Raw genomic sequence first — 139299 nt, forward strand, 5'->3', positions numbered from 1 at the left:
GCTAGGAGCCTAGGGAGCTGGTGAGGCTCAAGAGCAAGCCTTAGCAGTGAAAATGGAGGCGAAAAAGTAGTGAGTACCATTACAATTCTGTGATTCTGTGAAAGGGTTAACCCACTGCTCTGCAGGGGCTGCAACACCTGTGCACAGATATAGAGCAACCTTTCACAAAGAATTTGAGCCACAGCAAGCACACACACAACAGCATCCTGCAGAAGCACCCAGCTGCTCTGCAAGCCTTGTAATGTTGTAATGCGGGCATTACAACAAGCACATCTGTGCACTGACATATCCCCACGGGATCTGGACTTTCTGGAAAGCTCAGAGCTGGCTTTACCAGATTTCAGCATCTGGCTGAAGGTGCTCATCAGCTAAAGACAGCTTGTTTATTTATCAACTGACAGGGACGCTTCTCTGAAGCACTTCCACTTCTCGAGATGCTCTGCCCTGCCAAAAGGCCTGTGTTGTCTGCAAGATGGTATTTGGAGGTTGCGAGTTACTCTGGGTGTAAGCAAGGAATGCCTTTGATGTCGGTTGAGCAGGCCAGCTCTGAAGGAGTTAAGTGTTTGATACTTAAACCCCAGGCTGCTGCATTTTATTTCTGTCTCCCTCCAGTGGAGGGCTTGTCTCTGGGATCATTTATTGGACACTGGCAGAACGTTTATTCCTTAACATGAGAAAATTTGAGAGGTAAGGATTAATCTCACACATAAGTCATAGGTTGGCACAAAAACTATTTAGCTAAAATTGTACTCAAATTGCCTTTCTCAGCCTTAGTCCTCAAACTGGAAAGAAACATGCAGGCAAGAATGCCAGTTTTGAGCAAATATGTAAGAAAACTGTGTGGCTCTGATCACTCTCTTTTTGCAGCAAAAAGCAGGCAGAGGTACTGCTGGGCTCCCTAGTGCTTTTGGAAAACAGAGGAAATAAAAGATTGTCCTGGGAAATGGAAAGCTTGGTGCCTCAGGGTTATGGGAGAGAATTGCTCAATCATCTCAGTGAGAAGGGGCCTGCCAGACAAAGAATTAGTGAATATAACCTTTGTAAGGCTTACCAGGAAAACAGTACAAGCAAGCACCTCCAGGGATGCAGGAAGGGGAAACTGACTCCAGTCGCACCCTCAGGCTCTCTCTACACCTGCATTAGCTATTAATCCAGAGCAGAAATGAAACCTGTTTGCAGCCTTTAATAGATTTAACCCCACTACCACCTGCTCCCCATTTGCAGCTGGGGAAATCAGACCCAACAGAGCTTGGCAGAACTTTACGGGGTCTCATTCCTATCTCAGGTCCGCTTTTAAGCTTAGTTAATCTTTGCACAAGCAATGCAACCACCCTTAGCTGTACGAATTTGCACAGCTATGCCTTAGGGGGTTGGAATCCCTGGAATGGGATGCTGCCATGCTAGCCTTGCAACAGCTGTGGCAAGAAGGTGTTGAGCTAGTGCAGCAAAGCCCAACTCTTATTGCAGTTAAGTGCAGAACAGTCTCACCTGTAAATAGAGAACTGTGTTTCATGGAGGCCCAAATATGGTAGGAAAGCCCCAATCCCACAGCTCCTCCACCATTTCACAGTTGTGGGGAGCTGGGGGTCAGCCTCTTCTTGCAGATGGCTAGTGATAGGTCTAGAGTTGTGCCTCCTCAAGTTGTGCCAGAGGAGGTTTAGGCTGGAAATTATGAGGCATTTCTTCTCAGAAAGAGTAGTCAGGCATTGGAACGGGTTGCCTAGGGAAATGGTGGCATCACTGTCCCTAGGGGTGTTCGAGGAAAGGTTGGATGTGGTGTTTACGAACATGGTTTAGTGGGTGACATTCGTGGTAGGGGGATGGTTGGACCAGATGATCTTGAAAGTCTCTTCCAATCTTTATGATTTTATGATGGCTGCACCCCTTGGAGCCCTGAGAAAGCAATCACTGCTTTCCGGAGCCTCTCTACGTGCAGTTCTTGCAAGAGGAAGCTGTAAACTCATCAAGTCAGAACCTCAAATCTCCCCTTCCAAGCATCCCTGAACGGAAGGATGCCCTCTGTATGCAGAGCATCTAGAACTGGGCAGAGCAGGCTCATTCCAGCTGCACTGTTGGCTCTCAGCTTGGAGGAGCACTGCTCAGGGCAGGTCTTGGGCCAGGCTGTGGGCAGGAAGGCAATTGCCTCTTATGGGTAAATTCTCCCTGGCAAGCCTGCTGTCTGAAGGATTATTCATGACTGAACAATACAGAGACATTAAGACCCTTTTGCTCCCAAGGGAAACAGAAGGAAAGACTAATTATCAGCCAAATCTACCAAAGCAAATACATTAGATTAATGAGCATCCCACTAGCAAACACCTTATCTGAGCAGGTAGATACATGTATATTCCCTGTAATTGAAAAGAAAAGCTATTCAGTAGGTAAAAGTTCTACTAATCCCAGGAATTTCCTTTATGCAATTAAACTTAGCCCTGCCTGCTTTTCCTTCAACATTTTCCTGGAGAGGCACACTCATGGTCCCTGGGTATACAAATCTGGAACAAGAGCAAGCTTCATCTTTGGGGGACAAGTTTAGGGGGCTCAGGACTACGGGGGGGGGGGGGGGAGAGGGTGCTGGCAGGGCACATTCCCTCCTGGGACTCAGGGTTTCAGCTGCAGGTTCTTATTTTTCTGTTCTGCCTCTTGTATCTATGAATCCAGCTATAAATTCTTATATGTAAGCTCATTCTCAAAGTAAACTTCAATTTTTTAGTGCTACCTACCTCTACTTAAGCTGATCATTGTACATACCTGTAACTACTACTTCTGGGCTTCCTTCTCAGCCAAACTGCTAGGGGGTGCATGTTTCTATTTAATGGCTGCAACAGTGGTAAAGGAGATGGATACTAAAGTAGGGACCTCTGCTGTCTGATACAAGCCGCATTTAACTTTTCTGCCTTTCTAAAAAAAAAAAAAAATTAAAAAATCCTTTAACCTAAAAAGCAGAGCCAGTATTTATAGTTCACCTGAGAGCATGTGCTTTCTATTCCCTCTACAGTGAGTCTGCTGCTTGTTCCAAAGGTTACTCTCAGTCCTGGGCAGTGGTTTTGGGGTTCTTAAGTGCTTGAGAGCAATTGCCTGCTTTTGAAAGGAGCCGAGGATTGTGTGAATGTGACTGAAGTTGCAAGTGTTTAAGCTCCTTAGTGTGTCATACTTCGCTGGTTTACACCTGTAGCCATCATAAAGACAAAAATGTTGTAGCAATGTACTCAGATTATAGCTGCTCATGTTAATACATAAGAGCAGGTAGACTGCAGGAGAAATAAAAGCAGAATTAAACTGTTTTCTTTCTCACCTCTGACTGGCAGTGAGATGCTTTGTTATATACTGCACCCATTCCTTTTAGTCAGCTGCTAAGCACTGCAACAAAAATGATGGAAACACAAAAAAAGTCTTTACAAACCACTATTAGGATTGATTGCAGATCTAATTATAGGTTCCCTGATTTCTGCATTAAAGTGCTTTGAAGCCCTGGTGAAGGGCAGAACACATCTGTAGTAAACATGGACCACAGCAGTCTCTTGCCCAACATTTTACAGGCTAAGGAAAGGAGGCAAGGAAAAGATGGGGATCAATTAACTGCAACCAGCCATGTGCTACAGAAGGAGGAGACAAGAGGAGTTCAGACAAGTTGTGAGGCTGTACTGTGAGTCCGTGGTATGGCCTAGAGGAGAAACCAGCAGAATGGCTTAAGTGGATTGTTCTCTCTGACCACTTGATATCATGTTCTTTCCAATCAGGAACTGTCTTAGAGTGAGATAAAGGTTATGTTATAAGTTAGACCACACAATTTACTGGTCTATAGAAATTATTTTATTAATCAAGTAAGCAGACACGAGCAAAACAGCGCTGGGCGGCTGGGGAGTCTCCGCTCCACCACGGCACGCAACTTCCCCTTTCCAGTGTTGCTGTTTTATAGCATTGAAGTTCCGGCTTGTTGAGACTTGTTGACTTGTCGAGACCTGTCGACTTGTCGAGACCTGTCGCCTTGTCGACTTGTCGAGACTTGTTCTGAGGCTGCGCAGTCTGTTGTTGGGGGTCATTATTCTTCCTCCAGTGATCACCTTTGTGCTTGTGTTCAGGTGGGGGCAAAACAGGATGTCTTGCGGTGGGTGGGTAGTATCTTACAGAATCTTTGTTTTAACAAGGATGTTTACCCAACCCCCCTTCCCCATTTGTCCCCATGTTACAATGCCGTGAGTTGTGAAACCTTATCTCCTCAGTAGATTCTTTAAATTCTCAAGGACAATGAACAAACCCCTATTAATTTATCACAATCCCTCCTTTTTCTTTTTCTAACATATTTTGTTCATTGAATTTTTGCAATATTTGCTTGCTGAGCATCAAAGTTTCTGTGTCGTCCTCCTCCTGCTCAAGAGATTCATACTTAGCACGCACAAGCATAAGATGAGCAGCTTCTAATCAACTTTTCACAATTGCGATTACTCGATTGAATATACACGGTCCAAAAGTCAGTGTTAATATAAGTAACAACAAGGGCCCCGCTATGGTTGATAGCAGGGTAGTAAGCCAAGGTGAGTAATTAAACCAGGATTCATACCAATTCTGACGAGCCTCATTTTCCCTTTTGCATTTTTCTAATTCTTCCCGCAATTTAGTCCTGCACCTGCAGCCCCGAAGGCCATTAAAGTGGCTAAGGTGATGGCCGTAATAGGCTCCCTCTTTACCAGATGGTATTCAGCCACTGTGTGATGGGTATACATATACTCGTCAGTGTGGTATAGAATCCTTGGTATAATGACCACCTGTACACAAAAATCATGAGATGTGCTAAACAATTTTAAAGATAGGCAAGGAGTGACTACCAATGATGAACATACCCACCTAGTGTTATTTGCAGGAATTAAACATTTGTGTGTTTGGTCCATTTTTATTTTTTTTCAGTGGCATGGCACAGATCATTTTTATCTCTTGGAACTGTGCCGATACATCTACCTTTTCCCGTAACTTGAGTCAAAGTTATCCCGATTTCCTGACCCCAACTGCACTTGGAAGGATTTGACTCGTTTGAATATTCAGACCTCCCCATATCTCCTATAGCTTCATAATATGGAGGCTTAACACTTACACATAGCCAGCACCCTTCAGTTATCTCAGAATTAGTTTGATTTAGTACCTGGAAACTAGCATTTATAACTTTCCACATACTACTCTCGGGTACAACCCCTTTCTTTATTCACAATGCTTGGAAGCAGTGTGGGAAAGGATAACTCTGTCGACTTATTAGAAAACACTGTAGTAGGTTGGGCAGTCCCAGGTATCTTTACAGTCTGGACAACCAAACCTTCCCCTAATAACTCTTTATTAGGCCCGACTACCTTGGAAGTCTCAGGTTTTTCTTTCTTTATTAATATGAGTCCTCCCCTATCTGTTCCGTGTTTGTAAAATCTGACATTTTTCCTAGTACCCAGCTAGTATCGTCCGAGTTTGTTATATTTATATATAGAACCTTGCAAATTTCCTTATTTCTGTGGAAGGTTCCTGTATACCCTATACCATGCCTTCGCCACCTGTAACAGGGATCCAATTGTTGGTTACGACCTTGCAGCCCATATCCCACTTGTAAGAATTTATCCTGACCAGCCCCGAGTGTCCAGTCTGTAGCAATGGTTTCACACCCTCGGTATGCACAATAATACACGTTCAGGCATTTACAGTACCCCTTTCCCGGGTTAGAACTTGGGCAGAAATAAAATCCCATATATTCCCAGCACTGGGGCCTCGAGATCAGCTGACATAGTGTAGAAGTAAAGCTTGGCCCCCCCGATGTTATCTGGGTTGCAATAACCTGTTGATCTTCGAATCGACTTAAAGTCCATTTAAAAGGTTGGTGGGGGTGGTGTTGAGTCGCTATGCAGGATGAAATCACTGTGAGAACCCCCAAATACCGATAGGAATGGCTGAGGCCCATTTCTTTCCCCACTTATTCACTCCTCTGCCTCACTCGTCAGTTGGGTTGCAGCCAACTACGAGGTTTTAGTTCTTCTCGGCAGCAGTAGTGTTCTTCAGGGGAGAGCCTCTACCTTAACCCACGGTACCTATCGAGTTTGTCGCAATGTGAGCTTCAGGTCTTTGTTTCCTGGAGCGATCTCCCACTTCTTGTCACAGATGGGTCCTTTAACACGGCTGGCATGTGCCCATCCTTTCTCCGCAGTCCGGACGACTGTTTCTGTAGTAAGCAAAACAACATAGGGGCCTTCCCCATCGTGGTGTTAAAAAAGTCTCTTTCCAAGTCTTAATTAGAACTGAGGGTGATCAAGTGGCAATTCCAAGTCACAGGGCATACCATATAGCATTTCAAAAGGAGAAATTCCTACATCAGTTCTGGGCTGTGTCCATATGTTTAACAGTGCAAGAGGTAAACATTTTACCCAAGAAGCCTTAGTTTCCAGCATAAGTTTTGTTAGTTGTTTCTTAATTTCACCATTCATTTGATCTACCTTTCCAGAAGAGGAGGGGTGCCAGGGGCTTTGAAAATCCCACTCAATCTCTAAGGCCTGCTTTAATCCTTGCAGTAAAGCTTTACACCCATTCAGTCATGTGATCAATTAGGACAAACAAGTAACTCAGTAAAGTCTACCTGTATACTTTGGAAAGGTCAAAGCCCTGGCTCCCGTCCCCCTCTAGATAGGTTACGGAAGACCTTTTTATTTACCCTTTGACATATAGTACATCCTCTGCATGTGTGCTTCCCTAAAGTATATATTCCTACACAGACATGCTTTCTTAGAACAACATTACACATTGCTTACACCTCCCAATGACTCTTCTGATGTAAAACAGTTAATATTTGCCTCATTACCACTTTATTCAGCATTTCTCTCTGTTAGGAAGCACTGCCAAAAGCACGACAGACACCAGTTGAGTCAGATTGTTATAAATGGCTCAGGATTCAAATTAGGATTAAATAAAAAAATAGGATTTATTAGAAGAATATAAAGGAATAGAGGTAAGCAAACAGTGCTGGGTGCACCGGGAGTCTCCGCTCCACCAGGACGCACACCAGTTACATCAAGCAGCTGATTTTTATGCACCTAGACTAATACATATTCATTACTACTTCTAAAAAAATAGATTATTATAATTAGCTTCCGGGGTCCAGTTCCTCCTACTGGAGCATGCGCATCAGTCTCCTCTGGGGGTCTCTAGGGGTCTTTCATGCTGAAGGCTCGTAGTCTTCCTCTCACCCTTTGTACTTACTCGGCACTATTCCAAGTTTATGGAACACTCTCTGTACACTCTCCGCAGGTCTTGTCTCCCAACCGTCCTTCAGCTTCTTTTTTCTTCCTCTTAATCTCTTGGCCCCCCCTGGCCAGATACCAAGGATCCACATAGTATCTCATAACAGTCACCAGCAGTCACCAGTTATTATCAGTTGTTCTGAAACTCCCAAACAGCTTGACGACTCACGAGCAATTAAAACATTCTTTCCCAGCTATTCACAGTCATCTACATAACATCTATAGCAGTGTTAAATCAATCTCGAAGAAGACAGAAAAAAACTGTAACTGTTAGAACTAGAAGTCAGGAATAACAAAAGCAAACAGGTTCATAAATTTAAGGAGTATTTTCTGAAGACTTGATAAATTGACTAGAATGAGGGGGAGACTGGGACACACTGCATCTGTGGTTCAAGAATTAAATTGCCAGTGCAGGGCCCAGGCAGACAGGATTCCAACAGAATTGTTCTTTATGGACACGAATTTATGGACATGAATTGGAATTGTTAAAACATTCCTCACAAGATCATGCTGCTCCATTTTATTGCCCGAATAGCCTAACTTTTATAGTGAACTTTACAGGGGCGGACAGTGCTTCACACAAGATTATTGGTCAAAAGCACTCAGACAAAAAACTAGAAGAAAACAACCCCACCTGCAAGAAAACAACCCCCCTTGTGATTAGCAGTCACGTAGATCTTGTCCTTGAAGCCAGCTGCTGGTAACAATATTTTTCTGAATTCTTCAATTGGGCAATGTGGGAATCATTGTCGTGGGAGCTTCTCATAGTTATTCTGGTAGCTTGGTTTGCTCAGCTACAGCAGGCCATGAGATTTTCTAAGGCCTACTCCTGGTTGCTTAAGGCAAGCTCAGACTGAACAATTGTTCCACGGACTCATGTCCAGGCCCTGTATGCCAATTCCCAACATCTCTCCCATCAGGGAGTATCGTTTTTCCTTAAAATGATCCACATATTTGTAACATTAATACCTCCTTGGGAGGTTGTAATTGCTCCAAAATCTTTTTTTTATAATTTACCCAAATAGATAGGTGGCCCTATAAACCCCTGAGGTAAAATTGTCCACCTATATTGTTGCTTCCGCCCCCATGTCTTTCCATTCAGAGGTGAATATACATGTATGTTTGCTCTCAGGGCCAGAGAGCACTCCATTCATAACACTGTTATTTCAGTCTAACAATTTACTAGTTGAATGCCCAATTTAATCATCAAATCCCTTCCCAACAAGTTAGTTTCTGCCTTGGATACATACAATAATTGTCCAGTGATCATTTTATCCCCTGGTCTCAGCTTAGTATTCCCCAAAAGTGGCACTGTTATCCCAGTCCCTTCTACCCCCATCACATTTAGGGTTTCATTAGTTAATTTAATCCTTGATACTTTGCAAGTCAGTAATGACCTAGCTGTTCCCCAGTGTATTGGGTTTGATGGCAAGGTTCTGGGGGTGTGAGGGGTGTGGGGGTGGGAAACTGCAGTGGCAGCCCCTGTGAAAAACAAAAAAAAAACAAAAAAACAGAAACCTCCCCGTGGCAGATAAGGGACAATTTCATCTGGCCCTGAAGGGGCCCACTGCTGCCCAGAGCCAAGCCATAGCAACACAGTCCATGCCTCTGTTAGAGTACATCCATGAAAACAAACAAAGAAACAAAAAAAACCTGTTGCTCAACAGCAGTTGGGAGAGCAAGAATTCCCCCCCCCCCCCCCCCCCCGCAAAACTTCTAGACTGTTACTTAGGTAATTCATCACCTTTCCCTGCCCATTCAATTTCAAACAGCTGTTAAATACTACATGTCACACCTTCAGCAACCCTTTTAACACTTCCTTTATCTTTCTCCAGACCGTACTTTTCTAATACCAGCACCAAAGGCTCAGTCAGGGTCCAACTTAATTCCATACCTTTTCCCTCCAAGATACTGAAACAACATATCAATAAATATACCATATTTCATCCCATTTTCCTTCTTTCCACAAAAACAACATTGACTGTAATATGGTGTTATAATTAATAGTTCCATTTAGGGGCCACTCCGCTCCATCCTCTAGTTTATAAAGTGGCCACCATTGATTACAATATTTGATAAGAGTTCTTTTACTTTCTGTACCCTCTCACCCCACTATATCCCTCCAATATGTTAGTATACATCCTAGGGGGCTTTTCCTCGGGATTTCTTTGCTTTGAACTTTTCCTATTGTAATCTACAGTGGTTAATATTCCACTGTTTTCCTAGAATCTCTTTACTAGTCAATCCCAATCCCTCCAAAATCCACAATATACAGACACACAAGTAAAATCAGACCACTGTAAATTAACTGCCTGTAGACAATTACACTGAGGACATTTAAACCTGATGAGCCGATAATATGCCTGGGCAAATTTTGTTCCCTTAGACATACACCTCAATGGCAGTTCTTATATTTTCATATTTACATATTAACATATGTATAAAAGAACACTTTAACAAAAATGCCCGGGCTTTTATATATACAATATAAAATGTACAGTTATTATTCCAGTTAGAATTATTCCTCAGCAGCTGCAAACATTATGCCAGTTGCCATTAAAGCTTGCTTACCCTCCTCCTGTCTCTTTCTTAAAATCTCGGATGTCCCCGGAATTAATGGGGACAGCCACATATTCCTAGTCACTGGTCCCTAAGCGCTAGAGTCAGAGTCGCTATCAGAGTCTCCCTGGGGTTGCAGATTTGGAAGCCCGGGAGTCGGAGGGGCTGCAGGTGGGGGTGGTGGAATATAGGGAGGCAGTGGGGCTGGGATGTCTAATTCCCGGTTTTTCTTGCACCTCCCATCCCCTCCTTTTTCTTTTAGAGGATATAAATTGGCTCGAGTTTCCGAGCTGATCCACAAATGTGCATATTCACTTTCTTCCAAACTAAAAGGTTCCTTTGAGTTTACATAAATATTTAGGGCTTGGCAAACCCAATCTTCAAAGGACCCAAATACAGGCCAGTAAAGGTGGTCTCCTCGAATCTGTTTACCACCGCAAACTTCAACACAATAATGCCTCATTTTTACTTTATTCCTTCCCCGCCTAAAACGGGAATCCTCCCAATTTTTAATCATTAATCCCGGGGAAACCTAACATCAGATGTTACCCCACCCATGGGACCAGAAGGCTTACCCTTCTTCTGTCCCATCTTCCGGAGCGCGTTCATACACACACGCATGAATCGCTTCCCCCTTTTTGTGGCCCAGTACCTCGCGGGATGTGGGAACCGCACTACTGAGGGGTCCGCACTCACTTCGTCCGCAATTGGACGTCTCACAACGCTACGCTCCAGGATACCCAACCCCAACCGAACGGATCACCGGCCTATACTTACTCACTCCTGAGTCTTCGTTCGGTCTTCATGCACAAAGATTACTAGGGGTTTACCGGCTATATTTGCTTGCTGCCGAATTTAGGGTTCGTTGGTGAAAGATTTGAATGAAAGTAGTCCTAGCGAAGGCCACTGAAATCAGCGGGGCACTCCCTCCGAAGGTCTTTCAATCAGATTGCCTTCATCCGAGTCACGGCACCAAATTAGTTATAAGTTGCCCCCTTAATTAATTTTCAGAGAGCATTACATTAATAATAGAAAGGAATTTATTGAGTAAGCAACAGCAAGCAAAACAGCGCTGGGCTGTTTTTACGTTCCCCAGGAACATGTTTGGCTTCTCCAGGGAGTTGCCAGAATGCTCCTTGGAAAAGACGGCTTGATCAGAGGACTTGTGCCGAGGTCCTGCTAGCAAGATTGGTGGTCTGGGGAGATTGTTGGCTGCTCCAGGGAGATGCCTGTGTGCTGCACGGAGAAGCCTGGGCATCCTTGGGATGTGCCCGTGTGCCTAATGGAGATGGTGGTGTGAATCAGGGCAGTGCTTTGCTACGGTGGATGAAGCGACACAAGCAGTCTGGCTGTGCTCTTTATTTTCCATTCAGGGGTGGAAAGCGGGAGAGCTTCCCAGCCCCTTTGCTCAGAGCTCCGCTGCTGCCTTCAGCATTCCCAGCACCTTCCCCTCCGTTGCGGTACCAGCATCTAGCGCTAGGGAGTCAGAAAGAAAAGAGGATGATCAGGTTGTGTACAGGCTGAACACAGAGAAGTACTGCAGGCTTAGCTCGGGCCGTGCACGTAGGGGTCTGCTTCCCATGAAGCTTCAAGGTTGCCGTCAGCTGCGACAGATGCCTAGTGCCCAAGCTCATCAGCCTGGGGCTGAGGCAGGGGGAGCGGAGGGCCCCGGAATGCCCTCTCTGTCCCAGTGCTGCCCCCACGGGAAGGACGGGCCTTGCAGCAGCGGGAAGCACCATCCCTTTCTGGAGATACTTACCAGGGGAGCCGCTGCTGCTCTTGCCGCAGCCGCTTTTCCTCTGCAGCACTTCTGAACACCCTTTGTTGACTGCGATGCGGCTCCGACCTTTTCAAAACTTGCAGTGCTCGTGGGGAAAGGTGGCTGCAACACCAGGACAAAGGGATCCCTCAGCCTCTGCCAGACACCCCTTCTGCCTCTCCCCTCATCCAGACCCTGCACCCACGCGGTGCCACGTGCACCCACCCTTTCGCCCTGTGATGAGTTTTAGGCCTTGGCGGTAACCAAGGTCATGCCCGCTTTAGGAGAAAGCAAAGGGTGTCATAGGCAAGCCCAGGACTCAGGGACCGGGCTGCTGGACATCTCCTGACATCGCTCAGCAGCTACTCGAGTGCCCCAGCACGTGAACGCAGCCGGCACACACTTACTCAGGCTGGAGGCTCTCCAGCTTGGCTGCCACTCTCCACTCCTCTTCTGCGGCAGGGATCTGAACCTTCCTCCACCTCCTCACGACCTCCTTGCTCCTGGGCTGGGCTGGGGGATGGGGAATCCAATCATGTTGCCTGGTGACCTGATGCAAGGAGAAGACGCTCTCATCAGACAGGACTGGACACACGGCTGCTGTTTCCCAGAGGACCCCTTGAAGGGACCCTGCAGCAGGACCTGGGAAGCAGGCGACTCGGCACTGCCGGCCCACGTCTGGCTGCTGCTTTGATCCCTCGCTTTCTGCTGACAGCCTCTCCCTCACAGGGAGGAGCAGGCAAAGCCCTGCCCTGCGCCCTGGTGCCCGTCCTGCTCCCACCACCCTGGGACCTGCCCCCCTCGGAGCCCTGGCGGGGAGGATCACTGCTGTTCTCAGTGGTGTTGGTCACGGCCAGTACCTGAGGTGTCTCTCGGTCCTCCCCCTGAGACCAGGCTTCCCAAGCAGCCATTTCTGCCCGGGCTTGCTGTATTCGCTTTTGGTACAAGGGCCACGAGCTCTTTGTTTGGTCCCACTGTGAGGACAGGTTCCAGACCTCCTGGAGGAAAACAAACAAAAAACACAACAGCAGACAGGATTGGTCTCAGCTGTTGGACCAAAGACCTCTGCCATCAAAGACCCAGAAAGCCCTCATTCCTTTTCCATTGCCCCTGGTCCAAATGAAGCGGCTCATGGCAACACGGGAGGCAGCAAGAGGCAGGGAAGGTGTGTGGGACACCACCTTCCATCTCCCGAGGAAGAGAAGAAGGAGGTAACAAGTGTGAAAATGAACGCATCCCAAGGGTCCGGCTTGGGATCGCTCCACACAAAGAGGCTTTAGTACAGTCCCAAACCGCGTGGTCATTGCAGCAAGGCAGAGCAGGTACCTGCACCGATCTCTGAGAGGCTTCGGGAGTAGGGAGCGCAGTGCTGGTGGACTTGGCTTGAGGAGCTGCTTCCTGCCTGTCTGTCTTCTTTGTCCTGGGGGAGCTGCCTGGACACGGGGGGAGCACACTGCAAACAGACACCGGGAGGCTGCATGAGCCCAGGGGAATTCGGTCTCCAGTCCGCGCTCGCAAGCTGCGTCAGCCTCTGCAGCAGACGGCAGTTCCGCAGCGAATGGGTGTTGGACTGGCCGTGTTCGCTTCAGCAGACACGGAAAGAGCCAACCGCGAAGCAGTGGCACCAGCTGCCTTCAGGAAGGCTCGCGATGCCCGTATCCAGGCCCTCTGTGGTGGCAGAAGGAGAGGAGCAGTGTCTTGTGCAAGGACAGGATCCTAGAGACACCAATACGGCCCAGCCGGGCTTATGGGTGGAAAGCAGATTATCGCTGGGGAGCCAGCAACATCGGAGAACGCCATCAGGCAAGGAATCACAGAATCACAGAATCTCTAGGTTGGAAGAGACCTCAAGATCATCGAGTCTGAATACAAGCATCTTCCTGAAGCACCCTCCATGGCACCAAAGTACCTCCCCAGGGAATATAGGCACCTCTTGAAATCAGATATACTTCCTGCAGGACACATGAGGTCTCCAAGAGCAATTCCACAGTCAGGCTGAAGAAGCAGACAGTCTTTTGGAAGCCACTGGATTAAGATGAATTCAATGACCCCATGTCACCCTGGGGGCCTTAAATCACTCAGACTGTCACAGAAAAGGGACACTACAGGGTGCAAACATTCCCGAGGTTTCTATGGGTTCTTGGAGGCATCTTCTGTGCACAGCTGCCAGATGGGCCGACCTAGGTGATGTTCACCAGGATCTGGGACTTGCAAACAGGAAAACCCGTGTCTTGACAATCCTCCTGCAAAATGCGTGTCATAGTCCAGCTGCTTTTCAGCACAGGGAAAGAGATGAGGTTTTGGGGCCCAGCCCTACATCCAGCACTGCACAGGCCCACTCACTCATAGACCCTGGGAGGCCTGCAGCCCTGGAGAGTATTGGCAGACAGACTTTAGCAAACTGCCTAGAAAATGGGGAGGAACACAGCAGTGACTTCTCCAGCGCTCTACTTGCTTTATTCTGTGGCCTTTGTCAGAATTTGGAGATGTTCCTGGTGGATGGGCCAGGAACCGCTAGGAATGAACTGGGCAGAAGGGAGGTGACTGTTTCTCAGGACAAGAAGGGAAATCTCTCGTCTCTCTCCTGAGCTGTGCTGTCTCCATGCTGCTGACGTCATAAGGCTTATTATGACACGTGATGATGTCACAGAAGGATGTCCTGCATCACCAGGATATAAGCATTGGTGCAGCAGCAGTGCCGGCACTTCCCTGCAAGGCCTGGTCCCTGCTGGGCACTGCTTGGGTGCTCCCCAGCGCTGTCCTTCTGCGGCCAGGAGTGGGGTCAGCAGGCAGCAAGCTTGCACTGGGCGACCCTCGCTGACGGGCGGAGGAGCAGGGGCACCTTGCAGAGGAGCTGTGGTTGAGGAGCCAGGGCGGGCATCCCTTGTCCTGAGCTGAGGGCCAGCAGCAAGCGAGATGGAGGGCTGCTGGAGGGTGACCATCGCCTCTGATATGGTTTCCCAGTTCCCAGTGCTCCTGAATCTCTCCCCCAAAGGTAAGGGTGTCAGGAGCCCCTTCGCAAGGGGTGGCCCAGGGGCTGTCAGCTGTCCAAAGCTGCAGGTCCTGGGCTGGGGGGTGGTGGCGGTGCTGGACAGAGCTGGTGGCTGCTGCAAGAGCCCTGCCTGAGGGTCCCGCTGGGCTCAGGGGACAATGTGGCAGCCAGGACTCCTGGGTCCTGATGCTAGGGCTGTCCTCAGCCCCAGGGCTCCTCTGGGCATGGCTCAGCCTCCTCGTGATGGGGACAATCCAGGGCCAGGTTTCCCTGGGAGCTGCTTCCTCTTTGGGATCTGGCTCTGGGAGGAAAGACCTCTGGTGTCCCAGAGACTGCTGTGGCCTGCAGCTCCCACAGGCCTCTCAGGAATGTCCCAGGAATGCCCGCATGGTGTTTTTCTGGGGGGCTCGCGTATGCCTGCATGTGTCCTCGCCTGGGTGAGGTGCTTGCCAAGAGGTGGTGAGCTGGCTGGCCTGGAGCCTGACCTGTCTTTTCCTTGCTTTCCAGAGACTGAGGCTATCTGGGATGCTGTATCCGAGCAAATTCTGGAAGCGCTGAAGCAGGATAAGGTGGGCTGGTGTCCTGGGCCCTGCAGAGCAATCCCTACCCGAGCAGCACGGCAGTGCACTGAGACTGCCCAGGGTGCCCGGAGCAGCTTGCTGGCCAGCTGGGAGAGAAACCAAGGCCATATCTGCTCTGCTTCTCAGGGGTTTGGCACACCCTAGGGCTTCACTCTTCCCTGCGGCCTGGGTGGAGAGGGCGAGCAGAGAGATGGGGGAATATCCTGGGTCCGTGCCTAGGATAATCAGTCCCAGGCCTAAGCCGTGTGCTGGAAACCTCTGGGCTCTTCCCTAGCCAAGGGATGGTGGCAAATCCTGGGAGGGGGGTGATGGAAGAAACGGAGGATGCGGCTCTTCTCCAAAGCTTTCCAAAGTGCCCCACCTTGCCCCATTGTCCCTCAGGAGCAGGCAGGGCACAGAGCAGTGTCCCCCTGCTCGGAGAGTCATCCCTTTTCCCGTCTCTCAAGAACTCCCTCCTCAGCCTTTCTGTCTTCTCTGTGTGCAGGCTATTCAGGTTGCGGGACTCGGGACCTTTGCTGTTCTCCAAGAGCAATTCCACGTCAAGCAAAAGCGGCTCCTGATTCGCAAACCGTTCTTCCAGCTGGACATTGATGAGGGGTGGCTGGAGTACATGTACTGTCCCCCTGAGATCCTCCCTGGTGAGAAGGCAGCAGCCCCCCTCTTCCTGCCCCATGTCCGGAAGGATTTGTTCTCCCTGCTCTTTGGAAAGGCCTGGGAGAGGCAGAGGATTGTCTCCAACGGTCAGGGTGGAGCTTGAGTTCCCCCAGAAGACCCCGTGGCCCCGGAGCTGTTTCTCTTAGCAACCCTTCCTCTAGGCCCTTGTTCGGAATGCTGCAAGCAACTTGGGCTTGCTGTGGCACTGAGGATGTTGCTTCTCCTTGCAGATGACGTCAAGGTCGAGCGGGTTGTTCTGAAACCCCCAGACATCAAAGACTTCATACAAACACGAATAGCATTCTTATTGACACTTCACCAGTAATTAAAACATTCTTCACCAGCCATTCACAGGGACAGTCACACCTATAGCAGTGTTAAGTTAATCTCGAAGAAGACAAAAAAAAGGCTGTAACTGTTAGAAATAGAAGTCCGGAATAACTAAAGCAAACAGGTTCATAAATTTGAGGAGTATTTTCTGAAGACTTGATAAATTGACTAGAATGAGGGGGAGACTGGGACACACTGCATCTGTGGTTCAAGAATGAAATTGCCAGTGCAGGGCCCAGAGGCAGACAGGACTGTTCTTTATGGACACGAATTGTTATAACATTCCTAACAACTTGAATGCAGCGCCTTGTCTGTGCTACTCTGTGTGACTTTTTGCCATTTAGGGGATGAAAAGAAATGCTCACCAAAGCATGGACAGGACCTCCTGTATCCTGATCACTTCCAGCTCTTTCCCTATCCACCAGTGCCGTAACCCTGCCGTAGAAGGCCACCAGATATTTCAGGCATGATCTGCCCTTAATGAAGCCGCATTGTCTGTCACCAAGCGCCTCTTTGCCACGGATCCCTGGCTGCTCCGTAAATGTTCCTGCATTCCTCCTGGGAGGCTCAAGAGAGACCTTATCACCCCACTGCCCCACAGATGGTCCCACAGCTGTGCTGCCAAGGCACCACACATTCAGGGCTGGGTCAAGCTCCTACTGACCGCAACAGGGACAATTGCCATGGAACACAGAACGCAATGCACAGGAAAAATCACACACAATTAGCAACCAAATAACAGTCGTTTTGTAGCCAACTCCTGGGAAGGGTTACAGCTGGGGCTATACAAATATATATCTCACTATACAGACAGAAAATGTGAATATTTCCACCAAGAAAGGCAGATAGTACAGGTACGATTGGCACAAATTTACCCATTCAAAGATGGAGCATTTCAGGGAACAATCTTAACTCTGTTTTCTCTGCTCTAACAGGCAGGAGAGGTCAGAAGTCACAGATTTTCTCTGTGCCAGGAGTGAGGGGTGGCATGAACCGTCCTGGGCAGGGAGGGTTTTGTGGCATCAGAACTCCATACAGGACAGAAAATTGTCATTGTAGGCCCGAGTACTACCTACTTGTTTTTAAAGCATTTCAAACATTTCACCTCAATCAGCACATTACAGTCAGCTGAAAGAGCTGAACAGTTCTAATACAATGTGAAAGGTGTCCCATGACATCAAAATTATCATATTTCAGGATGCCTATTACAGTGGGAGACAAATACTGATCTTCCCCTGTACTTGCATTGCCAGAATATATCTTAAGCACTGCACTTCATCTCCTCAGTCTTTGAGGTATTTCCACCTGGCCTTACGAAACAAACCATGCTGGAAGTCACCTTTCCAACAGAATGTGTGGACATGTGCATCTTCCACTCTTCTGCAGAGTTCCCCTCCACTTGCTCTTGCTCTTTGGTCATTCAGGTACTTCTCATAGACCCAGTTGCTCCTAGGGATTTTGGGGAGGTTGAGCTTGCCTGTATTTCAGTAGCCCCTCTCATCATCCCTGTAGTCAACTCTGTATTTCTCTTTTACCATTTCCTATCTCTCTGTGTCAAAAATTTCTTGTACAGTCATCCCTTGTGGATGGTGCACCTCATTGGAGGCAACTTGGAGTTGGCTCACCATTGTGGGCTCTGGTTTCTGTTTATTTCTTTTCATTTTGTTGGTGTTCGTTTCTTTTTTATATATTTTTTATAAATACTGAAACCAAATTTTTCACCTATATAGACCTCCTTTGGACGCACATTGGATCCATGACCACTAGAGAATGATGCTAGCACTTCTTTGCAAAACTGAAAACTAATGGAAACTAATCTTAAATAAAGAAAATGCTTTCTGTAAAGTGGTCATTGAAATCTTCTCCTTTAACTGCATTCTTGAAACCTCACTAATTAACTGAATAAGTCTGGAAGACTGGATGAAAATGGCTGAATTCTAATGAGCCCCATGGTGCATTTGGTGCTGAGTCCCTAAACCTCAGGTAGTAAGACGATAATGATGTAACTGCAGGAGAAGTTCAAGTCAGGAGACTTTGAAGTGTCTAGGAGTATTAATGGGCCCCAGTGAGGGTCATTACTGACAAAGCCTCCCCATGGACTTGTTAGAGCACACAATTGGAGGCCATGATTGCAGGTAGGCAAAGGCACTGGGCAGGAGACTCTGATGCTGAGTAAAGGCCTTGGTTTGTTTGGTGAAGCAGAAAGGCCAAGCTCTGGCACCCAGCCCCTGGGCAGGGAAGTCCTGTCCCTCACCCATGGCTCAGGGCTCTTCCTGGGGCAGTGGGATGTGGGGTGTGTGATATTGTGTGAAGGACAATGCTACGACACCTGCTGGCCTCCCTACTGGGTTGCAAGGAGGCCACAAGGCCTTGAGTCTGTTTTGCCTGTGGCAATAACTGTTGTGATCTCCCTGTCCTCATCTCAACCCCTGAGCCCTTTTCATCGTATTTTCTCCCCCTTTCCCTTTGAGGAGGGGCAGTGAGAGAGCGGTTGTGGTGGAGTTCAGCTGCCCAGCTGGGTAAAACACCACACCCGCTCTAGCTGACGCTGCCTGATCAGGGGGATCAGACAGAGGATCACTTGGAAAACAACTTTAAAAACAAACAAATAGACAAAGAAGAAAGAAAACTGCTCAAAACCTACCAACTAAAAACACATGCAAGCCCCTCAAAGAACTACGGTGGCCATTAGGTTATTGTGGGCTTGGAGAATGTCTCAAAAACTTGTCTACGAGAGATGAAATCACTTAAGATTACTTTAAGTTAGTCACTAATTACTTTAGATTGATCCATTCCTTTATTATTATTATTAATAATAATAATAATTATTTATATTTTTTATATATTTTCTAGTTCTGATTACTTTTGATATTTGAAGCCACTGTATCTTTGGAGTTGAGTCTTTTTATTTATTATTATTTTTTATTTATTTTTCTCTTCTTGGCAGCTATGCTTTCAGAGCTCCCGTCCGTTTTTCATCTCACGATTTGTTTGTGTAGCAAGACAGGCCAAGTGATGTTGTTTTCACAGCTCAGAGTTATTCCAGTAGGATATTCAGTTTCTCCAGCTCTTTTCCTTGTCTCTTTAACACTTTCTTCTTTTTCTCCATTCTTGAGAGTCCCCCATCTGCTTGGCATCAGGCACAACATTCACTCCAAAGGTTAAGCATTACATTTATGGAGGTGAGAGTATCCAGTAGAATAAAATTGCCTTTTTTTTTTTCCCCAATCCAATCCTGCATAAAATATGCTCCCTAACAGTCTGTCAGAAAAAAAAAAAAAAAAAAAAAAAAAAAAAAAGAGAGAGAGAGAGAGAGAGAGACTTCAACAAAAAGGGCCAGGGGATATTTTTCCAGGAGGGACTTCCTGCTGGCCAGGTGGATACTCATGGATTTCCCACCTGCTTAGTCATCCCCAGGAGCTTGCACAAAGTACGTTTCAAGGCTTCCTTCATCTGCTCGTTCCTTAGACTGAATATGAACGGGTTTAAAAGAGGTGTGACGATGCTGGAGAGAACAGAGAGGATTTTGTTGAGGTGCACAGAGTTCATCTGGGGCGGCCTGAGGTAGATGAAGATAGAGATGCCAAAGCCCAGGGAAACCACGACGAAATGTGAAGCACAAGTGGCAGATGCTTTCTGCCTGCCCTGGTTGGACGGAATCCAGAGTATGGTTGAAATGATCCGGACGTAGGATGCTGCAGTCAGTGCCAGGGAACCGAGGAGCAGGACCGAAGACACCACCAAATCAGTCAACTCAACAACCCAAACGTCCGTACAGGCGAGGCGCAGGAGAGGCGTGCTGTCACAGAAGTAGTGCTCGATGACATTGGGACCACAGTAGGGCAGCCCGGCTCTAAGCACCGCTGATGGCAGGATCACGAGCAAGCCACCCACCCACACGGACAGGACAAGCTGGTTACACACCCTTCCCGTCATGATGGTGGGATACCTCAGCGGGTGGCATATTGCCACGTACCGGTCATAGGACATGATGGCAAAGAGGAGGAACTCTGCTGCAACAAGGGAGAAGTAAAAGTAGAGCTGGCTGAAGCAGCCCGCAAAGGAGATGGTTTTCTTCTCTGACAGAACATTTGCCAGCATTTTTGGCACCAGAGTGGAGGTTGTGGAGATCTCGATGAAGGAAAAGTTGCTGAGGAAGTAGTACATGGGAGAATGGAGATGGCAGTCTACATATACGAGTACGATGATAAGAGCATTTGCCAGGACAGTGACTAAATAAACAAACAGGAACACCACGAAGAAGACAATCTCTACCTCAAGGCTGTTAGGAAACCCCACCAGGATGAACTCTGTCACAGTGGTGGCATTCCCCATTGTTCCCCACACGTTTGCTGTCAGCTCTTCGAAATTTAACTCATTCCTTTTAAATAAAGATCTTTTCTTAGCAGTCACATCTCCGTTCCTCCCCATCTAGCAGTCACCAATACTTGTTACAGCTTTTCACTTCAAAAGGATGGAGCAGACGAGTCCTTGCTGCCAAGCTGCTTCAGTGTCTCTGTTACCATCGGCCAGAATTGCCATCAAACATCTACATATGACTAGTTATTGTCACCCTGCGTTTTCTACAGCTGGATTTTCAGTTATGCATGCTCAAAGTGACCAAACATTGCATTTGCAAGGAAAATACCCCTGCTTAGACATTGGTTGCTTCATGGTTGCCTTCATCATGAACATAGTTTGGGTGCCTTCCTGAAAGCTGTTGTGCCTGAATTCCTGATGAGAGGTTCAATTCTGGAAACCAAGAGGCAAAATGCAGAGACAGACTGAGAGAGAGAGGAAAAGATGATCCCGCGTTCCTCGTTTCTGTTGTACCAGCAGCAGAGCTCACTCTTCAGCTGAGTTACTTATTGCACAGCACCCAGCAGGAGAAACACGGAGGTGCAGGGTGATGGGGCTTGGAGTATTAGAACAAAAAGGGGCTTACACTCTCATAGCCAATATAACCGTGGCTCTCCTTCAGGTCTGACAAGCTGTGCTCAATCCCATGAGAATGGAGCAGTGTTTTCCATGGTCTGCATAAGTGCTGGCTGCAGATTCCTGTGGGAATTAGATTAGTCATGGCAGGAAAACCTGAACAATTAATGCTTGAAACCTCTCAGGGAAGGAAGCCCCAAAAGTAATGTTCAGTAATGGGGCAGAAGTGATTATATTATTATTTTTCTCTGTTTTCACAAAGAGGGCACATTTCACAATGGGACAAGAATACTCAATAGACTGTCTGAGAAATTCCAAAAGAAATGGTAAAATGATTGCCTCCTTCACAAACATTTGCACCTCAAAGTCCAGAGATTTCCAACTCAGAAGACTGAGGGAAGCAAATCTTAACGAATGTGTACAAGAGTAGGGCACTGGTCGATTTGAAATTGATTTTGTCCTGCATCCACCAAGTCTTGATGTAGCATCACATGAAGTATGAGATCTTCATCTTCAGGACATCTTCATCTGCATGAGATCTTCGTCTTCATGAGTATCTCATGAAGTATGAGGCAACAACGGCATTTTTCAGTGAATTGGATTAGGGATGACCCCGCAAGGCTCCCAGCCCTCAGAGATACAACAGCAATGGGCAGATTCCAATCATTTCAATCACTTCACAGGGTGAATGTCTTTTTTTTGTTGTTTTGTTTTGTTTTGTTTGTTTGTTTGTTTGTTTTTTAAGCTAGCACAAAAGTGCACACTCACAGGGAATTCCAGGGTCCAGTTCATCTGCCTGGTTTAGGACAGAGCTAGCCAAGGACTAGGAATGTTAATGCCTTTCTCATCTTAAATCCCATTAACCCTGAAAAACTGTTCAGGCGGATATCCTTCAGGGCTCGTGGTGCTGTCTTGAGCAGTCCTAGTTCACTCACACTTTCTATTTGTGTGTAGTGGTTTAACACTGGTAGGTAGTAAGCACTACCATGCCGTTCTCTTACTCACTGTCCTCAAAATGGGGAGAAAATACCAAAAAAAGAAAAATAAAAAATAAAGACTCATGGTTTGAGATGAAGACAGGGAGATTGCTCGTACTCATGGTACCATAACAGGCAAAACAGGCTCACCTTATGGGAGATTAATGTAATTTGGGGAGATTAATGTAATTTATTGCCTATTGATAACAGACTGGGGCAGTGATAACCAAAGGCAAAACAAAACCACCTTCCTCCCACCTTCCTCTTCTACCTTCTCCTCCCAAGCAACGCAGAGGAACGGGGAATGGTGTCAGTCCATACTGCTTCGTTGGTGATGCTCCTTCATCCTCACTCTCTTCCCTCACTCCAGCATGGGGTCTCTCCCAGAGATGTCCTTCCCGAACTGATCCCACAGGCTGCGTGCAGTTCTTCCTGTGGGGCACTGTTCTTGGGGAACGGATGTCTCCAGCATGCATCCTCTCAGTTAGGTTATCACAGAAAAACTGTGTTGGAGCTATGGCCATGTACTCGGGCTAGTGCATGGCCATTACTGCTGTCCCTGCACTGCTGTACTGAACAGGCTGGAACTCCAGCATCAATTTGAGGGACTGTGGCCTGTGAACGAATCTACATGGGGGCATGGACACCCCAACGGGTCTGCATGTGTGGATATGTCCAGAGTGCAGAAGGTACAACCCTGAAGGGCTCTGAGTCTCTGAGTCTGAGTCGGTGAGTCTTTGAGTTTACCATGAGTCTACTATGAGTCTATGCGTCTACTAACGATGAGTCTACATGTACAAATCTACAAGTCTATGAGTCTTTGAGTCTGAGTCTGAGTCTTTGAATCTGTGTCTGTGAGTCTTTGAGTCTATGAATCTTTGAGCCTTTGAGTCTGAGTCTGTGAGTCTTTGAGTCTTCAAGTCTATGAATCTCTGAGCCTTTGAGTCTGTGAGTCTTTGTCTTTGAGTCTGTGAATCTGAGTCTATGAGTCTTCGAGTCTATGAATCTTTCAGTCTGAGTCTTTGTCTTTGAGTCTTTGAGTCTGTGAGTCTTTGAGTCTTTGGGTCTATGAATCTTTGAGTCTGTGAGTCTTTGAGCCTGAGTCTGTGAATCTGTGAGTCTTTGAGTCTTTGAGTCTATGAAACTTTGAGTCTTTGAGTCTGTGAGTCTACGAGTCTGAATAAGGCCACAGAGGAGCAGGTGGGGTGGCATGAAGTGACTGTGACCATGGATAAGTGCACACTGCAGCAAGTACACCACTGAAGGAACCGTGCCTCATGGATAAGGCCACACCAGAGCAGGAACACCCCAAAGGGATGGAGGCCCAGAGCAGGGGCAAAGGGAGGCGTTCATTGCACTGTTAAAACCTACAGCCCTGTGGATTCTCTACCTCATCCAACACAACAGGTCTTTGGGGATGCATCAGGAGCGTTAATAGAGAGTTAACTGCCACGTGAGGTTTATGTTGGATGTTAGGAAGAACTTCACAGAATCACAGAATCACAGAATTTCTAGGTTGGAAGAGACCTCAAGATCATCGAGCCCAACCTCTGACCTAACGCTAACAGTCCCCAATAAACCATATTGTGGGATTATTCTGGGTTGTGCCTGCGTGCACAAAAGGAGGGGTCTGGGGTGCCTGCAAGCACAGTGGGAGGGGTCCTGGGTTCCTGGGTGGGATGCTTTGACACTATATAAGTGACACTATATAAGTGACACTATATAAGTGTCACTATATATTACTGTCACGCAGTAATAAATTGGCTTACGGCACAGAACGCTGGTCGTTGTGTCCGTTTGTCCCGGGGCTTTTGGTCGGGATATCCTACATATGGTGACCCCGACGTGTGTCGTGGTTTAACCCGGCCGGCAGCTAAACACCACGCAGCCGTTCGCTCACCCTCCCCCCTCCCTCTCTGGGACGGGGGAGAGAAATGGAGAGTGAAGCCCGTGAGTTGAGATAAAGACAGTTTAATAAGACAGGAAAATAATAATAACAAAATAATAATAACAATAATAATAATAATGATACAATGGTGATAATACGAAAGTAATAGTATGTACAAACAAGTGATGCACAATGCAATTGCTCACCACCCGCTGACCGATGCCCAGCCTAACCCCGAGCAGTCCGGCCCCCTCCCCCCGGCTAGCCACCCCTATATATTGTTTAGCATGACGTCAGATGGTATGGAATACCCCTTTGGCTAGTTTGGGTCACCTGTCCTGGGTCTGTCCCCTCCCAGCTCTTACTGCACCCCCAGCCTGCCCGTTGGCAGGATAGAGCAAAAGGCTGAGATGTCCTTGGCTTAGTATAAGCACTGCTCTGCAACAATTAAAGCATCAGGGTGTTATCAGCACTCTTCTCATCCTAAGCCAAAACACAGCATTCCACCAGCTACTAGGAAGAAAATTAATTCTGTGCTAACTGAAACCAGGACATCTATCCACCCCTTATTCCATACCATTTATGTCATGCTCAGGTTACACTCTTTTCCATACATTCTAATTAGTCACCTATAGTAATCATGGTAGTGATAACATACAGTATAATATACTATTTAACATGGTACAATTCAGTTCATGGGCTATTCTCACCCAGTATTAAATCTCCTTGAGGTACACACCGGACCTCTCCGTTCTTTTGCATCACCCACCAAGTGTATCCAGGTCCCTGAGCGAAAACAATTCCACGAATAGGTTTGCCTTTTCCTGAGGCAGGAGTAGCCCAGACTGTTTTACCCAGCATATTTTTTACATGCACTACAGGAACTTTATCCCCATCTACAGTACGTAACAGGTTTGATTGGGCAGGTCCAGCTCGGTTGGTAGATCCCCTAGTATTGACTAACCAGGTGGCCTTTGCCAAATGCGTATCCCAGTTTTTGAACGTCCCAGCGCCCATTGCTTTCAAGGTAGTCTTTAACAGGCCATTGTATCGTTCAACTTTCCCGGAGGCTGGTGCATGATAGGGGATGTGATACACCCATTCAATACCATGTTCTTTGGCCCAAGTGTCTATAAGGTTGTTTCGGAAGTGAGTCCCATTGTCTGATTCTATTCTTTCTGGGGTGCCATGTCGCCATAGGACTTGCTTTTCAAGGCCCAGGATGGTGTTCCGGGCGGTGGCATGAGGCACAGGATATGTTTCCAGCCATCCGGTGGTTGCTTCCACCATTGTAAGTACGTGGCGCTTGCCATTGCGAGTTTGAGGGAGTGTGATGTAATCAATCTGCCAGGCCTCTCCATATTTATATTTCAGCCATCGTCCTGCATACCAAAGAGGCTTTGACCGTTTGGCTTGCTTGATTGCAGCACATGTTTCACAGTCATGAATAACCTGTGCTAGAGCGTCCATGGTCAGGTCCACCCCTCGATCGCGAGCCCATCTGTATGTTGTATCTTTACCTTGATGGCCTGAGGTGTCATGGGCCCATCGGGCTATAAATAATTCACCTTTATGCTGCCAATCCAGGTCCACCTGAGCTACTTCAATCTTAGCAGCCTGATCCACCTGCTGGTTGTTTTGATGTTCTTCAGTAGCCCGATTCTTGGGCACATGAGCATCTACGTGGCGTACTTTCACAGCCAGGTTCTCTACCCGAGCAGCAATATCTTGCCACAATGCAGCAGCCCAGATGGGTTTGCCCCTACGCTGCCAGTTGTTTTGCTTCCATTGCTGTAACCATCCCCACAGGGCATTTGCTACCATCCATGAATCGGTGTAGAGATAGAGAACTGGCCATTTTTCTCGTTCAGCAATGTCTAAAGCCAGCTGAATGGCTTTCACTTCTGCAAACTGACTCGATTCACCTTCTCCCTCAGCAGCTTCTGCAACTCGTCGCGTAGGACTCCATACAGCAGCCTTCCATCTCCGATGCTTCCCCACAATACGACAGGACCCATCAGTGAACAGGGCATATTTCTTTTCATTCTCTGGCAACTGGTTGTACAGTGGGGCTTCTTCAGCACGACCCACCTCCTCCTCTGATGATATCCCAAAGTATTTGCCTTCTGGCCAGTCCATGATCACTTCCAATATTCCTGGGCGACTGGGGTTTCCTATTCGAGCCCGCTGAGTAATCAGTGCAACCCACTTGCTCCATGTAGCATCAGTTGCATGATGCGTAGAGGGGACCCTTCCCTTGAACATCCAGCCTAGTACCGGCAATCGGGGTGCTAGGAGGAGCTGCGCTTCAGTACCGACCACCTCCGAAGCAGATCGAACTCCTTCATATGCTGCCAATATCTCCTTTTCAGTTGGAGTGTAGCGGGCCTCGGATCCTCTGTATCCCCGACTCCAAAACCCCAGGGGCCGACCTCGAGTTTCCCCAGGTTCTTTCTGCCAGAGGCTCCAGGTGGGGCCGTTCTCCCCGGCTGCAGTGTAGAGCACATTCTTTACATCTGGTCCTGTTCGAACTGGCCCAAGGGCTACTGCATGGACTATTTCCTGCTTGATTTGTTCAAAGGCTTGTCGTTGTTCAGGGCCCCATTCAAACTCATTCTTCTTACGGGTTACTTGGTAGAGCGGGTTTACAATCAGACTGTAATTTGGGATGTGCATTCTCCAAAACCCCACAACACCTAGGAAAGTCTGTGTTTCTTTTTTGTTAGTTGGTGGAGACATAGCTGTTATTTTGTTGATCACATCCATTGGGATTTGACGACGTCCATCTTGCCATTTTATTCCTAAAAACTGGATCTCTCGTGCAGGTCCTTTGACTTTATTCTGTTTTATGGCAAAACCGGCTTTCAGAAGGATTTGGACTATTTTCTTCCCTTTTTCGAAAACTTCCTCTGCTGTGTCACCCCACACAATAATGTCATCGATGTACTGCAGGTGTTCAGGAGCTTCCCCCTGCTCTAGCGCAGACTGGATCAGCCCATGGCAAATGGTAGGGCTGTGTTTCCACCCCTGGGGCAGCCTATTCCAAGTATATTGGACTCCCCTCCAAGTGAAGGCAAATTGTGGCCTGCACTCTGCGGCTAGAGGGATGGAGAAAAATGCATTAGCGATATCAATTGTGGCGTACCACTTGGCTGCCCTCGATTCAAGTTCATACTGAAGTTCCAGCATGTCCGGCACTGCAGCACTCAGTGGTGGCGTGACTTCGTTCAGGCCACGATAGTCCACTGTTAGTCTCCACTCGCCATTAGACTTTCGCACTGGCCATATGGGGCTATTGAAAGGTGAATGGGTCTTGCTGATCACTCCTTGGCTCTCCAATTGACGAATTAGCTTATGGATGGGAATCAGGGAGTCTCGGTTAGTGCGATATTGCCGCCGGTGCACAGTTGTGGTAGCGATTGGCACTTGCTGTTCTTCGACCCTCAGCAACCCCACAACAGAGGGGTCCTCTGAGAGACCAGGCAAGGTAGATAATTGTTTAATGCCCTCTGTCTCTAAGGCAGCTATACCAAAAGCCCACCGGAACCCTTTTGGGTCCTTGCAATATCCTCTTCTAAGATAGTCTATGCCAAGGATACATGGAGCATCCGGGCCAGTCACAATACGGTGCTTTTCCCACTCATTCCCAGTCAGACTCACTTCAGCCTCCAATACAGTCAACTGCTGAGATCCTCCTGTCACTCCACAAATATAGATGGGCTCTGGTCCTTTATAGCTCGATGGCATTATAGTACATTGTGCACCGGTGTCTACTAAAGCCTTATACTTCTGTGCGCGTGATGTGCCAGGCCATCGAATCCACACAGTCCAATAAACTCGATTGTCCCTTTCCTCCCCCTGGCTGGAGGCAGGGCCCCCCTAATCCTGGTCAGAATCTTCCTCGGTTCTGTGTTTGAAGGATTGTCTGCTGGAAGTTGGAGCAGCAAACTTTTCGGAGAATCCTTTTTTCCTGATTGTTTTCTTTTGCAACTCACGTACCCGTGCCTCTAGGGTCGCGGTAGATTTTCCATCCCATTTTCTCATGTCCTCTCCATGGTCTCGTAAGTAAAACCACAGGGTGGCACGGGGTGAGTACCCACCATATCGTCTTCCTTGTGTGGGTGAACGCCTACCCCTGACAGCTGAGACACTGCTTTGTACAGGTGCGGAGGAGAATAATCTCTCTTCAAGTTGATGAACCTTTTCAGAAAGTTTCTCCCAAGTGTTCTCTTTTGGTCGGTGGGCACTGGTTGGTTCAGGTGGGGAGGACAATAGATTCTCTTCAAGTTGGTGAACCTTTTCAGAAAGTTTCTCCACAGCTGAGACGCAGGCCTGTAAGGAAGAGGAGAGACTTTCTTCGTACTGCCGGAGTTGTTTAGCCGCTTCATCCACTGTGGGTTCCTCATCCTCTTTCCAGGCCATTATTGCCAATGAACTGGCATATGATGATGGTGCACTCCGTACAAACTTCCGCCACATGGGTCGTGTACACTTGACTTCATCTGGATCTTTGGATGTTTGTCTGAGGTCTGGATCCTCATAAATCACTTCCCGTACGGCTAATTCCCTCAGGTACTGGATTCCCTTCTCCATAGTGGTCCACTTGCCTGGTAGACATAAAATATCTTCCTTGAAGGGATACCTTTCCCTCACAGCTGAGAGGAGACGCCTCCAGAGGCTGGTGGATTGTGCTCCATCTGCAATTGCTTTGTCAATGCCGGCGTCTCGAGCAAGGGATCCCAACCGTCTGGCTTCCCTGCCGTCTAATTCCACACAATTGGCTCCAGAGTCCCAGCACCGGAGCAGCCAGGTGACAAGCTGCTCACCTATACAGCGACCAAAATCTTTTCGCACATCTCGTAGCTCGCGCTCGTTTAGGCTTCGGGTAGTTACTGTTGCTTTTTCGGCATCCTCATCTTCCTCCTCCTGAATCCTTGATGGCCCAGCGTCGTCATCATCTTCGTCATCTCTATACTTAGTTTTGGCAGAAGCCTTACCTGGATTGGCAGAAGACTCTCTGCGTTCTAAACGACTTGAATTTCTATACCATATTTTCACCTTCTCTACAGGGGCAGCTTGCACTGCTACTGCTCGTTTCTCTGACTTTGTTACAGGGGTTGGAATGCCCTCTGCAGGGTCAACTTGCACTGCTACAGCTCGTTTCTCTGACCCCGTTACAGGGGTTGGAATACCCTCTGCAGGGTCAACCTGCACTGCTACAGCTCGTTTCCCTGACACGGCCACAGGAGCTGGAGCAGTTGCAGGAACCGGAGCTGTAGCGGCTACAGGAGCTGGAGCTGGAGCGGCTTCAGGAGCTGGAGCTGGAGCAGCTTCAGGAGCTGGGACTGGAGCAGTTGCAGGAACTGGGACTGGAGTAGCGGCAGGAGCTGGAGCTGGAGCGGTTGCAGGAGCTGGAGCTGGAGCGGCTGCAGGAGCTGGGATTGGAGTAGTGGCAGGAGCTGGAGCTGGAGCAGTTGCAGGAGCTGGAGCTGGAGCGGCTGCAGGATCTGGGATTGGAGTAGCGGTAGGAGCTGGAACTGGAGTGGCTGCAGGAACCGGAGCTGGAGCGGCTGCAGGAACCGGAGCTGGAGCGGCTGCAGGAACCGGATCTGGAGTGGCTGCAGGAGCTGGGACTAGAGCGGCTGCAGGAACCGGATCTGGAGCGGCTGCAGGAACCGGATCTGGAGCGGCTGCCGAGTCCACCGTAGGGGTCACAGTGGCCGTTGGATCTGTCACAGGGCTTGGAGTGGCCGCAGGGTCTGTCACTAAGTTGATAGCAGTATCAATGGCAGCTCGATAGGCATGAGCCAGGCCCCAGCACGTTACAATGATTTGTGTTACTTTGGAACTGCCAGCATCATGACACCTTTTTTTCAAGCATTCTGCCAGTTTTTGAGGATTTTGCCATTGCTCAGGGGTGAATTTCCAACACACTGGGGGTGCCAACTGGTCTAGATGCCTGCCCATATCCACCCATACTCCCTGCCACCCACAACTATCCTGCCTCCGGGCAGATCTCCAGATGAGCTCCCCAAGTAGTTGTTTAACTTTAAGCAGAATCTGAAGTGCATTCATGAGGCAGAACAACAAGACTATGGTATTCCGAGTATCCCAATAATATTCAATATCTTGGAGAGCTATTTTGACAAGCTCAGGGGATAAGAGGGTGGTGAAGGAGGAAGGCAGATATTTTGAGGGAGAAGGCAGAGTGATCCAGGAGGATACAGGGGTGGTGAAGGAGAAAGGGAGAGTAATCAAGTAAGAAAAATTATCTTCCCCTTTTCCCTCCACAGACTGACTCTCTAATGGAGAAAAACAATAGGTATAATTGCTAATAGTTCCCAAGATACTGTTTCCAAAGTACAGAGTCCACGATGTTACTGAGTATGAATACCAAGTTAGAGTCATGACCAGATATCTTATCGTCTCATAAGCCATTGCTATAATACTCAGTACCATAATGATCTGAAACCAGGGCCCAGAGAGGATAAACAACACTACAGAGAGCAAATACGGAAAATAATGTACTATAATACTCAATTTGGAAAACAGGCGCAGCAGAGTTGAGATTAAAGCAATCAGCATCATGACAAGTGACTATTAAGCAGGTCTAATCCTTACACCAATTTTAGTTTAACACACTCTGATCAGATCTGCCGTTATCTCAACCTTTCGGGCCCCACGTTGGGCGCCAAAAAAGGCTGTCGTGGTTTAACCCGGCCGGCAGCTAAACACCACGCAGCCGTTCGCTCACCCTCCCCCCTCCCTCTCTGGGACGGGGGAGAGAAATGGAGAGTGAAGCCCGTGAGTTGAGATAAAGACAGTTTAATAAGACAGGAAAATAATAATAACAAAATAATAATAACAATAATAATAATAATGATACAATGGTGATAATACGAAAGTAATAGTATGTACAAACAAGTGATGCACAATGCAATTGCTCACCACCCGCTGACCGATGCCCAGCCTAACCCCGAGCAGTCCGGCCCCCTCCCCCCGGCTAGCCACCCCTATATATTGTTTAGCATGACGTCAGATGGTATGGAATACCCCTTTGGCTAGTTTGGGTCACCTGTCCTGGGTCTGTCCCCTCCCAGCTCTTACTGCACCCCCAGCCTGCCCGTTGGCAGGACAGAGCAAAAGGCTGAGATGTCCTTGGCTTAGTATAAGCACTGCTCTGCAACAATTAAAGCATCGGGGTGTTATCAGCACTCTTCTCATCCTAAGCCAAAACACAGCATTCCACCAGCTACTAGGAAGAAAATTAATTCTGTGCTAACTGAAACCAGGACAACGTGATACAAACCCTGACGTGCAACCGGTTGGCGCGAGTTAGGTGCGACGCGAGTTAGGCGCGGTGCATATGTGCTAGGTACGTGGGAGGCCATGGGGCCTGGAGTCGATGAGGTGGTGAGTACTTTAAAATCCTTGGCCAAGGAAGTAGGAATAGCTTTATGAAAGAAGGACATACGGTCCCTCTTGTTTTGGGCGACACGCCGGAATCTGGCGGGGTCTCCTGTTCATTGCCTGAGACAAGCTACTTTAGAAGCGGTGGGACAGGATTTATGTGACAGCGCTTGCATCGGGAACAAAGAGGCGCAGACTTTACTACCGACCTATGGGTCAGTGCGAGCAGTTTTGGAAAAGGTAGCCAATGAGGCATGCCTGTGGGCTACTGTGCACCGCATGCTTTTGTCCGATGGGGACAGTGAGAATAAGCAGGCTCCTATGGAGTTGCCGATAAAAAACAATCTAAAAGAAGGGTCAGGGCAGGCGAAGGAGGAGGCTCGATCGGGGGATGAAAATAATGTGGAGCAGGAGAAAGAAGAGGGTGGGAAACCTTTTGTGGCCCCCCTGCGAGTTCGGTTGGATCGTGAAAGAATAGCAACACCTAGTGCTCCTGCGTCAGAAGGGAGCACCGTACATACTTCATTGGACGGGTCCTTTTGGGGGGTAAATAAGAAGGGCTCCCTTATTCTGTTCCCTGCCGGGGGTCCTGAAGGGGCAGGGGTGGCATCCGGGCAGGCGCCGGCGTTTTCGGGCTCCCTCCGGCTGCCGCTGTATGCAGCCCCCCCCGCGTTTGACCCTGGAGGGCGGGAGGGGGGGGAAGCGTGGGTGGAGCTATTTTCGGAGAAGCCCCTACCATCGTCCATGCGTCGCGTTCCTGTTCTGTAGGGTGCTGCGTCCCGAGAGAGAGAACGAGTGGATAGTGAGAGTTCAACAGATGAGGAGTCTCGGGATCCTAGACAGGCTACCCCGCGGCAGCCGATGCGCATCCGCGAGGAGGTGCAAAAGGCAAGAGAAAAATGGACTATTAGTGTGAGAGAATGTCTTCTCTCGGGTTGTGAAATAACGCCAAGTCCTGTGCGGATAGGGTGCTATCCTGTTTTTGCGGGGTCTCAAGGACATCAGTGGCAGCCGGTGGATTATAAGATGCTGCTACAGTTAAAAAAGGCTGTACAGGAGGGGGGATTCTCTAGCCCACAGACACAGGTTTTGTTGGATGCGGTGGCTTTGCAAGGACCCCGATGTTTGATTGGCAGCAGGTTGCCCGAGCCTGCCTGATGGCAGCGCAGGTACCCATGTTTGAGTCTTTGCTAGAAGAGGAAGGTGAAGTGTTAATGGCGCGTGCATGGGCGAATCCCCAGGATCCTTTACATGGTATGCCTGGGGAGGCATTGTTGGGACGGGGGAGGTGGAATACTCAGCAGGAACAGCTGTTGCTGCTGCAGCCCGTGCTGATTGCTGCTGCTGATTTGGGTCATAAAGCATTAGAGCGGATGAATGCTGTAGTCAGCCCGACTCCCAGTTATCTCCATATTTGGCAAAAACCTGAGGAATATTTTGGGTGCTTTGCAGATAGAGTGCAGACAGCTCTGGCGAGCAGTAATTTACCACCGGAAGCGCAAGATGTTGTTTTGAGAGAATGCTTAAGAACGGGTGCTCTACCTGAGTTCAAGGCCGCTCTTGCAGCACTTCCAGCTTCTGCAAGCACAGGCGAGCTGATTGCTCGCGGATGTGCGTTTGGCAAGGCTCAGGAGATGCAGCCTCTTGCTGCTGCTCTCAGTGAGCAGATGGTTGGGGTCACATCCGCCCTCCAGGTGTTTGCTCTCCAGATTCATCCTGGAGGTTGTTTTTGTTGCAGACAGTGTGGTCACGTAGCTCGTGATTGTTCCAAGAAAAGGGAACCTGTGGTCGAAAACAGCCGTCATCCAGTATTGATTCGCTGGGATGACACTGGTGTCCGGCAGGAGGTGGGGCCCCTCAGACCCTACGTTCTAGCCATTCCTATATCTCTGTTAGGTCGTGATGCATTAGTGGTAGCAGGATTATGCTGTGGGCTACCGGACCGCTCCGCTGTTTCCAACGCCATACGCTTACACCCTACAGTCTGCTGAGCCAGTATTCAACGGGACACTTCGTGGGCTGTTCTGCCTGTTACTTGCCGGGGAAGGAAGCTGACTACCATCCGTATCAATGCCACCGTGCAGGCAGGTATCAATCTGACACATGAAATACACTTGTCATCGGACGGCACCACACATGCGATGGAGGATGGAAAAGAAACAGTTCTGCCGGTGGCGCAATTGTGCGGCTCCATTGACGTCTGGGACAATGGGACAATAGTGGATGTGACCGTTGCGCCATGGACAGTTAAGACCACGGTGCGCAATCAGTCGGTGGCCTGGTTGTGGGTGGGGCCACTGGGCCAAGCTCCTGCACCGGTGGACTTTTTCCCTGGGGATGCTTGGACTGTAAATAGCCGTGCGACAGCCCTTTATCAATCCGTCCGCGTCGCGCATGTTTCGAACTCTGCTCATTGGCTTTTACCTAACCCCTATTGGTTACTCTGTTCTCAGGAACGTGCTTGGAAGGTGATTCCAGCTAACACGACACTTGGTTTGTGCTCTATGGGTCTGCTATTGTGGCCGCATCGCACTGCTCGCAGCCCTTGAGCAACCCGAGGAGTCTGTAAAATTCTGGTGTTGTTAAAAATGAGAGATAAAAGGTCAGCTCAGTACACACAGCAAGCAAGGAGCAATCAAGGGGAAAATTTAATGATAGGGTTAATTAGAGATTTCGCAAAAATTCAGAATGTGAGTCAAGTGACCGCTTGTTTACCTATACCTAAATCCGCAGGTGATCCTATACCCTGGGGTATAATCACATCACCGATACCCCAGATTGAGAAAAACAAGACAATCCAATGTGAATCGGAAACAGTCATAGAGACAGAAAGGCTGGAAGGGTTTTATAGGAAGTGTCAGATTCGCCTTTATTCTGGGTGTCAAAAGGAAAGAAATTACATATTTACGGACCTAGACAACGAGGATGGACGACTAGGGATGTGTGAGTATGATGCACCACGCACACAACAAAAGGAAAAGGTTATATGAAAGTGTAAAGAAGATAACGAGTTAGGAGGATTAGAGGGTTGGGAGTCCTCTCAGAGAGAGAACGACAAAAAGAGAAGTAAGTGAAGAGGATGATGAGTGGAAGGAACCGTCCACTGGGATAAAGATAGGATGGGTGGTAGAATTGTTGTTTACCCCGATAGCCTCCTACCACAACAGGGAGCTGATATACAATTTGATGGGGCAAGTAAATAGACTGGCCAACATAACAAAAAGGGGGTTTAAGGAATTAAATATACAGTTACAAGCCACAACAAGAATGACCCTGCAGAATAGATTGGCCCTGGATATGCTTCTGTTAAAGGAACACGGCGTCTGTGGATACCTTAAAGATAAGGTTGACCATTGTTGTATACACATTCCGAATGTAACTGCTGATGTAGAACGTGACATATCCCAAATAGCCCAGGGAGAAGACAAAATAAAAGAAGAGCAGCGTGACGCAGAACAGAATTGGCTGGGGGCAACTCTCGAGGGGTTAGGCTTTCAGCTAGAAGGATGGCTTAAATCGCTCTTACAAACAATATTGCTACTGGTAATAGTATTCATTGTGATAGGGCTAGTATATGCATGTATTAAAGCAAAAATAGCTAGAAGCAGTATAATGAATCGCAGCATGCTAACCATTCTCACCAAAAATCATGAAGGGTTCCCATTGCCACCACTTGCTCCTGGGACGGATACTCATCCCTAAGTACTTATGATTAAATCATGCTTAGTGTAACGGGTTAAAGGGGGTACATTACTGCATAAAGAGGGGGGAGGTGTGGGATTATTCTGGGTTGTGCCTGCGTGAACGAAAGGAGGGGTCTGGGGTGCCTACGAGCACAGTGGGAGGGGTCCTGGGTTCCTGGGTGGGACGCTTTGACACTATATAAGATAATGTCACGCAGTAATAAATTGGCTTACAGCACAGAACGCTGGTCGTTGTGTCCGTTTGACCCGGAGCTTTCGGTTGGGATATCCTACACATATCCCTAAACTCATCATCTAAATGTCTTTTAAAGACTTCCAGGGATGGTGACTCCACCACTTCCCTGGGCAGCCTGTTCCAATGTCTAACAACCCTTTCAGTAAAGAAGTTCTTCCTAACATCCAACCTAAAACTCCCGTGGCGCAACTTAAGCCCATTCCCTCTCGTCCTGTCACCAGGCACGTGGGAGAACACGCCAACCCCCACCTCACTACAGCCTCCTTTAAGGTATCTGTAGAGAGCGATAAGGTCGCCCCTGAGCCTCCTCTTCTCCAGGCTGAACAAGCCCAGCTCCCTCAGCCGCTCCTCATAGGACTTGTTCTCCAGGCCCCTCACCAGCTTTGTCGCCCTTCTCTGGACCCACTCAAGCACCTCGATGTCCTTCTTGTAGCGAGGGGCCCAAAACTGAACACAGTACTCGAGGTGCGGCCTCACCAGAGCCGAGTACAGGGGGACGATCACCTCCCTAGCCCTGCTGGTCACACTGTTTCTGATACAAGCCAGGATGCCGTTGGCCTTCTTGGCCATCTGAGCACACTGCTGGCTCATATTCAGCCGACTGTCCACCATCACTCCCAGGTCCTTCTCTGCCTGGCAGCTCTCCAACCACTCATCTCCCAGCCTGTAGCTCTGCTTGGGGTTATTGCGCCCCACATGCAGGACCCGGCACTTGGCCTTGTTGAACTTCATGCAGTTGACCTCAGCCCAGCAGTGCAGCCTATCCAGATCCTCCTGCAGAGCCTTCCTACCCTCGAGCAGATCGACACACGCACCTAACTTGGTGTCATCTGCAAACATACTGAGGGTGCACTCAATGCCCTCGTCTGGATCATTGATGAAGATATGAAAGAGGACCGGCCCCAGCACCGAGCCCTGGGGGACGCCACTAGTGACTGGCCTCCAACTGGACTTGACTCCATTTACGACTCTTTGGGCCCGGCTATCCAGCCAGTTTCTAACCCAACGAAGTGTGCGCCAGTCCAAGCCAAGAGCAGCCAGTTTCTTGAGGAGAATGCTGTGGGAGACGGTGCCAAAAGCCTTGCTGAAGTCAAGGTAGACCACATCCACAGCCTTTCCCTCATCCACCCAGCGCATCACTTTGTCATAGAAGGAGATCAGGTTCGTCAAGCAGGACCTGCCTTCCATAAACCCATGCTGACTGGGCCTGATCGCCTGCTTGCCCTGCAAGTGCTGCATGATGACTCCCAAGAGGATCTGCTCCATGAGCTTCCCTGGTACTGAGGTCAAACTGACAGGCCTGTAGTTTCCCGGGTCTGCCCTCCGGCCCTTCTTGTAGATGGGCATCACATTTGCTAGCCACCAGTCCACTGGGACCTCCCCCGATAGCCAGGACTGCTGATAAATGATGGATGGGGGCTTGGCCAGCTCCTCTGCCAGTTCTCTCAGTACCCGTGGGTGGATCCCATCCGGCCCCATTGACTTGTGCACATCCAAGTGCCGTAGCAGGTCACCAACCAGTTCTTCGTGGATAGTGAGGGCCACATCCTGCTCCCCATCCCCTTCCACCAGCTCAGGGTAGTGGGTATCCAGAGAACAACCGGTATTGTCGCTAAAGACTGAGGCAAAGAAGGCATTGAGCACCTCCGCCTTTTCCTCATGTAACTAAGTTTCCCCCCGCATCCAGCAAAGGATGGAGAATCTCCTTAGTCCTCCTTTTTGTGTTGATGTATTTATAAAAACGTTTTTTTGTTATCTTTAACGGCAGTAGCCAGATTGAGCTCCAGATGAGCTTTGGCCTTCCCAATTTTGTCCCTGCACAGCCTCGCTACATCCTTACAGTCCTCCCTAGTGGCCTGCCCAATTTTCCAAAGATTATAAACCCTCTTTTTTCTCCTAAACTCAAGCCACAGTTCTCTGTTGAGCCAGGCTGGTCTTCTTCTCCGCTGGCTCATCTTTGGGCACATGGGGACAGACCGCTCCTGCGCCATTAGGATTTCCCTCTTGAAGAGCGTCCAGCCTTCCTGGACCCCTCTGCCCTTCAGAACCGCCTCCCAAGAAACTCCATCCTCAAGAAACTCAACTAGTGTCCTGAGCAGCCCAAAGTCAGCCCTCTGAAAGTCCAATACAGCGGTTTTACTGGTCCCCTTCCTGGCCTCGCCAAAAATAGTGAACTTCACCATTTCGTGGTCACTCTGCCCAAGACAGCTCCCGACAATCACATCCTCCACCAGTCCTTCTCTGTTTGTGAAGAGAAGGTCTAGCAGGGCACCACCCCTGGTAGGCTCACTAACCAGCTGCGTCAGGAAGCTATCTTCCATGCTCTCCAGAAACCTCCTAGACCGCTTTCTCTGGGCTGTGTTGTGCTTCCAGGATATGTCAGGGAAGTTGAAGTCCCCCACGAGTACAAGCGCTGAAGATTTCGCAACTTCTGTCAGCTACCTGTAGAACTCCTCATCCGTCTCCTCACCCTGGTTCGGCGGTCTATAGCAGACCCCGACCAGGACACTAGCCTTGCTGTCCCTGCAGATCCTAACCCAAAGGGACTCGACCTTGTCATTCCCAGCCTTGAGCTCTATAACATCGAAAGACTCTCTAATATAGAGAGCCACACCACCACCCCTTCTGTGCTGCCTGTCCCTTCTGAAGAGCTTATAGCCAGGCATTGCAGCACTCCAGTCATGAGACTTGTCCCACCACGTCTCCATGATGGCAACCAAGTCATAGCCTGCCTGCTGCACAATGGCTTCCAGCTCCTCCTGTTCGTTACCCATGCTGCGTGCATTGGTGTAGATGCACTTCAGCTGGGTCATTACCTTATCCTCCGGCTTTGCCATTGTTCCCCCTGGCACAGCCCCAACAATCCTTGCTTCAGCCCCATCTCCCTTCTTACCTAGTTTAAAGCCCTCTCAATGAGCCCTGCCAGCTCCTGGCCCAGGATCCTTTTTCCCCTAAAAGACAGGGACCCGTCTGCGGCCATCAGGCCAGGTGCTGAGTAACGTGCCCCATGGTCGAAAAACCCAGGATTTCTGCGTTGGCACCAGCCCCGGAGCCACGTGTTTTACAGGTGGGCTTTCCGTGTCCTCTCTGTACCCCTCCCTGCCACCGTAGGGATGGATGAAAACACCACCTGCACTCCCGCTCCATCCACTAACCGTCCCAGCCCCCTAAAGTCTCTTTTGATAGCCTTCAGGCTTCTCTCCTCAATGTTGTCACTGCCCGCCTGGACTATCAAAAGAGGATAATAATCAGAGGGGCAAACCAGGTTGGGAAGCTTCCTGGCAACGTCCCTGACCCTGGCCCCAGGGAGGCAGCAGACTTCCCTATGGGTAGGGTCAGGCTGACAAATAGGGCCCTCTGTTTCCCTAAGAATAGAGTCTCCCACAACAATAACCCTTCTGTCTTTCTTAGTGGAGGCAGTCCTGAGGCGTGGAGTCGACCTCCTCGCCCTAGGCATCCTCCTGGGAACACTTGCTACCTCTTCCTCACGCACTAGTCTCTCGAGCTCCAGGGCCTCAAACCTGTTGTGTAAGGGCACCTGGGAAGGTGGGGCCAGAAGAGGAGGGCATCGCCTGCAATGTCGAGCAGGGACCTGTTTCCATTCCTCCTCAACTCCCAGATCCCCTCCCTCTGCCCGACAGCAACAGGGCAGGGGGTCCACCCCCATTTGGGGTGTCTCACCCCGGTACTTCTCCTTGAGGCCCTGCAGGGAGTTACTCCACAAGTCTATCTCCCGCTCACACTCCCTGATAACCCTCAACCTCTCCACCTCCTCCTTGAGTTCCGCCACCATGTGGATCAGGTCATCTACCTGCTCGCACCTCACGCACGCAGTTTCTCTGCCTCCTGCCGATGGCAGCAGCAGGCTCTGACACTCCCTGCATCCCGTGACCTGAACTGCTGCATTTTTTAACAGGTAGTCGGTCTGGGTGTGTACCGACTTCCTGGAGAGCGCACCATGCCTGGTGGAGACCATTAGGCACTGGAACGGGCTCCCCAGGGAAGTGGTGGAGTCACCATCCCTGGAGGTCTTTAAAAGACGTTTAGTTGTAGAGCTTAGATTGGAATGCTGCGTCCAGTGTTTGGCTCCCAGTTACAAAGAGACATGGGACGTCCTGGAAAGAGTCCCATGAAGGACCACAAAGATAACGACCGGACTGGAGCATCTCTCCTATGAGGAAAGCCTGAGAGAGCTGGAGCTGTTCAGTCTAGAGCAGAAAAGGCTCAGGCAGATCTCACATGGAAGTACCTGAAGGGAAGGTGCAAAGAGGATGGAGCCGTGCTTTTGCCAGTGGTGCTCAGCGGCAGAAGACGACGCAGGAGGTTCCCTCTGAGCATCAGAACATTCATTACTCTGTGGGCGACTGACAAGTGGCACGGGTTGTCTGGAGAGATTGTGGAGTCTCCCTCCTTGGAGATATTCAGAAGATGTCTGGACATGGTCCTGGACAAGAGGGGATGGACAAGATGACGCCCAGAGGCTCCTTTCAAGATAACCCATTTTCTGACATATCTGCAGGGCCCCAGGGTGTCTCTCTCAAACCCAGCTCAAGAAAGTTCTGGCTTTCCTGGCCATCCTATGTGGTATATCCCAGCTGCAGGCAGTTGTGGTCGAATTTTGGGTGGCCAAGAATATTCGCCTAGGTCAAGGATATCCACGTTTTCACAAGGATATTTCACTTTTCTTCACGGTGCTCAACGAATTCCCTTCGAGAAACAGCCAGGAGCAGGCGTAAAATTATTAAATGTGGGTAAAAATTAAGGAGCAGGCCAGCAGAGGCCATCTTGTGCAAGGATCTGGCAGGATCATGAAACGAATCCTCCTGAAGGCACCATTGAGGTACATGCAGGATGAGGAGGTGATCCGGGACAGAGGCTGAGAGAGCTGGGGGTGTTCACCCTGGAGAAGAGGAGGTTCCAGGCAGACCTTACTGCAATGAATGAAATTTCTGCTTTCTAAAACTTTCTAAAATTTCTAAAATTGAGCCTCGGAGAGTTTCTTAGACCCGCTTTTACAGTCTCAGCGGCTGCCAAGTCCACGTTGATCTTCCCGGGAGCAGTGCCGGTACTTTGATGACCCACCAACCGATGTGACAACCGCCACAGCTGCTCTCACCCAGAAGAGGAGGGGAAGAAGGAAAGGAAAGAAACAGCTCAGGGGTACATGTGAGGATAATTTAATTAATAATAAGTATACAGATATTACAAATATTAAGGGAAAATTATTATTATATATTTTTTAAAAAGGGAAAGGGGAAAAAGGAAAAAAAAAAAAAACAAAAAAAAACAAAAAACGAGCAAAGGCCATGTGGGAGTGCAGAGGAAAGAATTTTCCTCCCAAAACAAGCAATTTCTGCAGGTCCGGGAGCCCTCTGGTGCCAAGATCCTGAACTGCAGCACCCGACATTTGGGTGGAGAAGCCCAGAGATTGAGTCCCACCATCACCGGCACCTGCTGAGGAGGGTGAGGTCTTCTGCACGATGATGGCCCAACGGGCGAGGTCTTGGCCGTGAGGTCCCAACGAGTGGTCTTCTGCACGAGGTCCCAATGGCAACTCAAGGAACGGAAGCTTTTGGACCACGTGGTGAGCACCAGGAGATGCTGGAGCCCCACCAAGAACACAAGGTGGAGGAGCTCCGATGCCCAAGTCTCAGTCCCTCAAGGGTCCTCTTGCAGGAGGAAGCAGCCCGCGGGTGCCGAGGTGGGCGTAGGATGGAGAGGAGGTCCTCTGGGTGCAGGGAGTCTTCTGCAGCATGGGGTAGGGGTTGTGGAGAACCTTCTGGAAGGACTTTTCCCATGGCTTGGGTCACCTTGGTGGCTTGCGGTCACCTTGGTGGCTCAGAGGCCATTTTGGTGGCTCATGGTCAGCTTGACCTCTTGTGGTCACCTTGGTAGTTTGGGGGTCATCTTGGGGGCCTGGGCTCATCTCAGTATCTCGTGGTTGGGCCCAACTTGATGGCCTGGGGTCACCTTGTCTCAGGGGTTACCTTGGTGGCTTAGGGTCATCTTGGTGTTTGGCGTCACCTCCTCAGCTTGGGGACACCTTTGTGTCTTAGAGGTCACCTCCTTGTCTCGGGGGTCCCCTTGGTGACCACCTTGGTGGCTTGGGGTCATCTTGGTGCTTGGGGGACACCTTGGTGGCTCAGGAACACCTTGGTGGCTCAGAGTCACTTCCTTGGCTTGGGGACATCTCCTTGGTGGCTCAGGGGTCACCTCCTCAGCTTGGGGACACCTTGGTGGCTTGGGGGGTCACCTCCTTTTCCTGGGGTCATCTTGGTGGCACCTCGGTGACTTGGGGGTCACCTCAATGGCTTGGGGTCACCTCCTTGTCCTGGGGTCACCTTGGTGGCACCTTGGTGTCTTGGGGTCACCTCCCCCAGGCGCACGCAGCCAGGCGGGGTCGGCGCTCGTGGGTGTTTATTGGGGCGCGGGGCCCAACGGGGCTGTCCCCAGGGCAGCGGTGACATTGGCCTGCGGAGAGGGACACCACGTCACCCCCGTGTCACCCTCTGGGTGTCCCCTGAGGTGTCCCCCACCCCCCCGTGTCCCCGTTCACCTGCAGCAGCGTGGCCACCTGCGCCACCGTGAAGCCGGGCACCGCCGCCAGGTCCTCCACCTGCGGGGACAGTGGCACCCATGGGTGGCCCTGGGGACAACGCAGGGCAGGGAGGGGGGCAGGGACACTGGGTGTGCCGGTGGGGTGGTGCAGGGTGACAGGGGACACCCAGGGGTGGGATAGGACACGCATGGGGACACTGGGAGCTGACACAGTGACATGGGACATAGGAGGGGACACCCAGGGGTGGCACAAGGTGACAGGGGACACACCCGGGGGCACCCTGAGGTGGCAGAGAGTGGCACAGGGTGACATGGGACATGGCAGGGGACACCCAGGGGTGGCACAGGACATGCATGGGGACACTGGGAGGTGACACAGTGCTGTGGGACATAGGAGGGGACACCCAGAGGTGGCACAGGGTGACACGGGGTGACATGGGGCACGCCTGGGGATACCCAGGGGTGGGATAGGACATGCATGGGGACACTGGGAGGTGACAGTGCTGTGGGACATAGGAGGGGACACCCGAGGGTGGCACAGGGTGCAATGGGACACACGGGGGGTGACACAAGGTGACAAGAAGACACGGGGGAGGTGCCAGGGGGTGCCAGGTACTGACCGTGCGGAAGGGGCCGTGCTCCTGGCGCCAGGCTCGGACGCGCCCCCCCCGGCGTGGCCCCAGCCCCCGCAGCTGTGCCGGGTCCCCCCCGTTGAGCGCCTGCAGGACGTGGGCCCGGACCCCCGCCTCCAGCTGGGGGGCAGCCACCGCCTCCCACTGGGGACAGCCCTGGGGACAGCAGGGGACGCTAAGGGGGAGGGGGGACACGAACGGACCCCCCCCCCGGTCCTGTCACATCCCCCCCTCAAGGGACTCACCTTCTGCCGCCGCCGCAGCACCACCAGGGAGGCCGGGGAGGGGGCACCTGCAGGATAAAGTGGCATGGGGGGGGGACATTTGGGGACGGGGGGGACATTTGGGGACATTTAGGGGGAGGGGGGAGGCTTTTTTTTTTTGGGGGGGGGCGGGGGGGGGGGGGGGCACCTTACCTGGACGAGAAGGAGGAGGAGGAGGAGGGGAGGGGGGTGGGCGCCGCTTCTTCAGCCTCTGGGGGGGGGAAATAAAGGGGGGAGGGGGGTGAGCACCCATGGGTACTCCCCCCCCATGGGGTGCTGGTGTTGTCACACCCCCCCGTGTCCCCCTGTCCCCCCCCGTGTCACCTGCAGGGTGTTCTCAGCATCCTCCAGCCAGCGCTGCAGGGCCTGGTCCTCCGGGGGGGGCGTGGAGGGGGGGGACCTGGAAGGGGGGGGGGGGAGACAGGGCAGGGGGTGGCACAGGGGGACCAGGACCCCCCCGTGTGTCCCCCCCTCGTGTCCCCGTGTCCCTACCTGGACTCTGGGGCGTCGCTGGCCACGGTGGCACCTGAGGAGGGGGGGTCAGGGGGTCCCAAATAGCCCCCCCATGTCCCCCCCCCATCCCACATCCCCCCCCTTCCCCTTCATGTGTCCCCCCAACCCCCCCAACCCCCCCCCAGTGCCCCCACCTGATGCCCCCCATACCCCCCCACAACCCCCCCAATGACCCCCCAATCCCCCCCAGTAACCCCCCCACCCCTCCAAGAAACCCCACCAACCCCCCTCCCCATAACTCTCACCCCCCAAACCCCCTCCCAAGCCCCCATAACCCCCCAATAAACCCCCCCACCCCCATGATACCCCCCCCAACCCCTCCCCATAACATTCACCCCCCCAAAACCCCCTCCCAATCTCCCCATAACCCCCAAGTAACCCCCCAGTCCCCAAAAACCCCCCAATAACCCCCCCACCCCCATAATACTGCCCCAACCCCTCCCCATAACCCTCACCCCCCCCACAAACCTCCCCACCTCCCCTCCCCATAACCCTTGACCCCTCCAAACCCCCTCCCAACCCCCCCAAACCCCCAAAAACTAACAACTCACCCTCCCCCTGCCCCCCCACGGCAGCTTGTTGGGGGGGGGGCACCCGGCGAGCCCCCCGGGCGAAGCTGAGGGCTCGGCGGGCCTGGGGGAGCCCCGAGGGGTGGGGGCAGAGGGTGAGGAGGAGGAGAAGGAGAGGGGGGGGCCCGGAGGGGTTGGGGACCCCCCCCAACAACCGGGTGAGGCGGCTCTCCCGCAGGGGGGGGCGCCCCCCCCGCCGCAGGGCCCCCAGCACCCTGCGCAGCACCCCCAGTGAGGCGTTGGTGGCCCCCCCCTCGCGCAGGCGAGCCCCCCCTGCCCCGCTCTGCCGGGGGTCTTCCAAGCCCGCCAGGTCGGCCAAGGTCAAGGTGGGACCCCCGGGCATTGGGGAGGGGGTTCCTGGGGGGGGCTCGCAGCGCACCCACAGCACCAGGTGGCCCCGGCTGGAGGAGGGGTTGAGGAGGGTGGGGGCGGCGCAGCGGCGGGCGCCCAGAGAGGCCACCAGGAGGGAGGGGGCCGGGGGGGGGCTCAGGGGGAGGCGGGTGAGGCCTCGGACTTCGGGGGGGCCCCCCCGGGGCTGGAGGATGCGCAGCGGGGGCCCCCCCGGGGCCAGCAGGTCGCGGACCTGGGGAGAGGGAGGGGGAAAAATGGGGGTTGGGGGGGTGGTTAAAGGGGTTGGGGGGGGTATAGGGGGGTTTGGAGGGGGTTGGGGGAAGATTGGGGGGAAATAGGGGGAATATTGGGGAGTTTGGGGGGGGGGTAAAAGGGGTTTGGGGGGGCGTAAAAGGGGTTTGGGGGAGATTGGGGGGGAAATAGGGGGGATATTGGGGGATTTGGGGGGGATATGAGGGGTTTGAGGGGGATATGGGGGGGTTGGGGTGTGGATTGGGGAGATATGGGGTGTTGGGCGGAGATTGGGGGGATATGGGGGGTGGAATGGGGGTTTGGGGGGATATGGGGGGCATATGGGGGTTGGGGAGGGGGTATGGGGATGAAATGGGAGGGGATTGGGGGGGTTATGGGGGAGAAATGGGGGAGTTTGTGGGGGAGATTGGGGGGGTTGTAGGGATATGGGGGTGTTATGAGGGGGCATTGGAGGGGTTTGAGGGGGTATGGGGTTTTGGGCAGGGATTGGGGGACTTTGGGGGGGGGCATGGGATTTGGGGAGTGGATTAGGGAGGGATATGGGGGGGTTGGGGGGGATATTAGGGGGGTAAAAGGGGCTTGGGGGTGTATGGGGGGGTTGGAGAGGGTTTGGGGGAGAGTGGGGGGAAATAGGGAGAATATTGGGGAGTTTGGGGGGGTTGGGGGGCATATGGGGTGATTTGGGGGGCATATGGGGGTTGGGGAGGAAATGAGAGAGGATTGGGGGGGTTATGGGGGGTTTGGGGGGGTAAAAGGGGTTTGGGGGGGAGATTGGGGGAGGTTTGGGGGGGTATGGGGGGCATATGGGGGATTTGGGGGGAAATGGGAGAGGACTGGGGGGGCATGGGGAGGGTAAAAGAGGTTTGGGGGGGATATGGGGGGGGAAATGGGGGAGTTTGGGGGGGAGATGGGGGGCATTGGGGGGAAAATGGGAGAGATTTGGGGGGGATATGGGGGAGATATGGTAGTTTGGGGGCGGTATGGGGGAAGTAAAGGGCGTTGGAGGGGATATGGGGGGAGATATTTGGGGGGGTACGGGGGTTTTGAGCAGGGATATTTGGGTTTATGGGGGGGGTATGGGGGAATATAGGGCATTTGGGGGGATTGGGGGATATATGTGGGGCTTAGGGGGATATAGAGGGGATTTGGGGGAGATGTGGGGGGAGATATGGGGCGGTTACAGGAGGGAAATGGGCATGAGGGGGCATATGGGGGGGAAATGGAGATTTGGGGCCAGATATGGGGCCATGGGGGGGGAAAACTGGGGTTGGAGAGGGATGTGGGGGGTGGGTTAGTGGGGGGGGATGTGGGCATTGGGGAGACCTATAGGGGGCAAAATGGGGATTTTGGGGGGCATATGGGGGCAAAATGGGGATTTTGGGGGGGATACGGGGGCAAAATGGGGATTTTGGGGGGGATACGGGGGAATATGGGGATTTTGGGGGGGTCATATGGGGGAATATGGGGATTTGGGAGGGATATGGGGTCAAAATGGGGATTTTGGGGGGGTCATATGGGGAATATGGGGATTTCGGAGGGGAATATGTTTTTTTTGGGGGGGATTATGCTTTTTTGGGGGGTATAGTGGGGTCTGGGGGGGATCTGCCTATAGGGGAAGGCAGATCTGGAGACTAGGGGTGGCACATGTCGAGAAATGGGGGGACACCGGCACCTGGGGAGGGGAGGTGGACCAAAAGGGGGGCGATTTGAGGGGGGGGGAACGGGGCACAAGCCCACCTCCTCGCAGTACACCTCCATGCAAGCCACGCTGAGGCGGCGGCTGGCCCCCACGGCCTGCAGAAGCTCCTCGAGGGCGCGCTGCACCAAGCCGGGCTCCCCTTCACCACCCAGCATGGTGTGAGTCTTCCCTGGGGGGGGCACGGGGGCACCGTGTCAGCCTTTTGGGGGGTCGCCGCGGCGTGGGGAGGGGGCGTTGAGACTCACCGGAGCCGCTGGGCCCGTAGGCGAGAACGGTGACGTCGCGGCCGGCCAGGAACTGGGCCAGCAGCAGGCGGACGGAGCCCTCGTAGACGGCGGCCGTGGAGCTGGCGGCGTCGTAAACAGCATCGAAGCTGAGGGGAAAAAGGGGTTAAAATGTGAGGGAGAGGGGGGAGCACCCATGGGTGCTGCCCGCCATCCCCCTCCCGAGGCTCACCGGTAGCAGGAGGGGGCGTGGGGGGGGTCCTCACGCAGCTGCAGGGTGTGGGAGTCGAGGGGCAGCAGGCAGGGATCCTCACCGGGGGGGCCGGGGCGCAGGCGGACGCAGACCTGAACCCGCCGGGGGGGTGCTGGGGAGCATTGGCAGCCGTTGAGGGGGGGCTGGGTGGATGCCGGGTCCTCGCAGCCCCCTGTCACCTAGAAAAGTGTCCCCTCAAAGCCCCAGCAGCCCCTCAAAGCCCCCCCGTCCCCTCACAAAATGACCCATCCCCTCAAAAAATGTCCCTTCCCTGACTGCTTCCCTCAGGATTTGTCCCCTCGCAGCCCCTTGACACCCCCAAAATGCCCCCTCACAGCCCCGTCCCCTCAGCCCTTTGTCCCCCTCGCAGCCCCTCACAAAATGTTCCCTCACACACCAGTGCCTCAGGATTTGTCCCCTCACAGCCCCTTTTCCGCTCTCAGCTCCTTGTTCCCTCACAAAATACCCCCTCACAGTCCCTGTCCCCTCATGAAGTGTCCCTTAACCCCTCATCCCCTCACAAAATGCCCCCTCACAGCCCCTCATCCCCTCACAAAATATCCCCTCACAGCCCCCTCTCTCCTCACGAAGTGTCCTTTAACCCCTCATCGCCTCACAAAATGCCCCTCACAGCCCCTTTTTCCCCTCACAAAACGTCCCCTCACAGCCCCTCTCCTCTCCCCTCACCGAACGCCCCCTCACAACCCCTTTTTCCCCTCACAACCCCGCATCCCCTCACCGCCAGACGCCCCCCAGAGCCTCGCACGCCTTCTCCAAACCCCCCTGAGCCCCCCCAGACCCCCACTTTCCCCAAAATCCCCTCGGATCCCCCCCCCCCTACAAGCCCCCCCCCCGCACCGGCCGCAGCCTCCGCCGCCATCGCTCCCGCCGGACCGTTTGAAGCCGCGGGGCGGGAGCCAATGGGAGGCCGGCGAGCGCGCATGCGCAGTGCGGGCAGCTAGGCGGGGCAGGACGAAATGGCGTCGGTTGCCTGGCAACGGGGGGAGGGGACAAAATGGCGGCGGTTGCCTGGCAACGGGAGGAGGGGACAAAATGGCGGCGGTTGCCTGGCAACGGGGGAGATGACAAAATGGCGGCGGTTGCCTGGCAACGGGGGGAAAAGAGGTGGGAACGGCGGTGGCGGTTACCTGGCAACGGGGGGCGGGGCGAAGGGAAGGCGCCCAGTTTGTACTGGGAATGGGCCCAGTTTGTACCGGGATGGGGCTGGGGGGCCCAGTTCGAACTGCGATGGGCTCAATTCATACTGGGAAAGGGCTGAGGGTCTCAGTTTGTACTGGGAATGGGCCCAGTTTGTACTGGGATGAGGCTGAGGGTCTCAGTTTGTACTGGGAATGGGCCCAGTTTGTACTGGGATGAGGCTGGGGAGCCCAGTTCATACTGGGAAAGGGCTGGGGGTCCCAGTCTGAGCTGGGGACAATCCCAGTTTGAGCTGGGTTGGAGCTGGGAGCCCTGGCTTGTACTGGGAAAGTTCCCAGTTTGCAGTGGAATGGGCCCAGTTCATACTGGGAAGGGTATGGGGGTCCCAGTTTGTACTGGGGTGGGCCCAATTCATACTGGGAAGGGGTTAAGGGTCCCAGTTCATAATGGGAAGGGGCTGGGGGTCCCAGTTTGAGCTGGGAAGTGTAATACACAATAAATGTTTGTTCATTGTCTTTCGTGTTATAAAAACAAGGAGTTCTGTTTGAGGAGCGGGAGTTGCGAAAGCTCCCTGCTGAAGTAAGGAGCTGGATAATGCTTGGCTAGACACTATGAAAATTCTTTTGCTTAATGTAACAAAAAAGAGAACCCCCTCCCCTTCTCTCCTTCTGCATCTCAGTTGCCTCTTTTGTTCAAAGACCCTGCTGCAAAGCTCATGTAACCATCTCCTGAGAAGTTGCTAACCTAGCGTATCAACATCCTGCCTTCCTGTCTCACGCTGGGCCAACATGACCAAATAAAAAAAGAAGTTGAACCACAACGCCGAGGAAGACTACGGCCTTCATCTTCACGACCACCAGAGGGACAGAGATGACCCCCTAGCAACAGTGCGCGCAGTCGCAGAATATACCAGGATGTGCTGCATAATCCTGGAATTACCAAGATATAAAAAGGGACCCTGGCGGGGGTGAGGTGCGCGCCGATGACGGAGCCGAGACTCCCCGGCCGCCCAGCGCTGTTTTGCTTGCTGTTGCTTACTCTATAAATTCCTTTCTATTATTAATGCAATGCTCTCTGAAAATTAATTAAGGGGCAACATATAACAGGAAGGAGGTGGCTCGCGCTAGCTGCAGGTAGTTCAGCGGCTCGACCTCGACGTCATCTGCAAGGAGAAGCAATATCCTCAGTGCCACAGCAAGCCCAAGTTGCTTGCAGCATTCCGAACAAGGGCCTAGAGGAAGGGTCGCTAAGAGAAACAGCTCCGGAGCCACGGGGTCTTCTGGGGGAACTCAAGCTCCACCCTGACCGTTGGAGACAATCCTCTGCCTCTCCCAGGCCTTTCCAAAGAGCAGGGAGAACAAATCCTTCCGGACATGGGGCAGGACGAGGGGGCTGCTGCCTTCTCACCAGGGAGGATCTCAGGGGGACAGTACATGTACTCCAGCCACCCCTCATCAATGTCCAGCTGGAAGAATGGTTTGCGAATCAAGAGCCACTTTTGCTTGACGTGGAATTGCTCTTGGAGAACAGCAAAGGTCCCGAGTCCTGCAACATGAATAGTCTGCACACAGAGAAGACAGAAAGGCTGAGGAGGGAGTTCTTGAGAGACGGGAAAAGGGATGACTGTCAGAGCAGGGGGACAGAGCTAGCAGGGTGACTGGGTGGCCCAGGGCCTTTGTACCTGGAGCCTCTCTGGTTAGCCACGTCCAGCACTGCCCACTCCCCCCAAGGTGTAGGGGGACATTTGGCTGCTGGACTATCTCCATCCTTGTGCCGGGCTCAGGGCCTGTGTCGCAGGATCCAAGGGGTGACAGCAAGTTTGTGTGCCCCAGGTGGTGTTTTGATGACCCGAGGAGATGCTCGGGTTTTCTACTCAGATGTAGGAGTGCGGTGGGGAGATTCTTGGGTGCTCCAGTGAGGTGCTTCTGTGCTGCAGGAGTTGTATGGCAGGGGCAGAAACTTTTGTTAGGAGGGCAGAGGTTTGTGTGCTCCAGGGAGGCTTTTCTTCTGCCCCAGGGATATGCTTATGTGCCCCAGGGAGGTGCTTGTGTGCCCTGGGAATATCCTTGGGCTCTCTAGGAAGGTGCTCGATTCCTCTGGGGTCACTTGGAACCTCCGGAGTTGCCTGGGTCCAGCAGAGAGCAGGTTGTGTGCTCCAGGGAGTTGCTGGACTGCACTAAGTGTGTTGTTCAGTGCTTTAGGGAGGTTCTTGGTTGTCCCGACAAGATGCTCGTGTTCCACAGGGAAGGGGATGAGTGACCCAGAGGCAGGTGCTGGTTGTCCCCAGGGAGGTGCTTGCCTACCACAGGAAAATGCTTGTACACCCAAGAAGATCCTTTGCTCCTCCAGGACGTTGCGTGATTTACCCAGGGAGGTGTTTCTCTGACCCGGGGCAGGATAGGATTTCTTCATAGAGGTGCTTCATCAATGGAGGGAATTCCTTGGTTCTTGAAAGATCTTCTGGGGAGACCTATGCAGGTGCTTGGGCACCCATGGGGTTATTCTACTGTTCCCCAGGGAGGTGTTTCATTCTTCCAAGGAGGTGCTTGGGTTCTCTATAGAGGTTCCTGGGTTCCTCCAAGAAATGCTTGTATGCCTTTGGGCGATGTCTTAGAGCATCAGCAGGAGATGGGTTCACAGCGGAAATTGTTCAGGTGAACCCACCTAGAGTTGGGATCTCCCGTGAGGTGCTGGAATGCCCTTGGAAGATGCCTGAGAGGGAAAAGGTAGTGCTTAGGTGTCCTGGGGAGATGCTTGTCTACTCCAGCTCAATGCTCACGTGTCCTGCAGGAAGTATTTCTGATTTCAAGAGGTGCCTATATTCCCTGGGGAGATACTTGGGTGCCATGGAGGGTGCTTCAGGAAGATGCTTGTATTCCCAGGGGAGACTTTTACTTTCCCCAGGGACATGTTTGGTTTCTCCAGGGAGTTGCCAGAACGCTCCTTGGAAAAGACGGCTTGATCAGAGGACTTGTGCCGAGGTCCTGCTAGCAAGACTGGTGGTCTGGGGAGATTGTTGGCTGCTCCAGGGAGATGCCTGTGTGCTGCACGGAGAAGCCTGGGCATCCTTGGGATGTGCCCGTGTGCCTAATGGAGATGGTGGTGTGAATCAGGGCAGTGCTTTGCTACGGCGGATGAAGCGACACAAGCAGTCTGGCTGTGCTCTTTATTTTCCATTCAGGGGTGGAAAGCGGGAGAGCTTCCCAGCCCCTTTGCTCAGAGCTCCGCTGCTGCCTTCAGCATTCCCAGCACCTTCCCCTCCGTTGCGGTACCAGCATCTAGCGCTAGGGAGTCAGAAAGAAAAGAGGATGATCAGGTTGTGTACAGGCTGAACGCAGAGAAGTACTGCAGGCTTAGCTCGGGCCGTACACGTAGGGGTCTGCTTCCCATGAAGCTTCAAGGTTGCCGTCAGCTGCGACAGATGCCTAGTGCCCAAGCTCATCAGCCTGGGGCTGAGGCAGGGGGAGCGGAGGGCCCCGGAATGCCCTCTCTGTCCCAGTGCTGCCCCCACGGGAAGGACGGGCCTTGCAGCAGCGGGAAGCACCATCCCTTTCTGGAGATACTTACCAGGGGAGCCGCTGCTGCTCTTGCTGCAGCCGCTTTTCCTCCGCAGCACTTCTGAACACCCTTTGTTGACTGCGATGCGGCTCCGACCTTTTCAAAACTTGCAGTGCTCGTGGGGAAAGGTGGCTGCAACACCAGGACAAAGGGATCCCTCAGCCTCTGCCAGACACCCCTTCTGCCTCTCCCCTCATCCAGACCCTGCACCCACGCGGTGCCACGTGCACCCACCCTTTCGCCCTGTGATGAGTTTTAGGCCTTGGCGGTAACCAAGGTCATGCCCGCTTTAGGAGAAAGCAAAGGGTGTCATAGGCAAGCCCAGGACTCAGGGACCGGGCTGCTGGACATCTCCTGACATCGCTCAGCAGCTACTCGAGTGCCCCAGCACGTGAACGCAGCCAGCACACACTTACTCAGGCTGGAGGCTCTCCAGCTTGGCTGCCGCTCTCCACTCCTCTTCTGCGGCAGGGATCTGAACCTTCCTCCACCTCCTCACGACCTCCTTGCTCCTGGGCTGGGCTGGGGGATGGGGAATCCAATCATGTTGCCTGGTGACCTGATGCAAGGAGAAGACGCTCTCATCAGACAGGACTGGACACACGGGTGCTGTTTCCCAGAGGACCCCTTGAAAGGACCCTGCAGCAGGACCTGGGAAGCAGGCGACTCGGCACTGCCGGCCCACGTCTGGCTGCTGCTTTGATCCCTCGCTTTCTGCTGACAGCCTCTCCCTCACAGGGAGGAGCAGGCAAAGCCCTGCCCTGCGCCCTGGTGCCCGTCCTGCTCCCACCACCCTGGGACCTGCCCCCCTCGGAGCCCTGGCGGGGAGGATCGCTGCTCTTCTCAGCGGTGTTGGTCATGGCCAGTACCTGAGGTGTCTCTCGGTCCTCCCCCTGAGACCAGGCTTCCCAAGCAGCCATTTCTGCCCGGGCTTGCTGTATTCGCTTTTGGTACAAGGGCCATGAGCTCTTTGTTTGGTCCCACTGCGAGGACAGGTTCCAGACCTCCTGGAGGAAAACAAACAAAAAACACAACAGCAGACAGGATTGGTCTCAGCTGTTGGACCAAAGACCTCTGCCATCAAAGACCCAGAAAGCCCTCATTCCTTTTCCATTGCCCCTGGTCCAAATGAAGCGGCTCATGGCAACACGGGAGGCAGCAAGAGGCAGGGAAGGTGTGCGGGACACCACCTTCCATCTCCCGAGGAAGAGAAGAAGGAGGTAACAAGTGTGAAAATGAACGCATCCCAAGGGTCCGGCTTGGGATCGCTCCACACAAAGAGGCTTTAGTACAGTCCCAAACCGCGTGGTCATTGCAGCAAGGCAGAGCAGGTACCTGCACCGATCTCTGAGAGGCTTCGGGAGTAGGGAGCGCAGTGCTGGTGGACTTGGCTTGAGGAGCTGCTTCCTGCCTGTCTGTCTTCTTTGTCCTGGGGGAGCTGCCTGGACACGGGGGGAGCACACTGCAAACAGACACCGGGAGGCTGCATGAGCCCAGGGGAATTCGGTCTCCAGTCCGCGCTCGCAAGCTGCATCAGCCTCTGCAGCAGACGGCAGTTCCGCAGCGAATGGGTGTTGGACTGGCCGTGTTCGCTTCAGCAGACACGGAAAGAGCCAACCGCGAAGCAGTGGCACCAGCTGCCTTCAGGAAGGCTCGCGATGCCCGTATCCAGGCCCTCTGTGGTGGCAGAAGGAGAGGAGCAGTGTCTTGTGCAAGGACAGGATCCTAGAGACACCAATACGGCCCAGCCGGGCTTATGGGTGGAAAGCAGATTATCGCTGGGGAGCCAGCAACATCGGAGAACGCCATCAGGCAAGGAATCACAGAATCACAGAATCTCTAGGTTGGAAGAGACCTCAAGATCATCGAGTCCAACCTCTGACCTAACGCTAACAGTCCCCACTAAACCATATCCCTAAGCCCTACATCTAAACGTCTTTTGAAGACTTCCAGGGATGGTGACTCCACCACCTCCCTGGGCAGCCTGTTCCAGTGCCTAACAACCCTTTCAGTAAAGAAATTCTTCCTAACATCTAACCTAAAACTCCCCTGGCGAAGGAGGGCAGGCAGGCCACCTCCTTCCCTCGGCACTCTCTTGTGCCTGCCACAAAGTCTGGGATATCGTTTGGAAAGAAACGTTTCCATCTGGTATCACAGCTCCTTAGGCTGGAAGAAGCTGCGGGGCAGCTGGAAGAAACCGCAGGGGACGTTTGCTCCCACAGACAAAAAGATGGACTCTTGCAATGTGGGGGGGCTCCTGAAGGGACAAGAGCTTCTGCAACACGGCTCTGCATCCAGCTCCCCCAAGGATCAGGGCCCTGGTGGAAAATGAAGCTGGCGTGCCAGTCTCAGGCAAACGTGCTGCACGCTTGCCATGCGTGGAGAGAGCGGCCTCCTCCGGGACGGGTGTCAGGAGCCTTTCTGAGTCCCTGCGCCTGGTGGGTCCAAAGGGGACATCTCTCCTGTGTGGCTGCAAGTGGCTCCTTCCTCCTTTCCCCCAAGGGTCTCACCTGGTGGAAGGCTTCTTCTCCAGATCTTGCTGCCTCGTGCCTGGCTCCCAGCTTCTCACCGTGGGGAGGGAAAGCTTCCGCCTCTCCAGCAGCTTGCCAGGATGGCACAATGAAACTAGGAAAGGAGGAAGCTCTTCAGAGCAGCCGCATGGGCACTGCCTTTTAAGCTGGTTGCAGTCAGCCAGCATGGGGCAGGGACCACCCCCAGACAGCACGGACCCTTACCTCCTCTCATCCTGCACTCTCCTGCAGCTTGCTGCTGCGAGGTGAACTGCACTTTGGCCTCTGGCCTTGTCCTCACAGTCAGATGAAACCTGGCAAACAAATGACACGGGCTTGAAGAAGGCTGGCCTCCTACCCGTTGCTGCTTGCTGGCAGTAATCCTCCTGGTGTTGCACGGGACATGGCATCCCTCTTCCGTCACGTTCACGCATGGGGTTTGTTGTGAAGCTTCCCGCAACACCAGAAAAGGTAGCCTAAATTCCCCTCCACATGCAGGCAATTCTCTCTGAGGGGAATCGCGGCAGCACGGGCACAAGAAGCACAACCGCAGTGCCCCTCCTCGCCAGGTGAAGACACTCGTAGCCGAAAGTCAGCATGAGTTAACCAGGACCCAGTCTCTTCAGGATTTAGCCCCGACTGGATGCTGAGCGTGGAGACCCGACCGCGCACGTTCCAAAGGAGGAGGTGGGAAGCCAAGGGCTGCGGAGGAAATGCACTCACCTTGGGAACATCTGGATCGCACGAGCGGTGGTCTCTCCACTCAAGGCAGTCGGGTGTGCCGGCCACATTCTCTGCAAAGAGACACAGACCTGCTGGAGGGTTTCTGAGGCACTTTTCTCAGGGCTCTCATTGACAGGAAGCAAACCTGTCTCCCAAGCCAAAAGAAAGCCTTCTCTCCAAAACCCTCCTCCAAAGCCTCTTCCATCCACCTTTGCTCTGCTCTGGAGGAGCATGGCAGAATATTGAGGCTGTACAGTAACGCTGCCAGGCCTTTTGCAGCGGCCAGCATCCAGACGCTCAGAAGAGCTAATGGAGAAAGCAGCTAATGGGGCAGGCGTGGGGAAAGGCATCTGACTGGCCTGCCGTGTCCAGGCTGGCCAACAGCGGTCGCATTGATCACCCTTCCACAGGATTCCCAAAGAAATTGAAGTAGCCCTCAAAACATCACCAGCTTACACTGTGGAGCATTGCAATGAGGTCCTCAGAGCTCTCCAGACGTTTAACACAGTCCGGATAAAACTTCATGCACAGGAAGTCATCCTCGCACGTCAAAACACCGATGTCCCTGAATGCAAAGGGGACGTGCTCCTTGTTCTTCAGGAGGCAACAGTACAAGATGATGGTCTCTTGCACACACTCCTGCACCACGTACAGTGGGAAGGAGGTGGCTTGCGCTAGCTGCAGGTAGTTCAGCTGCTCGACCTCGACGTCATCTGCAAGGAGAAGCAACATCCTCAGTGCCACAGCAAGCCCAAGTTGCTTGCAGCATTCCGAACAAGGGCCTAGAGGAAGGGTCGCTAAGAGAAACAGCTCCGGGGCCACGGGGTCTTCTGGGGGAACTCAAGCTCCACCCTGACCGTTGGAGACAATCCTCTGCCTCTCCCAGGCCTTTCCAAAGAGCAGGGAGAACAAATCCTTCCGGACATGGGGCAGGACGAGGGGGCTGCTGCCTTCTCACCAGGGAGGATCTCAGGGGGACAGTACATGTACTCCAGCCACCCCTCATCAATGTCCAGCTGGAAGAACGGTTTGCGAATCAGGAGCCGCTTTTGCTTGACGTAGAATTGCTCTTGGAGAACAGCAAAGGTCCCGAGTCCCGCAACCTGAATAGCCTGCACACAGAGAAGACAGAAAGGCTGAGGAGGGAGTTCTTGAGAGACGGGAAAAGGGATGACTCTCCGAGCAGGGGGACACTGCTCTGTGCCCTGCCTGCTCCTGAGGGACAATGGGGCAAGGTGGGGCACTTTGGAAAGCTTTGGAGAAGAGCCGCATCCTCCGTTTCTTCCATCACCCCCCTCCCAGGATTTGCCACCATCCCTTGGCTAGGGAAGAGCCCAGAGGTTTCCAGCACACGGCTTAGGCCTGGGACTGATTATCCTAGGCACGGACCCAGGATATTCCCCCATCTCTCTGCTCGCCCTCTCCACCCAGGCCGCAGGGAAGAGTGAAGCCCTGGGGTGTGCCAAACCCCTGAGAAGCAGAGCAGATCTGGCCTTGGTTTCTCTCCCAGCTGGCCAGCAAGCTGCTCCGGGCACCCTGGGCAGTCTCAGTGCACTGCCGTGCTGCTCGGGTAGGGATTGCTCTGCAGGGCCCAGGACACCAGCCCACCTTATCCTGCTTCAGCGCTTCCAGAATTTGCTTGGATACAGCATCCCAGATAGCCTCAGTCTCTGGAAAGCAAGGAAAAGACAGGTCAGGCTCCAGGCCAGCCAGCTCACCACCTCTTGGCAAGCACCTCACCCAGGCGAGGACACATGCAGGCATACGCGAGCCCCCCAGAAAAACACCATGCGGGCATTCCTGGGACATTCCTGAGAGGCCTGTGGGAGCTGCAGGCCACACCAGTCTCTGGGACACCAGAGGTCTTTCCTCCCAGAGCCAGATCCCAAAGAGGAAGCAGCTCCCAGGGAAACCTGGCCCTGGATTGTCCCCATCACGAGGAGGCTGAGCCATGCCCAGAGGAGCCCTGGGGCTGAGGACAGCCCTAGCATCAGGACCCAGGAGTCCTGGCTGCCACATTGTCCCCTGAGCCCAGCGGGACCCTCAGGCAGGGCTCTTGCAGCAGCCACCAGCTCTGTCCAGCACCGCCACCACCCCTCAGCCCAGGACCTGCAGCTTTGGACAGCTGACAGCCCCTGGGCCACCCCTTGCGAAGGGGCTCCTGACACCCTTACCTTTGGGGGAGAGATTCAGGAGCACTGGGAACTGGGAAACCATATCAGAGGCGATGGTCACCCTCCAGCAGCCCTCCATCTCGCTTGCTGCTGGCCCTCAGCTCAGGACAAGGGATGCCCGCCCTGGCTCCTCAACCACAGCTCCTCTGCAAGGTGCCCCTGCTCCTCCGCCCGTCAGCGAGGGTCGCCCAGTGCAAGCTTGCTGCCTGCTGACCCCACTCCTGGCCGCAGAAGGACAGCGCTGGGGAGCACCCAAGCAGTGCCCAGCAGGGACCAGGCTTTGCAGGGAAGTGCCGGCACTGCCGCTGCACCAATGCTTATATCCTGGTGATGCAGGACATCCTTCTGTGACATCATCACGTGTCATAAGAAGCCTTATGACGTCAGCAGCATGGAGACAGCACAGCTCAGGAGAGAGACGAGAGATTTCCCTTCTTGTCCTGAGAAACAGTCACCTCCCTTCTGCCCAGTTCATTCCTAGCGGTTCCTGGCCCATCCACCAGGAACATCTCCAAATTCTGACAAAGGCCACAGAATAAAGCAAGTAGAGCGCTGGAGAAGTCACTGCTGCGTTCCTCCCCATTTTCTAGGCAGTTTGCTAAAGTCTGTCTGCCAATACTCTCCAGGGCTGCAGGCCTCCCAGGGTCTATGAGTGAGTGGGCCTGTGCAGTGCTGGGTGTAGGGCTGGGCCCCAAAACCTCATCTCTTTCCCTGTGCTGAAAAGCAGCTGGACTATGACACGCATTTTGTAGGAGGAGTGTCAAGACACGGGTTTTCCTGTTTGCAAGTCCCAGATCCTGGTGAACATCACCTAGGTCGGCCCATCTGGCAGCTGTGCACAGAAGATGCCTCCAAGAACCCATAGAAACCTCGGGAATGTTTGCACCCTGCAGTGTCCCTTTTCTGTGACAGTCTGAGTGATTTAAGGCCCCCAGGGTGACATGGGGTCATTGAAGTCATCTTAGTCCAGTGGCTTCCACAAGACTGTCTGCTTCTTCAGCCTGACTGCAGGCATTTACCTCTGACCACACTGCCACCCTGACTGGATCTGCTCTGACCCTCACCCACAAGGGCTCCCCCACTCTGCTGCCCATCCCATAGAGGAGCTCCATGCATCCAGACAGATCCTTCACATGGAGGGCAACCCCCTGTTGATCATCCCCGCCTGTCTCTTCTGAAGAATCTGCCCCCATCCAGCACAGCACCCCAAGCTGGGGGACCTGTCCCCCCACACCTCAGCAGCTCTTCCATCAATGTCCCAGCCCTGTGACAGCAGGCGGGGATCCAGCTCCTCCTGCCTGTGCCCCAGGCTGAGGGCATTGGGGCACATCTGGGCTGCAGCACCTCAGCTGTGGCACAAGGGCCAAACTCAGGCTTGTCTGAGTTGAATGGTGATTTTGGCGGGCGATACGGGGGGAAAATGGGGATTTTGGAGGGGATATGGGGGAATATGGGGATTTTGGGGGGGTCATATGGGGGAATATGGGGATTTGGGGGAGGAATATGTTTTTTGGGGGGGGGATTATGCTTTTTTGGGGGGTATAGTGGGGTCTGGGGGGGATCTGCCTATAGGGGAAGGCAGATCTGGAGACTGGGGGTGGCACAGGTCGAGAAATGGGGGGACACCGGCACCTGGGGAGGGGAGGTGGACCAAAAGGGGGGGCGATTTGAGGGGGAGGAACGGGGCACAAGCCCACCTCCTCGCAGTACACCTCCATGCAGGCCACGCTGAGGCAGCGGCTGGCGCCCACGGCCTGCAGAAGCTCCTCGAGGGCGCGCTGCACCAAGCCGGGCTCCCCTTCACCGCCCAGCATGGTGTGAGTCTTCCCTGGTAGGGGCACGGGGGCACCGTGTCAGCCTTTCGGGGGCTCGCTGCCGGCCAGGAACTGGGCCAGCAGCGGGCGGACGGAGCCCTCGTAGACGGCGGCCGTGGAGCTGGCGGCGTCGTAAACAGCATCGAAGCTGAGGGGAAAAAGGGGTTAAAATGTGAGGGAGAGGGGGGAGCACCCATGGGTGCTGCCCGCCATCCCCCTCCCGAGGCTCACCGGTAGCAGGAGGGGGCGTGGGGGGGGTCCTCACGCAGCTGCAGGGTGTGGGAGTCGAGGGGCAGCAGGCAGGGATCCTCACCGGGGGGGCCGGGGCGCAGGCGGACGCAGACCTGAACCCGCCGGGGGGGTGCTGGGGAGCATTGGCAGCCGTTGAGGGGGGGCTGGGTGGATGCCGGGTCCTCGCAGCCCCCTGTCACCTAGAAAAGTGTCCCCTCAAAGCCCCAGCAGCCCCTCAAAGCCCCCCCGTCCCCTCACAAAATGACCCATCCCCTCAAAAAATGTCCCTTCCCTGACTGCTTCCCTCAGGATTTGTCCCCTCGCAGCCCCTTGACACCCCCAAAATGCCCCCTCACAGCCCCGTCCCCTCAGCCCTTTGTCCCCATCGCAGCCCCTCACAAAATGTTCCCTCACACACCAGTGCCTCAGGATTTGTCCCCTCACAGCCCCTTTTCCGCTCTCAGCTCCTTGTTCCCTCACAAAATACCCCCTCACAGTCCCTGTCCCCTCATGAAGTGTCCCTTAACCCCTCATCCCCTCACAAAATGCCCCCTCACAGCCCCTCATCCCCTCACAAAATATCCCCTCACAGCCCCCTCTCTCCTCACGAAGTGTCCTTTAACCCCTCATCGCCTCACAAAATGCCCCTCACAGCCCCTTTTTCCCCTCACAAAACGTCCCCTCACAGCCCCTCTCCCCTCACCGAACGCCCCCTCACAACCCCTTTTTCCCCTCACAACCCCGCATCCCCTCACCGCCAGACGCCCCCCAGAGCCTCGCACGCCTTCTCCAAACCCCCCTGAGCCCCCCCAGACCCCCACTTTCCCCAAAATCCCCTCGGATCCCCCCCCCCCCCCACAAGCCCCCCCCCCTCACCGGCCGCAGCCTCCGCCGCCATCGCTCCCGCCGGACCGTTTGAAGCCGCGGGGCGGGAGCCAATGGGAGGCCGGCGAGCGCGCATGCGCAGTGCGGGCAGCCCGGCGGGGCAGGACGAAATGGCGTCGGTTGCCTGGAAACGGGGGGAGGGGACAAAATGGCGGCGGTTGCCTGGCAACGGGAGGAGGGGACAAAATGGCGGCGGTTGCCTGGCAACGGGGGAGATGACAAAAATGGCGGAAGCTGCCTGGCAACGGGGGGAAAAGAGGTGGGAACGGCGGTGGCGGTTACCTGGCAACGGGGGGCGGGGCGAAGGGAAGGCGCCCAGTTTGTACTGGGAATGGGCCCAGTTTGTACCGGGATGGGGCTGGGGGGCCCAGTTCGAACTGCGATGGGCTCAATTCATACTGGGAAAGGGCTGAGGGTCTCAGTTTGTACTGGGAATGGGCCCAGTTTGTACTGGGATGAGGCTGAGGGTCTCAGTTTGTACTGGGAATGGGCCCAGTTTGTACTGGGATGAGGCTGGGGAGCCCAGTTCATACTGGGAAAGGGCTGGGGGTCCCAGTCTGAGCTGGGGACAATCCCAGTTTGAGCTGGGTTGGAGCTGGGAGCCCTGGCTTGTACTGGGAAAGTTCCCAGTTTGCAGTGGAATGGGCCCAGTTCATACTGGGAAGGGTATGGGGGTCCCAGTTTGTACTGGGGTGGGCCCAATTCATACTGGGAAGGGGTTAAGGGTCCCAGTTCATAATGGGAAGGGGCTGGGGGTCCCAGTTTGAGCTGGGAAGTGTAATACACAATAAATGTTTGTTCATTGTCTTTCGTGATATAAAAACAAGGAGTTCTGTTTGAGGAGCTGGAGTTGCGAAAGCTCCCTGCTGAAGTAAGGAGCTGGATAATGCTTGGCTAGACACTATGAAAATTCTTTTGCTTAATGTAACAAAAAAGAGAACCCCCTCCCCTTCTCTCCTTCTGCATCTCAGTTGCCTCTTTTGTTCAAAGACCCTGCTGCAAAGCTCATGTAACCATCTCCTGAGAAGTTGCTAACCTAGCGTATCAACATCCTGCCTTCCTGTCTCACGCTGGGCCAACATGACCAAATAAAAAAAGAAGTTGAACCACAACGCCGAGGAAGACTACGGCCTTCATCTTCACGACCACCAGAGGGACAGAGATGACCCCCTAGCAACAGTGCGCGCAGTCGCAGAATATACCAGGATGTGCTGCATAATCCTGGAATTACCAAGATATAAAAAGGGACCCTGGCGGGGGTGAGGTGCGCGCCGTTGGCGGAGCCGAGACTCCCCGGCCGCCCAGCGCTGTTTTGCTTGCTGTTGCTTACTCTATAAATTCCTTTCTATTATTAATGCAATGCTCCCTGAAAATTAATTAAGGGGCAACATATAACAGGAAGGAGGTGGCTCGCGCTAGCTGCAGGTAGTTCAGCGGCTCGACCTTGACGTCATCTGCAAGGAGAAGCAACATCCTCAGTGCCACAGCAAGCCCAAGTTGCTTGCAGCATTCCGAACAAGGGCCTAGAGGAAGGGTCGCTAAGAGAAACAGCTCCGGGGCCACGGGGTCTTCTGGGGGAACTTGAGCTCTTCAAGCTCCAGAAATGACTCTCGGTCTGTCCCATGACAGGTCTGTCATGGGACAGACCGAGAGTCATTTCTGGAGAGAGAGGAAAAGTTTATCACTTCTGAAAAAAACAAGGGGTGACAGCAAGTTTGTGTGCCCCAGGTGGTGTTTTGATGACCCGAGGAGATGCTCGGGTTCTCCACTCAGATGTAGGAGCGCGGTGGGGAGATTCTTGGGTGCTCCAGTGAGGTGCTTGGGTGTTCCAGGGAGGTGCTTCTGTGCTGCAGGAGTTGTATGGCAGGGGCAGAAACTTTTGTTAGGAGGGCAGAGGTTTGTGTGCTCCAGGGAGGCTTTTCTTCTGCCCCAGGGATATGCTTATGTGCCCCAGGGAGGTGCTTGTGTGCCCTGGGAATATCCTTGGGCTCTCTAGGAAGGTGCTTGATTCCTCTGGGGTCACTTGGAACCTCCGGAGTTGCCTGGGTCCAGCAGAGAGCAGGTTGTGTGCTCCAGGGAGTTGCTGGACTGCACTAAGTGTGTTGTTCAGTGCTTTAGGGAGGTTCTTGGTTGTCCCGACAAGATGCTCGTGTTCCACAGGGAAGGGGATGAGTGACCCAGAGGCAGGTGCTGGTTGTCCCCAGGGAGGTGCTTGCCTACCACAGGAAAATGCTTGTACACCCAAGAAGATCCTTTGCTCCTCCAGGACGTTGCGTGATTTACCCAGGGAGGTGTTTCTCTGACCCGGGGCAGGATAGGATTTCTTCATAGAGGTGCTTCATCAATGGAGGGAATTCCTTGGTTCTTGAAAGATCTTCTGGGGAGACCTATGCAGGTGCTTGGGCACCCATGGGGTTATTCTACTGTTCCCCAGGGAGGTGTTTCATTCTTCCAAGGAGGTGCTTGGGTTCTCTATAGAGGTTCCTGGGTTCCTCCAAGAAATGCTTGTATGCCTTTGGGCGATGTCTTAGAGCATCAGCAGGAGATGGGTTCACAGCGGAAATTGTTCAGGTGAACCCACCTAGAGTTGGGATCTCCTGTGAGGTGCTGGAATGCCCTTGGAAGATGCCTGAGAGGGAAAAGGTAGTGCTTAGGTGTCCTGGGGAGATGCTTGTCTACTCCAGCTCAATGCTCACGTGTCCTGCGGGAAGTATTTCTGATTTCAAGAGGTGCCTATATTCCCTGGGGAGATACTTGGGTGCCATGGAGGGTGCTTCAGGAAGATGCTTGTATTCCCAGGGGAGACTTTTACTTTCCCCAGGGACATGTTTGGCTTCTCCAGGGAGTTGCCAGAACGCTCCTTGGAAAAGACGGCTTGATCAGAGGACTTGTGCCGAGGTCCTGCTAGCAAGACTGGTGGTCTGGGGAGATTGTTGGCTGCTCCAGGGAGATGCCTGTGTGCTGCACGGAGAAGCCTGGGCATCCTTGGGATGTGCCCGTGTGCCTAACGGAGATGATGGTGTGAATCAGGGCAGTGCTTTGCTACGGCGGATGAAGCGACACAAGCAGTCTGGCTGTGCTCTTTATTTTCCATTCAGGGGTGGAAAGCGGGAGAGCTTCCCAGCCCCTTTGCTCAGAGCTCCGCTGCTGCCTTCAGCATTCCCAGCACCTTCCCCTCCGTTGCGGTACCAGCATCTAGCGCTAGGGAGTCAGAAAGAAAAGAGGATGATCAGGTTGTGTACAGGCTGAACACAGAGAAGTACTGCAGGCTTAGCTCGGGCCGTGCACGTAGGGGTCTGCTTCCCATGAAGCTTCAAGGTTGCCGTCAGCTGCGACAGATGCCTAGTGCCCAAGCTCATCAGCCTGGGGCTGAGGCAGGGGGAGCGGAGGGCCCCGGAATGCCCTCTCTGTCCCAGTGCTGCCCCCACGGGAAGGACGGGCCTTGCAGCAGCGGGAAGCACCATCCCTTTCTGGAGATACTTACCAGGGGAGCCGCTGCTGCTCTTGCTGCAGCCGCTTTTCCTCCGCAGCACTTCTGAACACCCTTTGTTGACTGCGATGCGGCTCCGACCTTTTCAAAACTTGCAGTGCTCGTGGGGAAAGGTGGCTGCAACACCAGGACAAAGGGATCCCTCAGCCTCTGCCAGACACCCCTTCTGCCTCTCCCCTCATCCAGACCCTGCACCCACGCGGTGCCACGTGCACCCACCCTTTCGCCCTGTGATGAGTTTTAGGCCTTGGCGGTAACCAAGGTCATGCCCGCTTTAGGAGAAAGCAAAGGGTGTCATAGGCAAGCCCAGGACTCAGGGACCGGGCTGCTGGACATCTCTTGACATCGCTCAGCAGCTACTCGAGTGCCCCAGCACGTGAACGCAGCCGGCACACACTTACTCAGGCTGGAGGCTCTCCAGCTTGGCTGCCGCTCTCCACTCCTCTTCTGCGGCAGGGATCTGAACCTTCCTCCACCTCCTCACGACCTCCTTGCTCCTGGGCTGGGCTGGGGGATGGGGAATCCAATCATGTTGCCTGGTGACCTGATGCAAGGAGAAGACGCTCTCATCAGACAGGACTGGACACACGGGTGCTGTTTCCCAGAGGACCCCTTGAAAGGACCCTGCAGCAGGACCTGGGAAGCAGGCGACTCGGCACTGCCGGCCCACGTCTGGCTGCTGCTTTGATCCCTCGCTTTCTGCTGACAGCCTCTCCCTCACAGGGAGGAGCAGGCAAAGCCCTGCCCTGCGCCCTGGTGCCCGTCCTGCTCCCACCACCCTGGGACCTGCCCCCCTCGGAGCCCTGGCGGGGAGGATCGCTGCTCTTCTCAGCGGTGTTGGTCACTGCCAGTACCTGAGGTGTCTCTCGGTCCTCCCCCTGAGACCAGGCTCCCCAAGCAGCCATTTCTGCCCGGGCTTGCTTTATTCGCTTTTGGTACAAGGGCCATGAGCTCTTTGTTTGGTCCCACTGCGAGGACAGGTTCCAGACCTCCTGGAGGAAAACAAACAAAAAACACAACGGCAGACAGGATTGGTCTCAGCTGTTGGACCAAAGACCTCTGCCATCAAAGACCCAGAAAGCCCTCATTCCTTTTCCATTGCCCCTGGTCCAAATGAAGCGGCTCATGGCAACACGGGAGGCAGCAAGAGGCAGGGAAGGTGTGCGGGACACCACCTTCCATCTCCCGAGGAAGAGAAGAAGGAGGTAACAAGTGTGAAAATGAACGCATCCCAAGGGTCCGGCTTGGGATCGCTCCACACAAAGAGGCTTTAGTACAGTCCCAAACCGCGTGGTCATTGCAGCAAGGCAGAGCAGGTACCTGCACCGATCTCTGAGAGGCTTCGGGAGTAGGGAGCGCAGTGCTGGTGGACTTGGCTTGAGGAGCTGCTTCCTGCCTGTCTGTCTTCTTTGTCCTGGGGGAGCTGCCTGGACACGGGGGGAGCACACTGCAAACAGACACCGGGAGGCTGCATGAGCCCAGGGGAATTCGGTCTCCAGTCCGCGCTCGCAAGCTGCATCAGCCTCTGCAGCAGACGGCAGTTCCGCAGCGAATGGGTGTTGGACTGGCCGTGTTCGCTTCAGCAGACACGGAAAGAGCCAACCGCGAAGCAGTGGCACCAGCTGCCTTCAGGAAGGCTCGCGATGCCCGTATCCAGGCCCTCTGTGGTGGCAGAAGGAGAGGAGCAGTGTCTTGTGCAAGGACAGGATCCTAGAGACACCAATACGGCCCAGCCGGGCTTATGGGTGGAAAGCAGATTATCGCTGGGGAGCCAGCAACATCGGAGAACGCCATCAGGCAAGGAATCACAGAATCACAGAATCTCTAGGTTGGAAGAGACCTCAAGATCATCGAGTCCAACCTCTGACCTAACGCTAACAGTCCCCACTAAACCATATCCCTAAGCCCTACATCTAAACGTCTTTTGAAGACTTCCAGGGATGGTGACTCCACCACCTCCCTGGGCAGCCTGTTCCAGTGCCTAACAACCCTTTCAGTAAAGAAATTCTTCCTAACATCTAACCTAAAACTCCCCTGGCGAAGGAGGGCAGGCAGGCCACCTCCTTCCCTCGGCACTCTCTTGTGCCTGCCACAAAGTCTGGGATATCGTTTGGAAAGAAACGTTTCCATCTGGTATCACAGCTCCTTAGGCTGGAAGAAGCTGCGGGGCAGCTGGAAGAAACCGCAGGGGACGTTTGCTCCCACAGACAAAAAGATGGACTCTTGCAATGTGGGGGGGCTCCTGAAGGGACAAGAGCTTCTGCAACACGGCTCTGCATCCAGCTCCCCCAAGGATCAGGGCCCTGGTGGAAAATGAAGCTGGCGTGCCAGTCTCAGGCAAACGTGCTGCACGCTTGCCATGCGTGGAGAGAGCGGCCTCCTCCGGGACGGGTGTCAGGAGCCTTTCTGAGTCCCTGCGCCTGGTGGGTCCAAAGGGGACATCTCTCCTGTGTGGCTGCAAGTGGCTCCTTCCTCCTTTCCCCCAAGGGTCTCACCTGGTGGAAGGCTTCTTCTCCAGATCTTGCTGCCTCGTGCCTGGCTCCCAGCTTCTCACCGTGGGGAGGGAAAGCTTCCGCCTCTCCAGCAGCTTGCCAGGATGGCACAATGAAACTAGGAAAGGAGGAAGCTCTTCAGAGCAGCCGCATGGGCACTGCCTTTTAAGCTGGTTGCAGTCAGCCAGCATGGGGCAGGGACCACCCCCAGACAGCACGGACCCTTACCTCCTCTCATCCTGCACTCTCCTGCAGCTTGCTGCTGCGAGGTGAACCGCACTTTGGCCTCTGGCCTTGTCCTCACAGTCAGATGAAACCTGGCAAACAAATGACACGGGCTTGAAGAAGGCTGGCCTCCTACCCGTTGCTGCTTGCTGGCAGTAATCCTCCTGGTGTTGCACGGGACATGGCATCCCTCTTCCGTCACGTTCACGCATGGGGTTTGTTGTGAAGCTTCCCGCAACACCAGAAAAGGTAGCCTAAATTCCCCTCCACATGCAGGCAATTCTCTCTGAGGGGAATCGCGGCAGCACGGGCACAAGAAGCACAACCGCAGTGCCCCTCCTCGCCAGGTGAAGACACTCGTAGCCGAAAGTCAGCATGAGTTAACCAGGACCCAGTCTCTTCAGGATTTAGCCCCGACTGGATGCTGAGCGTGGAGACCCGACCGCGCACGTTCCAAAGGAGGAGGTGGGAAGCCAAGGGCTGCGGAGGAAATGCACTCACCTTGGGAACATCTGGATCGCACGAGCGGTGGTCTCTCCACTCAAGGCAGTCGGGTGTGCCGGCCACATTCTCTGCAAAGAGACACAGACCTGCTGGAGGGTTTCTGAGGCACTTTTCTCAGGGCTCTCATTGACAGGAAGCAAACCTGTCTCCCAAGCCAAAAGAAAGCCTTCTCTCCAAAACCCTCCTCCAAAGCCTCTTCCATCCACCTTTGCTCTGCTCTGGAGGAGCATGGCAGAATATTGAGGCTGTACAGTAACGCTGCCAGGCCTTTTGCAGCGGCCAGCATCCAGACGCTCAGAAGAGCTAATGGAGAAAGCAGCTAATGGGGCAGGCGTGGGGAAAGGCATCTGACTGGCCTGCCGTGTCCAGGCTGGCCAACAGCGGTCGCATTAATCACCCTTCCACAGGATTCCCAAAGAAATTGAAGTAGCCCTCAAAACATCACCAGCTTACACTGTGGAGCATTGCAATGAGGTCCTCAGAGCTCTCCAGACGTTTAACACAGTCCGGATAAAACTTCATGCACAGGAAGTCATCCTCGCACGTCAAAACACCGATGTCCCTGAATGCAAAGGGGACGTGCTCCTTGTTCTTCAGGAGGCAACAGTACAAGATGATGGTCTCTTGCACACACTCCTGCACCACGTACAGTGGGAAGGAGGTGGCTTGCGCTAGCTGCAGGTAGTTCAGCGGCTCGACCTCGACGTCATCTGCAAGGAGAAGCAACATCCTCAGTGCCACAGCAAGCCCAAGTTGCTTGCAGCATTCCGAACAAGGGCCTAGAGGAAGGGTCGCTAAGAGAAACAGCTCCGGGGCCACGGGGTCTTCTGGGGGAACTCAAGCTCCACCCTGACCGTTGGAGACAATCCTCTGCCTCTCCCAGGCCTTTCCAAAGAGCAGGGAGAACAAATCCTTCCGGACATGGGGCAGGACGAGGGGGCTGCTGCCTTCTCACCAGGGAGGATCTCAGGGGGACAGTACATGTACTCCAGCCACCCCTCATCAATGTCCAGCTGGAAGAACGGTTTGCGAATCAGGAGCCGCTTTTGCTTGACGTGGAATTGCTCTTGGAGAACAGCAAAGGTCCCGAGTCCCGCAACCTGAATAGCCTGCACACAGAGAAGACAGAAAGGCTGAGGAGGGAGTTCTTGAGAGACGGGAAAAGGGATGACTCTCCGAGCAGGGGGACACTGCTCTGTGCCCTGCCTGCTCCTGAGGGACAATGGGGCAAGGTGGGGCACTTTGGAAAGCTTTGGAGAAGAGCCGCATCCTCCGTTTCTTCCATCACCCCCCTCCCAGGATTTGCCACCATCCTTTGGCTAGGGAAGAGCCCAGAGGTTTCCAGCACACAGCTTAGGCCTGGGACTGATTATCCTAGGCACGGACCCAGGATATTCCCCCATCTCTCTGCTCGCCCTCTCCACCCAGGCCGCAGGGAAGAGTGAAGCCCTAGGGTGTGCCAAACCCCTGAGAAGCAGAGCAGATCTGGCCTTGGTTTCTCTCCCAGCTGGCCAGTAAGCTGCTCCGGGCACCCTGGGCAGTCTCAGTGCACTGCCGTGCTGCTCGGGTAGGGATTGCTCTGCAGGGCCCAGGACACCAGCCCACCTTATCCTGCTTCAGCGCTTCCAGAATTTGCTCGGATACAGCATCCCAGATAGCCTCAGTCTCTGGAAAGCAAGGAAAAGACAGGTCAGGCTCCAGGCCAGCCAGCTCACCACCTCTTGGCAAGCACCTCACCCAGGCGAGGACACATGCAGGCATACGCGAGCCCCCCAGAAAAACACCATGCGGGCATTCCTGGGACATTCCTGAGAGGCCTGTGGGAGCTGCAGGAAAGAGACTGCAGGCTCCCTGGGCCACCCCTTGCGAAGGGGCTCCTGACACCCTTACCTTTGGGGGAGAGATTCAGGAGCACTGGGAACTGGGAAACCATATCAGAGGCGATGGTCACCCTCCAGCAGCCCTCCATCTCGCTTGCTGCTGGCCCTCAGCTCAGGACAAGGGATGCCCGCCCTGGCTCCTCAACCACAGCTCCTCTGCAAGGTGCCCCTGCTCCTCCGCCCGTCAGCGAGGGTCGCCCAGTGCAAGCTTGCTGCCTGCTGACCCCACTCCTGGCCGCAGAAGGACAGCGCTGGGGAGCACCCAAGCAGTGCCCAGCAGGGACCAGGCTTTGCAGGGAAGTGCCGGCACTGCCGCTGCACCAATGCTTATATCCTGGTGATGCAGGACATCCTTCTGTGACATCATCACGTGTCATAAGAAGCCTTATGACGTCAGCAGCATGGAGACAGCACAGCTCAGGAGAGAGACGAGAGATTTCCCTTCTTGTCCTGAGAAACAGTCACCTCCCTTCTGCCCAGTTCATTCCTAGCGGTTCCTGGCCCATCCACCAGGAACATCTCCAAATTCTGACAAAGGCCACAGAATAAAGCAAGTAGAGCGCTGGAGAAGTCACTGCTGCGTTCCTCCCCATTTTCTAGGCAGTTTGCTAAAGTCTGTCTGCCAATACTCTCCAGGGCTGCAGGCCTCCCAGGGTCTATGAGTGAGTGGGCCTGTGCAGTGCTGGATGTAGGGCTGGGCCCCAAAACCTCATCTCTTTCCCTGTGCTGAAAAGCAGCTGGACTATGACACGCATTTTGTAGGAGGAGTGTCAAGACACGGGTTTTCCTGTTTGCAAGTCCCAGATCCTGGTGAACATCACCTAGGTCGGCCCATCTGGCAGCTGTGCACAGAAGATGCCTCCAAGAACCCATAGAAACCTCGGGAATGTTTGCACCCTGCAGTGTCCCTTTTCTGTGACAGTCTGAGTGATTTAAGGCCCCCAGGGTGACATGGGGTCATTGAAGTCATCTTAGTCCAGTGGCTTCCACAAGACTGTCTGCTTCTTCAGCCTGACTGCAGGCATTTACCTCTGACCACACTGCCACCCTGACTGGATCTGCTCTGACCCTCACCCACAAGGGCTCCCCCACTCTGCTGCCCATCCCATAGAGGAGCTCCATGCATCCAGACAGATCCTTCACATGGAGGGCAACCCCCTGTTGATCATCCCCGCCTGTCTCTTCTGAAGAATCTGCCCCCATCCAGCACAGCACCCCAAGCTGGGGGACCTGTCCCCCCACACCTCAGCAGCTCTTCCATCAATGTCCCAGCCCTGTGACAGCAGGCGGGGATCCAGCTCCTCCTGCCTGTGCCCCAGGCTGAGGGCATTGGGGCACATCTGGGCTGCAGCACCTCAGCTGTGGCACAAGGGCCAAACTCAGGCTTGTCTGAGTTGAATGGTGATTTTGGCGGGCGATACGGGGGGAAAATGGGGATTTTGGAGGGGATATGGGGGAATATGGGGATTTTGGGGGGGTCATATGGGGGAATATGGGGATTTGGGAGGGATATGGGGTCAAAATGGGGATTTTGGGGGGGTCATATGGGGAATATGGGGATTTCGGAGGGGAATATGTTTTTTTTGGGGGGGGGATTATGCTTTTTTGGGGGGTATAGTGGGGTCTGGGGGGGATCTGCCTATAGGGGAAGGCAGATCTGGAGACTGGGGGTGGCACAGGTCGAGAAATGGGGGGACACCGGCACCTGGGGAGGGGAGGTGGACCAAAAGGGGGGGCGATTTGAGGGGGAGGAACGGGGCACAAGCCCACCTCCTCGCAGTACACCTCCATGCAGGCCACGCTGAGGCAGCGGCTGGCGCCCACGGCCTGCAGAAGCTCCTCGAGGGCGCGCTGCACCAAGCCGGGCTCCCCTTCACCGCCCAGCATGGTGTGAGTCTTCCCTGGTAGGGGCACGGGGGCACCGTGTCAGCCTTTCGGGGGGTCGCTGCCGGCCAGGAACTGGGCCAGCAGCGGGCGGACGGAGCCCTCGTAGACGGCGGCCGTGGAGCTGGCGGCGTCGTAAACAGCATCGAAGCTGAGGGGAAAAAGGGGTTAAAATGTGAGGGAGAGGGGGGAGCACCCATGGGTGCTGCCCGCCATCCCCCTCCCGAGGCTCACCGGTAGCAGGAGGGGGCGTGGGGGGGGTCCTCACGCAGCTGCAGGGTGTGGGAGTCGAGGGGCAGCAGGCAGGGATCCTCACCGGGGGGGCCGGGGCGCAGGCGGACGCAGACCTGAACCCGCCGGGGGGGTGCTGGGGAGCATTGGCAGCCGTTGAGGGGGGGCTGGGTGGATGCCGGGTCCTCGCAGCCCCCTGTCACCTAGAAAAGTGTCCCCTCAAAGCCCCAGCAGCCCCTCAAAGCCCCCCCGTCCCCTCACAAAATGACCCATCCCCTCAAAAAATGTCCCTTCCCTGACTGCTTCCCTCAGGATTTGTCCCCTCGCAGCCCCTTGACACCCCCAAAATGCCCCCTCACAGCCCCGTCCCCTCAGCCCTTTGTCCCCCTCGCAGCCCCTCACAAAATGTTCCCTCACACACCAGTGCCTCAGGATTTGTCCCCTCACAGCCCCTTTTCCGCTCTCAGCTCCTTGTTCCCTCACAAAATACCCCCTCACAGTCCCTGTCCCCTCATGAAGTGTCCCTTAACCCCTCATCCCCTCACAAAATGCCCCCTCACAGCCCCTCATCCCCTCACAAAATATCCCCTCACAGCCCCCTCTCTCCTCACGAAGTGTCCTTTAACCCCTCATCGCCTCACAAAATGCCCCTCACAGCCCCTTTTTCCCCTCACAAAACGTCCCCTCACAGCCCCTCTCCCCTCACCGAACGCCCCCTCACAACCCCTTTTTCCCCTCACAACCCCGCATCCCCTCACCGCCAGACGCCCCCCAGAGCCTCGCACGCCTTCTCCAAACCCCCCTGAGCCCCCCCAGACCCCCACTTTCCCCAAAATCCCCTCGGATCCCCCCCCCCCTACAAGCCCCCCCCCCGCACCGGCCGCAGCCTCCGCCGCCATCGCTCCCGCCGGACCGTTTGAAGCCGCGGGGCGGGAGCCAATGGGAGGCCGGCGAGCGCGCATGCGCAGTGCGGGCAGCCCGGCGGGGCAGGACGAAATGGCGTCGGTTGCCTGGAAACGGGGGGAGGGGACAAAATGGCGGCGGTTGCCTGGCAACGGGAGGAGGGGACAAAATGGCGGCGGTTGCCTGGCAACGGGGGAGATGACAAAAATGGCGGAAGCTGCCTGGCAACGGGGGGAAAAGAGGTGGGAACGGCGGTGGCGGTTACCTGGCAACGGGGGGCGGGGCGAAGGGAAGGCGCCCAGTTTGTACTGGGAATGGGCCCAGTTTGTACCGGGATGGGGCTGGGGGGCCCAGTTCGAACTGCGATGGGCTCAATTCATACTGGGAAAGGGCTGAGGGTCTCAGTTTGTACTGGGAATGGGCCCAGTTTGTACTGGGATGAGGCTGAGGGTCTCAGTTTGTACTGGGAATGGGCCCAGTTTGTACTGGGATGAGGCTGGGGAGCCCAGTTCATACTGGGAAAGGGCTGGGGGTCCCAGTCTGAGCTGGGGACAATCCCAGTTTGAGCTGGGTTGGAGCTGGGAGCCCTGGCTTGTACTGGGAAAGTTCCCAGTTTGCAGTGGAATGGGCCCAGTTCATACTGGGAAGGGTATGGGGGTCCCAGTTTGTACTGGGGTGGGCCCAATTCATACTGGGAAGGGGTTAAGGGTCCCAGTTCATAATGGGAAGGGGCTGGGGGTCCCAGTTTGAGCTGGGAAGTGTAATACACAATAAATGTTTGTTCATTGTCTTTCGTGATATAAAAACAAGGAGTTCTGTTTGAGGAGCTGGAGTTGCGAAAGCTCCCTGCTGAAGTAAGGAGCTGTATAATGCTTGGCTAGACACTATGAAAATTCTTTTGCTTAATGTAACAAAAAAGAGAACCCCCTCCCCTTCTCTCCTTCTGCATCTCAGTTGCCTCTTTTGTTCAAAGACCCTGCTGCAAAGCTCATGTAACCATCTCCTGAGAAGTTGCTAACCTAGCGTATCAACATCCTGCCTTCCTGTCTCACGCTGGGCCAACATGACCAAATAAAAAAAGAAGTTGAACCACAACGCCGAGGAAGACTACGGCCTTCATCTTCACGACCACCAGAGGGACAGAGATGACCCCCTAGCAACAGTGCGCGCAGTCGCAGAATATACCAGGATGTGCTGCATAATCCTGGAATTACCAAGATATAAAAAGGGACCCTGGCGGGGGTGAGGTGCGCGCCGTTGGCGGAGCCGAGACTCCCCGGCCGCCCAGCGCTGTTTTGCTTGCTGTTGCTTACTCTATAAATTCCTTTCTATTATTAATGCAATGCTCCCTGAAAATTAATTAAGGGGCAACATATAACAGGAAGGAGGTGGCTCGCGCTAGCTGCAGGTAGTTCAGCGGCTCGACCTTGACGTCATCTGCAAGGAGAAGCAACATCCTCAGTGCCACAGCAAGCCCAAGTTGCTTGCAGCATTCCGAACAAGGGCCTAGAGGAAGGGTCGCTAAGAGAAACAGCTCCGGGGCCACGGGGTCTTCTGGGGGAACTTGAGCTCTTCAAGCTCCAGAAATGACTCTCGGTCTGTCCCATGACAGGTCTGTCATGGGACAGACTGAGAGTCATTTCTGGAGAGAGAGGAAAAGTTTATCACTTCTGAAAAAAACAAGGGGTGACAGCAAGTTTGTGTGCCCCAGGTGGTGTTTTGATGACCCGAGGAGATGCTCGGGTTCTCCACTCAGATGTAGGAGTGCGGTGGGGAGATTCTTGGGTGCTCCAGTGAGGTGCTTGGGTGTTCCAGGGAGGTGCTTCTGTGCTGCAGGAGTTGTATGGCAGGGGCAGAAACTTTTGTTAGGAGGGCAGAGGTTTGTGTGCTCCAGGGAGGCTTTTCTTCTGCCCCAGGGATATGCTTATGTGCCCCAGGGAGGTGCTTGTGTGCCCTGGGAATATCCTTGGGCTCTCTAGGAAGGTGCTTGATTCCTCTGGGGTCACTTGGAACCTCCGGAGTTGCCTGGGTCCAGCAGAGAGCAGGTTGTGTGCTCCAGGGAGTTGCTGGACTGCACTAAGTGTGTTGTTCAGTGCTTTAGGGAGGTTCTTGGTTGTCCCGACAAGATGCTCGTGTTCCACAGGGAAGGGGATGAGTGACCCAGAGGCAGGTGCTGGTTGTCCCCAGGGAGGTGCTTGCCTACCACGGGAAAATGCTTGTACACCCAAGAAGATCCTTTGCTCCTCCAGGACGTTGCGTGATTTACCCAGGGAGGTGTTTCTCTGACCCAGGGCAGGATAGGATTTCTTCATAGAGGTGCTTCATCAATGGAGGGAATTCCTTGGTTCTTGAAAGATCTTCTGGGGTGACCTATTCAGGTGCTTGGGCACCCATGGGGTTATTCTACTGTTCCCCAGGGAGGTGTTTCATTCTTCCAAGGAGGTGCTTGGGTTCTCTATAGAGGTTCCTGGGTTCCTCCAAGAAATGCTTGTATGCCTTTGGGCGATGTCTTAGAGCATCAGCAGGAGATGGGTTCACAGCGGAAATTGTTCAGGTGAACCCACCTAGAGTTGGGATCTCCCGTGAGGTGCTGGAATGCCCTTGGAAGATGCCTGAGAGGGAAAAGGTAGTGCTTAGGTGTCCTGGGGAGATGCTTGTCTACTCCAGCTCAATGCTCACGTGTCCTGCAGGAAGTATTTCTGATTTCAAGAGGTGCCTATATTCCCTGGGGAGATACTTGGGTGCCATGGAGGGTGCTTCAGGAAGATGCTTGTATTCCCAGGGGAGACTTTTACTTTCCCCAGGGACATGTTTGGCTTCTCCAGGGAGTTGCCAGAACGCTCCTTGGAAAAGACGGCTTGATCAGAGGACTTGTGCCGAGGTCCTGCTAGCAAGACTGGTGGTCTGGGGAGATTGTTGGCTGCTCCAGGGAGATGCCTGTGTGCTGCACGGAGAAGCCTGGGCATCCTTGGGATGTGCCCGTGTGCCTAACGGAGATGGTGGTGTGAATCAGGGCAGTGCTTTGCTACGGCGGATGAAGCGACACAAGCAGTCTGGCTGTGCTCTTTATTTTCCATTCAGGGGTGGAAAGCGGGAGAGCTTCCCAGCCCCTTTGCTCAGAGCTCCGCTGCTGCCTTCAGCATTCCCAGCACCTTCCCCTCCATTGCGGTACCAGCATCTAGCGCTAGGGAGTCAGAAAGAAAAGAGGATGATCAGGTTGTGTACAGGCTGAACGCAGAGAAGTACTGCAGGCTTAGCTCGGGCCGTACACGTAGGGGTCTGCTTCCCATGAAGCTTCAAGGTTGCCGTCAGCTGCGACAGATGCCTAGTGCCCAAGCTCATCAGCCTGGGGCTGAGGCAGGGGGAGCGGAGGGCCCCGGAATGCCCTCTCTGTCCCAGTGCTGCCCCCACGGGAAGGACGGGCCTTGCAGCAGCGGGAAGCACCATCCCTTTCTGGAGATACTTACCAGGGGAGCCGCTGCTGCTCTTGCTGCAGCCGCTTTTCCTCCGCAGCACTTCTGAACACCCTTTGTTGACTGCGATGCGGCTCCAACCTTTTCAAAACTTGCAGTGCTCGTGGGGAAAGGTGGCTGCAACACCAGGACAAAGGGATCCCTCAGCCTCTGCCAGACACCCCTTCTGCCTCTCCCCTCATCCAGACCCTGCACCCACGCGGTGCCACGTGCACCCACCCTTTCGCCCTGTGATGAGTTTTAGGCCTTGGCGGTAACCAAGGTCATGCCCGCTTTAGGAGAAAGCAAAGGGTGTCATAGGCAAGCCCAGGACTCAGGGACCGGGCTGCTGGACATCTCTTGACATCGCTCAGCAGCTACTCGAGTGCCCCAGCACGTGAACGCAGCCGGCACACACTTACTCAGGCTGGAGGCTCTCCAGCTTGGCTGCCGCTCTCCACTCCTCTTCAGCGGCAGGGATCTGAACCTTCCTCCACCTCCTCACGACGTCCTTGCTCCTGGGCTGGGCTGGGGGATGGGGAATCCAATCATGTTGCCTGGTGACCTGATGCAAGGAGAAGACGCTCTCATCAGACAGGACTGGACACACGGGTGCTGTTTCCCAGAGGACCCCTTGAAAGGACCCTGCAGCAGGACCTGGGAAGCAGGCGACTCGGCACTGCCGGCCCACGTCTGGCTGCTGCTTTGATCCCTCGCTTTCTGCTGACAGCCTCTCCCTCACAGGGAGGAGCAGGCAAAGCCCTGCCCTGCGCCCTGGTGCCCGTCCTGCTCCCACCACCCTGGGACCTGCCCCCCTCGGAGCCCTGGCGGGGAGGATCGCTGCTCTTCTCAGCGGTGTTGGTCACGGCCAGTACCTGAGGTGTCTCTCGGTCCTCCCCCTGAGACCAGGCTTCCCAAGCAGCCATTTCTGCCCGGGCTTGCTGTATTCGCTTTTGGTACAAGGGCCATGAGCTCTTTGTTTGGTCCCACTGCGAGGACAGGTTCCAGACCTCCTGGAGGAAAACAAACAAAAAACACAACAGCAGACAGGATTGGTCTCAGCTGTTGGACCAAAGACCTCTGCCATCAAAGACCCAGAAAGCCCTCATTCCTTTTCCATTGCCCCTGGTCCAAATGAAGCGGCTCATGGCAACACGGGAGGCAGCAAGAGGCAGGGAAGGTGTGCGGGACACCACCTTCCATCTCCCGAGGAAGAGAAGAAGGAGGTAACAAGTGTGAAAATGAACGCATCCCAAGGGTCCGGCTTGGGATCGCTCCACACAAAGAGGCTTTAGTACAGTCCCAAACCGCGTGGTCATTGCAGCAAGGCAGAGCAGGTACCTGCACCGATCTCTGAGAGGCTTCGGGAGTAGGGAGCGCAGTGCTGGTGGACTTGGCTTGAGGAGCTGCTTCCTGCCTGTCTGTCTTCTTTGTCCTGGGGGAGCTGCCTGGACACGGGGGGAGCACACTGCAAACAGACACCGGGAGGCTGCATGAGCCCAGGGGAATTCGGTCTCCAGTCCGCGCTCGCAAGCTGCGTCAGCCTCTGCAGCAGACGGCAGTTCCGCAGCGAATGGGTGTTGGACTGGCCGCGTTCGCTTCAGCAGACACGGAGAGAGCCAACCGCGAAGCAGTGGCACCAGCTGCCTTCAGGAAGGCTCGCGATGCCCGTATCCAGGCCCTCTGTGGTGGCAGAAGGAGAGGAGCAGTGTCTTGTGCAAGGACAGGATCCTAGAGACACCAATACGGCCCAGCCGGGCTTATGGGTGGAAAGCAGATTATCGCTGGGGAGCCAGCAACATCGGAGAACGCCATCAGGCAAGGAATCACAGAATCACAGAATCTCTAGGTTGGAAGAGACCTCAAGATCATCGAGTCCAACCTCTGACCTAACGCTAACAGTCCCCACTAAACCATATCCCTAAGCCCTACATCTAAACGTCTTTTGAAGACTTCCAGGGATGGTGACTCCACCACCTCCCTGGGCAGCCCGTTCCAGTGCCTAACAACCCTTTCAGTAAAGAAATTCTTCCTAACATCTAACCTAAAACTCCCCTGGCGAAGGAGGGCAGGCAGGCCACCTCCTTCCCTCGGCACTCTCTTGTGCCTGCCACAAAGTCTGGGATATCGTTTGGAAAGAAACGTTTCCATCTGGTATCACAGCTCCTTAGGCTGGAAGAAGCTGCGGGGCAGCTGGAAGAAACCGCAGGGGACGTTTGCTCCCACAGACAAAAAGATGGACTCTTGCAATGTGGGGGGGCTCCTGAAGGGACAAGAGCTTCTGCAACACGGCTCTGCATCCAGCTCCCCCAAGGATCAGGGCCCTGGTGGAAAATGAAGCTGGCGTGCCAGTCTCAGGCAAACGTGCTGCACGCTTGCCATGCGTGGAGAGAGCGGCCTCCTCCGGGACGGGTGTCAGGAGCCTTTCTGAGTCCCTGCGCCTGGTGGGTCCAAAGGGGACATCTCTCCTGTGTGGCTGCAAGTGGCTCCTTCCTCCTTTCCCCCAAGGGTCTCACCTGGTGGAAGGCTTCTTCTCCAGATCTTGCTGCCTCGTGCCTGGCTCCCAGCTTCTCACCGTGGGGAGGGAAAGCTTCCGCCTCTCCAGCAGCTTGCCAGGATGGCACAATGAAACTAGGAAAGGAGGAAGCTCTTCAGAGCAGCCGCATGGGCACTGCCTTTTAAGCTGGTTGCAGTCAGCCAGCATGGGGCAGGGACCACCCCCAGACAGCACGGACCCTTACCTCCTCTCATCCTGCACTCTCCTGCAGCTTGCTGCTGCGAGGTGAACCGCACTTTGGCCTCTGGCCTTGTCCTCACAGTCAGATGAAACCTGGCAAACAAATGACACGGGCTTGAAGAAGGCTGGCCTCCTACCCGTTGCTGCTTGCTGGCAGTAATCCTCCTGGTGTTGCACGGGACATGGCATCCCTCTTCCGTCACGTTCACGCATGGGGTTTGTTGTGAAGCTTCCCGCAACACCAGAAAAGGTAGCCTAAATTCCCCTCCACATGCAGGCAATTCTCTCTGAGGGGAATCGCGGCAGCACGGGCACAAGAAGCACAACCGCAGTGCCCCTCCTCGCCAGGTGAAGACACTCGTAGCCGAAAGTCAGCATGAGTTAACCAGGACCCAGTCTCTTCAGGATTTAGCCCCGACTGGATGCTGAGCGTGGAGACCCGACCGCGCACGTTCCAAAGGAGGAGGTGGGAAGCCAAGGGCTGCGGAGGAAATGCACTCACCTTGGGAACATCTGGATCGCACGAGCGGTGGTCTCTCCACTCAAGGCAGTCGGGTGTGCCGGCCACATTCTCTGCAAAGAGACACAGACCTGCTGGAGGGTTTCTGAGGCACTTTTCTCAGGGCTCTCATTGACAGGAAGCAAACCTGTCTCCCAAGCCAAAAGAAAGCCTTCTCTCCAAAACCCTCCTCCAAAGCCTCTTCCATCCACCTTTGCTCTGCTCTGGAGGAGCATGGCAGAATATTGAGGCTGTACAGTAACGCTGCCAGGCCTTTTGCAGCGGCCAGCATCCAGACGCTCAGAAGAGCTAATGGAGAAAGCAGCTAATGGGGCAGGCGTGGGGAAAGGCATCTGACTGGCCTGCCGTGTCCAGGCTGGCCAACAGCGGTCGCATTAATCACCCTTCCACAGGATTCCCAAAGAAATTGAAGTAGCCCTCAAAACATCACCAGCTTACACTGTGGAGCATTGCAATGAGGTCCTCAGAGCTCTCCAGACGTTTAACACAGTCCGGATAAAACTTCATGCACAGGAAGTCATCCTCGCACGTCAAAACACCGATGTCCCTGAATGCAAAGGGGACGTGCTCCTTGTTCTTCAGGAGGCAACAGTACAAGATGATGGTCTCTTGCACACACTCCTGCACCACGTACAGTGGGAAGGAGGTGGCTTGCGCTAGCTGCAGGTAGTTCAGCGGCTCGACCTCGACGTCATCTGCAAGGAGAAGCAACATCCTCAGTGCCACAGCAAGCCCAAGTTGCTTGCAGCATTCCGAACAAGGGCCTAGAGGAAGGGTCGCTAAGAGAAACAGCTCCGGGGCCACGGGGTCTTCTGGGGGAACTCAAGCTCCACCCTGACCGTTGGAGACAATCCTCTGCCTCTCCCAGGCCTTTCCAAAGAGCAGGGAGAACAAATCCTTCCGGACATGGGGCAGGACGAGGGGGCTGCTGCCTTCTCACCAGGGAGGATCTCAGGGGGACAGTACATGTACTCCAGCCACCCCTCATCAATGTCCAGCTGGAAGAACGGTTTGCGAATCAGGAGCCGCTTTTGCTTGACGTGGAATTGCTCTTGGAGAACAGCAAAGGTCCCGAGTCCCGCAACCTGAATAGCCTGCACACAGAGAAGACAGAAAGGCTGAGGAGGGAGTTCTTGAGAGACGGGAAAAGGGATGACTCTCCGAGCAGGGGGACACTGCTCTGTGCCCTGCCTGCTCCTGAGGGACAATGGGGCAAGGTGGGGCACTTTGGAAAGCTTTGGAGAAGAGCCGCATCCTCCGTTTCTTCCATCACCCCCCTCCCAGGATTTGCCACCATCCTTTGGCTAGGGAAGAGCCCAGAGGTTTCCAGCACACAGCTTAGGCCTGGGACTGATTATCCTAGGCACGGACCCAGGATATTCCCCCATCTCTCTGCTCGCCCTCTCCACCCAGGCCGCAGGGAAGAGTGAAGCCCTAGGGTGTGCCAAACCCCTGAGAAGCAGAGCAGATCTGGCCTTGGTTTCTCTCCCAGCTGGCCAGTAAGCTGCTCCGGGCACCCTGGGCAGTCTCAGTGCACTGCCGTGCTGCTCGGGTAGGGATTGCTCTGCAGGGCCCAGGACACCAGCCCACCTTATCCTGCTTCAGCGCTTCCAGAATTTGCTCGGATACAGCATCCCAGATAGCCTCAGTCTCTGGAAAGCAAGGAAAAGACAGGTCAGGCTCCAGGCCAGCCAGCTCACCACCTCTTGGCAAGCACCTCACCCAGGCGAGGACACATGCAGGCATACGCGAGCCCCCCAGAAAAACACCATGCGGGCATTCCTGGGACATTCCTGAGAGGCCTGTGGGAGCTGCAGGAAAGAGACTGCAGGCTCCCTGGGCCACCCCTTGCGAAGGGGCTCCTGACACCCTTACCTTTGGGGGAGAGATTCAGGAGCACTGGGAACTGGGAAACCATATCAGAGGCGATGGTCACCCTCCAGCAGCCCTCCATCTCGCTTGCTGCTGGCCCTCAGCTCAGGACAAGGGATGCCCGCCCTGGCTCCTCAACCACAGCTCCTCTGCAAGGTGCCCCTGCTCCTCCACCCGTCAGCGAGGGTCGCCCAGTGCAAGCTTGCTGCCTGCTGACCCCACTCCTGGCCGCAGAAGGACAGCGCTGGGGAGCACCCAAGCAGTGCCCAGCAGGGACCAGGCTTTGCAGGGAAGTGCCGGCACTGCCGCTGCACCAATGCTTATATCCTGGTGATGCAGGACATCCTTCTGTGACATCATCACGTGTCATAAGAAGCCTTATGACGTCAGCAGCATGGAGACAGCACAGCTCAGGAGAGAGACGAGAGATTTCCCTTCTTGTCCTGAGAAACAGTCACCTCCCTTCTGCCCAGTTCATTCCTAGCGGTTCCTGGCTCATCCACCAGGAACATCTCCAAATTCTGACAAAGGCCACAGAGTAAAGGAAGTAGAGCGCTGGAGAAGTCACTGCTGTGTTCCTCCCCATTTTCTAGGCAGTTTGCTAAAGTCTGTCTGCCAATACTCTCCAGGGCTGCAGGCCTCCCAGGGTCTATGAGTGAGTGGGCCTGTGCAGTGCTGGGTGTAGGGCTGGGCCCCAAAACCTCATCTCTTTCCCTGTGCTGCAAAGCAGCTGGACTATGACATGCATTTTGTAGGAGGAGTGTCAAGACACGGGTTTTCCTGTTTGCAAGTCCCAGATCCTGGTGAACATCACCTAGGTCGGCCCATCTGGCAGCTGTGCACAGAAGATGCCTCCAAGAACCCATAGAAACCTCGGGAATGTTTGCACCCTGCAGTGTCCCTTTTCTGTGACAGTCTGAGTGATTTAAGGCCCCCAGGGTGACATGGGGTCATTGAAGTCATCTTAGTCCAGTGGCTTCCACAAGACTGTCTGCTTCTTCAGCCTGACTGCAGGCATTTACCTCTGACCACACTGCCACCCTGACTGGATCTGCTCTGACCCTCACCCACAAGGGCTCCCCCACTCTGCTGCCCATCCCATAGAGGAGCTCCATGCATCCAGACAGATCCTTCACATGGAGGGCAACCCCCTGTTGATCATCCCCGCCTGTCTCTTCTGAAGAATCTGCCCCCATCCAGCACAGCACCCCAAGCTGGGGGACCTGTCCCCCCACACCTCAGCAGCTCTTCCATCAATGTCCCAGCCCTGTGACAGCAGGCGGGGATCCAGCTCCTCCTGCCTGTGCCCCAGGCTGAGGGCATTGGGGCACATCTGGGCTGCAGCACCTCAGCTGTGGCACAAGGGCCAAACTCAGACTTGTCCCAGACCTTGTGCCAAGAGCCTGGGCATGAAGAGGCTTTCCTTCAGAGCAGAGATTTGCTGCCGTGGATGGTGGATGGGCACAAAAGGATGACAAGGGATCCCAAGAAGGGCAAGGCCTGGTGTTCCTGAGGCCAGAAGGAAACAGGCCTGGGCTGTGCCGCTCTGACAGCAGAGGGCCTTTGTGGTGTTGGTGCAGCCCTGAGGGCCAGTGCTGGAGCTGGGGCTGATCTTCAGGCAGGAGAAGGGGCTGCTGATTTCCCTTGATTTCCCCCATCTCCATTAATGATCCTGAAGCTGAGAAAAGGAGCTCACCTGCAGCTGCCCATGTTATTCACACCTAAACTGAGTGCAGAGGAATCCCAGCTCCCGTGGGTTTGTGGCAGGCATGGGAGGGATCTTTGTCCCATTCCAGCCCCAGGACAAAAAAACAGCATGAGATGTCTTAACTGACTCTGCTGAATCCCTTCCTTAAGCAGGGGGCTAAAGGAGTTACTTTTATGACCATGCCTGGGTGTCCCTTCATCAACTGGGATGAGAAGAGAAGACTGCTACAGATAATTGTTTTTGTGCTAAGAGAAATGAGCCTGCTGTCAAGAAGTGTGTGTGCCCAGGGGAGGGAGGGAAGCCCAGGGATCCCTTCAGGCTGTTTCCCAGCAGGTTCCCCTGCAGCCCCAGGGCCATGTGCAGGGAGCCTGGTGGGGGGCAGAGCAAGGGAGGCCTTGGGCTGGGCCTCTGCTGCTGAGCTGGGCCGGGCTCCTGGGCCCAAGGGGAGCTCCTGGCAAGCGGGCAGCGCTGCACAGAGACAGCTCTGCCCAGGAGCAGCTCCTCTGCACAGCGCAGCAGGCCTGGGGGCACTGCCTGCAGAGACACAGTGCTTAAAGGCAGGCAGAAGTGGCAGCATGCCCAGAGCTCACTGGGGAAGAAGACTTCCCAGCCCTGCACCCGGTAAGTGTCTGGCTGGAGGGCAATGCAGCCGCAGTTCGTGGAGGCAGGAGAAGCCGGGGGTGCAGGCAGGGGTGCCCAGGGCTGTGGTGCAGAGCAGGGTCCCTGCTGTGCCCCAGGGGCTGTGTGGCGGGGCAGGGCCTCTGCCGCCTGCCAGGCTCAGCACTCAGCCTGCCCGGGGAGCTGCCCAGGGCGCTGCGGGGAGAAGCTGCGGGTGGAAGGAGCCCCCCCGGCAGGGCAGGGTCCTGCTGCTGCTGGGAGGCTGCTGCCTGGGGCAGCCTGCTCACAGCTCCACAGCACAACCAGCGTGTATCTAAAGGGTCTTTGCGAGAGCCGGGATAAAGTAGGGGATTTCAGCTTCAGTCACAGCTTTTCTGAGCCTCCTGAACTTCCAATCTTCTCTACTTGCCTCAGTTGTAATAGAAATATTTGCTGTTAATTCCAGGAAGTGCCTGAGACTCCATGATGGCTGAGAGGTTACAAGGATCTTTTCCTGCCCCTCAGCCCATAGAAAGCTCCACCACCACATGTGCAGTGTCAGCAGGGTCTGTGTGCCCTGGGCTCTAGGACATGTCCCCAGCGAGCTGCCCCTGGGCAGAGCCCTGCTGCCAGGAGGTGTCTGCAGGGCAGAGCTGAGCACCCAGCAGGTGGGATGGGGGCTGTGAGCTGCAGGCAGGAGGCGTGGGGACAGAGACCCAGCTGCAGGCAGGGACAGCTGCAGGCAGCAGAGCCATGGGCAGGGAATGACAGGGAGCTGTTCCCAGAAACTACATGGCAGAAGGGAATTTGGCCACATCCGTTCCATCCCAGTACTGCTGATGCTTTCCATTGCCTTGACTGCCATCCAGCAAAGCCTCTGCCCCCACAGCTATGGGATCTCATGCTTTGTTGTCCCCATGGCAGCAGGACCCTCAGAACAAAGAACACCCTCCCAAGTACCGATGTCTCACTCATTTTCCTGCCTCCCTCACTAGGAACCCTGGGCCATTTTTCTGTTTCCCCTCCCATCCATCCTGCCCTTGCTGTTCCCCTCAGATTCCCTGGGGAGTGGGTTTAAAGATAGAGCTCAAACACCAGAATACTGAGTCATGCTCTGGATGTGCATCCCTGGGAGCAGAGTGCCCAAGCTATTCTAGCCAAAATGGCTCTGGTCCCAGCCTAGTGCTGGGAAATAATCTGTCTCTGTTCAGGTCACTGTGGTTTATGAACGTCCAGCAGAGGTTTTCCTGGAGTTATCCTGCTGTAGGATGTTGAACAGCCCCTCTGAATTATAGGTACACTGCATCTGAATGAAACTATGAATTTAAGAATGGGTCACCACCTTTCCCAGCAGTGCTGAATCCGATGGAGCTCACGTGCAGAGGTCATGGCTCCAAACAGTGCTCAGCCAGCACAAACCGGAGCTTCATCCAGAAAGGAGAATGAAGATGCTGTTGAGAAAGCGCATATTTGCGGAGGTGGGTGAGAAGGGAAGGGTGTTGCTGAAAGGACAGAGATTTGCTCAAAGAAGTCTGCCCAAAGTTTTCCATGTGCTTTTCTCTTTGGACAGGCCCCAAGGCCAAGAGGCATCAGATGTCCAACAGCAGCTCCATCACCAAGTTCCTTCTCCTGCCATTTGCAGTCACACGGGAGCTGCAGCTCCTGCACTTTGCGCTCTTCCTGGGCATCTACCTGGCTGCCCTCCTCGGTAACGGCCTCATCCTCACTGCCGTAGCCTGCGACCACCGCCTCCACACCCCCATGTACTTCTTCCTCCTCAACCTCGCCCTCCTCGACCTGGGCTGCATCTCCACCACTGTCCCCAAAGCCATGGCCAATTCCCTCTGGGACTCCAGGGCCATCTCCTATGCAGGATGTGTTATACAGGTCTTTCTCATTGTCGTCTTGTTTTCAACAGAGCTTTCTGTTCTCACCATCATGTCCTATGACCGCTACGTTGCCATCTGCAAGCCCCTGCACTATGGGACCCTCCTGGGCAGCAGAGCTTGTGCCCAGATGGCAGCAGCTGCCTGGGGCAGTGGGGTTCTTTATGCTCTGCTGTACACGGCCAATACATTTTCCCTGCCCCTCTGCCAAGGCAATGCCTTGGACCAATTCTTCTGTGAAATCCCCCAGATCCTCAAACTCTCCTGCTCACACTCCTACCTCAGGGAAATTTGGGTACTTATGGTTGCTATCTGTTTAGCATTTGGCTGTTTTGTTTTCATTCTTTTTTCCTATGTGTGGATCTTCAGGGCTGTGCTGAGGATGCCCTCTAGGCAGGGTCAGCTCAAAGCCTTCTCCACGTGCCTCCCTCACCTGTTTGTGGTCTCCCTCTTTGTCATCTCTGGCTTTTTTGCCTATCTGAAGCCCCCTTCTATCTCCTCCCCAACCCTGGATCTTTTGGTGGCAGTTCTGTACTCGGTGGTGCCCCCAACATTCAATCCCCTCATTTACAGCATGAGAAACAAGGAGCTCAAGGGTGCTATTAGGAAAGGAATTTCATGGATATTTCTGAATGGTGATAAACTTCCCCTCTTTCTCCACAAATGACTTCCTGGATATAATTTGAAGGCCTGGTACTTGTTTCATTAAGAATATTGGTATTTTTATCTTTATCCTTAGTTTCATTTCCATTTATTACTTAGAAAAAAAAGGCTTATTATTCATCCAGCATCTCCTGAAGTATTAAACTGCGCTGTTTACTCTGCACAGTTTTTCCCTCCCTGCATGTCAGCATCAACTCTCCTTTAGCATCTGCTTAATAAAACAGCATCTCTCCAATGCACTGCCTGAAATCCTGCCTCTTCTTTCAAAGCTGGTGTCAGCAATAGGTCTGAGCATTGCGGTGGTTTCACACTGATGGTCAGCTGAATTCCACCACACCACTCTATCACCCCTGCTCCTGAAAGGTACAGATGAAGAAAATAGAGTTGGAAAGGGCTGCAGGGTTTATACAAGGTATGGGGAGATGACTCATCAATTGCAGTCATGGAAGCAGACCCTATAAGGAGATTAAGATAATATATTTACTAACAGACTGGAGCAATGAGAAAAAAAAAAAAAAAGTGAACTAAAAAGATATCCACCCTTCTCTCTCCTCCTCTACCTGCTTTCAGCTGTCAAAACCTGCAAGTCCTGGGCTTAGGGAGGGAGGAAGTGGGGGGCTGGAGAGGGCTGGTGGCTGCTGTGAGAGCCCTTCCTGAGGGTCCCACTTTGCTAAGGGACAATGGGGCGGCCAGGACTCTTGGGTCCTGATGCTAGGGCTGCTCTGAGCCCAAAGGCTGCTTTAATCACTGCTCTGCATATCCTCATAAAGATGGAAAATCCAGGGCCAGATTTCCCTGGGAGATATCAGATCATGTCCTGGGTGCTGAGATGCCATCCTTGGATGGCCACAGCTCTGGTGCTGAACCCCTTCCATTTGCCTTCTATTGTGGTTTTACTCTGCTAAGCAGCTCAACTCCACCATAACCTCTCTCTAACTCCTTCTTCTCAAAGGAAAAGGGGGAGAAAATATGATGAAAGGTGCTCAGGGTTTGTTCTCCTAGTAAGATCAGATCAGCCACCAAGTTTCATGAAATCATAGAGTCATAGAAGGTTGGAAAAGACCTCCAAGATCATTTGGTCCAACTGCAACCCCCTGTGTTGTCACAGTCACCAGTTATTGTCATGGGCAAAAATGAATGAGCGTAGGGAAATTAATATAATTTGTTGCCTATCACCAGCAAACTAGAATAGTGAGGAGCTACAAGCAAACTAAAACCCACCTTGCCCTCCATACATCCTCTTCTCCTTACACCCCCCAAATAGCTCAGGGGAATAGGGAATGGGGGCTGCGGTCAGTCCATGATGCTTCATCTCCACCGCTTCTTCAGGGTCACTATCTGCCCCTGCTCCAGCATGGGATCCCTCCCATGGGATGCCGTCCTATCCAAACTGATCCTGTGTGTGCTTCCCACAGGCAGCAGCTCTTCAATAATTGCTCTTACATGGGTCCGAACCGTGGGGTCCATCTGTCAGGAGCAAACTGCTGTCCCACAGGCAGCAGCTCCCCCCAGATCCCCAGATCCCCTGCTCCTGTAGTGGCTCTCCATGGGCCGCAGCCTCCTCCAGGCCACATCCACCTGCTCCACTGGGGGCTCCTCCACGGGCTGTGGTGTGGAGATCTACTCTGCCATGGTACCCATGGGCTGCAAGTGTTGTCCGTATGTTCATGCCCCGTTGGCCCCACCAATAAGCACGTACAGTCAGAATGCACACAAAGGTCTTTTAATTAAATAAGTAATTATAGAACTCTGCAGAGTCAGGTTTCTTGGTGAACTTTTGTAAAGCAAGCATACATCTAGTTTGAATCACCATTTTTTACACACAGCAAACTTGAGAAACTCTCTCTCTGGCTACTTTTAATTGGCTGTTTCAGCTTTCCTAACTTTCCTCTACTGAGTTTGTGCATTACAGAGGACCAGGCGCAGGGGGAGGAGGGGTATTGGGAGGCAGGTGGGGAAAACACCATATTCCACATTAGCATACATTACCATTTTTACTGGTGTGATTTTTAATATGTTAATGACCCTTAATGAGCAAAAGGTCAGTCTGGAATCTTCCTGCAGTTGTTTTTCTCCTTTTTGTTTTTTATCTTCCATCCCTTATCTCCTTTGCTTCTGATATCTCAAGGCTACCTGTCTCCCTGTTTTCTTTAGGTTTCACAGAATCTTGGAATGGCCAAGGTTAGAAGGGACCTCTGAAGATCATCTAGTCCAACCCCCCTGCCAAGCAGGATCACCGAGAACGCATTGCACAGGATAGCATCCAGGTGAGTTTTGAGTATCTCCAGAGAGGAAGACTCCACCACCTCTCTGTGAAAGTGTCACTCTCACAGTAAAGAAGTGCTCCCTCATATACAGTTGGAACCTCCTGTGCTTCAGTTTGTGCCCATTGCCTCTTGTCCTGTCACTGAGTACAACTGAGAAGAGTCTGGTTCCATCCTCCTGATGCCCTCCCCTCAGATATTTATACACATGGATGAGGTCTCCCCTCAGTCTTCTCCTCTCCTATACAGGCCCATTAATCTAATGTTCCAGTCCTCTAATCAGCCTAGTAGCCCTCCTCTGGACTCTCTCCAGTAGTTCCATGTCCCTCTTGTCCTGGGGAGCCCAGACCTGGACACAGGACTGCAGGTGTGGCCTCACCGCGACTGAGTAGAGGGGGAGGATCACCTCCCTTACCTGCTGGCAACACTCTTCCGAATGCACCCCAGGATCCTGTTGGCCTTCTTGGCTACAAGGGCACACTGCTGGCTCGTGCTCAGCCTGCCGTCCCCCAGGACTCTCAGGTGCCTCTCTGCAGAGCTGCTCTCCAGCAGGTCACCCCCCCAGCCTGTTCTGCTACTTGGGGTTATTCCTCCCCAGGAACTTTCCATATGGAGTTTGCTTGTTCATTTGTTTGATTTTCCTTTCTGGCTTTGTGATAATGTTGCCTACACAGAAATGCCCTTCTCCATTCCCTTGTATCTAAGTATTCCCATCTGTGTGATCCATGGTTTCTCTAAACAATGAAACAGGCTCTCTGTGTATTTAAACCAAACAAATCCTGGTCTGAGACCCATTCTCAGCAGATCAGGAGTGAATGGAAACTGGGGCTGTGGTGGCAATGCCCAAAGCCCTGCAGCAGCCTGCAGTGAGCACTGCCGTGGGGCCAGGCCAGCCTGGGAGGTGGACAGAGGACAGGGAGCTGGGAGAGCTGGGGGCCAGCTGGGCCAGGCTGGAAGCTGCCCAGCAGAGAGAAACATCTGTGTTGAGCTGGGATGTGCAGCCACGCAAGGGGAGGACACCCACTGCTGGCTTTGGGTCGTGTGGCAGGGATGGAAGACAGGCTGGTGCAGGAGGGAGGAGGCCGGGCTGTGCCCATCAGGCACAGACAGAGCAGGGAGGTGGCCCAGGGCTTTCGTCACCTGCAGCCTGTCTTGTCATCCATGTCCAGCACTGGCCGCTCCCCCCAGGTTTAGGGGTGCATTTGGCTGCCAGGCCATCTCCATCCTTGTGCCAGGCTCAGGGCCTGTGTCAGGGGAACAGCCAGCCCTGCTGGCCTCTGTCCTGGCCCAGAGCCCTGAAGACTTGGAGCAGGGCTGTCTGCAGAGGCTCCCGTGGGATGTGGATGGGTCAGGGCAGGGGCCGGGTGTGGCATAATGACCACACGGACACCAGGGTTCTTTTAGGATCTGTAACTGCTACATCTTTATTGATGACATAACTTCAGCTCTTTCTTACTGAGGGCCTAACTTCATCTCTCATATTGAGGACATAACTTCATTATCCCTTATCGAGGACAGGCTCCCTTCTTATACCATTCGCCCCCCAGCAGTACTTTTCCACTGACTATTCATTGGTCAACAACTTTGCCCTGCAACAGCAAACACCCAGCATCTTCCATGCCTTAACGGCTGGAGAACAAGCAACCCCAGACAACAAGGGGTCTCCTGAATCACCCTTCTTTGTTCCCTCTAAACTCTTTACATTCCTGATGGTCTCATCATTAAGAGTCCGATGTTATCACCAACCATGGGGCTTGTCGACCCCCATGGCCACACTCCCACAGCTGGGGGCTGGAGGGGGATGCAAACGCAGGAGGGCCATGGCAGGAGGGGACCCCAAGTGTGCCATTGGGATTGTAATAGCAGGAGCTTGACCCAACCCTGAATGTGCACTGCCATGTGCGTTGCCTTGGCAGCACGGCTGTGGGACCGTGTGTGGGGCAGTGGGGCTGGGACGCTGCAGGGATAGGGCACTGAGAGGGGCCATGAAGGATCTGCCAGGGGGTGACAGCAAGGACAGGCTCCAAAAAAGAAACTTACTTATCTTACCTTTGTGGTGGACATATGCTTTTAGGAAAGGCAAAGCTCACCTAGAGCTGGTGACTGCAAGGATATCAGGCCATGTGTACACAAAGACACAATCTTTTAAACACACATGGATGTGCACACGCAGGCGGGTATGGCTGAGCACACCCAGACCAACTGCAACTGGAAGAAGGCAGGACAGAGAGATGCGATCAGGTACAGGGTATCTGGAGTCTCTAGAGCAAGGACCAGACCTCTGGTCTCCACTGCTCCCCTCCATCTCTCTGTGCCGTTTGCCCATCGCTCACAACTCTGCCCACCAAGGGCACGTGAGATACTGCTGTCCCTCACAGCCCTGCCTGTACTCTGCTCCTTTCTCCCGCTGTGCTTTGTCACACCCAGCACTTCCTTGTGCCTTTTCCCACAGGCTCCCACCCCATGTCCAGCTGGCATCACTGCAGGGCAGCCCTCCCCAGGGCCCAGGCATCTGCCTGCAGCTTCCACAGCTGCTGCTCTTGATGGCCTCCTGAGGCCTGCCTGCTCCTGGCCCATCACAGTGTTGTGAGGAGGTGACCTCAGCAGCAGCAGCCCAGCCACGGTGGACAGAGCTGTCCCCTGCCAGATCTGCCGCCTGTGTCCCATGGGGTTTGTGATGCACTCAATGACATCGCTGTGTCTGCCTGCCTGCCACCAGGCAGTCAGGTCACTGCAGTAGGAATGGCATCACAACCCACCTCCCAGCCGTGTCACTGGGACTTTCCTCCACATGTCCCCTTTCCCCAGCTCCCAGCACTTCTGGGTTGTTTTCCTGATAGTTTGGGCGATATAAAATTCTAGAATCCCATCCACTTGCCTGTGAGTCTCCCAGTTATCTATATGTATGCAGTAACTCTGTATATACTTTTCCATTTACTTGCACATATATCTGTAGTTACAGATGGAGCTATACAAATATATATTTCTATGCATAGAGAAAGATATGAATATTCCCACCAAGAAAGGCAAATAATACAGTTATGATTGGAACAACTTTAGCCATCTGAAGCATTTCATGAAACATTTTCACTCTGGTTTCCTCTAACATGCAGGAGAGAGTGACATGCCATGGAAAAGATCCTCCTTGAAGCAATGTCAAGATACATGCAAGACAAAGAGGTGATCCGAGAGAGCCAGCACGTTTTCATCAAGGGTAAATCGTGCCTGACCAATCTGGTGGCTTTCTACTATGGAGTGATTGCATCAATTGAAAAAGGAAGATCAATCGATGTCATCTTCCTGGGCTTCTGCAAGGCCTTTGACGTGATCGCACATGACATCCTGCTCTCCAAATCGGAGAGGTATGGATTTGATGGGTGCACCGTTCAGTGGATAAGGAATTGGCTTAAACTCGCACCCAGAGAATGGTGGTCAATGGCTCTGTGTCCAAGTGGAGGCTGGTGATGTGTGGTGTCCCTCAGGGGTCTGTCCTGGGACCAGTACTGTTCAGTATCTTTATCTATGACATAGACAGTAGGACCGAGTGCACCCTCAGCAAATTTGCAGATGACACCAAACTGAGTGGTGCTGTTGATATGACAGAAGGAAGGGATGACATCCAAAGGGACTTGGACACACTTGAGAAGTGGGCCCATGTGAACCTAATGAGATTCAACACATCTAAGTGCAAGGTGCTGCACCTGGGCCGAGGCAATCCTAGGCATGAGTACAGGCTGGGAGAAGAACTCATTGAGAGTAGCCCTGCAGAGAAGGACTTGGGGGTTCTGTTAGATGAAAAGCTTGATGTGAGTCGGCAGTGTGTGCTTGTGGGCCAGAAGTCCAACTGTGTCCTGGGCTGTATCAAGAGATAAGCAGCCAGCAGGTGGAGGGAGGTGATTGTCCCCCTCTACTCTGTCCTTGTGAGGCCCAACTGTGTAATTGCACTTCTATTTGTCATTTCTTACCTATGTCAATCTTTTCTTGTATAGCTAACCCTTGGAAGGTGCACCTCATTGGAGGCAACTTGGATTTGGCTCACTGTTGAGGACTGTGGGGTTTGTTTGTTACCTTGGTTGGTGTTAGATGTTAACAACAAAACCAACAACAAAAACTGTGCCAGTGTGCAGCCAGTTGAATGAGGAACAGAGGTGGGAATGGGTGCAAAGGAGCTGTAACAACAACCTGCAGAATACAGTGTAGAAGTCTGGTGTAAGGAAAAGTGATGAAAGTCCCAGGTGGCTGATGAGAGAAGTGGTGGGGATGGAGAGCTGAGCAGCAAAGCTGACCACACAGTCTAGAACATCAAGGAACTGTTTTCTACCTCTCCAGACCTCCTTAGGAGGTAGATTGGATCCATTACAAATAAAGAATGATGCTATCCGTTCTTCTGAAAACTCTAAACTAATGGAAAATAATCTTAAATTAGGAAAATGCACCTAGAAATCTGGTAATTGAATACTTTCTCTATAAACTGCATTCTTGAAACCTCACTAATTAACTGTACAAGTCTGGAAGACTGGATGAAAATGGCTGAATTGTAATGAGCCCCATGGTGCATTTGGTGCTGTGTCCATGAACTTCAAGTAGTGAGAGGAGAACGATGTAACTGCGGGAGAAGTTAAAGTCAGAAGGAAACTGAAGTGTCTAGGAGCATTAATGGGCCCCAGTGAGGGTCATTACTGACAAAGCCTCCCCATGGACTTGTTAGAGCACACAATTGGAGGCCATGATTGCAGGTAGAGAAAGGCACTGGGCAGGAGACTCTGCTGCTGAGTAAAGGCCTTGGTTTGTTTGGTGAAGCAGAAAGGCCAAGCCCTGGCCCCCAGCCCCCGGGCAGGGAGGTCCTGTCCCTCGCCCATGGCTCAGGGCTCTTCCTGGGGCAGTGGGATGTGGGGTGTGTGATGCTGTGTGAAGGACAATGCTATGACACCTGCTGGCCTCCCCACTGGGTTGCAAGGAGGCAACAAGGCCCCATTGTCATGAGCACAGCATGTGTCCTCGTGAGCCTCAGTAGCAGAGACAACTGCCATAGCCAGGGGAACAAAGACCTTAGTGCTGCTGGGGCCTTGCAGCCTTGTCAGTGCTCTTGGTATTCTCCAACGCAGGCTGTCCTGCACTATCCTATCCCTGCCCCCAAATCGCCCTTCAAGCAGGTGTCCTAACCCATCAGCCTTCTGGTACACTGTGAGCTGATCAGACAGATGAAACCTTACCAGCATCTTCCAATCCACATACCTGCTGCTGGCCTTCCAGCTTCTCAGGGAGATGTGACCAAGCTGTGTGCCTGTTGCTGTCCCACCGTATAATCGGGCAGAAGGGACTTGAAAACCCACACCCAAGGCCTCTTCCTGCATGGGGTCTATCAGGCTCTGTTGTAGTTAGATTCCAGGGGCTGAAGCTGATTGGTTCAGTTTAGCAAAGAGCAGACTACATGTATATATATTATTACATTTATATATATATATATGTATAAACTAAGCAAGCTTTATTATGAGCTATTTGCATACATACAGACCCCAGGGTGATGACACTGGTACCGATGAGCATGGTGGTTTCCCCAGTCAATGATGTACTAGAGGAAGGAGTCAGTAGGCATACTGCTTGAACGGTTGTCCCCATTGAGGCAACGTTGTCCTTGATAGTGCATCACATCTCTCTCCTCTGGTGGAGTACTCATTTTATCCCCTCCTATCCAGTAGCTGTTCTGACATGTGGGGCAAACACATGTCACAATGGCCACCATGCTCCTCCTTGGTGTTGTATAAGCACGACTACAAATGCACATGTGCACCACTTGAGTTGGTGTTGAACTGGCTCCGCGAAAGTTGTTACTTCATCCATCATTATCTTCCCCTGCTGTCCTCTGGTCAGCTTTTCCAGCTGCAAGTGTCATGAGTACAAGCTAAGCCATAAACTTTCTCCAGCCTTGCCACAGTCTTGCCAGCATTGTCTCAATCATCTAATTGACACAAATTACTACGCCATGTATCACAAACTGCTTCAACTATACACTCTTCAGAGGATCTACTGTGTTCGTAGTAACACATGATGTACATGTATCTCTACCTCTGCTCTCTCCTAATTCCAAGATTTAATAAAGACATTCAACAGTGTTGGCGCAAGTGCTGATCACTGAGGGATACTGCTAGGAACTGTCTGACAGGAGAACTTTGCACCGCAGATGACACCTGGACCTGATTGTCCAGCATGCTTCCCACCCACAGCCTCATCCATTTGTTAAGTCCACATAGCACCAACCAGGCTAGAAGAAGTCTCTGGCAGACAATGTCAAAAGACTTCCTAAAATGCACGTAGACAGCATCCCTTTCTTTCCCCTCACCTATGGGTTCAGCAATCCCGTTTTTGTCCAAGTGCCTGGAGGTGGCTGTAGCTTGGTCCATCACCTTCTGAGGGACTGAGGTGAGGCTGACCAGCCTGAATTCTCCCCACCCTCCACTGTCCTCTTCCAGAAGAAAGGTTTGATGTCATTCCAAGTCTCCAGAAATCTCTCTGGTCCCTCTGGCACATTTCCTGACACAGTCCAAAAAGGCAGGGGAGGGTGATGCAACAGACAGGGGCATTTGCAATGAACCTGTGCAGGGCAGGTGAGATGGATCTCATGGGGATGGTGGGGATTGTTCATGGCATCATACATGGAAGCATCAGGGCTTTGTGAGGCGTCCACATTTGAGCTGGCCTTCTGCACTTCTCGTACACAGAATAGTATTCAGAGACACAAGTCCTTCCTTTGAACAACCAAAGGCAAGGCATTGCAATGGTTGTGATTGCAATGTCTCTCTGGCTCCTTCTGCCTCTCCTAGAGCCTGGGGGGCATCTCAGCCCTGTGGTGCATTGCCCTTCTGGGTTCTCATTTACGATACCCTATGGCATGCGGAGTGGACACAGACTGAAGACATTAGTGCTCACTCAGGTTCCCCTCAGCACATTACAGAATCATAGAATCATTAAAGTTGCAAAAGACCTCCAAGACCATCTGGTCCAACCACAGCAAAATCAGATGATCGGGAGTAGAGCAAAAGCAAAAGCAAAAAGCAGCCAATGAGAAGTGATCTTGCAGAAGTTGCGCCCTTATGTGCCCAAAGTGGCATGGACAGTGCTGGTTTCCCTCTCTGATGTGGAAAAGGCTGGGTCCCCTTCTCAAGAGAGAATTTTTGCCAGGAAGAAGTGCTTTTCTGTGATTCCTCTTTCTGCACAGCAGAATGACAAAAAGACAAACATTTCATCAAAGCTTTTCATACAGGCCCTGCTGCAGACAGGAAGCCTCACTGTGAGCTCTGGAGGGAACCCAGAAGACTGTAACAAGCACCAGGAAGATCCAGCAAGCTCAAGATATCTTCTATAGAGTAGAAAATTTTTGAAATCATGAATTGGAAAGAATTCATGTCTGTGAGTGAAGGAGAAAGACATATGTTATGTCAACATGGCAGTGCTGAAGGCCCTTACAAAATCAGAGATGATGAAGTTTCGTTTTGGCATTTGTGCCTTGGCCTAGGAGGTGGGGAATGCCCAGTGCTGGGGCGTCTGTGCTCAGCTGTACCCTGTGAGTTGACCTTGCTCTCTTCCCCTCTGTCACTCCCCACACTTGGATGGACACATGAAACATCCACAATCCTGGAGGATGCATGAACCTCCTGGAGTGATGTCCCTTTATTGCAGGGGAACAGTGAAAGACATGAGATGCAGGGAGAGAGCACAGTGTGTGTAGCAGTGAGTGTGTATGAACGTAAATGATTCCATAATTCTATAGAGAGCATGGTCAATGGGGCATAGGGCACCCTCAGCAGGTTGCTGAGGACACAAAACTGGGAGAAGTGGTTGATAGAGAAGAAGGGTGTTCTTCCATCCAGACAGACCTCAGCATGCTGGGGAACCGGAACCTCAGGAATTTTAACAAAGGGAAAAGGAAGTCCTTCCCATAGTGAGAAATAAGTCCTGCACCAGTACAGGCTGGGGAAGGACTGATGAAGAGACAAGGACCTTGGGGTACTGGTAGACAGCAAGCTGACCATGAGCCAGCAGGCTGCCCTTGTGTCAAGGGTGGCCAACAGCCTCCTGGACTGCATTAGACAGAGCATTGCCAGCAGGTCAAAGGAGGCGGTCCTTCCACTCTGCTCAGCACTGGTAATGCCATTTTTGCAGTCCTATGTCTGTTGCTGGGCTTCAAAGTACAAGAAGGACATGGGTTGAGAGAGCTGGTACTATTCAGCTTGGAGAAGAGACTGTTCCGAGGGTGTTCTTGTTAACGTATATACATGTCTGACAAAAGGACAGGATAAGGGAACCAGGATGTTCTCAGGGCGGCTGAGCAGCAGGACAAGAGTCAATAGCCACTAACTGACCCTAAGAAAACTTCTCTTTACTGTAGGTGACTGACGAACATTGCCCAGAGAGATACTGCAGCTTCCATCCTTGGGGATGTTCTAAACACTGCTGGACCCTGTCCTGGCCAACCTGCTCCAGCTGGCCATGCTTGAGTAGGAAGCGCTTGAACTAGACAGTCTCCATAGGCCTCCTCCAACCCTATTATTTTGTGATTCTGTAATGCCCAACAGTGTTTCTGAGAAATTTTCTGTGGTACCCTCATCCTCAATGAGTCCTGCAGCCCATGGATCAGAGCTGCATTTTGAGGATGAACATGGTCACTGGGTAGTGCTGAGGACAGGGCCAGACAGGGATTACAAAAGCCAGCAACGTCACAACACACAGAAGTGCCCATTACCCCTGGCTCCACTGTCCAGCTCCTTCCCCTGACAAGACTTAGGGTCACAAAGGACCTCTGGAGCTCTCTCGCACCATGGTCTGCTCTGAGCAGGGATAACTTAACTAAGAGATCGGATTGGTCAGTACTTTCTCCTGACCAAGTGTTAATTCACATTCGTGGTGATTTATTTTCTCCTTAAAACCATTATAAATTTCTTTCAGCCTTCTTCAAGCCTAATTGTTTTAGGTGTGGCTGGGATTGAGTTAACATTCTTAGAGCAGCTTAAATAGTGCTGTTCTTTCCATTTTTTCAAGGGCAAGAAGAAGGACCAATGAGACTTACAGGCTGGTCAGCCTCACCTTCTTCCCTATGAAGATAACAGAGCAGCTCATCCTGTCAACCATTTACAGGCAAAGAAAGGACATGAAAGTCATGGGCAGTAGTAAGCTGGACTCACCAAAGGGAAGTTATGCTTGAACAACTTGAAAACGTTCTATGATAAAATGACTGATACCTCAAGCATTCTGTGAAATTGTGTGATCTTGGACTAAGGCTCCTGTGACAGCTTCTCCTATCTGTTCATGCAACAACAAGCCAATTGGGATCTTGGGCTGAGGGTCCCATGTGCACAGTGATGGTCAACAGTTTCCCAAGCTAATAGAGTATCCACATTTTTGTCTATCAGAAAATTTCCAGCCCAGGTCAGCTCCTGTCTGATCTCTCCCCTGATTAGGCCTGGTGCTCCTGGCCTCCTCCAAGTGCTCCTCACAGGACCCTGAGTGCTGCTCCACAGAGAGAGGGGACCGTGATGCCCAAGGTGCTGCAGTTACTTTGTACTGGCTAAGATGGTCAAAGTAGGAAACACCCACAAGTGCACAAGAGTCCAGTCCTCATTCTGCAACACACCTCCCTGTGACCCCCACCCCTGAACCTATGGAAAACGAAGCACAGCCAAGGCAATGGAGACTGCAATTCCTGAAGCTAATTCCTGCTTTCATAAGGAAAAAGAGACCAGCCTTCTGTTTCTGCAGTGAGGAGGCACCCTTTTATTAGAGATGCTCCTCAGGAAGACAGAAATAACACCTTGATGACAACTGTACAGAAGGCCTTTGGGTTAGCAGGCACAGCAGGTTCATGCCTTTGGAGATGAGGGGTGGATAAATACATTTGTGTATTAACATGATCGTCAGACTTTAAAAGAAAAAATACACAGACCTTCCCTGGGGTAAAAGAAGGAAAAACCTGTCAGGAAATATGGGCATCTTCCTGCTCCTGACTGTGAACCCATTGAATCAGTTTCCTGAGGGCATATTTGAGTTCCTGGTTCCTCATGCTATAGATGAGGGGGTTCACTGCTGGAGGAATCACTGAGTACAGAACTGCCACCAGCAGATCCAGAGATGGAGAGGAGATGGAGGAGGGCTTCAGGTAGGAAAACATACTGGTGCTGATAACCATAAAGACCACGGCCAAGTGAGGGAGGCACGTGGAAAAGGCTTTGTGCTGTCCCTGCTCAGAGGGCATCTGAAACACAATAGCGAAGATTTTAAAGTAAGACAGGATAATGAAAACAAAACGTCCTAGAGCAAGGACAAAACTGCTGGCAAACACCCCAACTTCCCGGAGATAGAAATCTGAGCAGGACAGTTTGAAGATCTGGGGGATTTCACAGAAGAATTGGTCCACAGCATTGCCTTGTGTGGTGTAAATGCCTGAAGTAACTAGGAAAATAAAATTTACATTCACGCTTTTAAGAAAAAGGTACAGCATTGAAGAGGCTTTCAGGGTAGGGCATAACTGCATTACCTGAGCGTTCCCTAGGCTCCCAACCTTAGATGCTATTGCGCTGGGGAAACTTGGTGTGCTAGCCCTAAGGAACACCACGGAGCGTGGAGTGGAGTGGAGACACCACGGTTAGGCTCTGTAATCAGGTGGGACCTCGATTGTTCTTGTGCACAAAGCTGCACTTTTTGCCACCCTGAGCCAAGGACCTGTCATGTTTTGAGAAATGCTGTACCCTAGTGTACTTTTTGCTCATTATAATATCATTATAATACCAAAACACACCTCCATCCCAAAAGCTACCCGCCTCCAAGGTGCGACCACCCCTCACTGAGCATGCGCCCTGAATTTCTCGGAGCCTATTACTTTAAACAGAGACGGGAAAACTTTACACCAATCATAACTAAGATATGCTTGACTAGAGCCACTCAAGCTCCACCTAAAGGATGGAAAATAATATATATTGGCCCAAGAGAGAGGGGATGTTAGGGAAGATACCACCGTCAGGGGAGATACCATCCCGAGGACATACAACATCCTTAGGACCTCCTGACTCCTGGGATCAGTCGACGGGCTGAGCCTCTCTTCCCCCCCCATTGGGACGCCTTTGGGTGAGATCTGAATATTTGCTTATAAATCTCTATAGAGTCTTTGATCCTTTTAACGCGTTTATTTCTAGGCTGTGCACCTGTAACACCTACAACACCTATAACATCTGTAACACCTATAACACCTGTGTATTTCATGCATACTAGCTTGCTTTCGCAGACAGTCACTATCGCCGGCAATCCAAAAGAACCTGATTATCTGTTGCTGTAATAAACCATACTTGATTGCATTGTGATAGCTCTCATTAATGCAAGTAGGGTGAGGGTGGTTATCTGTGATAGTTCAGTGTTCTGAATCTAACCAGACCCCCAGACGGTTAATGCATTTTTGGTGAATGTCTGAGCGGACCCCCAGGCGGTTATTACATTTTTGGTGAATGTCCGAATGGACCCCCAGACCGTTAATGTGTTTTTGGTGAAAGTCCGACTGGTTCAGTACTCTGAATCCAACCGGGCCCGTAACGGTTAATCAGCTACACCCCTTTAACGTGACACCTGCAGACACCTCCTGGCAGCAGGGCTCTGCCCAGCGGCAGCACACTGGGGGCACATCCTAGAGCCCAGCTCACACAGACCCTGCTAACAGTGCATGTGTGGTGGTGGAGTATTCAAGGGGCTGAGGGGCAGGAAAGGGTCCTTTTATCCCTCCTTATGATGGCCTCTCAACTCATCATGGAGTCTCAGCCTCTTCTTGGATTAACTGTTTCTGTTTGTATTACCACCAAGCCAAAGTAGAGGGGATTGAAAGTTCAGGAGACTCAGGAAAGCTGAGACTGTAGTCTAAATCCCATACCATATCCAAGACATTGCAAAGTCCCTTTGGATACACCCTGGTTGTGCTGTGGAGCTGTGAGCAGGCTGACCCAGGCAGCAGCCTCCCACCAGCAGCAGGACCCTTCCCTGCCGGGGGGGCTCCTTCCACCCGCAGCTTCTCCCCGCAGCGCCCTGGGCAGCTCCCCGGGCAGGCTGAGTGCTGAGCCTGGCAGGCGGCAGAGGCCCTGCCCCGGCACACAGCCCCTGGGGCACAGCAGGGACCCTGCTCTGCACCACAGCCCTGGACACCCCTGCCTGCACCCCCGGCTTCTCCTGCCTCCAGCCAGACACTTACCGGGTGCAGGGCTGGGAAGTCTTCTCCCGCAGTGAGCTCTGGGCATGCTGCCACTTCTGCCTGCCTTTAAGCACTGTGTCTCTGCAGGCAGTGCCCCCAGGCCTGCTGCGCTGTGCAGAGGAGCTGCTCCTGGGCAGAGCTGTCTCTCTGCAGCGCTGCCCGCTTGCCAGGAGCTCCCCTTGGGCCCAGGAGCCCGGCCCAGCTCAGCAGCAGAGGCCCAGCCCAAGGCCTCCCTTGCTCTGCCCCCCACCAGGCTCCCTGCACATGGCCCTGGGGCTGCAGGGGAACCTGCTGGGAAACAGCCTGAAGGGATCCCTGGGCTTCCCTCCCTCCCCTGGGCACACACACTTCTTGACAGCAGGCTCATTTCTCCTTACGGAACACTAATTATGCGTAACAATCACATCTTCTTGTCCCAGTATCAGTTTGGACATCAAGTCATGGTAAGGGACTGATCTCCTTCATCCCCACTTAAGGAAAGAATTCAGCAGAGTCAGTCAAGGCATCTCATGCAGGTTGTTATTCCTGGGGCTGGAAAGGGATCTCAGCTCCCGCCCTTATCTGCCACAGACCCACAGGAGCTGGGATTCCTCAGGCCTCAGTTCAGGTGTCCACAACATAGGCACCTTAATGCGAATTATTGAGCCACAATAGCTCCTTAGTGGAGATGGAGGACAGGCAGGAGCTGTTCAAATGGAAATACCTGCTGAAATTTGAGGTTAATCCTCTGGGAATCTGATGGGGCATTCCTCAGGCCAACTGAAATGGCAGCAGATGCCACATGTAGGACAACTGAACCTGTCCCTACTCCTTACGTGTAGGTCAGCCTGCAGAGGCTGTCAGCAGAGCAAAAGGAGTCATGTGCCACAGGCAGAGCTAAACCTATTCTGTTCTCTTTTAAATGTTCTCATTTTCCTTTCTCTTCTACACGGCCCTTGGCTGTAACGCTGTTGTGTCTCGGACATCTCCACAGGGCCTCAGCTCTCACCAGCCAGGTCTCCCTGCCCTTTGTGCCTTGAGACCGGACTCTGCAGGGGTACAACAGGTCATCAGTGAGGATAAAATCAGTGGTTACTTTGCAAACTACACCCTTAACAGTCCATGGGACCTGCATCCAAGGCCCCTGTGTGAGCGATGTGACCTCAGCGATGTGACCACAGCGATGTGACCTCAGCGCGGGAACCTCAGCGATGTGATATCAGCGAGGGAACCTCAGCGCAGGAATCTCAGCGATGTGACCTCAGTGCGGGAACCTCAGAGATGTGACCTCACCGTGGGAACCTCAGCGCAGGAACCTCAGCGCGGGAACCTCAGCGCAGGAACCTCAGCGCGGGAACCTCAGTGATGTGACTTCACCGTGGGAAACTCAGCGATGTGACCTCAGTGCGGGAACCTCGGCAGTGTCACGTCAGTGCGGGAACCTCAGCGTAGGAACCTCAAGAGTGTGACCTCACAGCGGGAACCTCAGCGATGTGACCTCAGCGCGGGCACCTCAGCGCGGGAACCTCAGCGATGTGACCTCAGCGCGGGAACCTCAGCGATGTCACCTAAGCGCGGGAACCTCAGCACAGGAACCTAAGCGATGTGACCTCAGCGCGGGAACCTCTGCGCTGTGACCTCTACACTCTGACGTCAGCGTGGGGACCTCAGCGTGGGGACCTCAGCGTGGGGACCTCAACACTGTGACCTCAGCACTGTGACCTCAGCGTGGGGACCTCAGCATGGCTTCCTCAGCACTGTGACCTCAGCACTGTGACCTCAGCACTGTGACCTCAGAGTGGGAACCTCAGCACTGTGACCTCAGCGTGGGGACCTCAGCACTGTGACCTCAGCGTGGGAACCTCAGCACTGTGACCTCAGCGTGGGAACGTCAGCGTGGGAACCTCAGCACTGTGACCTCAGCACTGTGACCTCAGCACTGGAAGTTCAGCGTGGGAACCTCAGCACTGTGACCTCAGTGTGGGAACCTCAGCACTGTGACTTCAGCACTGTGACCTCAGCATCGGAACCTCAGCACTGTGACCTCAGCACTGTGACCTCAGCGTCGGAACCTCAGCACTGTGACATCAGCACTGTGACCTCAGCGTGGGGACCTCAGCACTGTGACCTCAGCACTGTGACCTGAGCACTGTGACCTCAGCGTGGGAACCTCAGCACTGTGACCTCAGCACTGTGACATCAACAATGTGACCTCAGCGTGGGAACCTCAGCACTGTGACCTCAGCACTGTGACCTCAGCACTGTGACCTCAGCGCGGGAACCTCAGCGATGTGACCTCAGCGTGGGAACCTCAGCACTGTGACCTCAGCGTGGAAACCTCAGCACTGTGACCTCAGCTATGTGACCTCAGCGCGGGAACATCAGCGATGTGAAGTCAGCGTGGGAACCTCAGCACTGTGACCTCGGCGTGGGAACCTCAGCACTGTGACCTCAGCACTTTTACCTCAGCACTGTGACCTCAGCGCGGGAATCTCAGCACTGTGACCTCAGCACCATGACCTCAGCACTGTGACCTCAGCGTGGGAACCTCAGCACTGTGACCTCAGCGCGGGAACCTCAGCACTGTGACCTCAGCACTGTGACCTCAGCGTGGGGACCTCAGCACTGTGACCTCAGCACCATGACCTCAGCACTGTGACTTCAGCGATGTCACCTCAGCACTGTGACCTCAGCGCGGGAACCTCAGCACTGTGACCTCAGCACCATGACCTCAGCACTGTGACCTCAGCGCGGGAACCTCAGCGATGTGACATCAGCGTGGGAACCTCAGTACTGTGACCTCAGCACTGTGACCTCAGCACTCTGACCTGAGCGATGTGACCTCAGCGAGGGAACCTCAGCACTGTGACCTGAGCACAGTGACCTCAGCGTGGGAACCTCAGCACTGTGACCTCAGCACTGTGACCTCAGCGTGGGAACCTCAGCACTGTGACCTCAGCGTGGAAACCTCAGCACTGTGACCTCAGCACTGTGACCTCAGCACTGTGACCTCAGCGTGGGAACCTCAGCACTGTGACCTCAGCACTGTGACCTCAGCGTGGGGACCTCAGCGTGGGATCCTCAGCACTGTGACCTCAGCACTGTGACCTCAGCGAGGGAACCTCAGCACTGTGACCTCAACGCGGGAACCTCAGCACTGTGACCTCAGCACTGTGACCTCAGCGTGGGATCCTCAGCACTGTGACCTCAGCACTGTGACCTCAGCGTGGGGACCTCAGCGTGGGATCCTCAGCACTGTGACCTCAGCACTGTGACCTCGGCGTGGGAACCTCAGCACTGTGACCTCAGCACTGTGACCTCAGCACTGTGACCTCAGCGCGGGAACCTCAGCACTGTGACCTCAGCACTGTGACCTCAGCACTGTGACCTCGGCGTGGGAACCTCAGCACTGTGACCTCAGCACTGTGACCTCAGCACTGTGACCTCGGCGTGGGAACCTCAGCACTGTGACCTCAGCACCATGACCTCAGCACTGTGACCTCAGCACTGTGACCTCAGCACTGTGACCTCAGCGTGGGAACCTCAGCACTGTGACCTCAGCACTGTGACCTCAGCACTGTGACCTCAGAGTGGGGACCTCAGCGTAGGGACCTCAGCACTGTGACCTCAGCACTGTGACCTCAGCGTGGGGACCTCAGGACTGTGACCTCAGCGTCGGAACCTCAGCACAGTGACCTCAGCGATGTCACCTCAGCACTGTGACCTCAGCGCGGGAACCTCAGCACTGTGAGCTCATCACTGTGACCTCAGCACTGTGACCTCAGCGTGGGAACCTCAGCACTGTGACCTAAGCACTGTGACATCAGCAATGTGACCTCAGCGTGGGAACCTCAGCACTGTGACCTCAGCACTGTGACCTGAGCACTGTGACCTCAGCGTGGGAACCTCAGCACTCTGACCTGAGCGATGTGACCTCAGCGCGGGAACCTCAGCACTGTGACCTGAGCACTGTGACCTCAGCGTGGGAACCTCAGCACTCTGACCTGAGCGATGTGACCTCAGCGAGGGAACCTCAGCACTCTGACCTGAGCGATGTGACCTCAGCGTGGGGACCTCAGCACTGTGACCTGAGCACTTTGACCTCAGCGTGGGAACCTAACCACTGTGACCTCAGCACTGTGACCTGAGCGATGTGACCTCAGCGTGGGAACCTCAGCACTGTGACCTCAGCACTGTGACCTCAGCACTGTGACCTCAACGTGGGAACCTCAGCACTGTGACCTCAGCACTGTGACCTCAGCACTGTGACCTCAGCGTCGGAACCTCAGCACTGTGACCTCAGCACTGTGACCTCAGCGTGGGAACCTCAGCACTGTGACCTCAGCACTGTGACCTCAGCGTGGGAACCTCAGCACTGTGACCTCAGCACTGTGACCTCAGCGTGGGAACCTCAGCACTGTGACCTCAGCACTGTGACCTCAGCACGGGAACCTCAGCACTGTGACCTCAGCGCGGGAACATCAGTGATGTGACCTCAGCGTGGGAACCTCAGCACTGTGACATCAGCACTGTGACCTCAGCACAGTGACCTCGGCGTGGGAACCTCAGCACTGTGACATCAGCACTGTGACCTCAGCACTGTGACCTCAGCGTGGGAACCTCAGCACTGTGACCTAAGCACCGTGACCTCAGCACTGTGACCTCAGCGTGGGAACCTCAGCACTGTGACCTCAGCGTGGGAACCTCAGCGTAGGGACCTCAGCACTGTGACCTCAGCACTGTGACCTCAGCGTGGGGACCTCAGCGTAGGGACCTCAGCACTGTGATGTCAGCGATGTCACCTAAGCGATGTGACCTCAGTGCTGTAACTTCAGCGCTGGAACCTCAGCGATGTGACCTCAGCGCGGGAACCTCAGCGATGTCACCTAAGCGATGGGACCCCAGCGCGGGCACCTCAGCGCCGGAACCTCAGCAATGTGACTTCACTGTAGGAACCTCAGAGATGTGACCTCAGTGCGGGAACACCAGCATGGGAATCTCAGCACTGTGACCTCAGCACGGGAACCTCAGCGATGTCACCTAAGCGATTGGACCTCAGCGCGGGAACCTAAACATTGTGACCTCAGCGCGGGAACCTCAGCATGGGAACCTCAGCGATGTGACCTCAGCGCGGGAACCTCAGCACTGTGACCTGAGCACGAGAACCTCAGCGCAGGAACCGCAGGGATGTGACCTCAGCGCGGGAACCTCAGCGATGTGATATCATCGCGGGAACCTCAGCGCGGGAACCTCAGCGATGTGACTTCACCGTGGGAACCTCAGCACTGTGACCTCAGAGCGGGAACCTCAGCGATGTGATCTCAGCGCGGTAACCTCAGCGATGTGACCTCAGCACTGTGACCTCAGCATGGGAACCTCAGCACTGTGACCTCAACATTGTGACCTCAGCGCGGGAACCTCAGCACTATGACCTGAGCACGAGAACCTCAGCGCAGGAACCGCAGGGATGTGACCTCAGCGCGGGAACCTCAGCGATGTGACCTCAGCGCGGTAACCTCAGAGCGGGAACCACAGCGATGTTACCTCAGCGCGGGAACCTCAGCGATGTCACCTAAGCGATGGGACCCCAGCGCGGGCACCTCAGCGCGGGAACCTCAGCAATGTGACTTCACCGTAGGAACCTCAGAGATGTGACCTCAGCGCGGGAACTTCAACATGGGAATCTCAGCAGTGTGACCTTAGCGCGGGAACGTCAGCGATGTGACCTCAGTGCCGGAACCTCAGCGATGTGATATCAGCGCGGGAACCTCAGCGCGGGAACCTCAGCGATGTCACCTAAGCGATGGGACCTCAGCGCGGGAACCTAAACCTTGTGACCTCAGCGCGGGAACCTCAGCATGGGAACCTCAGCGATGTGACCTCAGTGCGGGATCCTCAGCTCTGTGACCTCAGCACGGGAACCTCAGCGCAGGAACCGCAGGGATGTGACCTCAGCGCGGGAACCTCAGCGATGTGACCTCAGCTCGAGAACCTCAGCGCAGGAACCGCAGGGATGTTACCTCAGCGCGGGAACATCAGCGATGTGATATCATCGCGGGAACCTCAGCGCGGGAACCTCAGCTCTGTGACCTCAGCGCGGGAACCTCAGCTATGTGACCAAAGTGTGGGAACCTCAGCGCGGGAACGTCAGCTCTGTGAACTCAGCGCGGGAACCTACACAATGTGATCTCAGCGCAGGAACCTGAGCGATGTGACCTCAGCACTGTGACCTCAGCACTGTGACCTCAGCGTGGGAACCTCTGCACTGTGACCTCAGCAGTGTGACCTCAGCACTGTGACCTCAGCGTGGGAACCTCAGCACTGTGACCTCAGCACTGTGACCTCAGCACTGGAACGTCAGCGTGGGAACCTCAGCACTGTGACCTGAGCACTGTGACCTCAGCGTGGGAACCTCAGCATGGGAACCTCAGAGCGGGAACCTAAGGGTTGTGACCTGAGCGATGTGACCTCAGCGTGGGAACCTCAGCACTTTGACCTCAGCACTGTGACCTCAGCGTGGGAACCTCAGCACTGTGACCTGAGCACTGTGACCTCAGCGTGGGAACCTCAGCACTTTGACCTCAGCACTGTGACCTCAGCGTGGGAACCTCAGCACTGTGACCTCAGCACTGTGACCTCAGCGTGGGAACCTCAGCATGGGAACCTCAGAGCGGGAACCTAAGGGTTGTGACCTCAGCGGGGGAACCTCAGCGTGGGAACCTCAGCACTGTGACATCAGCACTGTGACCTCAGCACTGTGACCTCAGCACTGTGACCTCAGCGTGGGAACCTCAGTACTGTGACATCAGCACTGTGACCTCAGCGTGGGAACCTCAGCACTGTGACCTCAGCACTGTGACTTCAGCGTGGGGACCTCAGCACTGTGACCTCAGCGTGGGAACCTCAGCACTGTGACCTCAGCACTGTGACCTCAGCGTGGGAACCTCAGCACTGTGACCTCAGCACTGTGACCTCAGCGAGGGAACCTCAGCACTGTGACCTCAGAACTGTGACCTCAGCACTGTGACCTCAGCGTGGGAACCTCAGCACTGTGACCTCAGCACTGTGACCTCAGCTATGTGACCTCAGCGCGGTAACCTCAGCACTGTGACCTCAGCACTGTGACCTCAGCACTGTGACCTGAGTGATGTGACCTCAGCGTGGGAACCTCAGCACTGTGACCTCAGCGTGGGAACCTCAGCACTGTGACCTTAACATTGTGACCTCAGCGTGGGAAACTCAGCAGTGTGACCTCAGCACTGTGACCTCAGGGTGGGAACCTCAGCACTGTGACCTCAGCACTGTGACCTCAGCTTGGGGACCTCAGCACTGTGACCTCAGTGTGGGACCCTCTGAACTGTGACCTCAGCGTGGGAACCTCAGCACTGTGACCTCAGCACTGTGACCTCAGTGTGGGAACCTCAGCACTGTGACCTCAGCGCGGGAACCTCAGCACTGTGACCTCAGCATTGTGACCTCAGCGCGGGAACATCAGCACTGTGACCTCAGCGTGGGAACCTCAGCACTGTGACCTCAGCACTGTGACCTCAGCGTCGGAACCTCAGCACTGTGACCTCAGCACTGTGACCTGAGCACTGTGACCTGAGCGTGGGAACCTCAGCACTGTGATCTCAGCACTGTGACCTCAGTGTGGGAACCTCAGCACTGTGACCTCAGCACTGTGACCTCAGCGTCGGAACCTCAGCACTGTGACCTCAGCACTGTGACCTCAGCACCGTGACCTCAGCACTGTGACCTCAGCGTGGGAACCTCAGCACTGTGACCTCAGCACTTTTACCTCAGCACTGTGACCTCAGCACCGTGACCTCAGCACTGTAACCTCAGCGTGGGAACCTCAGCACTGTCACCTCAGCGCAGGAACCTCACCTCTGTGACCTCAGCGTGGGGACCTAAAAAATGTGACCTCAGCGCAGGAACCTCAGCGATGTGACCTCAGAGCGGGAACCTAAAAAATGTGACCTCAGCGCGGTAACCTCAGCACTGTGACCTCAGCGTGGGAACAACAGCACTGTGACCTTAACATTGTGACCTCAGCGTGGGAAACTCAGCAGTGTGACCTCAGCACTGTGACCTCAGGGTGGGAACCTCAGCACTGTGACCTCAGCTTGGGAACCTCAGCACTGTGACCTCAGCAGTGTGACCTCAGCGTCGGAACCTCAGTACTGTGACCTCAGCACTGTGACCTCAGCGTGGGGACCTCAGCACTGTGACCTCAGTGTGGGACCCTCTGAACTGTGACCTCAGCGCGGGAACCTCAGCACTGTGACCTCAGCATTGTGACCTCAGCGCGGGAACGTCAGCACTGTGACCTCACCGTGGGAACCTCAGCGCTGGAACCTCAGCACTGTGACCTGAGCACTGTGACCTCAGTGTGGGAACCTCAGAACTGTGACCTCAGCTCGGGAACCTCACCACTGTGACCTCAGAACTGTGACCTCAGCGTGGGAAACTCAGCACTGTGACCTCAGCACTGTGACCTCAGCGCAGGAACCTCAGCACTGTGACCTCAGCTTGGGAACCTCATCACTGTGACCTCAGCGTGGAAACCTCAGCACTTTGACCTAAGCTTGGGAACCTCAGCAATGTGACCTCAGTGTGGGAACCTCAGCGATGTCACCTAAGCGATGGGACCCCAGTGCGGGCACCTCAGCGCAGGAACCTCAGCAATGTGACTTCACCGTAGGAACCTCAGCGATGTGACCTTAGCGCGGGAACATCAGCATGGGAATCTCAGCAGTGTGACCTCAGCGCGGGAACGTCAGCGATGTGACCTCAGTGCCGGAACCTCAGCGATGTGACCTCAGCGTGGGAACCTCAGCACTGTGACCTCAGCACTGTGACCTCAGCGCGGGAACGTCAGCACTGTGACCTCAGCACTGTGACCTCAGCGCGGGAACGTCAGCACTGTGACCTCAGCACTGTGACCTCAGCACTGTGACCTCAGCGTGGGAACCTCAGCACTGTGACCTCAGCACTGTGACCTCAGCACTGTGACCTCAGCGTGGGAACCTCATCACTGTGACCTCAGCTTGGGAACCTCAGCACTGTGACCTCAGCACTGTGACCTCAGTACTGTGACCTCAGCGCGGGAACCTCAGCGATGTGACCTCAGCGCGGGAACCTCAGCACTGTGACCTCAGCGTGGAAACCTCAGCACTGTGACCTCAGTGTGGGAACGTCAGCACTGTGACCTCAGCACTGTGACCTCAGCACTGTGACCTCAGCGCGGGAACGTCAGCACTGTGACCTCAGCGTGGGAACGTCAGCACTGTGACCTCAGCACTGTGACCTCAGCGTGGAAACCTCAGCACTGTGACCTCAGTGTGGGAACGTCAGCACTGTGACCTCAGCACTGTGACCTCAGCACTGTGACCTCAGCGCGGGAACGTCAGCACTGTGACCTCAGCGTGGGAACGTCAGCACTGTGACCTCAGCACTGTGACCTCAGCACTGTGACCTCAGCGCGGGAACGTCAGCACTGTGACCTCAGCACTGTGACCTCAGCACTGTGACCTCAGCGTGGGAACCTCAGCACTGTGACCTCAGCCTGGGAACCTCAGCACTGTGACTTCAGCACTGTGACCTAAGCACTGTGACCTCAGCACTGTGACCTAAGCACTGTGACGTCAGCGTGGGAACCACAGCGATGTGACCTCAGCGCGGGAACCTCAGCACTGTGACCTCAGCATGGGAACCTAAGCGCGGGAACCTCAGCGATGTGATATCATTGCGGGAACCTTAGCGCAGGAATCTCAGCGATGTGAACTCAGCGCGGGGATCTCAGCGATGTGTCCTCAGCTCGGGAACCTCAGCCATGTCACCTAAGCGATGTGATCTCAGCGCGGGAAACTCAGCGATGTGACCTCAGCGCTGGAACCTCAGCGATGTGACCTCAGCGCGGGAACCTCCGAGTGGGAACCACAGCGCTGTGACCTCAGCACGGGAACCACAGCGATGGGACCAAAGCTTTGGAACCTAAACAATGTGAAGTCAGAGCGGGAACCTCAGCAGTGTGACCTCAGCACTGGAACCTCAGCGTGGGAACCTCAGCAGTGTCACGTCAGCGCGGGAACCTCAGCGTAGGAACCTCAACAGTGTGACCTCACAGCGGGAACCTCAGCGCTGTGAACTCAGCATGGGAACCTCAGCGATGTGACCTTAGCGCGGGAACCTCTGCGCTGTGACCTCAGCACGGGAACCTCAGCGCGGGAACCTCAGCGATGTCACCTAAGCGATGTGACCTCAATGCGGGAACCTCAGCGGTGTGACCTCAGCTATGTGACCTCAGCGCGGGAAACTCAGTGATGTGACCTCAGCGCGGGAACCTCAGCGATGTGACCTCAGTGCAGGAACCTCAGAGCGGGAACCACAGCGCTGTGACCTCAGCGTGGGAACCTCAGCGATGTGACCAAAGCGAGGGAACCTAAACAATGTGACCTCAGCGTGGGAACCTCAGCGTGGGAACCTCAGCAGTGTGACCTCAGAGCGGGAACCTCAGCGCAGGAATCTCAGCGATGTGACCTCAACGCGGGAACCTCAGCGATGTGACCTCAGCACGGGAACCTCAACGCAGGAACCTCAGCGTTCTGACCTCAGCGATGTGACCTCAGCACGGGAACCTCAGCGCGGGAACCTCAGCGATGTCACCAAAGCGATGTGACCTCAGCGCGGGAACTTCAGCGATGTGACCTCAGTGCCGGAACCTCACCGCGGTAACCTCAGCGATGTGACCTCAGCGCGGGAACCTCAGCGCGGGAACCTCAGCGCTGTGAGCTCAGCGTGGGAACCTCAGAGTTGTGATACCAGCGCGGGAACCTCAGCGCGGGAACCTCAGGGATGTGACCTCAGCGCGGGAACCTCAGCATTGTGACCTCAGCGCGGGAACCTCAGCGCGGGAACTTCAGCGATGTGACCTCAGCGCGGGAACCTCAGCGTTTTGATACCAGCGCAGGAACCTCAGCGCGGGAAACTCAGGGATGTGATATCAGCGCCGGAACCTCAGTTCAGGAATCTCAGCGATGTGACCTCAGCGCGGGAATCTCAGCGCTGTGACCTCAGCGCAGGAACCTCAGCGTTGTGACCTCAGCGCGGGAACCTCAGCGTTGTGACCTCACCGCGGGAATCTCAGCGCTGTGACCTCAGCGCGGGAACCTCAGCGTTGTGACCTCAGAGCGGGAACCTCAGCACGGGAACAACAGCGATGATATATCAGCGCGGGAACCTCAGCGCAGGAATCTCAGCGATGTGACCTCATCGCGGGAATATCAGCGCTGTGACCTCAGTGCGGGAACCTCAACGCGGGGACCTCAGCGATGTCACCTAAGCGATGGGATCCTAGCGCGGGCACCTAAGCGATGGGACCCCAGCACGGGCACCTCAGCGATGTGACCTCAGCGCGGGAACCTCAGCTCTGTGACCTCAGCGCGGGAACCTAAACAATGTGACCTCAGCGCGGGAACCTCAGCGATGTCACCTAAGCGATGTGACCTCAGCGCAGGAACCTCAGTGTAGGAACCTAAACAGTGTGACCTCACAGCGGGAACCTCAGCGATGTGACCTCAGTGATGTGATCTCAGCGATGTGATATCAGCGCGGGAACCTCAGCGATGTGACCAAAGCGTGGAAACCTCAGCGAGGGTACCTCAGCTCTGTGACCTCAGCGAGGGAACCTAAACAATGTGACCTCAGCGCGGGAACCTCAGCAATGGAACCTCAGCAGTGTCTTGTCAGCGCGGGAACCTCAGCGTAGGAACCTCAAGAGTGTGACCTGACAGCGGGAATCTTAGCGATGTGACCTCAGCGTGGGAACCTCAGCGATGTGACCGCAGTGCGGGAACTTCAGCGATGTCACCTAAGCCCGGGAACCTCAGCGCGGGAAACTGAGGGATCTGATATCAGCGCCGGAACCTCAGTTCAGGAATCTCAGCGATGTGACCTCAGCGCGGGAACCTCAGCACAGGAATCTCAGCGCTGTGACCTCAGCGCGGGAATCTCAGCGCTGTGACCTCAGTACGGGAACCTCAGCGTTGTGACCTCAGCGCGGGAACATCAGCGTTATGACCTCAGCGCGGGAACATCAGCGATGTGATATCAGCGCGGGAACCTCATCGATGTCACCTAAGCGATGGGACCCCAGCGCGGCCACCTAAGCGAGGGAACCTCAGCGATGTGACCTCAGCGCGGGAACCTCAGCGACGTGACCAAAGCGTGGGAACCTCAGCGTGGGAACCTCAGCTCTGTGACCTCAGCGCGGGAACCTCAGCGTGGGATCCTCAGCAGTGTCACGTCAGCGCGGGAACCTCAGCGTAGGAACCTCAGCAGTGTGACCTCACAGCGGGAACCTCAGCGATGTGACCTCATCGCGGGAACCTCAGCGATGTGAGCTCAGCACGGGAACCTCAGCGCGGGAATCTCAGCGATGTCACCTAAGCGATGTGACCTCAGCGCGGGAACCTCAGCGATGTGACCAAAGCAATGTGACCTCAGCGCGGGAACCTCAGCTCTGTGACCTCAGCGCGGGAACCTAAACAATGTGAACTCAGCGCGGGAACCTCAGCAGTGTCACGTCAGCGCGGGAACCTCAGCGTAGGAACCTAAACAGTGTGACCTCACAGCGGGACCCTCAGCGATGTGACCTCAGCGATGTGACCTCAGCGCGGGAACCTCAGCGATGTGACCTCAGAGCTGTGACCTCAGCGCGGGAACGTCAGCGATGTCACCTAAGCGATGTGACCTCAACGCGGGAACCTCAGAGATGTGACCTCAGCACGGGAACCTCAGCACGGGAACCTCAGTGATGTGACCACAGCGCGGGAACATCAGAGCGGGAACCTCAGCGATTTCACCTAAGCGATGTGACCTCAGCGCGGGAACCTCAGCATGGGAATCTCAGTGATGACACCTCAGCGATGTGAGCTCAGCGCGGGAACCTCAGCGCGGGAACCTCAGCGATGTCACCTGAGCGATGTGACCTCAGCGCGGGAACCTCAGCAATGTGACCAAAGCGTGGGAATCTCAGCGCGGAAACCTCAGCTCCGTGACCTCAGCGCGGGAACCTAAACAATGTGACCTCAGAGCGGGAACCTCAGCGATGTGACCTCAGCACGGGAACCTCAGAGCGGGAACCTCAGCGTAGGAACCTCAACAGTGTGACCTCACAGCGGGAACCTCAGCGATGTGACCTCAGCGTGGGAACCTCAGTAGTGTGACCTCAGCGCGGGAACCTCAGCGATGTCAATACAGCAATGTGACCTCAGCGCGAGAACCTCAGAGTGGGAACCTCAGCAGTGTCATGTCAGCGCGGGAACCTCAGCGTAGGAACTTCAACAGTGTGACCTCACAGCGGGAACCTCAGCGATGTGACCTCAGCGCGGGAAACTCAGTGATGTGACCTCAGTGCCGGAACCTCAGCGCGGGAACCTCAGCGTGGTGACTTCACCGTGGGAACCTCAGCGATGTGACCTCAGCGCGGGAACCTCAGCGCGGGAACCTCAGCGATGTGACCTCAGCGCGGGAAACTCAGCGCGGGAACCTCAGCGATGTGACTTCACCGTGGGAACCACAGCGATGTGACCTCAGCGCGAGCACCTCATCGCGGGAACCTCAGAGATGTCACCTAAGCGATGGGACCCCAGCGCGGGCACCTCAGCGCGGGAACCTCAGCGATGTGACCTCAGCGCGGGAACCTCAGCGATGTGACCAAAGCGTGGTAACCTCAGCGAGGGAACATCAGCTCTGTGACCTCAGCGCGGGAACCTCAGCTCTGTGACCTCAGCTATGTGACCTCAGCGCGGGCACCTCAGCGAGGGAACCTCAGCGATGTGACCTCAGCGCGGGAACCTCAGTGATGTCACCTAAGCAATGTGACCTCAGCGCGGGAACTTCAGCGTGGGAACCTCAGCCGTGTCACGTCAGCGCGGGAACCTCAGCACGGGAACATCAGTGATGTGAGCTCAGCGCGGGATCCTCAGCGTGGGAACCTCAGCGATGTGACCTCAGCGCGGGAACCTCAGCGTGGGAACCTCAGCAGTGCCACGTCAGCGCGGGAACCTCAGCGTAGGAACCTCAACAGTGTGACCTCAGTGCGGGAACCTTATAGCGGGAACCACAGCGCTTTGACCTTAGTGCGGGAACCTCAGCGATGTGACCTCAGCGCGGGAACCTCAGCGCGGGAACATCAGCGATGTGATATCAGCGCGGGAACCTCAGCGCAGGAATCTCAGCGATGTGACCACAGCGCGGGAACCTAAACAATGTGACCTCAGCGCGGGAACCTCAGCGCGGGACCCTCAGCGATGTGACTTCACCGTGGGAACCTCAGCGATGCGACCTCAGAGCTGGAACCTCAGTGATGTGACCTCAGTGCGGGAACCTCAGCATGGGAACTTCAGCGATGTGACCTCAGCGCGGGAACCTCAGCACGGGAACCTCAGCTCTGTGACCTCAGCGCGGGAAACTCAGCGGAGGAATCTCAACGATGTGATATCAGCGCAGGATCCTCAGAGCGGGAACCACAGCGCTGTGACCACAGCGCGGTATCCTCAGTGATGTGACCTCAGCACGGGAACCTCAGCGATGTCACCTAAGCGCGGGAACCTCAGCGCAGGAATCACAGCGATGTGACCTCAGCGTGGGAACCTCGGCGTAGGAACCTCAACAGTGTGACCTCAGCGCGGGAACCTCAGCTCTGTGACCTCAGCGCGGGAACCTAAACAATGTGACCTCAGCGTGGGAACCTCAGCGATGTGACCTCAGTGCGGGAACCTAAACAATGTGACCTCAGCGCGGGAACCTCAGCGATGTGACCTCAGCACTGTGACCTCAGCCCTGTGACCTCAGCGTGGGAACCTCAGCACTGTGACCTCAGCATTGTGACCTCAGCGTGGGAACATCAGCACTGTGACCTCAGCACTTTGACCTCAGCGTGGGAACCTCAGCACGGTGACCTCATCGTGGGAACCTCAGCACTGTGACCTCAGCACTGTGACCTCAGCGTGGGAACCTCAGCACGGGAACCTCAGAGCGGGAACCTCAGCGATGTGACCTCAGCGCAGGAACCTCAGCGTGGGAACCTCAGCACTGTGACCTCAGCACTGTGACCTCAGCGTGGGAACCTCAGCACTGTGACCTCAGCGTGGGAACCTCAGAGCGAGAACCACATCGCTGTGACCTCAGCGCGGGATCCTCAGTGATGGGACCCCAGTGCGGGCACCTCAGCGCAGGCACCTCAGCGATGTGACCTCAGCGCAGGGATCTCAGCGATGTGACATCAGCTCGGGAACCTCAGCGTTGTGACCTCAGCTATGTGACCTCAGCGCGGGAACCTCAGCGCGGGAACCTCAGAGATGTGACTTAACCGTGGGAACCTCAGCGATGTGACCTCAGCGTGGGAACCTCTGCAGTGTGACCTGAGCGCGGGAACCTCAGTGCAGGAATATCAACGATGTTACCTAAGCAATTTGACCTCAGCGCGGGAACCTCAGCGATGTGACCAAAGCGTGGCAACCTCAGCGCGGGAACCTCAGCTCTGTGACGTCAGCGCGGGAACTTAAACACTGTGACCTCAGCGCGGGAACCTCAGAGCGGGAACCTCAGCGATTTGACCTCAGCGCGGGAACTTCAGCGATGTGACCTCAGCGTGGGAACCTCAGCGATGTGACCTCAGCGTGGGAACCTCAGCACTTTGACCTCAGAACTTTGACCTCAGCGTGGGGACCTCAGCACTGTGACCTCACCGTGGGAACCTCAGCACTGTGACCTCAGTGTGGGAACCTCAGCACTGTGACCTCAGCACTGTGACCTCACTGATGTGACTTCACCGTGGGAACCTCAGCGATGTGACCTCAGCGCTGCACACTCAGCGATGTGACCAAAGCGTGGGAACCTCAGCGCGGGAACCTAAACAATGTGACCTCAGCGTGGGAACCTCAGCGATGTGACCTCAGCGATGTGAACTCAGCGCGGGAACATCAGCGATGTGACCTCAGCGCGGGAAAATCAGCTCGGGAACCTCAGTGATGGGACGTCAGCGTGGGAACCAGAGCGCGGGAACCTCAGCGATGTGAGCTCAGCGCGGGAACCTCACCGATGTGACCTCAGCGCAGGAACCTCAGCCTTGTGACCTCATCTATGTGACCTCAGTGCAGGAATAACAGCGATGTGACCTCAGCGCGGGAACCTCAGCGCTGGAACCTCAGCGATGTGACCTCAGAGTGGGAACCTCAGCACTGTGACCTCAGCGCGGGAACCTCAGCGTGGGAACCTCAGCCCTTTGACCTCAGCGCGGGAACCTCAGCGTTATGACCTCAGCACTGGAACCTCAGCGTTGTGACCTCAGCGTGGGAAACTCAGCGATGTCACCTAAACGCGGGAACCTCAGCACGGGAACCTAAGTAATGTGAGCTCAGCGCTGGAACCTCAGCGGTGTGACCTCAGTGCAGGAACCTCAGCGCGGGAACCTCAGCGATGTGTTATCAGCGCGGGAACCACAGCGCAGGAATCTCAGCGCTGTGACCTCAGCGCGGGAACCTCAGCGTAGGAACCTCAACAGTTTAACCCCACAGTGGGAATCTCAGCGATGTGACCTCAGCGCGGGAACCTCAGCGATGTGAATGCAGTGCGGGAACCTCAGCGATGTGACCTCAGTGCCGGAACCTCTGCGACGTGCGCTCAGCGATGTGACCTCAGCGCGGGAAACACAGCGATGTCACCTAAGCGCGGGATGCTCAGCGCGGGAACCTCAGCGCTGTGACCTCAGCGTGGGAATCTCAGCCTTGTGATATCAGCGCGGGAACCTCAGTGATGTGACCGCAGTGCGGGAACCTCAGCGATGTGATATCATCGCGGGAACCTCAGTGCAGGAATCTCAGTGATGTGACCTCAGCGCTGGAACCTCAGCGCTGTGACCTCAGCGCGGGAACCTCAGATATGTGACCTCAGCACGGGAACCACAGCGATATGACCTAAGCGATGGGACCCCAGCGCTGTGACCTCAGAGCAGGAACCTCAGCGATGGGACCAAAGCTTGGGAACCTAAACAATGTGAACTCAGAGCGGGAACCTCAGCGTGGGAACCTCTGCAGTGTGACCTGAGCGCGGGAACCTCAGTGCAGGAATATCAACGATGTTACCTAAGCGATTTGACCTCAGCGCGGGAACCTCAGCTCTGTGACGTCAGCGCGGGAACTTAAACACTGTGACCTCAGCGCAGGAACCTCAGAGCGGGAACCTCAGCGATTTGACCTCAGCACGGGAACTTCAGCGATGTGACCTCAGCGTGGGAACCTCAGCACTTTGACATCAGCACTGTGACATCAGCGTGGGAACCTCAGCGATGTGACCTCAGCGTGGGAACCTCAGCACTTTGACCTCAGAACTTTGACCTCAGCGTGGGGACCTCAGCACTGTGACCTCACCGTGGGAACCTCAGCACTGTGACCTCACCGTGGGAACCTCAGCACTGTGACCTCAGCACTGTGACCTCACTGATGTGACTTCACCGTGGGAACCTCAGCGATGTGACCTCAGCGCTGCACACTCAGCGATGTGACCAAAGCGTGGGAACCTCAGCGCGGGAACCTAAACAATGTGACCTCAGCGTGGGAACCTCAGCGATGTGACCTCAGCGATGTGACCTCAGCGCGGGAACATCAGCGATGTGACCTCAGCGCGGGAAAATCAGCTCGGGAACCTCAGTGATGGGACGTCAGCGTGGGAACTAGAGCGCGGGAACCTCAGCGATGTGAGCTCAGCGCGGGAACCTCACCGATGTGACCTCAGCGCAGGAACCTCAGCCTTGTGACCTCATCTATGTGACCTCAGTGCAGGAATAACAGCGATGTGACCTCAGCGCGGGAACCTCAGCGCTGGAACCTCAGCGATGTGACCTCAGAGTGGGAACCTCAGCACTGTGACCTCAGCGCGGGAACCTCAGCGATGTCACCTAAGCGCGGGAACCTCAGCGTGGGAACCTCAGCCCTTTGACCTCAGCGCGGGAACCTAAACAATGTGACCTCAGCGCGGGAACCTCAGCGTTATGACCTCAGCGCGGGAACCTCAGCGTTGTGACCTCAGCGCGGGAAACTCAGCGATGTCACCTAAACGCGGGAACCTCAGCACGGGAACCTAAGTAATGTGAGCTCAGCGCTGGAACCTCAGCGGTGTGACCTCAGTGCAGGAACCTCAGCGCGGGAACCTCAGCGATGTGTTATCAGCGCGGGAACCACAGCGCAGGAATCTCAGCGCTGTGACCTCAGCGCGGAAACCTCAGCGATGTGACCTCAGCGCGGGAACCTCAGCGTAGGAACCTCAACAGTGTGACCTCACAGTGGGAATCTCAGCAATGTGACCTCAGCGATGTGACCTCAGCGCGGGAACCTCAGCGATGTGAATGCAGTGCGGGAACCTCAGCGATGTGACCTCAGTGCCGGAACCTCTGCGATGTGCGCTCAGCGATGTGACCTCAGCGCGGGAAACACAGCGATGTCACCTAAGCGCGGGATGCTCAGCGCGGGAACCTCAGCGCTGTGACCTCAGCGTGGGAATCTCAGCCTTGTGATATCAGCGCGGGAACCTCAGTGATGTGACCGCAGTGCGGGAACCTCAGCGATGTGATATCATCGCGGGAACCTCAGTGCAGGAATCTCAGCGATGTGAACTCAGCGCGGGGACCTCAGCGATGTGTCCTCAGCTCGGGAACCTCAGCGATGTCACCTAAGCGATGTGACCTCAGAGCGGGAAACTCAGCGATGTGACCTCAGCGCTGGAACCTCAGCGCTGTGACCTCAGCGCGGGAACCTCAGATATGTGACCTCAGAGCGGGAACCACAGCGCTGTGACCTCACAGCGGGAACCTCAGCGATATGACCTCAGCGATGTGAACTCAGCGCTGGAACCTCAGCGATGTGAGCTTAGCGCGGGAACTTCTGTGCTGTGACCTCAGCATGGGAACCTCAGCACGGGAACCTCAGCGATGTCACCTAAGCGATGTGACCTCAACGCGGGAAACTCAGTGATGTGACGTCAGCGTGGGAACCTCAGCTCTGTGACCTCAGCGATGTGACCTCAGCGCGGGAAACTCAGTGATGTGACCTCAGCGCGGGAACCTCAGCGTGGGAACCTCAGCGATGTGACCTCAGTGCGGGAACCTCAGCGCAGGAATCTCAGCGATGTGACCTCAGCGCAGGGATCTCAGCGATATGACCTCAGCTATGTGACCTCAGCGTGGGAAACTCAGTGCTGTGACGTCAGCTCGGGAACCTCAGTGTTGTGACCTCAGCACGGGAACCTCAGCGCGGGTACCACAGCGATGTGATATCAGCGCGGGACCCTCAGCTCAGGAATCACAGCGATGTGACCTCAGCGCTGGAACCTCAGTGCGGGAACCTCAGCGTGGTGACTTCACCGTGGGAACCTCAGCGATGTGACCTCAGTGCCGGAACCTCAGCAATGTGACCTCAGCGCGGGAAACTCAGTGATGTGACCTCAGCGCGGGAACCTCAGCGCGGGAACCTCAGAGATGTGACTTCACCGTGGGAACCTCAGCGATGTGTCCTCAGCGTGGGAACCTCTGCAGTGTGACCTGAGCGCGGGAACCTCAGTGCAGGAATATCAACGATGTCACCTAAGCGATTTGACCTCAGCGCGGGAACCTCAGCGATGTGACCAAAGCGTGGCAACCTCAGCGCGGGAACCACAGCTCTGTGACCTCAGCACGGGAATCTCAGCTCTGTGACGTCAGCGCGGGAACTTAAACACTGTGACCTCAGCGCGGGAACCTCAGCGCGGGAACCTCAGCGATTTGACGTCAGCGCGGGAACTTCAGCGTTGTGACCTCAGCGTGGGAACCTAAGCAGTGTGAACTCAGCGCGGGAACCTCAGCGTAGGAACCTCAACAATGTGACCACACAGCGGGAACCTCAGCGATGTGCACTCAGCAATGTGACCTCAGCGCGGGAACCTCAGCGCTGTGACCTCAGTGCGGGAACCTCAGCGCAGGAATCTCAGCGAAGTGACCTCAGCGCGGGAACCTCAGCGACGTGACCAAAGCGTGGAAACCTCAGCGCGGGAACCTCAGCTCAGTGACCTCAGCGCGGGAACCTAAACAATGTGACCTCAGCGCGGGAACCTCAGCGTGGGAACCTAAAAATGTGACCTCACAGCGGGAACCTCAGCGATGTGACCTCAGCGATGTGACCTCAGCGATGTGACCTCAGCACGGGAACCTCAGCGTGGGATTCTCAGCGATGTCACCTAAGCGATGTGACCTCAGCGCGGGAACCTCAGCGTGGGATTCTCAGCGATGTCACCTAAGCGATGTGACCTCAGCGCGGGAACCTCAGCGTGGGAACCTCAGCAGTGTCACGTCAGCGCGGGAACCTCAGCGTAGGAACCTCAACAGTGTGACCTCAGAGCGGGAACCTCAGCGATGTGACCTCAGCGATGTGACCTCAGCGCGGGAATCTCAGCGATGTCACCTAAGCGATGTGACCTCAGCGCGGGAACCTCAGCGACGTCACATAAGCGTGGGAACCTCACCGCGGGAAACTCAGCGATGTGACCCCAGCGCGGAAACCTCAGCGATGTGACCTCAGCGCGGGAACCTCAGCGATGTGACCTCAGTGCCGGAACCTCTGCGATGTGCGCTCAGCGATGTGACCACAGCACGGGAACATCAGCGATGTGACCTCAGAGCTGTGACCTCAGCGCGGGAACATCAGCTATGTCACCTAAGCGATGTGACCTCAACGCGGGAACCTCAGAGATGTGACCTCAGCACGGGAAACTCAGTGATGTGACCTCAGCGCGGGAACCTCATCGCGGGAACCTCAGCGATGTGACTTTACCGTGGAAACCTCAGCGCTGTGACCTCAGCGCAGGAACCTCAGCGAAGTGACCTCAGCGCGGGAACCTCTGCGCGGGAATCTCAGCGATGTCACCTAAGCGATGGGACCCCAGCGTGGGCAAATCAGCTCGGGCACCACAGCGATGTGACCTCAGCGCGGGATCCTCAGCGATGTGACCAAAGCGTGGGAACCTAATCAATGTGACCTCAGCGCGGGAACCTCAGCGTGGGAACCTCAGCAGTGTGACCAAAGCGTGGGAACCTCAGCGTAGGAACCTCAACAGTGTGACCTCAGAGCGGGAACCTCAGCGATGTGACCTCAGCGATGTGACCTCAGCGCGGGAACCTCAGCAACGTCACATAAGCGTGGGAACCTCACCGCGGGAAACTCAGCGATGTGACCCCAGCGCGGAAACCTCAGCGATGTGACCTCAGCGCGGGAACCTCAGCGATGTGAATTCAGTGCGGGAACCTCAGCGATGTGACCTCAGTGCCGGAACCTCAGCGATGTGACCTCAGTGCCGGAACCTCTGCGATGTGCGCTCAGCGATGTGACCACAGCACGGGAACATCAGCGATGTGACCTCAGAGCTGTGACCTCAGCGCGGGAACGTCAGCAATGTCACCGAAGCGATGTGACCTCAACGCGGGAACCTCAGAGATGTGACCTCAGCACGGGAAACTCAGTGATGTGACCTCAGCGCGGGAACCTCAGCGAAGTGACCTCAGCGCGGGAACCTCTGCGCGGGAATCTCAGCGATGTCACCACAGCGATGTGACCTCAGCGCGGGATCCTCAGCGATGTGACCAAAGCGTGGGAACCTAATCAATGTGACCTCAGCGCGGGAACCTCAGCGTGGGAACCTCAGCAGTGTGACCAAAGCGTGGGAACCTAAACAATGTGACCTCAGCGCGGGAACCTCACAGTGGGAACCTCAGAAGTGTCACATCAGCGTGGGAACCTCAGCGTAGGAACCTCAACAGTGTGACCTCAGAGCGGGAACCTCAGCGATGTGACCTCAGCGATGTGACCTCAGCGCGGGAACCTCAGCGCGGGAATCTCAGCGATGTCACCTAAGCGATGTGACCTCAGCGCGGGAACCTCAGCGACGTGACTGAAGCTTGGGAAACTCAGCGTGGGAACCTCAGCGATGTGACCTCAGCGCGGGAACTTCAGCGATGTGACCACAGCGCGGGAACCTCAGCGCTGGAACCTCAGCTCTGTGACCTCAGCGCGGGAACCTCAGCACAGGAATCTCAGCGATGTGACCTCAGCGCGGGAACCTCAGCACAGGAATCTCAGCGATGTGACCTCAGCGCGGGAACCTCAGCGTGGGAACCTCAGCAGTGTGACCTCAGCGCGGGAACCTCAGCGTTGTGACCTCAGCGTGGGAACCTCAGCGCGGGAACCTCAACGATGTGAGCTCAGCACGGGAACCTCAGCGCGGGAATCTCAGCGATGTCACCTAAGCGATGTGACCTCAGCGCGGGAACCTCAGCGACGTGACCAAAGCGTGGGACCCTCAGCGCAGGAACCTCAGCGATGTGACCTCAGCGCGGGAACCTAAACAATGTGACCTCAGCGCGGGAACCTCAGCGTGGGAACCTCAGCAGTGTGACCTCAGCTTGGGAACCTCAGCAGTGTCACGTCAGCGCGGGAACCTCAGCGTAGGAACCTCAACATTGTGACCTCACAGCGGGAACATCAGCGATGTGACCTCAGCGATGTGACCTCAGCGCTGTGACCTCAGCGCGGGAACCTCAGCGATGTGACCTCAGCACGGGAACCTCAGCGCGGGAACCTCAGCTCTGTGACCTCAGCGCGGGAACCTCAGCGTGGGAAACTCAGTGATGAGAGCTCAGCGCGGGAACCTCAGCGATGTCACCTAAGCGATGTGACCTCAGCGCGGGAATCTCAGAGATGTGACCTCAGCGATGTGACCTCAGTGCGGGAACCTCAGCGATGTGACCAAAGCATGGGAACCTCAGCGCGGGAACCTCAGCTCTGTGACCTCAGCGCGGGAACCTCAGCGTGGGAAACTCAGTGATGAGAGCTCAGCGCGGGAACCTCAGCGATGTCACCTAAGCGATGTGACCTCAGCGCGGGAAACTCAGCGATCTGACGGCAGCGCGGGAACCTCAGAGATGTGACCACAGCACGGGAACCTCTGCGATGTCACCTAAGCGATGTGACCTCAGCGCGGGAAACTCAGCGATCTGACGGCAGCGCGGGAACCTCAGCGATGTGACCTCAGCGCGGGAACCTCTGTGCTGTGACCTCAGTGCGGGAACCTCAGCGATGTGACCTCAGCGAAGGAACCTCAGCGCAGGAATCTCAGCGATGTGACCTCAGCGCGGGAACCTCAGCGCTGAGACCTCAGCGATGTGACCACAGCGTGGGAACCTCAGCACTGTGACCTCAGCACTGTGACCTCAGCGTGGGAACTTCAGCGTGGGAACCTCATCACTGTGACCTCAGCACTGTGACCTCAGCGTGGGAACCTCAGCACTGTGACCTCAGCACTGTGACCTCAGCGTGGCAACCTCAGCATGGGAACATCAGAGCGGGAAACTAAGGGTTGTGACCTCAGCGGGGGAACCTCAGCGTGGGAACCTCAGCACTGTGACCTCAGCACTGTGACCTCAGCGTGGGAACCTCAGCACTGTGACCTCAGCACTGTGACCTCAGCGAGGGAACCTCAGCACTGTGACCTGAGCACTGTGACCTCAGCGTGGGAACCTCATCACTGTGACCTCAGCACTGTGACCTCAGCGCGGGAACCTCAGCACTGTGACCTCAGCACTGTGACCTCAGCACTGTGACCTCAGCTATGTGACCTCAGCGTGGGGACCTCAGCACTGTGACCTCAGCGTGGGGACCTCAGCACTGTGACCTCAGCGTGGGGACCTCAGCATGGGAACCTCAGCACTGTGACCTCAGCGTGGGAACCTCAGCACTGTGACCTGAGCGATGTGACCTCAGTGTGGGAACCTCAGCACTGTGACCTCAGCACTGTGACCTGAGCACTGTGACTTCAGCGTGGGAACCTCAGCACTGTGACCTCAGCGTGGGAACCTCACCTCTGTGACCCCAGCGTGGGAACCTCAGCGCGGAAACGTCAGTGATGTGACCTCAGCGAGGGAACCTCGTCTCGAGAACCTCAGCGATGTGGCCTCAGCGCGGGAACCTCAGCACTGCGACCTCAGCGTGGGAACGTCAGCACTGTGACCTCAGCACTGTGACCTCAGCGTGGGAACCTCAGCACTGTGACCTCAGCACTGTGACCTCAGCACTGTGACCTCAGCACTGTGACCTCAGCGCGGGAACCTCACCACTGTGACCTCAGCACTGTGACCTCAGCGTGGGAACCTCAGCACTGTGACCTCAGCACTGTGACCTCAGCACTGTGACCTCAGCACTGTGACCTCAGCGCGGGAACCTCACCACTGTGACCTCAGAACTGTGACCTCAGCACTGTGACCTCAGTGTGGGAACCTCAGCACTGTGACCTCAGCACTGTGACCTCAGCGTGGGAACCTCAGAACTGTGACCTCAGCGCGGGAACCTCACCACTGTGACCTCAGAACTGTGACCTCAGCACTGTGACCTCAGCGTGGGAACCTCAGAACTGTGACCTCAGCTCGGGAACCTCACCACTGTGACCTCAGAACTGTGACCTCAGCACTGTGACCTCAGCGTGGGAACCTCAGCACTGCGACCTCAGCTCTGTGACCTCAGCACTGTGACCTCAGCACTATGACCTCAGAACTGTGACATCAGCACTGTGACCTCAGCGTGGGAACCTCAGCACTGTGACATCAGCGCGGGAACCTCAGCACTGTGACCTGAGCACTGTGACCTCAGCACTGTGACTACAGCTTGGGAACCTCATCACAGTGACCTCAGCGTGGAAACCTCAGCACCGTGACCTCAGCACTGTGACATCAGCACTGTAACCTGAGCGATGTGACCTCAGCGTGGGAACCTCAGCACTGTGACCTCAGCACTGTGACCTCAGCCTGGGAACCTCAGCACTGTGACCTCAGCGTGGGAACCTCAGCACTGTGACCTCAGCACTTTGACCTCAGCACTGTGACATCTGGACTGTGACCTCAGCGTGGAAACCTCAGCACTGTGACCTCAGCGCGGGAACCTCAGCACTGTGACCTCAGCACTGTGACCTCAGCGTGGGAACCTCAGCACTGTGACCTCAGCACTGTGACCTGAGCACTGTGACCTCAGCGTGGAAACCTCAGAACTGTGACCTCAGCGCGGGAACCTCACCACTGTGACCTCAGAACTGTGACCTCAGCACTGTGACCTCAGCACTGTGACCTCAGCGCGGGAACCTCAGAACTGTGACCTCAGCACTGTGACCTCAGCACTGTGACCTCAGCACCATGACCTCAGCACTGTGACCTCAGCGCGGGAACCTCAGAACTGTGACCTCACCACTGTGACCTCAGAACTGTGACCTCAGCACTGTGACCTCAGCACTGTGACCTCAGCGTGGGAAACTCAGCACTGTGACCTCAGCACTGTGACCTCAGCACTGTGACCTCAGGACTGTGACCTCAGTGTGGGAACCTCAGCACTGTGACCTGAGCACTGTGACCTCAGCACTGTGACCTCAGGACTGTGACCTCAGCGTGGGAACCTCAGCACTGTGACCTCAGTGTGGCAACCTCAGCACTTTGACCTCAGCGCGGGAACCTCAGCACTGTGACCTCAGCACTGTGACCTCAGCGTGGGAACATCAGCACTGTGACCTCAGCGTGGGAACCTCAGCACTGTGACCTCAGCACTGTGACCTCAGCGTGGGGACCTCAGCGTACGGACCTCAGCACTGTGACCTCACCGTGGGAACCTCAGCACTGTGACCTCAGCGATGTCACCTAAGCGATGTGACCTCAGTGCTGTAACTTCAGTGCTGGAACCTCAGCGATGTGACCTCAGCGCGGGAACCTCAGAGCGGGAACCACAGCGATGTGACCTCAGCGTGGGAACCTCAGCGATGTCACCTAAACGCGGGAACCTCAGCACGGGAACCTAAGTAATGTGAGCTCAGCGCTGGAACCTCAGCGTTGTGACCTCAGCGTAGGAAACTCAGCGGTGTGTTATCAGCGCGGGAACCACAGCGCAGGAATCTCAGCGCTGTGACCTCAGCGCGGAAACCTCAACGATGTGACCTCAGCGCGGCCACCTCAGCGTGGGAACCTCAGCTCTGTGACCTCAGCGCGGGAACCTCAGCGTAGGAACCTCAACAGTGTGACCTCACAGTGGGAATCTCAGCAATGTGACCTCAGCGATGTGACCTCAGCGCGGGAACCTCAGCGATGTGAATGCAGCGCGGGAACCTCAGCGATGTGACCTCAGTGCCGGAACCTCTGCGATGTTTGCTCAGCGATGTGACCTCAGCGCGGGATGCTCAGCGCGGGAACCTCAGCGCTGTGACCTCAGCGTGGGAATCTCAGCGTTGTGATATCAGCACGGGAACCTCAGTGATGTGACCTCAGCGCAGGAACCTCAGCGATGTGACCTCAGCGCGGGAACCTAAACAATGTGACCTCAGCGCGGGAACCTCAGCGTGGGAACCTCAACATTGTGACCTCACAGCGGGAACATCAGCGATGTGACCTCAGCGATGTGACCTCAGCGCTGTGACCTCAGCGCGGGAACCTCAGCGATGTGACCTCAGCACGGGAACCTCAGCGCGGGAACCTCAGCTCTGTGACCTCAGCGCGGGAACCTCAGCGTGGGAAACTCAGTGATGAGAGCTCAGCGCGGGAACCTCAGCGATGTCACCTAAGCGATGTGACCTCAGCGCGGGAATCTCAGAGATGTGACCTCAGCGATGTGACCTCAGTGCGGGAACCTCAGCGATGTGACCAAAGCATGGGAACCTCAGCGCGGGAACCTCAGCTCTGTGACCTCAGCGCGGGAACCTCAGCGTGGGAAACTCAGTGATGAGAGCTCAGCGCGGGAACCTCAGCGATGTCACCTAAGCGATGTGACCTCAGCGCGGGAAACTCAGCGATCTGACGGCAGCGCGGGAACCTCAGAGATGTGACCACAGCACGGGAACCTCTGCGATGTCACCTAAGCGATGTGACCTCAGCGCGGGAAACTCAGCGATCTGACGGCAGCGCGGGAACCTCAGCGATGTGACCTCAGCGCGGGAACCTCTGTGCTGTGACCTCAGTGCGGGAACCTCAGCGATGTGACCTCAGCGAAGGAACCTCAGCGCAGGAATCTCAGCGATGTGACCTCAGCGTGGGAACCTCAGCACTGTGACCTCAGCACTGTGACCTCAGCGTGGGAACTTCAGCGTGGGAACCTCATCACTGTGACCTCAGCACTGTGACCTCAGCGTGGGAACCTCAGCACTGTGACCTCAGCACTGTGACCTCAGCGTGGCAACCTCAGCATGGGAACATCAGAGCGGGAACCTAAGGGTTGTGACCTCAGCGGGGGAACCTCAGCGTGGGAACCTCAGCACTGTGACCTCAGCACTGTGACCTCAGCGTGGGAACCTCAGCACTGTGACCTCAGCACTGTGACCTCAGCGAGGGAACCTCAGCACTGTGACCTGAGCACTGTGACCTCAGCGTGGGAACCTCATCACTGTGACCTCAGCACTGTGACCTCAGCGCGGGAACCTCAGCACTGTGACCTCAGCACTGTGACCTCAGCACTGTGACCTCAGCTATGTGACCTCAGCGTGGGGACCTCAGCACTGTGACCTCAGCGTGGGAACCTCAGCACTGTGACCTCAGCGCGGGAACCTCTGCACTGTGACCTCAGCACTGTGACCTCAGCACTGTGACCTCAGCACTGTGACCTCAGCGTGGGGACCTCAGCATGGGAACCTCAGCACTGTGACCTCAGCGTGGGAACCTCAGCACTGTGACCTGAGCGATGTGACCTCAGTGTGGGAACCTCAGCACTGTGACCTCAGCACTGTGACCTGAGCACTGTGACTTCAGCGTGGGAACCTCAGCACTGTGACCTCAGCGTGGGAACCTCACCTCTGTGACCCCAGCGTGGGAACCTCAGCGCGGAAACGTCAGTGATGTGACCTCAGCGAGGGAACCTCGTCTCGAGAACCTCAGCGATGTGGCCTCAGCGCGGGAACCTCAGCACTGCGACCTCAGCGTGGGAACGTCAGCACTGTGACCTCAGCACTGTGACCTCAGCGTGGGAACCTCAGCACTGTGACCTCAGCACTGTGACCTCAGCGCGGGAACCTCACCACTGTGACCTCAGCACTGTGACCTCAGCGTGGGAACCTCAGCACTGTGACCTCAGCACTGTGACCTCAGCACTGTGACCTCAGCACTGTGACCTCAGCGCGGGAACCTCACCACTGTGACCTCAGAACTGTGACCTCAGCACTGTGACCTCAGTGTGGGAACCTCAGCACTGTGACCTCAGCACTGTGACCTCAGCGTGGGAACCTCAGAACTGTGACCTCAGCGCGGGAACCTCACCACTGTGACCTCAGAACTGTGACCTCAGCACTGTGACCTCAGCGTGGGAACCTCAGAACTGTGACCTCAGCTCGGGAACCTCACCACTGTGACCTCAGAACTGTGACCTCAGCACTGTGACCTCAGCGTGGGAACCTCAGCACTGCGACCTCAGCTCTGTGACCTCAGCACTGTGACCTCAGCACTATGACCTCAGAACTGTGACATCAGCACTGTGACCTCAGCGTGGGAACCTCAGCACTGTGACATCAGCGCGGGAACCTCAGCACTGTGACCTGAGCACTGTGACCTCAGCACTGTGACTACAGCTTGGGAACCTCATCACAGTGACCTCAGCGTGGAAACCTCAGCACCGTGACCTCAGCACTGTGACATCAGCACTGTAACCTGAGCGATGTGACCTCAGCGTGGGAACCTCAGCACTGTGACCTCAGCACTGTGACCTCAGCCTGGGAACCTCAGCACTGTGACCTCAGCGTGGGAACCTCAGCACTGTGACCTCAGCACTTTGACCTCAGCACTGTGACATCTGGACTGTGACCTCAGCGTGGAAACCTCAGCACTGTGACCTCAGCGCGGGAACCTCAGCACTGTGACCTCAGCACTGTGACCTCAGCGTGGGAACCTCAGCACTGTGACCTCAGCACTGTGACCTGAGCACTGTGACCTCAGCGTGGAAACCTCAGAACTGTGACCTCAGCGCGGGAACCTCACCACTGTGACCTCAGAACTGTGACCTCAGCACTGTGACCTCAGCACTGTGACCTCAGCGCGGGAACCTCAGAACTGTGACCTCAGCACTGTGACCTCAGCACTGTGACCTCAGCACCATGACCTCAGCACTGTGACCTCAGCGCGGGAACCTCAGAACTGTGACCTCACCACTGTGACCTCAGAACTGTGACCTCAGCACTGTGACCTCAGCACTGTGACCTCAGCGTGGGAAACTCAGCACTGTGACCTCAGCACTGTGACCTCAGCACTGTGACCTCAGGACTGTGACCTCAGTGTGGGAACCTCAGCACTGTGACCTGAGCACTGTGACCTCAGCACTGTGACCTCAGGACTGTGACCTCAGCGTGGGAACCTCAGCACTGTGACCTCAGTGTGGCAACCTCAGCACTTTGACCTCAGCGCGGGAACCTCAGCACTGTGACCTCAGCACTGTGACCTCAGCGTGGGAACATCAGCACTGTGACCTCAGCGTGGGAACCTCAGCACTGTGACCTCAGCACTGTGACCTCAGCGTGGGGACCTCAGCGTACGGACCTCAGCACTGTGACCTCACCGTGGGAACCTCAGCACTGTGACCTCAGCGATGTCACCTAAGCGATGTGACCTCAGTGCTGTAACTTCAGTGCTGGAACCTCAGCGATGTGACCTCAGCGCGGGAACCTCAGAGCGGGAACCACAGCGATGTGACCTCAGCGTGGGAACCTCAGCGATGTCACCTAAACGCGGGAACCTCAGCACGGGAACCTAAGTAATGTGAGCTCAGCGCTGGAACCTCAGCGTTGTGACCTCAGCGTAGGAAACTCAGCGGTGTGTTATCAGCGCGGGAACCACAGCGCAGGAATCTCAGCGCTGTGACCTCAGCGCGGAAACCTCAACGATGTGACCTCAGCGCGGCCACCTCAGCGTGGGAACCTCAGCTCTGTGACCTCAGCGCGGGAACCTCAGCGTAGGAACCTCAACAGTGTGACCTCACAGTGGGAATCTCAGCAATGTGACCTCAGCGATGTGACCTCAGCGCGGGAACCTCAGCGATGTGAATGCAGCGCGGGAACCTCAGCGATGTGACCTCAGTGCCGGAACCTCTGCGATGTTTGCTCAGCGATGTGACCTCAGCGCGGGATGCTCAGCGCGGGAACCTCAGCGCTGTGACCTCAGCGTGGGAATCTCAGCGTTGTGATATCAGCACGGGAACCTCAGTGATGTGACCACAGCGCGGGAACCTCAGCGATGTGACCTCAGCAAGGGAACCTCAGCGATGTGACCTCAGAGATGTGACCTCAGCGCGGGAACGTCAGCGATGTCACCTAAGCGATGTGACCTCAGCGCGGGAACCTCAGCGCGGGAACCTCAGCGATGTGACTTCAGCGTGGGAATCTCAGCGTTGTGATATCAGCGCGGGAACCTCAGCGCTGTGACCTCAGCGCAGGAACCTCAGCGAAGTGACCTCAGCGCGGGAACCTCTGCGCGGGAATCTCAGCGATGTCACCTGAGCGATGGGACCCCAGCGTGGGCAAATCAGCGCGGGCACCACAGCGATGTGACCAAAACGTGGAAACCTCAGCGATGTGACCAAAGCGTGGGAACCTCAGCGCGGGAACCTCAGCTCTGTGACCTCAGCGCGGGAACCTCAACGTGGGAACCTCAGCAGTGTCACGTCAGCACGGGAACCTCAGCGTAGGAACCTCAACAGTGTGACCTCACAGCGGAAACCTCAGCGATGTGACCTCAGCGATGTCACCTAAGCGATGTGACCTCAGCGCGGGAACCTCAGCGCGGGAACCTCAGCGCTGTGAGCTCAGCGTGGGAACCTCAGAGTTGTGATACCAGCGCGGGAACCTCAGCGCGGGAACCTCAGGGATGTGACCTCAGCGCGGGAACCTCAGCATTGTGACCTCAGCGCGGGAACCTCAGCGCGGGAACTTCAGCGATGTGACCTCAGCGCGGGAACCTCAGCGTTTTGATACCAGCGCAGGAACCTCAGCGCGGGAAACTCAGGGATGTGATATCAGCGCCGGAACCTCAGTTCAGGAATCTCAGCGATGTGACCTCAGCGCGGGAATCTCAGCGCTGTGACCTCAGCGCAGGAACCTCAGCGTTGTGACCTCAGCGCGGGAACCTCAGCGTTGTGACCTCACCGCGGGAATCTCAGTGCTGTGACCTCAGCGCGGGAACCTCAGCACGGGAACAACAGCGATGATATATCAGCGCGGGAACCTCAGCGCAGGAATCTCAGCGATGTGACCTCATCGCGGGAATATCAGCGCTGTGACCTCAGTGCGGGAACCTCAACGCGGGGACCTCAGCGATGTCACCTAAGCGATGGGATCCTAGCGCGGGCACCTAAGCGATGGGACCCCAGCACGGGCACCTCAGCGATGTGACCTCAGCGCGGGAACCTCAGCTCTGTGACCTCAGCGCGGGAACCTCAGCAGTGTCACGTCAGCGCGGGAACCTCAGCGTAGGAACCTAAACAGTGTGACCTCACAGAGGGAACCTCAGCGATGTGACCTCAGTGATGTGATCTCAGCGATGTGATATCAGCGCGGGAACCTCAGCGATGTGACCAAAGCGTGGAAACCTCAGCGAGGGTACCTCAGCTCTGTGACCTCAGCGAGGGAACCTAAACAATGTGACCTCAGCGCGGGAACCTCAGCAATGGAACCTCAGCAGTGTGACCTCAGCGCGGGAACCTCAGCGTGGGAACCTCAGCAGTGTCTTGTCAGCGCGGGAACCTCAGCGTAGGATCCTCAAGAGTGTGACCTGACAGCGGGAATCTTAGCGATGTGACCTCAGCGTGGGAACCTCAGCGATGTGACCGCAGTGCGGGAACTTCAGCGATGTCACCTAAGCGCGGGAACCTCAGCGCGGGAAACTGAGGGATCTGATATCAGCGCCGGAACCTCAGTTCAGGAATCTCAGCGATGTGACCTCAGCGCGGGAACCTCAGCACAGGAATCTCAGCGCTGTGACCTCATCGCGGGAATCTCAGCGCTGTGACCTCAGTACGGGAACCTCAGCGTTGTGACCTCAGCGCGGGAACATCAGCGTTATGACCTCAGCGCGGGAACATCAGCGATGTGATATCAGCGCGGGAACCTCATCGATGTCACCTAAGCGATGGGACCCCAGCGCGGCCACCTAAGCGAGGGAACCTCAGCGATGTGACCTCAGCGCGGGAACCTCAGCGACGTGACCAAAGCGTGGGAACCTCAGCGCGGGAACCTCAGCTCTGTGACCTCAGCGCGGGAACCTCAGCGTGGGATCCTCAGCAGTGTGACCTCAGCTTGGGAACCTCAGCAGTGTCACGTCAGCACGGGAACCTCAGCGTAGGAACCTCAGCAGTGTGACCTCACAGCGGGAACCTCAGCGATGTGACCTCATCGCGGGAACCTCAGCGATGTGACCTCAGCGCGGGAACCTCAGCGACGTGACCAAAGCGTGGGACCCTCAGCGCAGGAACCTCAGCGATGTGACCTCAGCGCGGGAACCTAAACAATGTGACCTCAGCGCGGGAACCTCAGCGTGGGAACCTCAGCAGTGTGACCTCAGCTTGGGAACCTCAGCAGTGTCACGTCAGCGCGGGAACCTCAGCGTAGGAACCTCAACATTGTGACCTCACAGCGGGAACATCAGCGATGTGACCTCAGCGATGTGACCTCAGCGCTGTGACCTCAGCGCGGGAACCTCAGCGATGTCACCTAAGGGATGTGACCTCAGCGCGGGAATCTCAGAGATGTGACCTCAGCGATGTGACCTCAGTGCGGGAACCTCAGCGATGTGACCAAAGCATGGGAACCTCAGCGCGGGAACCTCAGCTCTGTGACCTCAGCGCGGGAACCTCAGCGTGGGAAACTCAGTGATGAGAGCTCAGCGCGGGAACCTCAGCGATGTCACCTAAGCGATGTGACCTCAGCGCGGGAAACTCAGCGATCTGACGGCAGCGCGGGAACCTCAGAGATGTGACCACAGCACGGGAACCTCTGCGATGTCACCTAAGCGATGTGACCTCAGCGCGGGAAACTCAGCGATCTGACGGCAGCGCGGGAACCTCAGCGATGTGACCTCAGCGCGGGAACCTCTGTGCTGTGACCTCAGTGCGGGAACCTCAGCGATGTGACCTCAGCGAAGGAACCTCAGCGCAGGAATCTCAGCGATGTGACCTCAGCGCGGGAACCTCAGCGCTGAGACCTCAGCGATGTGACCACAGCGTGGGAACCTCAGCACTGTGACCTCAGGACTGTGACCTCAGCGTGGGAACTTCAGCGTGGGAACCTCATCACTGTGACCTCAGCACTGTGACCTCAGCGTGGGAACCTCAGCACTGTGACCTCAGCACTGTGACCTCAGCGAGGGAACCTCAGCACTGTGACCTCAGAACTGTGACCTCAGCACTGTGACCTCAGCGTGGGAACCTCAGCACTGTGACCTCAGCACTGTGACCTCAGCGAGGGAACCTCAGCACTGTGACCTGAGCACTGTGACCTCAGCGTGGGAACCTCATCACTGTGACCTCAGCACTGTGACCTGAGCACTGTGACCTCAGCGCGGGAACCTCAGCACTGTGACCTCAGCACTGTGACCTCAGCACTGTGACCTCAGCTATGTGACCTCAGCGTGGGGACCTCAGCACTGTGACCTCAGCGTGGGAACCTCAGCACTGTGACCTCAGCGCGGGAACCTCAGCACTGTGACCTCAGCACTGTGACCTCAGCACTGTGACCTCAGCACTGTGACCTCAGCGTGGGGACCTCAGCATGGGAACCTCAGCACTGTGACCTCAGCGTGGGAACCTCAGCACTGTGACCTCAGCGTGGGAACCTCAGCACTGTGACCTGAGCGATGTGACCTCAGTGTGGGAACCTCAGCACTGTGACCTCAGCACTGTGACCTGAGCACTGTGACTTCAGCGTGGGAACCTCAGCACTGTGACCTCAGCGTGGGAACCTCACCTCTGTGACCCCAGCGTGGGAACCTCAGCGCGGAAACGTCAGTGATGTGACCTCAGCGAGGGAACCTCGTCTCGAGAACCTCAGCGATGTGGCCTCAGCGCGGGAACCTCAGCACTGCGACCTCAGCACTGTGACCTCAGCGTGGGAACCTCAGCACTGTGACCTCAGCACTGTGACCTCAGCACTGTGACCTCAGCGCGGGAACCTCACCACTGTGACCTCAGCACTGTGACCTCAGCGTGGGAACCTCAGCACTGTGACCTCAGCACTGTGACCTCAGCACTGTGACCTCAGCACTGTGACCTCAGCGCGGGAACCTCACCACTGTGACCTCAGAACTGTGACCTCAGCACTGTGACCTCAGTGTGGGAACCTCAGCACTGTGACCTCAGCACTGTGACCTCAGCGTGGGAACCTCAGAACTGTGACCTCAGCGCGGGAACCTCACCACTGTGACCTCAGAACTGTGACCTCAGCACTGTGACCTCAGCGTGGGAACCTCAGAACTGTGACCTCAGCTCGGGAACCTCACCACTGTGACCTCAGAACTGTGACCTCAGCACTGTGACCTCAGCGTGGGAACCTCAGCACTGCGACCTCAGCTCTGTGACCTCAGCACTGTGACCTCAGCACTATGACCTCAGAACTGTGACATCAGCACTGTGACCTCAGCGTGGGAACCTCAGCACTGTGACATCAGCGCGGGAACCTCAGCACTGTGACCTGAGCACTGTGACCTCAGCACTGTGACTACAGCTTGGGAACCTCATCACAGTGACCTCAGCGTGGAAACCTCAGCACCGTGACCTCAGCACTGTGACATCAGCACTGTAACCTGAGCGATGTGACCTCAGCGTGGGAACCTCAGCACTGTGACCTCAGCACTGTGACCTCAGCCTGGGAACCTCAGCACTGTGACCTCAGCGTGGGAACCTCAGCACTGTGACCTCAGCACTTTGACCTCAGCACTGTGACATCTGGACTGTGACCTCACCGTGGAAACCTCAGCACTGTGACCTCAGCGCGGGAACCTCAGCACTGTGACCTCAGCACTGTGACCTCAGCGTGGGAACCTCAGCACTGTGACCTCAGCACTGTGACCTGAGCACTGTGACCTCAGCGTGGAAACCTCAGAACTGTGACCTCAGCGCGGGAACCTCACCACTGTGACCTCAGAACTGTGACCTCAGCACTGTGACCTCAGCACTGTGACCTCAGCGCGGGAACCTCAGAACTGTGACCTCAGCACTGTGACCTCAGCACTGTGACCTCAGCACCATGACCTCAGCACTGTGACCTCAGCGCGGGAACCTCAGAACTGTGACCTCACCACTGTGACCTCAGAACTGTGACCTCAGCACTGTGACCTCAGCACTGTGACCTCAGCGTGGGAAACTCAGCACTGTGACCTCAGCACTGTGACCTCAGCACTGTGACCTCAGGACTGTGACCTCAGTGTGGGAACCTCAGCACTGTGACCTGAGCACTGTGACCTCAGCACTGTGACCTCAGGACTGTGACCTCAGCGTGGGAACCTCAGCACTGTGACCTCAGTGTGGCAACCTCAGCACTTTGACCTCAGCGCGGGAACCTCAGCACTGTGACCTCAGCACTGTGACCTCAGCGTGGGAACATCAGCACTGTGACCTCAGCGTGGGAACCTCAGCACTGTGACCTCAGCACTGTGACCTCAGCGTGGGGACCTCAGCGTACGGACCTCAGCACTGTGACCTCACCGTGGGAACCTCAGCACTGTGACCTCAGCGATGTCACCTAAGCGATGTGACCTCAGTGCTGTAACTTCAGTGCTGGAACCTCAGCGATGTGACCTCAGCGCGGGAACCTCAGAGCGGGAACCACAGCGATGTGACCTCAGCGTGGGAACCTCAGCGATGTCACCTAAACGCGGGAACCTCAGCACGGGAACCTAAGTAATGTGAGCTCAGCGCTGGAACCTCAGCGTTGTGACCTCAGCGTAGGAAACTCAGCGGTGTGTTATCAGCGCGGGAACCACAGCGCAGGAATCTCAGCGCTGTGACCTCAGCGCGGAAACCTCAACGATGTGACCTCAGCGCGGCCACCTCAGCGCGGGAACCTCAGCTCTGTGACCTCAGCGCGGGAACCTCAGCGTAGGAACCTCAACAGTGTGACCTCACAGTGGGAATCTCAGCAATGTGACCTCAGCGATGTGACCTCAGCGCGGGAACCTCAGCGATGTGAATGCAGCGCGGGAACCTCAGCGATGTGACCTCAGTGCCGGAACCTCTGCGATGTTTGCTCAGCGATGTGACCTCAGCGCGGGATGCTCAGCGCGGGAACCTCAGCGCTGTGACCTCAGCGTGGGAATCTCAGCGTTGTGATATCAGCACGGGAACCTCAGTGATGTGACCACAGCGCGGGAACCTCAGCGATGTGACCTCAGCAAGGGAACCTCAGCGATGTGACCTCAGAGATGTGACCTCAGCGCGGGAACGTCAGCGATGTCACCTAAGCGATGTGACCTCAGCGCGGGAACCTCAGCGCGGGAACCTCAGCGATGTGACTTCAGCGTGGGAATCTCAGCGTTGTGATATCAGCGCGGGAACCTCAGCGCTGTGACCTCAGCGCAGGAACCTCAGCGAAGTGACCTCAGCGCGGGAACCTCTGCGCGGGAATCTCAGCGATGTCACCTGAGCGATGGGACCCCAGCGTGGGCAAATCAGCGCGGGCACCACAGCGATGTGACCAAAACGTGGAAACCTCAGCGATGTGACCAAAGCGTGGGAACCTCAGCGCGGGAACCTCAGCTCTGTGACCTCAGCGCGGGAACCTCAACGTGGGAACCTCAGCAGTGTCACGTCAGCACGGGAACCTCAGCGTAGGAACCTCAACAGTGTGACCTCACAGCGGAAACCTCAGCGATGTGACCTCAGCGATGTCACCTAAGCGATGTGACCTCAGCGCGGGAACCTCAGCGCGGGAACCTCAGCGCTGTGAGCTCAGCGTGGGAACCTCAGAGTTGTGATACCAGCGCGGGAACCTCAGCGCGGGAACCTCAGGGATGTGACCTCAGCGCGGGAACCTCAGCATTGTGACCTCAGCGCGGGAACCTCAGCGCGGGAACTTCAGCGATGTGACCTCAGCGCGGGAACCTCAGCGTTTTGATACCAGCGCAGGAACCTCAGCGCGGGAAACTCAGGGATGTGATATCAGCGCCGGAACCTCAGTTCAGGAATCTCAGCGATGTGACCTCAGCGCGGGAATCTCAGCGCTGTGACCTCAGCGCAGGAACCTCAGCGTTGTGACCTCAGCGCGGGAACCTCAGCGTTGTGACCTCACCGCGGGAATCTCAGTGCTGTGACCTCAGCGCGGGAACCTCAGCACGGGAACAACAGCGATGATATATCAGCGCGGGAACCTCAGCGCAGGAATCTCAGCGATGTGACCTCATCGCGGGAATATCAGCGCTGTGACCTCAGTGCGGGAACCTCAACGCGGGGACCTCAGCGATGTCACCTAAGCGATGGGATCCTAGCGCGGGCACCTAAGCGATGGGACCCCAGCACGGGCACCTCAGCGATGTGACCTCAGCGCGGGAACCTCAGCAGTGTCACGTCAGCGCGGGAACCTCAGCGTAGGAACCTAAACAGTGTGACCTCACAGAGGGAACCTCAGCGATGTGACCTCAGTGATGTGATCTCAGCGATGTGATATCAGCGCGGGAACCTCAGCGATGTGACCAAAGCGTGGAAACCTCAGCGAGGGTACCTCAGCTCTGTGACCTCAGCGAGGGAACCTAAACAATGTGACCTCAGCGCGGGAACCTCAGCAATGGAACCTCAGCAGTGTGACCTCAGCGCGGGAACCTCAGCGTGGGAACCTCAGCAGTGTCTTGTCAGCGCGGGAACCTCAGCGTAGGATCCTCAAGAGTGTGACCTGACAGCGGGAATCTTAGCGATGTGACCTCAGCGTGGGAACCTCAGCGATGTGACCGCAGTGCGGGAACTTCAGCGATGTCACCTAAGCGCGGGAACCTCAGCGCGGGAAACTGAGGGATCTGATATCAGCGCCGGAACCTCAGTTCAGGAATCTCAGCGATGTGACCTCAGCGCGGGAACCTCAGCACAGGAATCTCAGCGCTGTGACCTCAGCGCGGGAATCTCAGCGCTGTGACCTCAGTACGGGAACCTCAGCGTTGTGACCTCAGCGCGGGAACATCAGCGTTATGACCTCAGCGCGGGAACATCAGCGATGTGATATCAGCGCGGGAACCTCATCGATGTCACCTAAGCGATGGGACCCCAGCGCGGCCACCTAAGCGAGGGAACCTCAGCGATGTGACCTCAGCGCGGGAACCTCAGCGACGTGACCAAAGCGTGGGAACCTCAGCGCGGGAACCTCAGCTCTGTGACCTCAGCGCGGGAACCTCAGCGTGGGATCCTCAGCAGTGTGACCTCAGCTTGGGAACCTCAGCAGTGTCACGTCAGCGCGGGAACCTCAGCGTAGGAACCTCAGCAGTGTGACCTCACAGCGGGAACCTCAGCGATGTGAGCTCAGCACGGGAACCTCAGCGCGGGAATCTCAGCGATGTCACCTAAGCGATGTGACCTCAGCGCGGGAACCTAAACAATGTGAACTCAGCGCGGGAACCTCAGCAGTGTCACGTCAGCGCGGGAACCTCAGCGTAGGAACCTAAACAGTGTGACCTCACAGAGGGACCCTCAGCGATGTGACCTCAGCGATGTGACCTCAGCGCGGGAACGTCAGCGATGTCACCTAAGCGATGTGACCTCAATGCGGGAACCTCAGAGATGTGACCTCAGCACGGGAAGCTCAGTGATGTGACCACAGCGCGGGAACATCAGAGCGGGAACCTCAGCGATTTCACCTAAGCGATGTGACCTCAGCGCGGGAACCTCAGCATGGGAATCTCAGTGATGACACCTCAGCGATGTGAGCTCAGCGCAGGAACCTCAGCGCGGGAACCTCAGCAATGTGACCAAAGCGTGGGAATCTCAGCGCGGGAACCTCAGCTCCGTGACCTCAGCGCGGGAACCTAAACAATGTGACCTCAGCGCGGGAACCTCAGTAGTGTGACCTCAGCGCGGGAACCTCAGCGATGTCAACACAGCAATGTGACCTCAGCGCGAGAACCTCAGAGTGGGAACCTCAGCAGTGTCATGTCAGCGCGGGAACCTCAGCGTAGGAACTTCAACAGTGTGACCTCACAGCGGGAACCTCAGCGATGTGACCTCAGCGCGGGAAACTCAGTGATGTGACCTCAGTGCCGGAACCTCAGCGCGGGAACCTCAGCGTGGTGACTTCACCGTGGGAACCTCAGCGATGTGACCTCAGCGCGGGAACCTCAGCGCGGGAACCTCAGCGATGTGACCTCAGCGCGGGAAACTCAGTGATGTGACCTCAGCGCGGGAACCTCAGCTCTGTGACCTCAGCTATGTGACCTCAGCGTGGGAAACTCAGCGCGGGAACCTCAGCGATGTGACTTCACCGTGGGAACCACAGCGATGTGACCTCAGCGCGAGCACCTCATCGCGGGAACCTCAGAGATGTCACCTAAGCGATGGGACCCCAGCGCGGGCACCTCAGCGCGGGAACCTCAGCGATGTGACCTCAGCGCGGGAACCTCAGTGATGTCACCTAAGCGATGTGACCTCAGCGCGGGAACCTCAGCGATGTGACCTCAGTGCGGGAACCTCAGCTCTGTGACCTCAGCTATGTGACCTCAGCGCGGGAACCTCAGCGTGGGAACCTCAACAGTGTGACCTCAGCGCGGGAACCTCAGCGTGGGAACCTCAGCGATGTGACCTCAGCGCGGGAACCTCAGTGATGTCACCTAAGCGATGTGACCTCAGCGCGGGCACCTCAGCGCGGGAACCTCAGCGATGTGACCTCAGCGCGGGAACCTCAGTGATGTCACCTAAGCGATGTGACCTCAGCGCGGGAACCTCAGCGACGTGACTAAAGACTGGAAACCTCATCGCGGCAACCTCAGCTCTGTGACCTCAGCGCGGGAACCTAAACAATGTGACTTCAGCGCGGGAACCTTTGCGTGGGAACCTCAGCAGTGTCACGTCAGCGCGGGAACCTCAGCGTAGGAACCT

At 55.0% G+C, this 139299-nt stretch overlaps 6 protein-coding genes and 1 long non-coding RNA gene across 14 annotated transcripts; 1 reads left to right on the plus strand and 6 right to left on the minus strand.

Moving 5' to 3' along the window:
- Positions 1 to 11625: 11625 nt before the first annotated feature.
- On the minus strand, positions 11626 to 12563 carry LOC139999904 (uncharacterized). Its single transcript, XR_011805330.1, has 3 exons — positions 12441 to 12563; positions 11988 to 12130; positions 11626 to 11703 (listed from the first exon to the last, which is right to left on the minus strand). It is a non-coding gene; the product is annotated as an uncharacterized lncRNA (long non-coding RNA).
- A 6958-nt stretch (positions 12564 to 19521) lies between these two features.
- Positions 19522 to 20472, minus strand: LOC101801292 (olfactory receptor 6M1). Its single transcript, XM_005030796.3, has one exon. It carries the CDS (start codon positions 20470 to 20472, stop codon positions 19522 to 19524), a length of 951 nt encoding a protein of 316 aa, XP_005030853.3.
- Positions 20473 to 40447: 19975 nt separating this feature from the next.
- On the minus strand, positions 40448 to 47567 carry KIF22 (kinesin family member 22). 2 transcript variants are annotated; one of them, XM_072029587.1, is made up of 12 exons: positions 47459 to 47567; positions 46580 to 46712; positions 46369 to 46496; positions 46162 to 46292; positions 43804 to 44404; positions 43232 to 43265; positions 43064 to 43139; positions 42893 to 42950; positions 42722 to 42768; positions 42465 to 42632; positions 41843 to 41902; positions 40448 to 41757 (listed from the first exon to the last, which is right to left on the minus strand). In XM_072029587.1, the coding sequence occupies exons 1-12, from the start codon at positions 47541 to 47543 to the stop codon at positions 41704 to 41706; spliced, it is 1575 nt and encodes a 524-aa protein (XP_071885688.1). In that variant the 5' UTR covers positions 47544 to 47567; the 3' UTR covers positions 40448 to 41703. The 2 variants fall into 2 exon arrangements, with proteins under 2 accessions (XP_071885688.1, XP_071885689.1); XM_072029588.1 differs by lacking the exon at positions 41843 to 41902.
- A 79-nt stretch (positions 47568 to 47646) lies between these two features.
- On the minus strand, positions 47647 to 59768 carry LOC113840481 (uncharacterized). 2 transcript variants are annotated; one of them, XR_011805331.1, is made up of 15 exons: positions 59645 to 59768; positions 58769 to 58901; positions 56724 to 58685; positions 56158 to 56219; positions 55508 to 55661; positions 55006 to 55262; positions 54550 to 54620; positions 54052 to 54140; positions 53827 to 53941; positions 52652 to 52778; positions 52186 to 52323; positions 51733 to 51875; positions 51326 to 51448; positions 49440 to 51042; positions 47647 to 49319 (listed from the first exon to the last, which is right to left on the minus strand). XR_011805331.1 is itself a non-coding variant. In XM_038172353.2 (14 exons), the coding sequence occupies exons 3-14, from the start codon at positions 56800 to 56802 to the stop codon at positions 50925 to 50927; spliced, it is 1476 nt and encodes a 491-aa protein (XP_038028281.1). In that variant the 5' UTR covers positions 56803 to 58685; positions 58769 to 58901; positions 59645 to 59768; the 3' UTR covers positions 47648 to 50924. The 2 variants fall into 2 exon arrangements, 1 of the variants encoding a protein (XP_038028281.1); XM_038172353.2 differs by having other exon boundaries at positions 47648 to 51042.
- A 1133-nt stretch (positions 59769 to 60901) lies between these two features.
- Positions 60902 to 71360, minus strand: LOC113840583 (uncharacterized). 2 transcript variants are annotated; one of them, XM_072029565.1, is made up of 14 exons: positions 71237 to 71360; positions 70363 to 70495; positions 70015 to 70279; positions 67970 to 68031; positions 67320 to 67473; positions 66818 to 67074; positions 66362 to 66432; positions 65864 to 65952; positions 65639 to 65753; positions 64464 to 64590; positions 63998 to 64135; positions 63545 to 63687; positions 63138 to 63260; positions 60902 to 62854 (listed from the first exon to the last, which is right to left on the minus strand). In XM_072029565.1, the coding sequence occupies exons 5-14, from the start codon at positions 67345 to 67347 to the stop codon at positions 62737 to 62739; spliced, it is 1209 nt and encodes a 402-aa protein (XP_071885666.1). In that variant the 5' UTR covers positions 67348 to 67473; positions 67970 to 68031; positions 70015 to 70279; positions 70363 to 70495; positions 71237 to 71360; the 3' UTR covers positions 60902 to 62736. The 2 variants fall into 2 exon arrangements, with proteins under 2 accessions (XP_071885666.1, XP_038028284.1); XM_038172356.2 differs by having other exon boundaries at positions 68255 to 70279.
- Positions 71361 to 73643: 2283 nt separating this feature from the next.
- Positions 73644 to 80304, minus strand: LOC113841634 (uncharacterized). Of its 2 annotated transcripts, XM_038172359.2 has the most exons (12): positions 79847 to 80304; positions 79562 to 79623; positions 78912 to 79065; positions 78410 to 78666; positions 77954 to 78024; positions 77456 to 77544; positions 77231 to 77345; positions 76056 to 76182; positions 75590 to 75727; positions 75137 to 75279; positions 74730 to 74852; positions 73644 to 74446 (listed from the first exon to the last, which is right to left on the minus strand). In XM_038172359.2, the coding sequence occupies exons 1-12, from the start codon at positions 79923 to 79925 to the stop codon at positions 74329 to 74331; spliced, it is 1476 nt and encodes a 491-aa protein (XP_038028287.1). In that variant the 5' UTR covers positions 79926 to 80304; the 3' UTR covers positions 73644 to 74328. The 2 variants fall into 2 exon arrangements, with proteins under 2 accessions (XP_038028287.1, XP_038028286.1); XM_038172358.2 differs by having other exon boundaries at positions 79562 to 79965.
- A 299-nt stretch (positions 80305 to 80603) lies between these two features.
- LOC119715166 (olfactory receptor 14C36-like) lies at positions 80604 to 93074 on the plus strand. 4 transcript variants are annotated; one of them, XR_011805340.1, is made up of 5 exons: positions 80604 to 82172; positions 83503 to 83626; positions 83719 to 84035; positions 86852 to 86964; positions 90075 to 93074. XR_011805340.1 is itself a non-coding variant. In XM_038172364.2 (3 exons), exons 2-3 carry the CDS (start codon positions 83591 to 83593, stop codon positions 84699 to 84701), a joined length of 1047 nt encoding a protein of 348 aa, XP_038028292.1. In that variant the 5' UTR covers positions 80604 to 82172; positions 83503 to 83590; the 3' UTR covers positions 84702 to 84940. The 4 variants fall into 4 exon arrangements, 3 of the variants coding, with proteins under 3 accessions (XP_038028292.1, XP_038028289.1, XP_038028291.1); XM_038172364.2 differs by lacking the exons at positions 86852 to 86964; positions 90075 to 93074 and having other exon boundaries at positions 83691 to 84940; XM_038172361.2 differs by lacking the exons at positions 86852 to 86964; positions 90075 to 93074 and having other exon boundaries at positions 83719 to 84940.
- Positions 93075 to 139299: the final 46225 nt, after the last annotated feature.

This window comes from Anas platyrhynchos, chromosome 30 (assembly GCF_047663525.1).
Source record: "Anas platyrhynchos isolate ZD024472 breed Pekin duck chromosome 30, IASCAAS_PekinDuck_T2T, whole genome shotgun sequence".
Lineage (NCBI taxonomy): Eukaryota > Metazoa > Chordata > Aves > Anseriformes > Anatidae > Anas > Anas platyrhynchos.

Coding starts and splice junctions, on each gene's coding strand:
- LOC101801292 (XM_005030796.3), bottom strand. CDS start 20,472: ATGGGGAATGCCACCACTGTGACAGAGTTCATCCTGGTGGGGTTTCCT.
- KIF22 (XM_072029587.1), bottom strand. CDS start 47,543: ATGCGCGCTCGCCGGCCTCCCATTGGCTCCCGCCCCGCGGCTTCAAAC. Junction 46,713..47,458: donor GGCGGCGGAGGCTGCGGCCG/GTGCGGGGGGGG, acceptor AATGCTCCCCAG/CACCCCCCCGGCGGGTTCAG. Junction 42,951..43,063: donor ATGCTGAGAACACCCTGCAG/GTGACACGGGGG, acceptor TCCCCCCCCCAG/AGGCTGAAGAAGCGGCGCCC.
- LOC113840481 (XM_038172353.2), bottom strand. CDS start 56,802: ATGGAGGGCTGCTGGAGGGTGACCATCGCCTCTGATATGGTTTCCCAG. Junction 56,220..56,723: donor CCTGAATCTCTCCCCCAAAG/GTAAGGGTGTCA, acceptor CTTGCTTTCCAG/AGACTGAGGCTATCTGGGAT. Junction 52,779..53,826: donor GAGAAGAAGCCTTCCACCAG/GTGAGACCCTTG, acceptor GTCTGTTTGCAG/TGTGCTCCCCCCGTGTCCAG.
- LOC113840583 (XM_038172356.2), bottom strand. CDS start 68,333: ATGGAGGGCTGCTGGAGGGTGACCATCGCCTCTGATATGGTTTCCCAG. Junction 67,474..67,969: donor AAGCGCTGAAGCAGGATAAG/GTGGGCTGGTGT, acceptor CTCTGTGTGCAG/GCTATTCAGGTTGCGGGACT. Junction 65,754..65,863: donor AGAGTGCAGGATGAGAGGAG/GTAAGGGTCCGT, acceptor CTCCTTTCCTAG/TTTCATTGTGCCATCCTGGC.
- LOC113841634 (XM_038172358.2), bottom strand. CDS start 79,762: ATGTCCCAGGAATGCCCGCATGGTGTTTTTCTGGGGGGCTCGCGTATG. Junction 79,066..79,561: donor AAGCGCTGAAGCAGGATAAG/GTGGGCTGGTGT, acceptor CTCTGTGTGCAG/GCTATTCAGGTTGCGGGACT. Junction 78,667..78,911: donor TCCCCCTGAGATCCTCCCTG/GTGAGAAGGCAG, acceptor TTCTCCTTGCAG/ATGACGTCGAGGTCGAGCCG.
- LOC119715166 (XM_038172361.2), top strand. CDS start 83,536: ATGGCTCCAAACAGTGCTCAGCCAGCACAAACCGGAGCTTCATCCAGA. Junction 83,627..83,718: donor GAAAGCGCATATTTGCGGAG/GTGGGTGAGAAG, acceptor CTCTTTGGACAG/GCCCCAAGGCCAAGAGGCAT.